Below are 144,179 nucleotides of genomic sequence, written 5' to 3'. Positions count from 1 at the left end.
CACGCTGAAAAATGATGGCCCTTCAACGACCCCTAATGGATCTACATTGACCCATTATTACCATAGGCTGGCACTAGGGGCCCCACATCAGCCGCAGGGCAGTCCGTCCCATGACAGCATGTCTTTTCGGCCGATATTACATCGGTAATATTGATTAAAAATCATGATTTTATGGTGCCATTTTACATATAGCTAACAGTCATAAGAAATATATTTCAACTCGAAAACAGCTCGAAGCAGCATATAATCTTAAAGAAACCCCTTCGAAATCCAAAAGCCCATTCGGATCCATAGAGAATAACTGCGGTCCCCCGCAATTTCGTCACGAGCACCGGGCCAATCAGCGTCGAGTACTGCCGAGCGCCGATTGGTAGATTTTCCGCTAGCGTGTAAGTACTGCTCGCGGAACAAGAGTTCGTCGACAATCCTCCACAAACGTCTGTCACCACTTTTCGTAATGCTAAACAGCCGGAGCGTACCCCCCTGGTCGGGACTAGCAAAAAGTTAGTTCAAACTAGAATATGGTAGCGCTTATGGTTGGCAGTCGTGACGCGCACGTGACATTCATTTCTTAAATTTCTTAAATAACAGGTTTTAGGGGCCAATTAGTGGGCAGATACATTCAATTAGCTAGTAATAATTGATTATGATAACATTTAAGAATCTACATCATTCAATTATAGCCAAAATTACGCGGCGCTCCCAGGATTCGAACTCACGACCCTCGAATTCGTAGCCCGATACGCTACCGACTGCGCTACCGAATACCGCGCGCCGACGATCGGAGAGGCGGATCGCGGGTGCTGGCGTGCAGAGAAATCTTTACCCTGTACGCCGTAGAAGAACGGCTGGGTTTCGTGAAAAATGGTAGAGGAATTGCCGAAAGAAAATTCATCGATCTATCATTTGAGACTAAGAACCATTGATTCCTTCAAAGGTTGACCGAGATATCGCTCGCCGAAAACAGGCCATTTAACATGTAAACCCTATGGCCTATGGGCTGGTAGGAAATGTACGCCGTGGAGCAGCAGTGCTACCAACTAACTTCGGCGGGGGCCGCAGAGGAGAGCCTTGCCAGACTGATTGCAGGCAGTACAGGACGGTTGGAACCGGCCGAAGCCACGGGGACGCCCCGGAAGCGAGTTACCTAAGTGTGGAACTACCCAGCGCCGAGCCGGCCGGATGACGTCACACCACGGCCAGTGCCGGCGCAGCGGCAGACTGGCCGAGATTGGCATGGTCTTAACTTGGCGAAGAGGCATCGGACGCCAAACTTCTGCTGCAGCTATTAATCACATTTCATGCGTTTCTTCCATGTGTATGAGCTATCAAGTCCTTCGAATACCTAATGTGTAGGTGAGCGTACCTGCATTTAGCAGTGTGTGCTATGCTATGTGGATGGGCACATCCGACAGTCGACACACTGCGCAATGGATTCCGATATTGCTTGGCTGATTCTGGCTTTGTGTCTTCGAACGAACCATTGAAAGGGAGGACGTCATTTTTAAAGGTTGTTAGGTGCACTCAAACGTTTCAAGATAAGCAACTGCTGATTGAATTTCTGGCGAGGGTTGGTGGAACGCTCTGTTTACAAATGAGTATCTACCTACCTAGTACCTACCTGCAGTGGCAAATAACTGGGTTGCGGTCAGTTAGGCATGATTCACGAAGTCCCTTATCTTTTATTAGACTTATTAAGCCCAATGTGCAACATTTGCGTCTTTTCGCGTTGTATCGGGTAGCAAGTGAGAAAATCTGCTTCTTCTCCACAGCCCTCAATTCAAGAAACCGTCCTTTTCCTTATCGCATCATTCCAGGACATAATTTTCAAACATGGGTATCTTCCCCACAAAAAAAAACTGAAGCAGTTTCCTTCGGCTCCAATGCGCCGCTCGCCCAGGGAGACGGAAGTGTTATATTCTCGGCGGTCCAGTCTGCATTCTGCAGCACACTCAAACTTGGCGGACCCCCAGCGCACGACTGAACGATTCGTATTGTTGTGAGTGACTGTAAGAAAGAGGCACTGGGCTGCGCCGCCTGTTAATTATTCCGAAACCACCAGTGAATTGTCACAGTCACATGAATTACAGTGGCGAATGCACTATTGCAGAGGAGAAATGGATTGAACAGATGCCCAACCTTGCTTTATTATCAACTAAACATTAGGTACGCTTTACATTTTAATCAGGCAATCATGTAAACAAACAACTTGCGAGTTGCGACCCTTCCGCCTTACATAACTCGGCAGAATGCCCCTGAGTCGGCTAAACTACACTGCATCTCTTCAAACCTTAAGTATTTTACAATTTACCACTCAGCTATGCAACAGGCTTATAATTCACTGCTCAAGTCTCAACCCCTTTTTCCCTATCATCTTTTTGGCACCGTCAATCGCCATCTGCGCTGCCCACTGTCCAGCAAATAATCCGGCCGTCTCCAGTTCTCTGGCAGGGGCTTCCAAACTCAAGCGAACTCGCCGAAGTTTCGCCATTCAATGCGCAGGATCTGTACAATTGAGTTTGAGAGCCTCTGGGTTGGCTCGGCGCGCCTGCGCCGCGCCGTTGGTCCGGCCAAGTACGCGAGTGACGTCATGCTATAAGCGTCATCCCCCGACCAAAGTCACCAATCAGAGCCCTAGAATCGACTTGAAGTTCCACACTTAGGTAACTCGCGCCCCGGAACGGTACGGGTGCTTCAATCAAAGCCGTCCTACAGCGCAGCTGCAGTCTCTGGAGCGACACTAAGGAGCTCTATTCGATCTTGACATGCTGTAAAATCAGCTGAAAGCAGTGTGGGGCTCTGCCGACATGCACCTGGCGCCACAGCAACTCCTGCAACACCTGAAAAAGCAGGGGCTGGCTGACGCGTTTCCGGAGACCCATCATTCGTGTCTTCTCATTCTCACCATAAAGCCTACCACAGTATCTGAGGAGAGAAGCTTCTCCGTGTTGAAGCGTGTCAAGACATACCTTCGCTCGCCATGTCCCAGGACCGTCTCAGCTACCTCAGCAAACTGCAGATCGAGGCCCCTCTTCTCAGCAGAATGCAGAAGGATGGCGTTCTTTACGAGAGCGTCATCGAATTTCGAAAGGTTCAGATATCAAAAGGATCAGAACATCAAGCTCTTCTTCCGCTAGACTCATCATCAACGGTACGTGCTGGCAGTCTGTGATATCGTGGGGTCGTTATATTGGCATGTTTGATGTTCCTGACCCTGAACGTACCAACGATCTTGAGACGCGTAGCCGGTAGCAGGTTGCCATGTATGTGATGCTTATTAGTGTAATAACATTTATTGAAGGTGAGCTATGGCTAGTTTGAGCATAATTATGAATATTATGATGGCAGGAAATGACCTTATGCTCATGATACAATGAAATGAGCATAAGGTCATTTCCTGCCATCATAATAACATTTATTCCTTTATGCACGTACGAGCGGGAGGAATGCTGATACTTTTCATTCAATATTATATGTGATTTTGAAGTCCGATCTACCGAAAGCGGGGATGTATTTTTTTCTTTTCTTTTTTGCAGAACAATGCCCCTGTGGCTCAATGGGCAATTCGCCCTATCTCCTGAGTTACTTGCGCCGTTGGTCGAGCTCGGGTCGAACTGCTTCCTTACTCGGTATTGGTTTTGACCGAGAGGTGGCCTGCAGTTGCAGTCATTGGCATGGATCGCCGTACACGGCTCACGACATAAAGAGTCGGTGAACAGGGTAAATCGTGTACAGTGGCATTGGTTGTAAATAATTTTAATATAATTTCCTCTTTTTGTAACGAACATATCTTTTTTATTCACACACAACTCGCAGCCTCTGACGAAAAATAAGTGACCCAAATCCGATGAGAGAAACACATTTGAGGGTACCTTTACCTTCCGCCGCCCGTGTGCCTACCTACTTTGAGAAGCTCAGCGCCGCCCCTGGTTTGAAGAACTTTGGAACCGTTGCTATTTTTGATACAATTGCCGCAGTCCTTTTGGTAGGGTTTCGCATCTCCACCTGACCATATCCGACGGCGCTCATCGAACTGCCAGTATACTCGCAGTCACCCCGTTTTCAGTTTAACTTTGCCACGACTCATTTTCTTTAAAAATTGACATTTTAGGCAAGATGTAAATACGATAAAAGCAAAACCCAAAGAGCTAATCTTCATCCGTGTTTTGAACATAGAGTCATCCCAATAACAATAAGTTAACAAGTTTAAATAATACCTACAAGCGTCTAATGTTGAAAAATGGCAAAGTCACCCCCGTTTACGGTATATACTTAATTTACCCGTTTTATTTTGAGTCTTGCACAGAAATACCTAAGCTAGTTATGGTTTTTGCATCAGTCGCGAACCCCTGAGACCCGAGTCCACTTAACAGTTCTTGGCCCAGCCCATCCACAGCCCGTTGTTCATATTTGAAGGCCCAGCCCTGCCCAGCTCATGGCAAACACTGATGTCGAGTGAATTCAGTATGCGCAAAGTAACTTGGCAGGTCACTATTTCTACAAAATTGAAGAACACCCTATTGGCCTATTACTAGCTGGCGCACCTGCAGGGTTCGAACTTCTACAACTTAGAACCTGCGAAGGATGTATAACCTGCCTTCCCCTCTTTTCATGATCTTGAAACCCAAGCAAGCTTGCGAAAATTGGTAAACGGTATAGGATACAGACGAAAAAGGTCTACAGTTCTTACTTATTTTCAGTTTAGGTCAAATATGACGTCACAAGGGCCAAAATAGTCAAAATGGCGAATTCAGGGACCAAGGGAGGTGCGGCAAATAACTTTTGAGCCAATCAAGCAAGAGCAAAACTAATAGTACCATCGAGATCCACTTATCAATCTGCATCGAAACATGTTGCCTTCGAAATGTGTAGGTCAAAAGTTGGCCTCAGGTTACGTAACCTTGGTCAACATGCATATCATCCAGTGCATTTTGACGAGCTGAACACAATGAGACCATTCGCGCGGCCGGCGGATGTACCTTATTTTTGTAAAGAGTCAGCAAAAGACGTTTTGGTGACCTTTCATGACGTCACATGGCCTTACAGTCAGTCAGTACATAGCAAACAGTGCATCTAGGTAGTCAAACCTGGTCGTGAATGAACTTATTACGGAGCGAGCGAAGCGAGCGGAGTCTTTCCTTAGATTAACGGAAATTTCTGAGTATGAGCGGCCGGCCGGCCGGCCGGCCGGCCGTGGTCACGCTTTTGCGAGGCTTATATCTCAGCAACCACTTGACCGATTTACATGCGGTAATTTTTGTAGGGTAGCTTCATTCCTTCTACCAAGTATTGGACTATTCCCGATGCATGTGGGTGACCCCTTATGCACGTGCCACGTGCAAAACGAAGAGGTGTCACTTTTGTAATTGTTGCAATATCTCGGTAACTACTTGGCCGATTGCGCTGAAAGTTGGCATGTATGTAGGCACCCACTAGGCAATGCATATCCAATTGCCAGAGTTGGGGTACTGCTGCACGTGCGCACGTGCAGGGGTCGATTCCAGATCTCGAGAACGGCTGGACCGATGGCGCTCAAATTTGGTACATGGTTAGGGACCGGTTAGTAGGGTACCGTGCAAAAGTCAGTTGGGACCCATTTTGCACGTGCGCACGTGCAGGGTGCCGCCTCCAGATCTCGAGAACGGCTGGGCCGATTGTGCTCAAATTTGGCACATCGCTAGAGACCGGTTAGTAGGGTGCCGTGCACAACTCAGTTGGAGGTACCCCCTCGCAATTTCGCACGTGCAAGGCTCACCCTCTCGCTCGCTCCGTTAGTCGCCCCAAAAGGCGTTATACTGGTTCATGTTAGAATTGGCTATTACAACGCATATTTATATGTAAAAAAAAACTGAAAATAATGCCCCTCATTGACTTCTAATCGGGAGGTCCAGAACCTGACCCTTGCCATAACCCGCTGATAGATAAAAAACATGATGAGCAAGCTGCAGGTAACTATTGACTTATTACATCCTGCGACTTTCAAAGGGCTCGGTCATACACTGTAGCTCCGTCACGGTGGCAAAGTTGCAAAAAAGTGTTTTGAGGTCGGTTCATTCGGAGCGACCTGGCAAAGTACTTTCACACGATGCGTGGTATTGATAACAGAATATCAGTGTCGAATTTCGCTGTGCCTAAAGGCCGCCCCACACTGGAACTCGCACGCGGGTTGCGAGTTTTTGGGTTTTTGCGTTTATTCAAGTTCAAATCATACAATCTAAGCTGAGTGACCCACACTACCATCTAACAGGCGAGTCTGCATGTTTTTAGCTTGCGAGCGACCTTGCATCGCATTCCAATAGTTGCGATGCTTTCTTCTTTCGATTTTCCTCGCTGCGAGGTCTGCGAGTTCTGCGAGGTTTGCGGGTTTTTCGTTGGAGCCGAATTTTGGTTCGTTGGGCTGGTATTGCGACTATGTGTAATTTTCTGAAGGTGTACCGGCTTCACTACATTCATAAAGTTACCATAAAGGAACGGTCTAATCACTCTATGAATTAGTATTATGCCCGCAAACTTAAAACCCGCAAACTCGCAACCCGCATGCGAGGTCCAGTGTGGGGTGGCCTTAACACCGCGTTTTTCCGCTTTTTACAATTCACCTCAGGGGTACGGGCGGATCCCCCCCCCCCCCACCCCACCCCCACTAGCGTATGTGCGCGGGTTTGTGGGTTTTATTCAAAGAATCTTATTTGGTGATTAGGGCGGGAATTTGGTATCATTTCTGTATCGAACTTTTGTCGCTCGTTGTGTGTTTGAACTACTTGCCCTTGAAACACTTGTCCTAACTCCCCATTTTTACGTTATTCTGGGGAACTTTGAGCCATCTCCACTTGTGTTAACTTGCATGCAACGACAACATTCAACTCAAGCGGCCCTTACGTAACAGGCCCCAAGCTTGGTTATTTCCCAACTCATGTGCGTGTTAGACCGCATGTTTTGTTTGGAACTATGGGCGCTGTACTTAAACCACGGCAACGGTCAAGCAAAGCTAACAGCGGCATTGACGCCAATCATGCTCACACCCAGACGTTACACCGCCGTCAGCCGCGATGGACGCGCTCCGTCCGTCGGCCGTGCTGCTCCTCAGCTGCGCGCTGCTGGCCGGCGCCTCGTACGTCCGCCGGCTGGATGTGTTCTCCGCAGGACCACTGTCCGAGTCCGCGGCGCCGTCTCGTCTCAGCTGCGCCGCCTGGTGCAACAGGACGTCCGGCTGTGTCGGCTTCACGTTCACCGACGGCGGACAATGCCAGGTGTTTGACGGTATCCTGAGGTCGGGTGCCGACACCAGTTCCGCGGTGATGGTGCGCTATTCCCGTCCCACGGTGCCACCCTGTCTCTCCGGCTGGTACCCATTTAAGGACAGGTGCTTCTTCCGCGGGCGCGCTGAAACGGGACAGGTTTGGGACACACACCGCGCAACATGTCAGAGTCTCGGGGAGCAGTCTGACCTGGCAGTGCCGGATGACATACAGGAGAGCAGCTGGCTGTTGTACCACCCGTCTCGACCCACAAGTAGCGAGTTCATCGGAGCGAGGCTGGAGAACGGCGCTCTATTCAGTCCGGACGGGGCAGCCCTCTCGGTGCAACTACCGATGTACTCTCCAATAGATCCTGGTTACGTCAATTTACGAGTGAGTCGCGCAACTGATTACAATGCAAAGAGCTCCACTAAAACGATAAACGGTTACGTATGTGAAGCTCCTTACCAGTGTTCGTTTGTCGAGCCCTGTCCGGCCGGCTGGCTCTTCGTGGACGACTACTGCTACCACTACGTCTCCACGGCCATGGCCTGGCAGGCCGCTGATGACCACTGTGCAGGACTGCAGCCGGGAGCCCGCCTCTCGCCCGTCATCAACATGGAGACGTTCAAGGTAGTCTACTACAGTCTCGGCCTGGTCTCATCTACCTGGGCTGGAATATCGGATACCGAAGTGGAGGGAACGTGGAAGTCGGTGGACGGCTCCACCTCATCTTTTGCATGGCGATCAACATCTGAGCCGAATGGCGGGACGGCTGAAAACTGTCTGGAAATGGATACTGTCGGAGCGAACGACCTCACCTGTACCAACAGCAAGACGTTCGTCTGTCGCCTCCCCGCCGAGGGGTGTCGTTGATGACGCTCGTCAGTGAAACGGCAAAGAAAGTTGACCTGGTATCCAAAACGCAGATCTCACTCTGGGCATGCTATGCATGTCTGGGGGTTTATGGGATGTCAATGGATCACAGTCGATTGAACTCACCCAAACGATGCTCCGCCATATTGAAACATTTTAGCCTGGTGGTAGTCTGTGACTCGTGAGTCGTGAGTCGCAAAGCGGTAGCAGAGGGAGGTCGCGGCGCGAGGTGAGATGGACCTGACGTGAGCGCACGTCTCGGGAGTGATGTGGGCGGGCACGCCAGGCGGGGAAGGGGTGTGTTTGAAGGAAAGGAAGGGATGGTGTGCGTGGTCCGGGGGGGGTGTGCAATACGATATCAATATTGGACGATTCGGCAAGAGGAAACGCGGGATGGCAACGGTAGTGTTGCGTCGTTGACTGTATGTCGCCCTAGCTCGCCGATAACTTGGATCAAACAAATGTTATGTGACTCGAGCGAAACGAATTTAAGCCGATTAATTTAAATTTAAACGAATTTATGTATAAAATGTTTATCTCGGACTTTTGATATCGGTAACCTAAGGTCAGGTCAATTGTGCGACCACTCCACTATACGTATAAGTCAATGGGATAAAATTGAAATGCGCCTCTTTTGGACGAATGTCGTTCAGAACCCTCTCAAATATCGGTTCACAGGTAAACATAACACACTGAATCAGAAAATGCACCTGTGACCCTTCTGTGTGCCCCTGAGGTCATCTCAGGTCATGAACGGTCACCAGCAGTTTTTTGACTATACCTTTTGATAGACGTGCTAGAGCGGTGAAAACGCGTCAGATGTGTTCGGCTCGACGATACGGATCGATTGATATGCAGCATGACCCTTCCCGCTCAGGTCATGACCTTGACCTGAGGTCAAATTGTCAAAATGACCCTTCAGGGTCAACTTATAGTTCATTCCACGCATCTCGACGAAGAGGAACACGATGCTGGCAAAATAAATGTCACTGTCTCGAGTCAAACGTTATTGCAGAAAAACGTGTTTCATAAAGACTGCTATGTTTTAGTTTTTGCCCTCTGGAGGCTAAACCGTTGACTTTAGGTCAAATCTGAGAGCAATTTCAAAAGGTCTGTAAAAGGGTTATCGAATGCGATTTTCCACGGCGCTGTAGCTCTATAGATTCCAGAGTTAGTCGTTGACAGTTTCCAAAATTGTTGAAATGGACTAAATTTGACCTTTGATGACCTCTGGTGACATGATCGTTGACCTGACATTAAAATTGAGCGAAGTGTTTCCGCATTTATTTTTGACGCTCTTTCGATTGCCGCTTACTACGTGTAGCTACGTGGCCTAGGAGCCGAGTTAGAGGGGCGTGAAAACGCCCCCTCCCCCAGCACGACACGGAAAACACAGGCCACTCGCACGGCGCGGGTTCACTAATAGGTAATGGAGAGGTTGCAAAATTGACCTGGGCCTCAATGCAGATATTTGGTCTGGGGATTACGCAAGGCGAATGTTCGCTGAGATCGGCAGGTTTCTATGGCGCTTATTCAAAGTCGATCATGCACAGTGCACACTCACACCATCAAAGGTCGTCTTCTATACCTACTACGTCGGCCGAAGACATCCTTTGCCTTCGTGCCACTACATGGGACAGTCTCACGAGTCACGCCTCACCCATATCTGGCACTCATGCAGTCACGCATGTCCAGAAGTAGGGTTTGCGCGCAATAGACATCGAATTTAAAGGTGATTTGTTGAGAACAAAATCCAGAACGTATGTCAGCGTTCGGTCGCCTCTGACTGTAGTCGCTGCTGGTATGACACTGAGTTGGGATCTCATGGTGGATCTCATGGTCTTTAAAGTTCAAATCTTTCCTGAATTCCAATTTAGGCAATTAGTCGCAGCGTGAATCCTACATACGTGCGATCTGAGATTCTAAGCACAGCCACCGCGGTCGACCACAGGTTCCAGCCCACAGGTCACTTTGGATCATTGAGTGAATCTGTATATTTTTTTTTTTTGCAAAGAATAAAAATTGTGCCTATCGACCAACGTATATTTTACCGTTTCGAATTCGTATGGATGCGTATTTTGAGAATAAAATATCCGAGCCTGAGATCGTTTCCTATATCGTGCTAAATATTCATCAAGATAAAGGTGCTTTGATTATAAAAAAAACTGGGCTGCAAATTGCATTTACTGGATTTTATGAAAAATCAGCGAAACCTGGTTCATATATTTCGTATTTTGCAACACCTACTAGTAAATAATGCATGAACATGACGAGTTACATTTTAGACTGACGCCCCTGTCACTAGCTGACGATAGCATCCCTCTCAAGGGAAAAAGTCGCCCCCTCGAGCACCATATCCCCCCTTTCGCTGATTTCTGGCTACGCCACTGCCTTCAGAAACCCTGTGGGGTCGTCTTTAGAGACCGGCACGGACTCAAACGCCAATGGGGCCCTCAGAGCAGGGTTGTGCTCGACTCAAAAAAAAATTGCCGACTCGACTCATCATTTAACTTCAGAAAGCCCTGACTCAACTCTGACTCAAACAAGGAGCTGATTTTTTCCCCTGACTCGACTCATGACTCAAGCGGCTCAATGAAAATATGAGTCGACTCAAACTTTACTCAATTTTTTTGTTTAGTCAAGTGAGTTGACTCAAAATTGACTCAGATAAAAAGTTGTTGAGCGGGGGGGATGAAAAAATCCGACAGCAGGGCCAGGGCTAAGTTGTTAAAGGCTGCCCCACACTGGACCTCGCATGCGGGTTGCGAGTTTGCGGGTTTTGAGTTTGCTTGCATAATACTAATTCATAGAGTGATTAGACCGTTCCCTTATGGTAACTTCATGAACGCAGTGAAGCCGGTACACCTTCAGAAAATTACATATGGTCGCAATACCAGCGCAACGAACCATAATTCGACTCCAACGAAAAACCCGCAAACCTCGCAGAACTCGCAGACCTCGCAGCGAGGAAAATCGAAAGTTGACTCAAAATCAACTTTTGGAATGTGATGAAAGGTGGCTCGCAAGATATACACATGCAGAATCGCTTGTTAGATGGTCCAGAATTGGAGGATCAAAAGCATGCGATAGCATGCTTTTGCATCCGGAAATTCCCATTGGTGGGTCGCTGAAGAAAAGTTCGGCCATGCCTGTTTGTCAGTATGTGAGTGAGTATGTGAGTGAGTATGTGAGTTTGTCCAAGCTTTTTTGGACCTGGAGTCAAAATGGGTGGACCGATCGGGACGAAAGTGGGACCGTTCGACTCGTCTCCGGCGAGGTAAACTTTTGGTACTGGCCTCGGTTCGCTCAGTGCTTCGTGGCACATGCTATTCCGCTTCCAAGTTTCGGTGACACGAATTTTTTTGTCAAGGCTACAGGTCAACCCGAGGTCACGGGCAAAGCCATACTGGCGGGACACATCGGTAACACCTTGAACCAGTTTCCAGGGGGGTCACCGTCTGCGAGGGGTGCAGGCTGCACGTGCTGGGGTCGGAAAACCGTTTTGACGTGAGGTCCTCTGGCTCAAAGAAATTTTAAGCTATCAACCTCAAAATCGGTTCAATGGTAGTCCCAGGCAAGGCCTCCAAAATAATGCACATTTGGTTGAGCTAAACTCTGTGGTGCATGAGCTATGCACGTGCAAGCCGATTGCAACCCTTCGTACGTTGCCACGCCTGCAGGGTAAACGGCAGCTCTAACTGGTTCAAAACTTGCAGGTCATAAGAAGAATACATTTGATCACGACATTCCGGCGAGATAATATCCGAGGGGTGCAAGCTGCGCGTGCGGGGGGCGGATAACGGTTTTGACGAGGGATCCTCTGATCCCGGGAAACGTCGATCTAGCGACACAAAAGTCGGTACACTGATAGAACTAGACACACGCTACATGATGTTATGAAAATGACTGCACTGGGGTGCCTGGGACATGAACTATGCAAGTGCAGTTAATTCATATCTTACTGTAGGTAGATCTCCACACCAATCTCGCGTGCTTTCAAGCATTTTTGGGATGTTTCGGTTGGTTTCAGGTTCAGTCCAAGCTCAGTCTGGGTTTCGGTGGTTTTGCCCGGTGTGTGCCCTCAGTACCGTTCCTCCAATTCTGGCCCAAGGCAACGCAAGAGCGCTGCCGGCATCTAGTAATATGGGTCACTCAGCATAGATTGCATTATTACATTTTGAAGAGACCCGAAAATTCAAAAACCCGCAACCCGCATGCGAGGTCCAGTGTGGGGCGGCCTTAAACGGGGGGGGGGGGTTGGAAAGCATATATATATATATATATATATATATATATATGCAAACTAACTGAAATCGCATACTCCCTGTAACATATATATGGTATTTTGGGATGACTCAGAGGTGGCCTTGTGGTCGCTTTACGTTAATGGTTATAGACTATAGGCAACTATATATTATGTGTATTATGTATATTGTATATGCATATTATGTATGTATCTATGTATTATGTATATTGTATATTGTATGAGCATATGTATGTATCCATCTATTATGTAAAGTATGTATATTGTATGCGCATATGTATGTATCCACCTATTATGTAAAGTATGTATATTGTATGCGTACATGTATTTTTGGCATGATGTGCATCATGTATATTTTAAAGCATTATCATGTATAATTTGCAAATGTTGACACGCACCTGGATGATTGTATTTACGTACTGATCGACCTTATCGAACGAGAACCATACCAAAAGATGCACGTTTTGTATTCCGTTTGAATCAGCTTTGTTTCGCTGCTTAATTGCTATTCTTATTCTGATGACGGTGCAATATCGAAATATATCAATTTCGTTTTAATTATATCAATTTGCAACATATAACATGAGCATAAGGTTATTCACTCTATTTACATTATTAATCATGCTCAGAAATACCATAGCTTACCTACAAGAGGCCGTCAACAATCTTGTCCAATGAAAATCTTGTTCAATCTAGTTCATTTAAAAAGAAAAGGAGAATAAAATTTGAACATTCAGCTCAGGAGTATTTCACGACGGCAATGAAGTACACATTTTGTGCAGATTTGTTCAAATTAGATGGGCATTCGCCAGGAAGCCCTTCGTAAAAACGGCTATTATCCGCTCGTTTCCAGCCTTTTTGCAATTGTAAACGTTCAAACATGTGAAATGATGGTGGTTCCATGCATTATGGTGGGTGTCAAGGTCACGTGAAGGTCAGGTCAGGGTCATTGACCTTTGATGACCTTAGTTCACTTCTTCTGGGTGCATATATTCTTAAGCTAGTTTTTGGAGCTGATTTCGAATTTAGCACCCATTTGAACATTTACGAAGTAATTTTGGCGCCTTCGTATGTCACGAGGCTGTCAGTGATGGTTGACACCTACTATGGACAGCTAGCAAGACGCCTACTGGTTGACCTGACCTGACCTGACCCGACCTGGCCTAAAAACATCAAGACATCATCGGTGATCAAAGCTAACATGAAATTCGTAATCAGCGCCCTGAAAAACCTCGTAACAACCTAACTCTCCAAAGTTTAAACAGGTCCCGATTTTCCCGACTTTCGAGTCACTGACCTGACCTGGAAGGTCAACCAATAACCTAGCCTCGCCATGTGCGTTTGCGGCTAGCAAATCACAAATAAGGGCGAGAGTTAACCCCGCAGGACCTGTTGGTTTTCTACATACTCCGGGGGCCAGGGGGAGGGTTGGTACGACCCCCTCGTCGTTTTTCGCCCCTGATGGAATTAGAGCGTCGCGGAAAAAAAAACGAGCGTGTGTGTTGTTAGGAGACACAGCAACTAGTACCCGTTTTTAAGGTCTCAGGTCAACCAGTGACCTCTGAGGTCAGGTCAAGTGACGCAAGACACGGGTTCGGTTTTTGATTATTAACTTCTTAAAAAACAGTCGCAGAGCGCGATTTTAGCATCAACGTGCTCGCCTTTCTCAGGCGCGTCGAATGGTATACTTTTTGTTCGGGTGAGGTCATCTTAAGGCGTTAACCCCGGGTCAAGGTAAGGTCAGAGACCCCTAGGTCGCGACATTGGTCAAAGGTGGTCATGTTGCATATTATTCGATTCGGCACGTCTTCCTCAGTCCATTGGTGGCTTGACCGACTCGCTAGCTCAGTTTGATCGGGAGTTATTGACGAAAAGCTCGTATGACCCTAGTGATGTCATAAATGACGTCACGCAACGTCAACAATGCAAAAATTAGCATCTTACCTTACAAGGAGTGCATGAAATCACGATTCGTGTACTTGAGATAGTTTGAGATCGTTCCCGGCACCAGAATAGCAGTTTTCATTTTTCTCATGTGATCTTTAGGAAAAAATCCTAGAGGTACAAGTTGTGAGACTTCTAGAAGATGCACGTACTGTAAGTTTCATCCCCCTGTAAAAGCTCCTCTGGGACTGAGGGCGTTGCGAAGTTGCGGCATCTGAGGACCGTCCACTTATGACGTCATAGGTCAATAACCTGACCTGACCTGAAAATCTGGTTGGTGTCACAAGATCCGGCTTGAATCAAAGGTCAGGTATCCTAGTTTCAGCTCTCTGTTGCTGGCGTGTTCGGAGCTATCGCGAAAAAAAAACTAGGGGGGGGGGGCGAGGATTATGCTAGGCTGGGTTGGGTAAGTTTGGATCAAGTAGTAGGGGTCCCACCCGCACCACCTGTTTATAGCAGGTGTACCTAAACCACCAGCGAGAGCTTCGTAGCAAGCTGCATTGGCACCACAACTAATGTCTCTCAAATACTTCTCAAATGTCTCAGCGAATGCTGGATTCGAAATAAGCTAAAAAAAATCCCTTAAAATCGTAAAATTTGAAACAGACACCCGAAGTCACCAAACGTCAATGACCCTGACCTGGCCGACAACTGACAAGTCAACTTGAAACCCATCATGATGCATGGGACAACCATCAGTTCACATGTTGGCACGTTTATATGTAATCACAATAGAAGTCTGGAAACGCAATTCTATGTGCGCTATTATTAGCGGCAAATCATTTCGGTCTGCCATGGTCTCAGAAATCAGATCAAAGGTCAAAGATCATTGGTTTCAGAATCATGAACTGTATAGAGAATGTGTAACCAGTAACGTAGATAAGTTCGAGGACACTCAAAGTTGCGTCACGATCGGCCGCTTTTAGCGCGAGAAAATCGCGAAAAAACGAGGGGTTTTATCGGACCCGCACTCCTAAAAGTGTGAAAATGAGATAACCCGCACACGGATAGCGACGGATATCCATCACACCTACCCCAGTACCTAACTATATTTTCTACATGTAAGCATATGCTGGCGATATAATGCTGCCAAAATTTTCAGTTACGTGCTTTGTCCCGGGCACCACATATACCCCTGAGCTGAATGTTTTGTTCTCCTTTTCTTTTAAACTGAACTAGATTGAACAAGATTTTCATTGGACAAGATTGTTGACGGCCCTCCTGTGAAAAGAGACTCGATGAATTCTTAAACTCCCTAGTTATTTTGTAACAACCCTAGGTTCGTTGCATTCTAACTAGGGAGGTTGCAACGACCCTAGTTTGGTTACAACGTCCCGGAACGAGCAGTTATTTTGTAACGTCCCTAGGGTCGTTGCAAACAAACTGATCGTTCAGGGAGGTTACAACCACCCTAGGGTCGTTGCAAACTAACTGAAATCGCATACTCCCTGTAACATACATAATACACATAATATATAGTTGTCTATAGTCTATAGACAACTATATATTATGTGTATTATGTATATTGTATATGCATATTATGTATGTATCTATGTATTATGTATATTGTATATTGTATGAGCATATGTATGTATCCATCTATTATGTAAAGTATGTATATTGTATGCGCATATGTATGCATCCACCTATTATGTAAAGTATGTATATTGTATGCGTACATGTATTTTTGGCATGATGTGCATCATGTATATTTTAAAGCATTATCATGTATAATTTGCAAATGTTGACACGCACCTGGATGATTGTATTTACGTACTGATCGACCTTATCGAACGAGAACCATACCAAAAGATGCACGTTTTGTATTCCGTTTGAATCAGCTTTGTTTCGCTGCTTAATTGCTATTCTTATTCTGATGACGGTGCAATATCGAAATACCGGGTGGCCCAGAAAAAACGTTCCGAACTTTGGAGGTCTATATATCAAATTCGAGTGAAAATAACGAGCCAAAATTTTCATCAAGTTTGTGTCATTTCTTTGCGCATTGGTATGCCAAATTACAACACTATACCATCATGTACAAGCTGGCAATCTTGAGTTGAATTAAACAAGACGTTTTTGCTTTTTTTGCCGATGTCAAACGATAGTGATGATTGGGTTAGACGTCCCATGTTATAAAAAAGAATAAAAATAGAGCACGTGAATGACACCAACACGCATGTTCTTATTATAAGTATTTTTGTCTCACACATGTGCCAAATATTCAAATACTGAGCCAAAATGGTGCTCATGGATGCCATTCGTTTCAACACAAATCATGTTTCGAGCAGGAGTGGCACGGTGCATGGATTACTGCTGATTACCCTCCTTTCAGTAGATCAAACAGTAAATCGACCGGATAAGGAAAACAAACTAAAGCAGACTGGTTCCTGTGCCAGAAGACCACAGAATAGCTTATGAAAAACAACATTGCCAGCAGATGACAAAAAAACCTGGTTGAAAAGTTACCTACCTTTTCCCAGAAATGTCAGCCAGGAAAGCATTTGAGCCACAAGATGGTTAGAAAACTGGAAACTTCTTCCGATGCCGCTGGCACAGAGCCATCGTGGTTGCCTGAGGGAATGTGTCATCCTGAGACCCGAACCATCAATGAGACTAGCTGCCAGTAGCAGTCGTGGCTCTAGGCCGCGGTACCGTGGGGTGAAAGTGACCCGTTCACTCACATTTTAGAGTAAACATCTGAGCAAAAAAGTAATTTTTACATGGCATGCTTGAAAACTGAACTGTTTAAACAGTAATTTACCGAACGCCATGAAAATCACACCATTTACTGAAAATGTGTGTTGCATTGACTATTCGAAGTTTCAATGTTGTATCTTTATCACTTTCTGAGAAATAATGATTTAAAGTTGGGAACGTTTTTTCTGGGCCACCCGGTATATCAATTTAGTTTTAATTATATCAATTTGCAACATATAACATGAGCATAAGGTTATTCACTCTATTTACATTGTTGACGGCCCTCCTGTGAAACGAGACTCGATGAATTCTTAAACTCCCTAGTTATTTTGTAACAACCCTAGGTTCGTTGCATACTAACTAGGGAGGTTGCAACGACCCTAGTTTGGTTACAACGTCCCGGAACGAGCAGTTATTTTGTAACGTCCCTAGGGTCGTTGCAAACAAACTGATCGTTCAGGGAGGTTACAACCACCCTAGGGTCGTTGCAAACTAACTGAAATCGCATACTCCCTGTAACATGTATATTGTATATGCATATTATGTATGTATCTATGTATTATGTATATTGTATATTGTATGAGCATATGTATGTATCCATCTATTATGTAAAGTATGTATATTGTATGCGCATATGTATGTATCCACCTATTATGTAAAGTATGTATATTGTATGCGTACATGTATTTTTGGCATGATGTGCATCATGTATATTTTAAAGCATTATCATGTATAATTTGCAAATGTTGACACGCACCTGGATGATTGTATTTACGTACTGATCGACCTTATCGAACGAGAACCATACCAAAAGATGCACGTTTTGTATTCCGTTTGAATCAGCTTTGTTTCGCTGCTTAATTGCTATTCTTATTCTGATGACGGTGCAATATCGAAATATATCAATTTCGTTTTAATTATATCAATTTGCAACATATAACATGAGCATAAGGTTATTCACTCTATTTACATTATTAATCATGCTCAGAAATACCATAGCTTACCTACAAGAGGCCGTCAACAATCTTGTCCAATGAAAATCTTGTTCAATCTAGTTCATTTAAAAAGAAAAGGAGAATAAAATTTGAACATTCAGCTCAGGAGTATTTCACGACGGCAATGAAGTACACATTTTGTGCAGATTTGTTCAAATTAGATGGGCATTCGCCAGGAAGCCCTTCGTAAAAACGGCTATTATCCGCTCGTTTCCAGCCTTTTTGCAATTGTAAACGTTCAAACATGTGAAATGATGGTGGTTCCATGCATTATGGTGGGTGTCAAGGTCACGTGAAGGTCAGGTCAGGGTCATTGACCTTTGATGACCTTAGTTCACTTCTTCTGGGTGCATATATTCTTAAGCTAGTTTTTGGAGCTGATTTCGAATTTAGCACCCATTTGAACATTTACGAAGTAATTTTGGCGCCTTCGTATGTCACGAGGCTGTCAGTGATGGTTGACACCTACTATGGACAGCTAGCAAGACGCCTACTGGTTGACCTGACCTGACCTGACCCGACCTGGCCTAAAAACATCAAGACATCATCGGTGATCAAAGCTAACATGAAATTCGTAATCAGCGCCCTGAAAAACCTCGTAACAACCTAACTCTCCAAAGTTTAAACAGGTCCCGATTTTCCCGACTTTCGAGTCACTGACCTGACCTGGAAGGTCAACCAATAACCTAGCCTCGCCATGTGCGTTTGCGGCTAGCAAATCACAAATAAGGGCGAGAGTTAACCCCGCAGGACCTGTTGGTTTTCTACATACTCCGGGGGCCAGGGGGAGGGTTGGTACGACCCCCTCGTCGTTTTTCGCCCCTGATGGAATTAGAGCGTCGCGGAAAAAAAAAAACGAGCGTGTGTGTTGTTAGGAGACACAGCAACTAGTACCCGTTTTTAAGGTCTCAGGTCAACCAGTGACCTCTGAGGTCAGGTCAAGTGACGCAAGACACGGGTTCGGTTTTTGATTATTAACTTCTTAAAAAACAGTCGCAGAGCGCGATTTTAGCATCAACGTGCTCGCCTTTCTCAGGCGCGTCGAATGGTATACTTTTTGTTCGGGTGAGGTCATCTTAAGGCGTTAACCCCGGGTCAAGGTAAGGTCAGAGACCCCTAGGTCGCGACATTGGTCAAAGGTGGTCATGTTGCATATTATTCGATTCGGCACGTCTTCCTCAGTCCATTGGTGGCTTGACCGACTCGCTAGCTCAGTTTGATCGGGAGTTATTGACGAAAAGCTCGTATGACCCTAGTGATGTCATAAATGACGTCACGCAACGTCAACAATGCAAAAATTAGCATCTTACCTTACAAGGAGTGCATGAAATCACGATTCGTGTACTTGAGATAGTTTGAGATCGTTCCCGGCACCAGAATAGCAGTTTTCATTTTTCTCATGTGATCTTTAGGAAAAAATCCTAGAGGTACAAGTTGTGAGACTTCTAGAAGATGCACGTACTGTAAGTTTCATCCCCCTGTAAAAGCTCCTCTGGGACTGAGGGCGTTGCGAAGTTGCGGCATCTGAGGACCGTCCACTTATGACGTCATAGGTCAATAACCTGACCTGACCTGAAAATCTGGTTGGTGTCACAAGATCCGGCTTGAATCAAAGGTCAGGTATCCTAGTTTCAGCTCTCTGTTGCTGGCGTGTTCGGAGCTATCGCGAAAAAAAACTAGGGGGGGGGGGGCGAGGATTATGCTAGGCTGGGTTGGGTAAGTTTGGATCAAGTAGTAGGGGTCCCACCCGCACCACCTGTTTATAGCAGGTGTACCTAAACCACCAGCGAGAGCTTCGTAGCAAGCTGCATTGGCACCACAACTAATGTCTCTCAAATACTTCTCAAATGTCTCAGCGAATGCTGGATTCGAAATAAGCTAAAAAAAATCCCTTAAAATCGTAAAATTTGAAACAGACACCCGAAGTCACCAAACGTCAATGACCCTGACCTGGCCGACAACTGACAAGTCAACTTGAAACCCATCATGATGCATGGGACAACCATCAGTTCACATGTTGGCACGTTTATATGTAATCACAATAGAAGTCTGGAAACGCAATTCTATGTGCGCTATTATAAGCGGCAAATCATTTCGGTCTGCCATGGTCTCAGAAATCAGATCAAAGGTCAAAGATCATTGGTTTCAGAATCATGAACTGTATAGAGAATGTGTAACCAGTAACGTAGATAAGTTCGAGGACACTCAAAGTTGCGTCACGATCGGCCGCTTTTAGCGCGAGAAAATCGCGAAAAAACGAGGGGTTTTATCGGACCCGCACTCCTAAAAGTGTGAAAATGAGATAACCCGCACACGGATAGCGACGGATATCCATCACACCTACCCCAGTACCTAACTATATTTTCTACATGTAAGCATATGCTGGCGATATAATGCTGCCAAAATTTTCAGTTACGTGCTTTGTCCCGGGCACCACATATACCCCTGAGCTGAATGTTTTGTTCTCCTTTTCTTTTAAACTGAACTAGATTGAACAAGATTTTCATTGGACAAGATTGTTGACGGCCCTCGTGTGAAACGAGACTCGATGAATTCTTAAACTCCCTAGTTATTTTGTAACAACCCTAGGTTCGTTGCATTCTAACAGGGAGGTTGCAACGACCCTAGTTTGGTTACAACGTCCCGGAACGAGCAGTTATTTTGTAACGTCCCTAGGGTCGTTGCAAACAAACTGATCGTTCAGGGAGGTTACAACCACCCTAGGGTCGTTGCAAACTAACTGAAATCGCATACTCCCTGTAACATATATATATATATATATATATATATATATATATATATATATATATATATATATATATATATATATATATATATATATATATATATATATATATATATATATATATATTGTTTCTAGAAAGTTGAGTCAGCCGACTCATGTTCCTAAATGTTTGACTCAACTCAATGTCAAAAGTTATTTTACTGACTCAACTCTGACTCAACTCAACAGCTCAACATTTTATCCGACTCGACTCAAATCCGACTCATTTGAGTCAGAGTTGAGTCAAATTTCTGACTCGACTCATGAGTCAAGCACAACCCTGCCTCAGAGTCGCCGGTGTGGGGCCTTCAAATGTCACCGTTGGGTGGCCGTCACATGCGCACTTGTAGGGCCTTCAGAGGCGACGGCGTTGGGCCCTCAGAGCCGCCGATATAGGGTCCTAAGAGGACCTAGTGTGGGGCTCGCCCTCGGAGGCGCCGGTAAAGGGGCTTCACCGTCGCCGGTGATAGCCCTCACAGGCGCCGTTGTGGGAGCTCTCAGAGACACCGGTTTAGGGCCATCACAGTCGCGCGTGGGGCCCTTAGAACTGCTGTTACGGAACGGACCCTTCATAGGCCGACAAGAAGGTATCAAGAGGTCACCGGCCTCTTAGAAACAGCGCAATCATTGTAACAAGCGCATGTTTACCAACGAAACCACGCCCGGTGCTCGGCACCCGACGGCCGCTGGGGCTCAGTGACCTGAACTCGGCGGTGCTACCGGAGAACGCAGTGTCCTCCCACTTGGTGCGCATCGACAGCGATTAACTTTTGTAAGCGGCAGTTAAAAATGATGCTTACCGTCGCTGGTGTGGGTTTGATGTCAGATAATTTCAGGCAGTTTGCAGAATGCCTGGTGGGTCAGGCAGTTTGCAAACTGTTTATGCATTTTGCAAAATCCTGGCCGGTCAGGCATTTTGCAGATTGCCCGAGTTTTTACTTTGCCTGTAACAAGTATATAATTATGCATGGGTCTGCCGGAAAGATGAAAAATTATCAGCACGAGTGTGGTAATCTTTTCACGAGAGACCGAAGGTCCCGAGCCGAGTGAAAAGATGGCACGAGTGCTGATAATTTTTCATCTTCCCGGCAGACCCATGCATAATTTCATTTCTTATACACTATAATCGTAAGTTGCTATAAATTCTTTATTTCTTTAGTTCTTTAAACTCAAAAACGGGTGATCTTGTCCCGGGCCGGGAAAAGATCAACTGTTCTTGCCACGAATGGTTCATTACGATTTATCCCCGTGTTTTTGGCCAATGAATCTTTCGACTCGGTGTGTAAAAAATCCTTTTCCCTCGTATTTTAATCGAAAGTACCTCGGGCCTACCGGCCCTCGGTACTTTCAATTAAAAACCTCGGTGATACAATTAAATTTTCCCAGCCCCGGGCAGGAATGTATTATAATACATTCCTGGAGGATATATCCTCCACTCGGAGTCATGATGAATCCTCTATATCTTGCCTGGAACGTTCCCTTGTGCGTTCCAAGGTTTTGCGTTGCAAATATGCATTAAATATATTACCTATATAACATGAATAATTAAAAAGCAGGCTCTGGGCCATTCACCGTCTTCTACTTCATTCGCTAAAAACGTTCGTCCAAAACAGCAAAATGGCCCTTTTTCGACAGAATCTAATTTCGATTGCAGTATCGTCAATCAAACAGATGCAGTGCATGGCATTGAGCCATGCAGCGTTAACTCCGACTCCGGGCAAAGCTGCCGACTCCGACCGACTCAACTCCGATTTCGACTCCGACTCCGAAGCCCTGTCAGGGACAGCTAAAGCTTCTCAGCGCTGGCAGTGGGGCCGTCCTATTGGTAAGGACCAGTTCCGTCGATGGCTTTAAAGCATCGGCCTACCCGCAAGCACCAGCCGGCACACGGCATACGAAAGGCCGCGCGACTGAGCATACATAATCGTTTCCTCCGCCTAAAACCATTTCCACACAGTTTTCAGCTGTTCCACCATTCGGCTCCGATGTTGATCGCCATGCAAAAGATGAGGTGGAGCCGTCCACCGACTTCCACGTTCCCTCCACTTCGGTATCCGATATTCCAGCCCAGGTAGATGAGGCCAGGCCGAGACTGTAGTAGACTACCTTGAACGTCTCCATGTTGATGACGGGCGAGAGGCGGGCTCCCGGCTGCAGTCCTGCACAGTGGTCATCAGCGGCCTGCCAGGCCATGGCCGTGGAGACGTAGTGGTAGCAGTAGTCGTCCACGAAGAGCCAGCCGGCCGGACAGGGGCTCATCAGTTGGCATTTGTAGGGTGTTTCGCAGATATAGCGTGATGATGTCGCAGAGCCCCATGCGTTGTAGTCGATTGCATGACCAACCCTTACGTTGACGTACCCGGGATCCTCAGGGGTTGGATACATCGGCAGTTGAAACGAGACGGCTTCCCCATTCGGGCCGGTGAAAGCGCCGGCCTCAAGCTTTACACCAGTGAACTCGGTGCCGGCGGAGCGAGAGGGGTGGTACAACAGCCAGCTGCTCTCCTGCACGTCATTCGGCACTGCCAGGTCAGACTGCTCCCCGAGACTCTGACATGCTGCTCGGTGTGCGTCCCAGAGCTGTGCCGTATCGAGCACCCCTCGAAAGAAGCACCGGTCCCGGAACGCAAACCAGCCGGTTGGACAGGGGGACATCGATGGGCGGGAGTAGTCGACCGACATCATGGCACTGGTATCAGCAGCAGTGTTGTAGACCTGGTTGAACACCTGACATTGTCCGCCGTCGGTGAACGTGAAGCCGACACAGCCGGACGTCCTGTTGCACCAGGCGGCGCAGCTGAGACGAGACGGCGCCGTAGACTCGGCCAGTGGTCCTGCGGAGAACACATCCAGCCTGCGGACGTACGAGGCGCCGGCCAGCAGCGCGCAGCTGAGGAGCAGCACGGCCGACGGACGGAGCGCGTCCATCGCGGCCGGCGGCTGCCAGGTACCTGAGTGGGACCGGTATGCCTCACTCGCATATTGGCTGGTTTGTGTATCCGTATGCGCATGTTGCCTAGGATTTGGTCGCGCCATTGCAGGGTTGCCAAGCAATTTGTCACATGGTTGCGTGTCCGTTGTCAGCTTCACAGATGGCTAGGGTCTGGTTTAAAGTTCATATTGCGTTTTTAAACCAGCAGCATTGCATGATTACCTTTTAGCTCCCAGGCTCCACTACGCGTTTTTTTCGTGCGAGTTTGCGATATTGCGATATCGCATCGCAAGAAGTTCAGAATTCTGAACTTGTTTGCGATATTGCGTGAAGGATTTTGCATTAACGATATTGCGTGATGTTTCTTGCGCAATATCGATCACGCTATACCGCAAAAAAGTTCGTTATTCGGAACTTTTTGCGATGCGGTATCGCAATGTCGCCAAATCGCACGGAAAATCGCGTAGTGGAGCCTGGGCTTAAACGACGTACAATGTACATACTACCACCATTGAACTCTGTAATGTGAAGGGACCATGGGCCGCAAGATGGTGTCCAATGGGTCCCGCCATGTTACATATACATTTCTGTAGACCAGAAAACATTGTTTACGAATGAGTCCCATAGCGTTGGCGCGAGGGTCGTTGGTAAGCTGTTTGCATAGGGACTATCCCACCTTCAAAAAAGTACCGTTTAGGATTCGGAAACGTTACTCATGATATTTTGACGAATTCTGCAAGTTTTTACGCGTTTTCATCGTATACTTTTTGAGATATTGCGACTTTCATATTTCATCGTGACGTCATTTATATCGAATCTGTGACGTAATGAAGGATTTACTTCATGTCAATGTGAGGGGAAATTTGGCAGCAAATATATTTGCTCTCAAATATGACGCGGCTCATACAATAACAAGAGTGTCTCTTATTGGCTTATTCGTAAATCAAGTGATACTTCACTTGAATGTGTGACAGGCGTTCAAAAGGCAAATGAGTAATGTAATGACGTCATCAAATGGCCGTTAATAGTTAAGAGATAGGGCCTTAGCTAAGGCCCACTTTTCAAATGAAGGGAACGAATTTCTTTAACACCACGAAACTGAGGATATTGCGACCAGGATATATAGTGGTTTCTGAACCTGGCCGCCAACTTGCTATCTCAACTCAGAACTAATGCAAAGGTGGGACAGTCCAGAGTATATAGAACACCGGGTACAGTCAGAGTTTGGGATATGGTAGCAGTGAAATGTCGACAGAAATGGCGAACAAGTTACAAATGGAGGTTGGTTTATTCCACTGTTATACTTCCTCTTGAAAACTGTTGACACACGTGACGTCATAGAGTAAAAAGTCCCCATCTAGGGTCGTTATGACAAATTTTTGACATTATTAAATAACAAAATTATATTGTGTTACCTGTTTATTTCTTATTTTGTTCCAAAAATCATTTTCTAATATCTCTATCGGCCAATTATTTGTTAATTACGTCATCTGGGGCCGCGAGTCGGCGAATGCAATCGGTCGGAAAAAAAAACACGTGTTTTCGGCGGCCGAGGTAAACAAAATACAGTATAGGTAGCTTTGGGTGATATGTTATTTATGTTATTGAAATCGCGGCTCCTGACGTCAGTACTTTTTCGTCGCAGTGATTTTCACTTTTAGAATTTTCTTCAATGATTGTGGTATTCAGTTCTGCCTCTGATTTGCAATGGCAATTATAATTTGAAGTAATTATAATTTGTTATGGCCCTGCACACCTCGCTGAAAAGTGAAACTGAAACGGCTGGAAAAACAGTATTGCAACTGGTTTCAAATTATTCTTCAAATTTCCTCGAAGTCAGGCTTAGACCTATGAATAACACCAGATTTGCCAGCATGTTCAAGCTGCTCCGTTAATCTCCAGAACATCAGGTTCTCTTCTGATGCTTACAATGCCTGCGGCTGCAATGTCCGTCAAGACAGCCAATATTCAGCCCAGATTCAGCCCGGATTCAGCCCAGATTCGGGACACCTCCGATCAAGCTGAAACTCGCACACAATGTAGGCCATGACATGCCCAATCCACAGTCCAAGTCATTCGGTGGCACTCCCAGCCGTTTGACCTACAGAGGTCAGCAAAGGTCACGTGCCCCAAATTTGCACAGCAGATTGTGGCCCACCCAGTAGAGCTAGAGCGCTATAAATGGCACCAATCGACTCGCCAGCATCTAATCTTACTTTCCCAACACTCATTTGACCTCTCAAGGTCATGCGATGACCTTAGGTCATTTGTGGGCTATGTCGAAAATACACTTGCACAGCAGTTTTCGAGTAGAGGGATTGACCGAATTCCAAATCAAAGCACATCATCGGGTAGCCCATAGGCCGTAGTAACTTTCCCCGCGCCCTGCTGGGGGGGGGGGGTGTTTGAACACCCCCCCCTTGTGGTTTTTCGCGAATATCTCAAAAACGGCGGCGCGGAGCGCCGCCGTTTTTGGTACACCTTATCATACATCAATTCTACACATGTTGTAAAAATTTCAGACCAAGGTCATTCAAGGTCAGGTCACCAGGTCACTTGAAGTGACCTCACCTCATAAAAAGTTTCAATGTCTGTCATAGCTACACCGAGTGACCGATCGCTTTGAAACTTTCAGCGATTGCTAAGAGCAATAGCATGTACAAAATGTATATCTCAGAATTTTGATATCGATGACCTAAGGTCAGGTCAATTTTGCGACCTCCCCATTATAAGTCAATGGGAGAAAATTGAAATGCGCCTCTTTTGGACGAAAGACATTATAAACACTCCCAAACACTGAATTACAAGTGGTTTAGACACACTGAACATGAAAATGGTGTCCGTGACCCCTGTTTATGCCCTGAGGTCATCTTAGGTCACGAATGGTATCTAACAGTTTTTCGCAAATAACTTTTGATAGAGGCATGCTAGAGCGATGAAAACGCCATATGTGTGTTCAGCTCGACGATACGGATCGACTGATATGCAACATGACCCTTTCCGGTCAGGTCATGCTTGACCTGAGGTCAAATTTTCAAGTTTACCTTTCAAGGTCAAGTAATAGTTCATTCGATGCGTCTTGACGAGAGGAACACGATGCCGGTGAAAGTAAGCTCGTACAAGGCTTGGGTCAAAAGTTATTGCAGAAAAACTTTCCGAAAAAATCGGCTATTTTTGCAGTTTTTGCCCCCTGCAGGCAAAACCGTTGACGTTAGGTCAAATCTGAGAAAATTACTCAGAAAGGGCGTTAATAGGGCTATCGAATGCGCTTTTCCGCGGCGCTGTAGCTCTATTGGTTCCCGAGTTATGCGTTGGCTTCTTGGAAATTTTCGACATTCGACCTGGAAATCGGCGAAATTTTGCCTTCAATGACCTCTGGTGACCTGACCTTTGACCTGACCAAAAAATTGACCGAAGTGATTTCCTCATTATTTTTGACGCCCTTTCGAACGCCGCCTTCCGCGTATCGCTACGTGGCCCAGGAGCCGAGTTAGAAGGGGGGGGGGGGTGTTCAAACACCCCCCCCCCCAGCAGGGCGTGGAAATCCAGGACCCCCAGCAGGGCGCGGGTTAAAGGGACTATCCCACCTTCTAAAATGTTGTTAAAACCAGTTAAATTGTGCCCGACTTTATAGATTGGATGACCAGGAACACGGTTCTGGCATTTATTTTTCATTAAACATCTTAGGCTTCCCATATTCCAAACACAAACTTTCAAATATGTGACGTCACAGCCCAAAATTACCTCCCTCCCCAGGCCACATTACTGTCATAAAGCTGATTCTTTTTACTCTATAGGCACCACAACAAAGTTCAGACCAAGTTTTAAGCGATTTTTCAACGAACAAACCCATTTAAATCAGAATGACTAAGCGAGGTGACGTCACACTAACGGTCGCTCCATGTTGAAGATAGGGCCTTGTACAAGGCCCATTTTCAAATGAAGGGAACGAATTTCTTCAACACCAAGAGGCCGCGCGGGTTGCAACCTAGATAGATAGTGGTTTCTGAACCTCGCCGCAAACTTGGCTATCTCAACTCAAACCGCATGTTAAAGGTGGGATAGACCCTTTAAAAACCGCTTCTCGATATGTGACCCCCTTTGACCTCGGCAGGTCAAAATGTGCAAATAAACGACACTCCATACGTCGCAGCCCGGATTCAGCCAAGATTTGGGACGTCTCCGATCAAGCTGAAAATCGCACACAATGTAGGACCTGATATGCCCAATCCACAGTCCGAGTCATTCAGTGGCACTCCCAGCCGCTTGACCTACAGAGGTCAGCAAAGGTCACGTAGCCCAAATTTGCACAACAGATTGTGGCCCACCCAGTAGAGCTAGAGCGCTAGAAATGGCACCAATCGACTCGCCAGCATCTAATCTTACTTTCCCAGCACTCATTTGACCTTTCAAGGTCATGCGATGACCTAAGGTCATTTGTGGGCTATGTCGAAAATACACTTGCACAGCAGTTTTCGAGTAGAGGAATTGACCGAATTCCAAATCAAAGCACATCATTGGGTGGGAGTACCGCCGAATGACTTAGACTGTGGATTTGGCATGTCCGCACCTACATTGTCTGCGATTTTCAGCTTGATCGGAGATGTCCCGAATCTGGGCTGAATCTGGGCTGCGACGTATGGAGTGTCGTTTATTTGCACAATTTGACCTGCCGAGGTCAAACGGGGTCACATATCGAGAAGCGGTTTTTAAGAAAAGTTATTACGGACTATGGGCTACCCGATGATGTGCTTTGATTTGGAATTCGGTCAATCCCTCTACTAGAAAACTGCTGTGCAAGTGTATTTTCGACATAGCCCACAAATGACCTTAGGTCATCGCATGACCTTGAGAGGTCAAATGAGTGTTGGGAAAGTAAGATGAGATGCTGGCGAGTCGATTGGTGCCATTTTTAGCGCTCTAGCTCCACTGGGTGGGCCACAATCTGCTGTGCAAATTTGGGCCACGTGACATTTGCTGACCTCTGTAGGTCAAACGGCTGGGAATGCCATCGAATGACTCGGACTGTGGATTGGGCACGTCAGCAATTTCATTGTGTGCGATTTTCAGCTTGATCGGAGATATCCCGAATCTGGGCTGAATCCGGGCTGCGACGTATGGAGTGTCGTTTTTTGTGCATTTTGACCTGCCGAGGTCAAACGGGGTCACATATCGAAAAGCAGTTTTCAAGGAAAGCTACTACGGCCTATGGGCTACCCGATGATGTGCTTTGATTTGGAATTCGGTCAATCCCTCTACTCGAAAACTGCTGTGCAAGTGTATTTTCGACATAGCCCACAAATGACCTTAGGTCATCGCATGACCTTGAGAGGTGAAATGAGTGTTGGGTAAGTAAGATTAGATGCTCGCGAGTCGATTGGTGCCATTTTTAGCGATCTAGCTCTACTGGGTGGGCCACAATCAGCTGTGCAAATTTTGGCCACGTGACTTTTGCTGACCTTTGTAGGTCAAACGGCTGGGAGTGCCGCCGAATGACTTGGACTGTGGATTAGGCACGTCATGGCCTACATTGTGTGCGAGTTTCAGCTTGATCGGAGATGTCCCGAATCTGGGCTGAATCCGGGCTGCGACGTATGGAGTGTCGTTTATTTGCACATTTTGACCTGCCGAGGTCAAACGGGGTCACATATCGAGAAGCGGTGTTTAAGGAAAGTTACTGCGGCCTATGGGCTACTCGATGATGTGCTTTGGTTTGGAATTCGGTCAATTCCTCTACTCGAAAACTGTTGTGCAAGTGTATTTTCGACATAGCCCACAAATGACCTTAGGTCATCGCATGACCTTGAGAGGTCAAATGAGTGCTGGGAAAGTAAGATTAGATGCTGGCGAGTCGATTGGTGTCATTTTTAGCGCTCCAACTCTACTGGGTGGGCCACAATCTGCTGTGCAAATTTGGGCTACGTGACCTTTGCTGACCTCTGTAGGTCAAACGGCTGGGAGTGCCACCGAATGACTCGGACTGTGGATTGGGCATGTCCGCACCTACATTGTGTGCGATTTTCAGCTTGATCGGAGATGTCCCTAATCTGGGCTGAATCCGGGCTGCGACGTATGGAGTGTCTTTTATTTAAACATTTTGACCTGCCGAAGTCAAACGGGGTCACATATCGAGAAGCGGTTTTTAACCCGCGCGGGGCTGGGGGGGGTAAATTTTACTCCCCCCCCCCCCTCGCGAATTTTTGCGATATCTCAAAAACGGCGGCGCGCAGCGCCGCCAAACTTTCTGTACCTTTTCTTACATCAATTTGACACTTTCCCTGAAAATTTGAGCGAAATCCGTCCGAAAATTTTTGAGAAATTGACGTTTTAGTGACGTCATGTTCGCCATTTTCGCCTCAAAAACGGCAAAAGTTCAAACGCCGCTAACATCTTCATTTTTAAAGGAATCAAGACGTAACAAAAAAGGTTATACGTAATTTTACTTTGTCTATCAAATGGCTATCTCGGTTTTTTGAAAATTTTGGATTTTGGCCTAAATTTTTTCAAAAAACTGACTTTTTTGGGAAAATCATTATAAAATCCAAAATTTTGAGTCTATCGAAAAAACCGGAATATATGTCATAGAAGTGGTCTATGTGCACCTACATATCAAATTTTAGAAGAATCGGTTCAAAAATGTGGGAGTTATTCAAAATTTTATGACGTCACGACACACAAATTTTTTTTAAAAAAATGACTTTTTTGGAAGTTCTAGACCTCGTACGAAAACAAAAATAGCACCATTCGATTCGCCGTGAAAAACTGCATCAGATAGACACCATTTTAGGCCTTAACAACCAACTTCAAAATTTGACCTCACTTGACCTGACCTTGACCTGACCTCGACCTGAAATTCATCCAGAGGTGGTCCATATCACTTATTGAGTGTGCCTATTGAATTCTATGAGTAAAATGACCCATAAAACATGTGTCGCACATGCCCTTTTCTATATTTTGTTTTTTGGTGACCTGACCTGACCTGACCTGACCTTGACCTTGACCTCTGAATGATATTGTATGCAACGAATATTGTCTTGGTAGCCTAAGAACACGTTTTGGGCGATCAGTCTCAGTGCATGACTCCATTCTTCGGCAACTACGGTGCAAGGCCGATACTGTAGAAACTTGCAATTTGTACCCTTGACCTGACCTTGACCTTGACCTCAAACTTTAAATTAAGTACATGTTTTTAGTAGTTCGTGATGAGAGCTTTTGATTAACGTTTGAATTTTCCAAATCGGACCATTAGTTCGGGAGATAACAGGGGGGGGGGGGTAAAATTTACCCCCCCCCCCCAGCCCCGCGCGTTCGGCTGGAGACCCCAGCCCCGCGCGGGTTAAGGAAAGTTACTACGGCTATCCGATGATGTGCTTTGATTTGGAATTCGGTGAATTCCTCTACTCGAAAACTGCTGTGCAAGTGTATTTTCGACATAGCCCACAAATGTGACCTTAGGTCATCGCATGACCTTGAGAGGTCAACTGAGTGTTGGGAAAGTAAGATTAGATGCTGGCGAGTCGATTGGTGCCATTTTTAGCGTTCTAGCTCTACTGGGTGGGCCACAATCTGCTGTGCAAATTTGGGTCACCTGACCTTTGCTGACCTCTGTAGGTCAAACGGCTGGAAGTGCCGCCGAATGACTTGTACTGTGGATTGGGCACGTCATGTACTACATTGTGTGCGAGTTTCAGCTTGATCGGAGATGTCCCTAATCTGGGCTGAATCTGGGCTGCGACGTATGGAGTGTCGTTTATTTACACATTTTGACCTGCCGAGGTCAAACGGGGTCACATATCGAGAAGCGGTTTTTAAGGAAAGTTACTACGACCTGTGGGCTACCCGATGATGTGCTTTGATTTGGAATTCGGTCAATCCCTTTATTCGAAAACTGCTGTGCAAGTGTATTTTCGACATAGCCCACAAATGACCTTAGGTCATCGTATGACCTTAGGTCATCGTATGACCTTGAGAGGTCAAATGAGTGTTGGGAAAGTAAGATTAGATGCTGGCGAGTCGATTGGTGCCATTTTTACCGCTCTAGCTCTACTGGGTGGGCCACAATCTGCTGTGCAAATTTGGGCCACGTGACCTTTGCTGACCTCTGTAGGTCAAACGGCTGGGAGTGCCCCCGAATGACTTGGACTGTGGATTGGGCACGTCATGGCCTACATTGTGTGCGAGTTTCAGCTTGATCGGAGGTGTCCCGAATCTGGGCTGAATCCGGGCTGAATCTGGGCTGAATATGGGCTGTCTTGATCAACATGCGGCTGCAACATTATATTGCTAAGAATGGCAGGTCAGCAAGATGTATGTGCAGAGGCACTTAGCCAATGCACAATGCAGTGCAGATTAATTGTGGTGTGAATTTTGTGTGGATCAGTCAGTGCACAATGCGTGCCTTGATGTAGTAAATGCCATGCCGAACGGCTGTGCTGTGATATGAGCTGGCACTGTTGATGCAGTGCTATCTAAGAAATTTTCAGAAGGCAAATGAGACATCATTGAATATTGCTGTAGTTTCCATATAAGTGCAGAGTTCCCAAGCTTGCAGTCTTTTTTCGTGTGATTGTGCACATTTCCAGCCAATGTGTTGCTAATGCGGAATACTTAGTTGCTAGATTGGCTGGCACAGCTTGTCAAGTGTCAACTCTGTGGTAAATGTGAAGATGAAGTCCATTGAAGATTTTGAACATCTAACCTGACCTAACCTTACCTTCTAACTCAAAGCTTTCAACCTACCAATATACTACTTACGAACCCACCAGCCTAAAACCTACAACCTAACTCCTACAACCTACCGTACCGGGACGGCTGGGACCACTTCTGCGCCTGCCATCTATCGGGCAGTGTTTGGAACTACAGCGGGCGCCGGCCGGCCGCGCCGCGCGGCGCCGTTACCGGGCTATGGAGGCGAATGAAGTGGTATAAAACCAGACGAATTTTACGCTTGTAAAGCAAAAAACGAAAAATGTACATTCACCACAGTGTTCAGCAAAGTACTGGGAACAATATGGATATAATTTAAAGCTAGTACGATGCGAACTGTTGGTTCCCTAGAGCAGTATTTACATACTTGTAGGAGATAGGACTTTAACATTACGGGAGCTTCTAAACTGCGCTCGCAAAGTACTTGATTGTAAATATTTTCATTTAGAGGCAAAAATCTAAAAATGTACAGTCAGAGCGTTGTTCCCAATGCTTCTAGGTACACAATGAGCATAAATTTAGCTCGAAATGTCATCACACATTGGTTCCCAGTCCAGTTTAAAACGACACTTTGTGCCGCAGAGCCTATCTCTTCCAATGGATGGCGGCTGGGTGGCGGTTTTAGTGGTGGACAAGACAATTCTTGAGTGAAATGAAATCATTTGCTTTCAAAGAATAAATTTGAAGAACTTGTAATAATTGACAATAGATCGTTAATTACAGTGTATAATTTCAAGTTCATGGCAAATGAAAATATTTTAAACAATGCTAGTGAACCCCAGTACCGCCGCGCGAGAAAGCAAGTACTCGACGCACGGTCTGCCCGCCACTTCTGAAAATGGTCCGCGGCCGGCCGGCCGCGACCCGACACGCCAAACTAAAGTCTACAATCTGGACTTCATCTACACATATATCAACTCTATTGCCTGATAATCTTTTCTTGTTTCACACAATCTTATGGCCTGATATGTTTTTCTGAAGCAATAGTTAAAGAATGTGATAAGTTGAGTAATTTTGCACAAATGGAGATAAATCAATTTATATGAGTGTTTTTGAGCTAAGTTGTGTTTCAGTGGTGTTAAATGGAATGTTGTCATCATCACATTGCATTCCCACCATGATCAAATGCTGATGGAGACAGAAGTATTGACTATTGAGATGAGCCATCCATTTGTGTTTTTACCAATGCATTACCTTAGGCCTTTAGGGAAAAGTGATCAAAAGTTGTTGAGGGAAGGGGAATATGGAGAAGAGCATTTATTGTTTGTTTTTGGGAAGAAGAAAATCAATAAAACTTATGAACAAGAAATGATCATGCATTGTATTATGAACCCAAATCAAACAGGATTCTCTCATGACCATACTAAGTGCACAGCCCTTAGCTGTTTGTGCACAGTGGAACCCGCTTAAAGGAAGACTGCCACCTTCAAAAAGTTTTCTCAGATCGGCCTATGATTTATTCCCTGGACAAAACAAAATTTTAGAATTCACCTGACAAAGTATTATCACGTGAATCGCGAAAAAAATTGTCGATTATCATACAATTATCAATCGGTTAATGTCTAGCGACAATGTTTACACATCACTAGACTTCAAGGTCATAAGATTATTACATTTTATTTGAAAAAGTAAGGTATTTTATGATTTACTAATATATGATTTCATAAGAAATTGGCCATGTTTAATTTATTTTGCATTTAAGTTCGTAAAACATTTAAAAATCATGGCTCATTTGGAATGGGTCTGGCGCATGTTAAACCCCATTTCCCACACTTTTTTGGAAAAAATGAACTACTGAATATATAAGTTTAACTTTTATTTTGACTCTCCAAAATTCTTCTCTGATCTCGAAACAATCAAAGTTTTGACATATATTTACCAAAAGATAAGAAAATTCATGTTTCAAAGTTATCGATAAACAGTAGATATGTCGGTTTTCTTGGACTAAAAAAATGGCATCAAACTGAACTTTGGTCTCCGATTTCTCGCAAACGGGTTCGAATTTCGGAAAACCGACTTCAGTCTGGGACATAGGTGGCTCAGCTCTAGTGAAAAACGTTTTGTGGAAAAAAGGTGGCAGTCTACCTTTAACCCTCGCCGGACTTATTGGTTTTCTACATACGCGCCGGCCGGGGGCCGGGGTGGGGGGGGGGGGGCGGGGGTAGGCACGACCCCATCTCGCCGTTTCGCCCCTAATGGAGCTAGAACGTTGCGGAAAAGACGAGCGTGTGTGTCGTTACGAGATGCAGCGTTTTGTACCAAATTTTAAGGTCTCGGGTAAACCGGTGACCTCTGAGGTCAGGTCAAGTGGCCCAAGGTACGGGTTCGGTTTTGGCGAAGAACTTCGCAAAAAATGATTGCAGGGCCGCGATTTTGACAGCATCGTATTCGCCCTGCTCATGGTACTCTTTTTTATTTGGGTGAGGCCAACTTTGGGTGTTGACCTCGGGTCACGGTGAGGTCAGAGATCCCAAGGGCACGAACTTGGTCGAAGGAGGTCATGTCACATATCATTCAATTGGGCAAGTCTTCTCGAGTCTATTGGTGGCTTTCCCGACTCGCTAGCTCAATTTGATCAGAAGTTTTTGTCGAAAAACTCTTATGACACTAGTGACGTCATCAATGACGTCACGCAAGCTCTTGGTGCAAAAATGAAGCATCAAACCTTGTAAAGAGTGCATGAAATAATCACGGTTGCGTGTGCTACAGCTAGTCTGAGATCGTTCTGGGCTCCAAAATAGCTGTTTATAAGTTTCTCCCATTGGCTTATAATAGTGAGGTCATATATGACCGGCCTGACCTCATGTGAGCTTGAATAAAAAAGCGAGATATACACGTTGTGAGACATCTGGAGGATACTAGGTCCTGCAAGTTTCATCTCCTTGTGAAATCTGCTCTGACACTGAGGGCGTTGCGAAGTTGCGGTATCCTTCGCCCTGGTGGGGGGGGGCCATTTTGGCCCCCCCCTGTGGTTTTTCAGCGATAACTCAGAAACCACTTGAGTTAGCGCCCTGAAACTTTGTATAGCTGTTTATTCAACATTTTTACATCATGTCCTGTTTTGGGGGGTTCGGGTCAGGTCAGGTCAGGTCACAAGGTCACCAAAACTGACACCACCTCTAAAAAAGTTCAAAGCTCTCTCAAAGGCACAGCTTTTATCCGATCGATGTAAAATTTACAGTACTTGAAGATGTCACCCAGCTCTACAAAATGGCTATCTCGGATTTTTTATAAATGTGACCTAAGGTCAGGTCAGGTCATCGCTGCTCCCCATTATAAGTCAATGGGAGAATCGAAAAGTAGTTGTTTTTCAGCTAAATCGGGCGTGATTGATCCTATATTTCGTTATTGAAGTGTCTTGGGTCAGCAAATCACAGCCCATGTGAAACCATTTGCTTGTGACCTCGCTGAGGTCACGCTAGGTCATCTCCCTGGTCACCAGAGGTCACCAGCGGTTTTTCTGCACTTACTTGTTATTGAATAGAGATAGAGACTCCGTTCGACGTTTATCGTGTTTGTCTCGTCAATGCGGATCGAATGATATGCAGCATGACCTATTTCGGTAAGGTCATGACCTTGACCTGAGGTCAAATTTTCAAAATGACCTTTCGAGGTCAAGCTATATATCATTCGACGCGTCTCGACGAGCCAAGCACGATGGTGCATGAATCGTTTCTCTATTTTCTCGTGAATGCATGCTATAGTTAAAAACATTTTCAACAAAATTTGCCAAGTTGACCTTGCATGACCTCTGTAGGCCAAACCGTTGAGCTGAGGTCAAATCTGACGAACCTTGGCGAAAGAGCTTGAAAAGAGCTATCGATTGCTTTTTTCCGCGGCTCTCTAGCTCTTCTAGTTTCCGAGCTACAGCGGAATATGTCCGGCAACACCGAAAACACTGAAATTTGACCTATGATGACCTCTAGCGACCTCAATATTGACCTTAGCGAAAAAATGACCGAAATACTTTCGAACGTACTTGTTATGGGCTTTCGTTTGCTTTTTTCCGCGTCTTCCTAGCCCTCTTCGTTTTCGAGTTAGACGGGGGGGGTCATTTTGGCCCCCCCCCCACCAGGGCGAAGGTGGCTCAGACCCACACCAGGGCGCGGGGTATCTGAGGACGATGCAGAGGTTCACTTATGACGTCAAAGGTCAGTGACCTGACCTGACCTGAAAAAGTTGCTGGTATTGCAAGATCCGGCTTGAATCAGAGGTCAGGTTCATCACTACTCGGTACGTTCCGAGCATTCGAGAAAGCAACAATCAAGATGTAATTGAATGATACCGTTTAGGATGACATCTTCCCGCTTATCGCCATATTTCAGCGTTTTATGTATGTACAGTGGATCTAATTAGGATCTCCAGACGTAACTAGATGGCGTTGAGCCTTAGTCGAGTCCATGTCAAATTCAAGGAGAGGTCACTACCGAGCTGGGCCCGATGGGGAGGTGGGCGGGGAAAGGCGGGGCGGATGGCGAGTCAAACACGGTGCGGGTGACCTGTCACGGTGCGGGTGCCTGTCAAACAGCCCCGGCGCGGTCGGGGACTGCCGCACGCTGGGCCGGCGGACCGGAAAAGCGCTAGAAATACCCCCAAGAGTGACTTTCCACACTATGAACAAAATACGTATCATTCGATCCCAAATTGATCAAAGCATACGATTCTGATGCCATTTTTGCCCTAAGGTCGAAATTGAGGTGGTCAGTTGTCACCAAACACAAGACTATTTAGACCCGCTAGTGGCCACCACATTCGCCGATTTTAATGCCAATCTTTAGTTGATATTTATTAGTTGACCAGTTGTCGTTTTGAACGCAATTTTCTGTCAGACTAGTTCAGGGCACTGTTGTTCACTGAACCAACAACATTCTTACATATTGCATCGCTTTTCTGCAAGATAAGCTAGCTTTTTGCAAGCAGCTGCAAGACCTAAATAAAAACAATATCTAAATTTTTAAATAGACTTTTATAAAAAACGTTATTTCGAGCGGCTAAAAATGAACATCTTATACTAGCCTCTGATTACTCATCTTTCGTTCCATATAGGTGCTTTGCTGCTTTTCCCTGCTACTTTTCGAGATATGCGCCAGTCAACCACATGATGTAGGGGCAATTGTCACCTCGCCGCTCTACTGACGGCCCGGCGCTCTTTAAAGTGCCGAAATTTATGAAAAACGAATGTTTATAATCTGAATAAAATATATGTCCCTGAGCTCAAAATTGATCAACGCACACAATGCTGTCAAAATTTTTGGGCCAATGTCAATAATTAAGTCATTATGAACCCCCAACCACAAGTCAGTGATAATCAACAACAACTTGCTCTTTAGGTAGACTTTTTTGAGAAATGTTATTTCGAGCCGCTAAAGATGAGCATGTCATGCAAACAACTAGTCAATTGTCTGCCATGCCCTATTGACGATTATTGCCTATTACTGCTACTTTTCGGGATATCGTCTGCTAAGTCACCTGATATAGCTGCTATGCCACCCTACCGCGGTAGGGTGGCATAGCAGCTATATCAGGTGACTAAGCAGACGATATCTCGAAAAGTAGCAGTAATAGGCAATAATCGTCAATAGGGCATGGCAGACAATTGACTAGTTGTTTGCATGACATGCTCATCTTTAGCGGCTCGAAATAACATTTCTCAAAAAGTCTAACTAAAGAGCAGGTTGTTGTTGATTATCACTGACTTGTGTTTGGGGGTTCATAATGACTTAATTATTGACTTTGGCCCAAAAAATTTGACAGCATTGTGTGCGTTGATCAATTTTGAGCTCAGGGACATATATTTTATTCAGATTATAAACATTCGTTTTTCATAAATTTCAGCGCTTTAAAGAGCGCCGGGCCGTCAGTAGAGCGGCGAGGTGACAATTGCCCCTACATCATGTGGTTGACTGGCGCATATCTCGAAAAGTAGCAGGGAAAAGCAGCAAAGCACCTATATGGAACGAAAGATGAGTAATCAGAGGCTAGTATAAGATGTTTATTTTTAGCTGCTCGAAATCACGTTTTTATAAAAGTCTATTTAAAAATTTAGATATGATTTTTATTATGGTCTTGCAGCTGCTTGCAAAAAGCTAGCTTATCTTGCAGAAAAGCGATGCAATATGTAAGAATGTTGTTGGTACAGTGAACAACAGTGCCCTGAACTAGTCTGACAGAAAATTGCGTTCAAAACGACAACTGGTCAACTAATAAATATCAGCTAAAGATTAGCATTAAAATCGGCAAATGTGGTGGCCACTAGCGGGTCTAAATAGTCTTGTGTTTGGTGACAACTGACCACCTCAATTTCGACCTTAGAGCAAAAATGGCATCAGAATCGTATGCTTTGATCAATTTGGGATCGATTGATACATATTTTGTTCATATTGTGGAAAGTCACTCTTGGGGGTATTTCTAGCGCTTTTCCGGTCCGCCGGCCCAGCGTGTGCCGCGGGCAAATGGCGCACTCCAGCGTTGTTCCATATCGCGGTGGAGGGCCGGGCGACCGGTTAGCTTGGCTGCTTGGAAGGAAAGGATAATGAGGCATGGGTTTGCTGTGGCCGGTTCACCTACTGTTACTTATGATGCACCCAACTTAATGCAAATGTGGCGATGATAATGCAGCTGGCAATGGAATGCAAGCCAATGCTCCGAGCGCCCATCTATAAGGATTAAGATAATTTATGTCTCCTGAAATTTTCATTGAGCATAATTCAAGCACTAGAAAGATCGTATTCGTTCGCCAGTTTTTTGACCGGCTGGCGTTTCTTGCGTAGAGAGCGCCCTTGGGCAAATACTCAGATATAACGCAGGTGATTTTTTTTTTGCTGGTAAGACGGGTCTTTAGGGTCAAATCAAGCAGGGGCGGCGGAACACCTTTAATGAAGTGGGGGCACTGCCGACTTTTGGTCCCATTCTTTCCACGCAACGCCCATAGGGCTAATGTTAAAATGCCAAAATCAAACGGGGGCACGGTGCCCCGATGCCCCCCCCCGTTCCGCCGCCATATGAAATCAAGTCGCTAAGAGACGATGAGGAAAAGTGGACGAATGCGACATTTTTGTGCATGAAGTCTCGAGTTAAAAAAGCTAAAAGTTATTATACGTGTAATCTAAAAAACAATAAGATCAGTTAATAAAAATATTTGACCCGAAATTAGCTTCTGTTTTGTCTGACCATGATTGCGTGTATGACCCCGGTCCAGCCTGGTTCAACTCGGCCCAACCTGGTTCGGCTCCCCTTTTTTAATTAATAATTTAATTAATAATAAATTTGGCCCGAACCTTTTGAATGGAAGGAATCACAAGGACAGAGTCCCCGATAAGCTGAGCTTGTTAAGCGTTGACCCTGCCCTAACTATACCCTCCGATCAAGCAATTCCTGGTCTATTGCAGAATGGTTTTGAGGTTTAAGGCCGCCCCACACTGGAACTCGCATGCGGGTTGCGAGTTTTTGTATTTTCGGGTTTCTTCAAAATCAAATAATACAATCTAGGCTGAGTGACCCACACTACCATCTAACAAGCGAGTCTGCATGTTTTTAGCTTGCGAGCGACCTTGCATTGCATTCCAAAAGTTGATTTTGAGTCAACTTTCGATTTTCCTCGCTGCGAGGTCTGCGAGTTCTGCGAGGTTTGCGGGTTTTTCGTTGGATTTTGGTTCGTTGTGCTGGTATTGCGGCAAAATGTAATTTTCTGAAGGTGTACCGGCTTCACTGCATTCATGACGTTACCATAAGGGAACGGTCCAATCACTCTATGAATTAGTATTATGCCGGCAAACTCAAAACCCGCAAACCCGCAACCCGCATGCGAGTTCCAGTGTGGGGCGGCCTTTAGTCTATGGCAAAATGGTCTATGGTTTAGAGTCCAAATTTTAACGTGCGCACATAGCCGCGCACGGCCGATCCGCTCACTGACTTCGCCTGGCAGCGGCCTGCCACACACCACAACCATACCCGTCAGGAGGCTAAAAACGTCAAGCACACGTCGTGTTTCGAACCCGGACTTTTGCAGCCGGGACGTGCGCCCTCACCACATGGCACATGGAGTCCAACGCTCTACCGAGCGAGCTACCGGGACGGACATTTACCTTGGGGTTTCGCCTCGTGACATTGACAGACGTCAGACACTTTGGCCGAACTTTAGCCGAAACACTGAGCAGGCTGCGCAGGGCGATAGGTGCTCGTAGCGTTGAGGTTGGGTAACCTGTGAGCTGAATGCGATGTCGTGAGTTCGAGCCCCACTCCCGGGTCTGGTTTTATCTAGACACAACCAAAACCTTTCCTTCTACTGCAACACAGATAAGCACGATGACATCTTTCCCCAATATATTTCTCTAATATCCTCCCCAAAAGTCAAAATTATCGCTTATAAACGTTTAGCTAAGTTTCATTTTTTAAGAAAATACCTATTTTTGGTCATTTGTCTGGAGCCATTTCAACTCTTTTTTCCTTTTCTGATTCTTTTCGACCCGATAAAACCCACCAAAACTGAACGTGCCAAATGAAAAATATCTAACTCAAATAACAGTTGAGAAAAGCCTCATCATGCGTCATGAAAAGCATCATGCAACTATCGACTGAAAAGTTGCATGCTATGAATACGTCCTAGATTTCAATTATCATTGTTCAACATTTTGGCTGGAACTGACGCTGCCTCTGCCTTGCCCGTTTGTTTGAGATAATGATTCCCTTCAGTCGCATTCTTGCCGGTTCCACATGAACAGGATACCACCATACCGGAGTGAACGCACCCGCAACCATCATCCCCTCTCCTCAGCCTCGGCGCAGTGGCGGGCGGCCCTGTGCGGCCCACTCCCGGCGCTACGCACGCCCCATGCGCCGTGATACCGCGTCACTCCCCCTCCCTCCTTCCCCCACAATGACCGGTGACCTCACTTCCCTCGGGATTTGGACTCGCCCTACCCCGACCGTAGCGCCACGTGGTGGCTCTGGAGATCTTAAATAGACCCACTGTACCATCGCCAAAGTGGATTCGGGTATCGATAGAAGAAAGATCAGGCGGTCGTGTGGTACACTAGGTTTTTACGTATCTCGACTAATAAGTCCATAAATCGACTTTAAGTTTTGCCCTCGAAATCGGTTTCTCCCATAGGTTTAGCACTAGTGGAGGGAAAATAAAAAACCTTCACGCTCTGCTTACGTCACCAGAGCTGAAGCTGCCAATGCCATTGACCGGGGGCCGGGACAGTCCCTTTAAATGCCATTTTTACACGGAAGCCTTTAGCCTCCTTCAAGCATGGCTGGTCCTAGACAAAAAAAAAAAAAACGGGATAGAAGGCCTGCGGCCCTCTATTCCAAGCTAGGCTCGCCTGCCCGTCCAGTTACTTCGTAATACCGAGCTCTATTCACCCTCTGAACGACCGGTCAGGGGTGAACGGAGGTGTTTTCCGGGGCAGTGCCCGGCACGCGTGTACACAGGTGTCCAGGACGGCAAAGCCGCAGAGCAAATCAACCCGCGCAGCAGGGCAGTAGGCATGGTTGCCGGCAGCATGACCCACGGCCAGGTCGCAGAGGCACCGGGCATGAGCCGCCGCACGATTTGGCGCTGGTTGCCACGCGACAGAGGCGAATAGAGGCCTGAGAGCAAGGGGGCGGTCGCGACAAGAGTTTCGTCAAGCCGGGATACCCGGCTGACGAAACTCTTGTCGCGACCGCCAATCTCTATATTTGCGCTATAGCGCAAATCGTCATCGCAAAGTGCAGTGCTAAAGGGCCAATCCACAAGGAAACTGGCAGGAAGGCTGACTGGCAACGGTCATTCAGCATAGAAGTCAGCAATCCATCCATACCTGGGTTGTCACTAAACCAGAAGCCCACCAAGCCACGTCTCCAGCTGAAAACTTCTGCTGAACATGTCCCGAGCAATCTTTTAACAGGATCATCGAGTTTAAGCGACGCAAGATCGATGTCGATCGTACTTCCCGGCATTTTGGGAGGACAAATTGCCGGGGAATAGCCCCGGCCCCTCGCCGGTAGAAAATCTCTGGGCAATCGATGGCACGGGAACATCCGACGGCACGCTGACCAGCAACGCTCGATCTGCTTGGTCATAGATCAGTCAACAGAAGCTGGAGAAGTTAATGTCTGGCGTGCCGGACCGTATTCTTGTTTTTATCAGTGAGAAGTGTGGATACCTACATACTTATGTAAGAAAAGCGCAATCCTCATGTTGTTATTTTCATGCAATGGACGCTACAAGGATGTCACATTATTTTTGGGACACCCTGTAGTTTTGATGCCTTCGTAGCGTGTTTCGAAGCTGTCAGAGGCGGTTGACATCTTCAACGGATACCCGGCAGACCCTTACTGGTTGACCTGACATGACCTTGCTTAAATGCATGAGACATCATCTGTGATCAAAGCTAACATGCTATTCATGATCTGCACCCCGAAAACTCCACAACAGCCACACTAACGACATTCTTACAGGCAGGGCTGCGGAGTCGACAGATTTTCGGCGACTCCGACTCCGACTCCGACTCCGGCTTTCAAAAACCAGCTCCGACTCCGACTCCGGGCAGAATTGTCGACTCCGACCGACTCCAACTCCCGACTCCGACTCCGCAGACCTAGCAGGGCTGCGGAGTCGACAGATTTTCGGTGACTCCGACTCCGACTCCGGGTCGGGTTTCTAAAATCGACTCCGACTCCGACTCCGACTCCGGTCACAACTGTCGACTCCGACCGACTCCGACTCCGACTCCGACTCCGACTCCGCAGCCCTGCTTACAGGTTCCGATTTTCCCGACTTTTGGGTCATTGACCTGACCTGGAAGGTCAACCAATGACCTAGGACCTTAATATTGGGTATCTTCGGCTTCCTCTTGTCAAGGGCAACGCGCTCGTTCTAGCTTGAGCAGGGGTCAAACGGCAAGGGGTCCGACTCCCCCCCCCCCTCGTAGTTGTATGTATACAACCCTGCGTACCCCCACTCCCTCGGCCTATGTGGCAAACCAAAAGGTCAGACTATAAGGGTTAAAGGTAGTGTGCCAGCTTTCCTGGACCGTATGGAGTTAATGGCCCAAATAAGGAGAACCGGATTTTTAGAACTTATCCATACCTTCAAAACTCATGGAAACGTCTTAAATTCTTCAAATTTTGAGTACCCCAGTGCGAAATTCGCCCCGACGGGTTGTCGGTCGTACCCCAACCACATTTCACACCACTATGAACAATAAACGCACACACTGAAATCGCTATTACCGATATGCTCATCCAATCAAGTTTCGATAAACCCGTTCATCATCATCTCCTGCGGTTTCGAACACGCCTGTTAGGTGGTGCGGTAGACCGCGCCCAAAGCCAGGGCCCCGGTAACGTGAGGTAGCCGAGTCGGGGCAGCGTGCGCTGACCCAAGCCGGGGCCGCGCGTCCTCCCGGTGTCATGTGATAGCCCGGGGCTGCCCGCGGGGATGCGGTAGACCGCGCCCAAAGCTGCGGCCCCGGCTTGGGTCAGCGCACGCTGCCCCGACTCGGCTACCTCACGTTACCAGGGCCCTGGCTTTGGGCGCGGCTTCTGCTCATACTTAGTGGTGCGGTGGTGGTGCGTCGGGCCGCGCGCTCTGACTTCGGCCAAGAAATATGCGTCAGCTGATCATTGTCATTTCTGCCACTTGCGTGTGGTGAAATTGGGTCATAACTTAAGAGACGGCTTTTTCATATCAATTATTTTACATAAAATCATATTTCAAACCATAAATAATGTTCGACAGCCAAATAAAAGAAACAATACCTACCAATACAGGCTTACAGTTTAAGGCTCGACATTGTGTTGTCTACGCTTAGACAGCTGATAACTCATTCCCGTACGTCGTAGCTCTATAATGACCTTTGCTTATTGTCACATGTGCGCCGCATTCGCGATTGTTGCCGACGCCTGTTTGCAGGTCAGCCCACTACAGTTGTTATACATATCGAAAAACCGATAAACTTTTAGGCGAAAAAGGCACTATTCTAGGCCCATTTTTGATTTTTTTTTTGCGATATTAGGTAAAAACAGAAGCTTCTTATCCTAGGAAAAATAAAATGGGAAATCTTTCAAAGGTGGCACACTACTTTTAAGGATGCCCAAATAAAAGTGATGCAACGCTCTTCTGGTTCATTCGATTGAAGTAAGCATATTGAAAGGATAGTGGTCTGATAATAAGTAAATAAAACAGTATTCTATGTATTTTAGCACTACATAGCTTTCATTATCACAGGCAGCAGAAAGCATATTTAAGTTAAAATGTACCCTGTTTCAATATGCCGTGGTTCTATGAAAAAGTTACATAGTACAGCACATTCTAATGAAGAGTTTTCGCACGAAACACTCACACTCGTTGTTAACGCTGATTCAATCATCGTCTGACACATTCCTTAAATCCACAACACATTAACAGCCGGTAGTTGGAAGCATAGCCGCACATCTACAGCAAAAACTGCATCGCATGCATCTGCGTGTATTGTGAATGCAACATTATTCGTAGATACTTGACATGTCCGCGATGCCTGGCAAGTAACTTCAACAGCTCAAATCGCTCAAAGTAAAATGAAAATTTAACCTAAAGTAGTGTCTACCGTTGCGAGTTCTTTTAAACACCATTGCAAAAACATACAGTTGCAAAATCGACAAAGTGCGCCAATAAAATGCAATTTCATTAACCCGCGCCCTGCTGGGGGGGGGGGGGTGGTGTTTGAACACCCCCCCTTGTGGTTTTTCGCGAATATCTCAAAAACGGCGGCGCTCCCGCCGCCATTTTTGGTAAACCTTATCATACATTAATTCTACACATGTTGTAAAAATTTCAGACCAAGGTCATTCAAGGCCAGGTCACCAGGTCACTTGAAGTGACCTCACCTCATAAAAAGTTTCAATGTCTGTCATAGCTACACCGAGTGACTGATCGCTTTGAAACTTTCAGCGATTGCTAAGAGCAATAGCATGTACAAAATGTATATCTCAGAATTTTGATATCGATGACCTAAGGTCAGGTCAGTTTTGCGACCTCCCCATGGAATCCCCATGGAGTCAATGGAAGAAAATTGAAATGCGCCTCTTTTGGACGAAAGACATTATAAACACTCCCAAACACCGAATTACAAGTGGTTTACACACACTGAACATGAAAATGGTGTCCGTGACCCTTGTTTGTGCCCTGAGGTCATCTTAGGTCACGAATGGTATCTAACAGTTTTTCGCAAATAACTTTTGATAGAGGCATGCTAGAGCGATGAAAACGCCATATGTGTGTTCAGCTCGACGATACGGATCGACTGATATGCAACATGACCCTTTCCGGTCAGGTCATGACCTTGACCTGAGGTCAAATTTTCAAGTTGACCTTTCAAGGTCAAGTAATAGTTCATTCGATGCGTCTTGACGAGAGGAACACGATGCCGGTGAAAGTAAGCTCGTACAAGGCTTGGGTCAAAAGTTATTGCAGAAAAACTTTCCGAAAAAATCGGCTATTTTTGCAGTTTTTGCCCCCTGCAGGCAAAACTGTTGACGTTAGGTCAAATCTGAGTGCAATACTCAGAAAGGGCGTTAATAGGGCTATCGAATGCACTTTTCCGCGGCGCTGTAGCTCTATTGGTTCCCGAGTTATGCGTTGGCTTCTTGGAAATTTTCGACATTCGACCTGGAAATCGGCGAAATTTTGCCTTCAATGACCTCTGGTGACCTGACCTTTGACCTGACTAAAAAATTGACCGAAGTGATTTCCTCATTATTTTTGACGCTCTTTCGAACACCGCCTTCCGCGTATCGCTACGTGGCCCAGGAGCCGAGTTACAAGGCAGGGTGTTCAAACACCCCCCCCCCCCCAGCAGGGCGTGGAAATCCAGGACCCCCAGCCGGGCGCGGGTTAAATATTGATTCGAACACGAGCTTTGTTTATTTTTTACGGAGAAATTCAGGCGTCTTCTGCGAAAATCTGTCTTGATCCTGCATCTGTCATTAGTTTTTAATATGTGTATTTCGTGGGCGGCTGACGAAGGAAGACGGATGTCGTCTGAAAGTGTCCACAAAATAAATAAAGCTTGTGCCTTTTTTTATAAATTTAGTCCGAACCTTTTGATGGGAAGGATTCACAAGGACAGAGCCACCGCTAAGCGAAGCTTGTTGCGATGACCCTGCCCTCTACCCTCCGATCGCGCAATTCCGATTCTATGGCAGAATTTAGAGTCCAAAGTTTAACGTGCGCACAAAGCCGCGCACGGCCGGTCCCCTCGCTGACTTCGCCTGGCTACGGCCTGCCACCAACCGCAACCATACCTGTCAGGAGGCCCATAAATGTCGAGCGCCCGTCGCGCTTCGAACCCGGACTGTCATAACCGGGAACGCGCGCTCTCACCACGCGGAGTCCAACGCTCTAACCAACTGAGCTACGGGACCGGCTTAGTAACTTTAACGAAACAATACCGCTGTCCCACACGAATGCACCTATTTTATCATAAACCTGAATCTAGATCATACTGCCTGAAATAAAGGGACGTGCCTTCGTCCTTTACCTTCGAGCAAATCACATGTCTGATATTGACTAGGTGTACTCAACCGGCTTTGCATTATTCCTCGTTGTTTCCCAGCATATTTTGTAAGCTAAACTTATCAAGAAACATGGTTGGTTTAAGGGACAAGTCCACATTTGTGTTTAGCACTTCCCATTCCTTTTTCTTCAGAATCTTGTACTTCCAGATTCGCATGGCATTTGCGCACTTGGTCTGAATGTTGTTCACTTCGGTCCAGCTGAGGGAGCGAGCCCAGTTGAAGGGCGCCGTTGTAGAATTCCGGAAGGTACTGCGAAACAGAATACAATGAGCTAGCAATGCACGCTGAGCTAATAAGCACGCATTTGATCTGGATAATATACTGGCTAGCCGCTTCAGAGGCGGATCCAGCTCAGAGTTTTGGAGGGGGGGGGGGGGAAACCATAACAATTTATCGATTATTTCCATGCCTCGTCCATAGGCGTAATGTTAAAATTATGCCGTTTGGGAGGGGCAAATGCCCATTTTGCCCCCCCCCCTGGATCCGCCACTGACTGCCGCTTAGCCAGATGTCATAATGCCAGATGTCTTTTTAACCCGCGCCGGGCCCATGGGGGGGGGGGGTATTTGAAGTTTGAACACCCCCTGTGGTTTTTCGCAGATATCAAAAAAAAAAAAACGGCGACGCTACACCTGTTCAGTGTTAATGCGTCTTTTCCGCACATGTTGTGAAAATTTCAGACAGGGCTTTCAAGGTCAGGTCACCATGTCACGTCAAGTAACCTCACCTTAGGAAAAAGTTTGAATCCTCGTCATAGCTACACCGACTGGCCGATCGCCTTGAAACTTTCAGCGATTGATAAGAGTAACAGTACGTACAAAATGTTAACCCGCGACCGCGTGGGAGGGGGTCGGATCCGACCCCCCTCCGTTTTTCTTGAATAACTCATGAACCGCTTACGCTATCAACTTGAAACTTGGCATACCTTCTCTTCCATCAATTTGACATCTTCTGTGTAATTTTTAAGAACATTTTTTCCAAAAAAAAAATAGATATATCGATTTTAGTAATGTAACTACATGGCGTTTTCAGTCAAAAAGTGGTAAATGTTTAAGAAATCGCCAAAAATCAAGGCTTAAAGCAAATTGCAAATTAAGGACATGAATAGGCGCAGCTCAACGATTTCTTTTAACATGGTTATCTCGGATTTTCCATTAAATGCGTTTTTCACCCATAAAAATTCAAAAAACTATATTTTTTGGAAACAGCTCATAAAATCCAAAATTTTGAGAATTTCCAAAAAACCGGAATATGTGTTATAGAGCTCTATTAGAACATTAGATGTCCCAAATTTCAACTTTCTATCTTGATTTTTGACCCCCAAATTGTAAAAAAATAGCTCCAACATCCATTGGGCATGGTGACGCCATAAGCATTTTCGTGAATTAGAGACACTTCTGAGCATCGCATGTGAAAACAAATGACACCACTAGATTCCTGGGACAAAGGTCGTCTAGAAAAAAGCATTTCCGAAAATCAAAACTGATATTCGCAGCCTGTGACACATGTTTTATGGGTAATTTGGGGCGTAGAACACGATGGTGACATTCATTTTGTCATATGTGTACGTGTTTGGCTCAAAAAGTTCAATTTAAGAAATGCATGTATCATGGTCGTGAAGTAGTCACGAGAATTTGCCAAGTTTCAGTTCAAGATTTTGGAATATGCGGAACGATAATCAATAATCGAAGATTGCCATTTGATTGTTCAAGGTATTGGCAGTCTAATGGCGTTTACGGCATGTCTGTATGTCTATTTTGTGCTTTTATATGATTTTTTGAACATATGCCGTTTTTGGTCGAAAACTCAGAAATCATGACGTCACTAAAACCTCAATATCTCAAAAAAATTCCAAACCATTTTTTTAAACTTTGTCACAATAAACTTCAATCGATTCCCTACAGGTACCCAAAATTTGGCGCGCCGTTTTTATGCTATGGCCCGGCAAAAAAAGTGGGGGCGTTTAACGCCCCCCCCCCCCAAGCAACTCGCGGGTTAAAGGCCCCCCCCCCCCGCCCGGAATAGGGTTAAGTTAAACGATTCAAAATAACACTTCAAAGTATTTGTTGAATAAAACAGACTTGACAAGAAACCGTACTCAGAAAATCCACTATAGAAGATGCATATTTACTGCATATGGATACAGAATTACCATCTCAAGTTCAGGTAGGGATGCTCAGCAAACTCTTATGCAAATCATTTTTCTATGCTGCGTTATATTCGACTTGACAAGCTTTGTTTACAAATTATACCGGAGAGACTACTGTGTATGTAAAACTCGTGAGTACACGGCTCGAGATTCCGATGACCCAGTCCCCAACCAGCTACCCGCTGTAAAGACAAATGCGGGTGATTGCTGCAGAGTGGCACAAAGTGGTATCATCGCTATGTGTCGACGTACCACTGATATAGACCGTGTCTTTAGTTGCTTGAGTTGAATTACAGCTGCTACAGTTCCAGACGGATACTAGGGGTAGGAAATGATGGACATTGGACAATGTATTTATAGCAGTGATCGACATCAGCAATGCGTCAAGAGATACCTGGACACGCCGCCTTTGGAGAAGGTCGTGTGCGTTTTGACGAAGTCGCGAACCCTCGGATGGTACTGAAGGCCGACAAACTCCATCAGGGCCGGAACAGAGGCGGCCACGTTCACGGAGAAGTCCTCGTAGCGAACCACCCTGCGAATCAATCAGACACCTTTGAGGACAGACGCCGGCGGGATCTCGATTCAATCGACACGCAAACAAGCATTTCCACATGTCATGTGATGAACATGCATGTCTTCCAAGCGCTAGTCGAATGCCGCTAAGCCGAGTGCTGGAGTCCGAACAATTTGTAATATGTAGTCGCGTCGCACTAACCTTCTAACTAGAACAGTGGTCGGCAGGCCCTCCGGGGTCGTGCCCCCTTTTCGGGCGCCAGGCAGGGCCATTACCCCCACCCTACCAGACACCATTGCATTACACAACCGAGCTCACTGAAATGTCATACCTTTCCGTGACTCTTTGGGTATTTCGGGTTTTATTATGTAAAAACGTCGGATCACGACACAATTTTACCCTCGAGCCGATCATTTTTTTTTTATCTGCCATAAAACATGTCATATACATTGACAGAAATAACTGTTGACTTGTTAGGCAGTTGTTTCTTGAGATCATGGAAGGTCATAAAATTTAATTCTAGAAGGTAGAGCGGGTTCTGAACTTCTGATCTACTCACCCAATGGCCAAGGAAGTTAACCGTCACCCGTATTGGTGTTTTGCCAGCCGCTAATTTATGGGGGGGGGGGGGAGAAATTCGTTGGACCCCTCTTTGTCGTTCGGCCCCTGATCAAGCATAAGCTTCGCGGAAAAAACGAGCGTGTTGCCCGTGACGAGAGGAAGCTGATGATACGCGATTTTAAGGTCCTAGGTCATTGATTGACCTTCCAGGTCGGCTCAATGACCCAAAAAGTCGGAAAATCGAGACCTGTCAGAACTTCGTAAAGTGAGGATGTTGTGGAGTTTGTCGGGGTACTGATCACGAATTTTATCTAAGTTTTGATCACAGATGTCTTCGTGCATTTAGGCCAGGTCGGGTCAGGTCAGGTCAACCAATAGGCGTCCTGTCGGGTATTTATAGTAGGCCACTGACAGTTTCGTAACATGTTACGAAGGCACCAAAATTACTTGGTATATGTTCAAATGGTTGCGAAATTCTAGCTACAATGTATAAAATTGATAAACCTGTACTGAAAATGTCATCCCGATCGGCCGCTTTTTGCGCGAGTTATTCGCGAAAACCCGAGGAAAAGGGAGGGTCCCCTATAAGTGCGAAGGTTAAAATTGGGTAGCAGCGTCTTCCTATCGTCACGGGTAGCACGTTCATTTTTCTACCGCAAAGCTCCAGTTCAGATTTCAGAGGCCGAGAGGCTGGGGTCCGACCGGCCCCTCCCCGTTTACGTTAGCTGTTATGAAAACGCCAATAGAGGGGCGACGGTCAGCGTTCGATCTTTGAACCCTGAGACCAAATAGGCGTGATGTCTGTCCCATCAAGGGAGACATTAATTCTAAGATAAGGCTTTCTCAGAGGCCCCCATTACCCCCCGCCGAGGGGCTCCATTACCCCCAAAGGGGGCATGCCCCACCATTTGCCGACCCCTGAACTAGAACATGTCACAGTAAATAAAACACATTTTAAACACAAGTGATAAGTCTGAACACAACAGACGGCCGACGCAACGCTATCGCCTCGGAACTGACAATCGTTAGCATGTACATAGCACTGTTCGTATAGTAGCTCTTCTCGTATAAATGTTTGCATAGCACTCCAAACGATTTCGTACCAATAGCGTCTCAACTCTGCTCAATGAAAATAACTATTCGTGCGGTGTTTCACTAAAAACAGTAAAACGCCTTTTGGGGCGACCAACGGAGCTTGAGGGGGGGGGGGGAGCTTGAGATCGGTCTAGTGGTTTTGCGAGAGGGTGGGCCTTGCACGTGCGAAGTTGCGAGGGGGTACCTCCAACTAAGTTGAGCACTGCACCCTACTAACCGGTCCCTAGCGATGTGCCAAATTTGAGCGCAATCGGCCCAGCCGTTCTCGAGATCTGGAATCGGCCCCTGCACGTGCGCACGTGCAGCAGTATCCCAACTGTGGCACATGTATATCCATTGCCTAGTGGGCCAACTTTCAGCGCAATCGGCCCAGTAGTTACCGAGATATTGCAATTTTTACAAAACTGACACCTCTTCGTTTTGCACGTGGCACTGCATAAGGTGTCACCCACATGCATCACGAATAGTCCAATACTTGGTAGAGGGAATGAAGCTACCCTACAAAAATTACCGCATGTAAATCGGTCTAGTGGTTGCTGAGATATAAGCCTCGCAAAAGCGTCCGCACGGCCGACCGGCCGCTCATACTCAGAAATTTCCGTGTATCTACGAAGACTACGCTCGCTTCGCTCGCTCCGTAATATACAGGGTGGGCCAGAATAAGTGTAACACTTTCTGACGTCGGTTTCTCAAGACTGGTAAGAGATATGAAAATAAAATGTTGACAGCTTGTAGAAAAACGTTTGCCAAATCATATCGTAATATTTGTCTCGAAAAAAAAAAAATCCTAGCAAGATAAGATTATCGTCATAACCAAAACAACAACATTTGCGTGTTTTCTTTTATTTGCGCATGTGCTCGAAGTGGGCACCTTTGCGCTGCAAACACATCTGCACGCGTTCGAGGAAACTGGCTCCCACCCTCTCCGCGGTGTCCGCTGACACTTCTCGGACGTATACTGCTGAACACTGAGACGCAGCTCCTCCAGACTACTGGGCTTGTTGCGGCAGACGTTCTCTTTGCACGCTCCCCAAAACCAAAAATCCAGCGGGTTTAGGTCGGGGCTGTGACTTGTGAGATGCCCACTCTGTTTCGTTTCCCTTCGAGATCACTCGGTGACCGAACAGTTCTTGGAGCAGCTGAAGAGTCTCCCGAGCCGTGTGGGGTGGTGCTCCATCCTGCATGAACCATGCCAGTCTCATCTGAGTCTCCGTCATTGTTCTTATGTCTTCATGAAGCCTCCAGGACGTCGCGGTAACGCTCCTGGTTGACTGTGACCGTGTTTCCGTCCTCGTCCCGTCCTGAAACCAGTATGGACCGAGAAGTCCGTGTCTGGTGTTGAAGGCGACCAAGCAGGTTATCTTTGCCCCCATTCGGCCAGTCTCAGTGACTTCCTCCGGCTTCCTTCCGCTCCAGTACACGTTATTGTGGGCGTTAACATGCCCGTTAGGGTGGCACTTAAAAATCATTTTTTAACCCGCGCCGTGCTGGTGGCCTGAACTTTCCGCCGAGTGCTGGGGGGGGGCGTTTTCACGCCCCCCCGTCTAACTCGGCTCCTGGGCCACGTAGCGACACGCGGTAAGCGGCAATCGAAAGAGCGTCAAAAATAAGGACGAAAACACTTCGGTCATTTTTTGGGTCAGGTCAAAGGTCAGGTCACCAGAGGTCACCAAAGGTAAAATGTTGACTATTTCAACATTTTGGAAACTGCCAACGGCTATCTCGGGAACCGATAGAGCTACAGCGCCGCGGAAAAGCGCATTCGATAGCCCTTTTACAGACCTTTCTGAGTAATGTTCTCAGATTTGACCTCAGGTCAACGGTTTAGCCTCCAGAGGGCAAAAACTCCAAAAATAGCCGTTTTTACGAAAAACGTTTTTTCGTCAATAACTTTTGACTCATAAGCGCCATGACATTACTTTTGCCAGCATCGTGTTCCTCTCGTCGAGACGCGTCGAATGAACTATTTGTTGACCTTGAAAGGTCATTTTGAAAATTTGACCTCAGGTCAAGGTCATGACCTGACCGAAAAGGGTCATGTTGCATATCAGTCGATCCGTATCGTCGAGCTGAACACATCTGACGTGTTTTCACCGCTCTAGCACGTCTCTATCAAAAGTTATAGCCAAAAAACTGCTGGCGACCGTTCATGACCTAAGATGACCTCAGGGGCACACAGAGGGGTCACAGGTGCATTTTTCCTATTCAGTGTGTCATGTTTACCTATGAACCGATGTTTGAGAGCGTTTTGAACGATATTCGTCCAAAAGAGGCGCATTTCAATTTTCTCCCATTGACTTATAATGGAGAGGTCGCAAAATTGACCTGACCTTAGGTCACAGATATCAAAAATCCGAGATATACATTTTATACATACTGTTACTCATATCAATCGCTGAAAGTTTCAAAGTGATCGTTCAGTCGGTGTAGCTATAGCGAGCCTTTGAACTTTTTCTGAGGTAAGGTCACTTGACGTGACCTGGTGACCTGACCTTGAACGGCCTAGGTCTGAAATTTTCACAACATGTGCGGAAATGATGTAGGAACACGTGTATCAAAAACGGCGGCGCTGCGCGCCGCCGTTTTTGAGATATTCGCGAAAAACCTGAGGGGGGCGTAAAAACGCCCCCCCCCCAGCACGGCGCGGGTTAATTTTTAATGCGTGCGGGTGGTTTTCCGGTTCCATTCCCGTAAAAAATAAGGGAGGCAAATTTGTATGGAAAAATATTGATGTTTAGAGGTCGCGAATCAAGGTCAAAATTGAGATTTTGGTAGCAGATTTCAATATCATTAAAATCGTTTCTGACTTTCCTATTACGCTGTAATCGGATGATAATAAGGCATTTCTTAGTAATTTTCATATTGTTTATTGACATTTCATGCAGCTTCGGTCACACCGAAACGCTGGTCTATGTACTCCACTACTCCAGTTCCTTCTCTTTAGTAGATAGATTATTGGCGCCTCATTGGAGGGAGGGGCATCATGGGCAACGGGCACCCAGATCACTTTGTGTGTAGCCTGGTTAGCAATTTGCAGTCGATCTTCGGGTGTCAGGATAGCCTTTTCTGTGATCTTTTCAACGACATGGAGGAAGAACTGGCGCTGAACCAGTACCCACGTGCCACCATTGATACATTTGTGAATGAACGTATAGTTACGTAAGACGCAACTCATGATTACTATAGTGGTGTTGAGATGGCGTGAGTGTGTGGTTGCAGCCAGGGGTCACTGCGGAGGTATTGAAAATTGGATAAAATTCCGAATACGTTTTATTTTCTTTTGCAATGAAATAGTATATACAACTTTATTCAACAGTTTTGTCAAATGTAAACACTATGGGCATGATCTTGACTCCCCCACCGGGGTATCACCTCTTTCTTTCTTCTTTTAGTTGTATACTCATCCAGCTTTATCCAAAGCCACTGTGCTGGATTTGTTGCTGGATGAGCTATACTAGCCACTGTAAGTTCAATCCTCTCAGTAGAGAGCTTGCTGAAAATGGAGTTGACTTTGAGAGGTATGTTTCACTTGAGCAATGTTCATACCATACCTTGCAATCTGTAAATCAAGCTAAAAAGTCTGAGTCATACCATTCGAAAGCTTTTCTTGACCTTCTACATGTTAACGCGCGTAGCCTAACCAGGAACATTGATGCTATTTTAAGCCTCTTAAATGGTCTTGAAAATAAAATGACTTGTATTCTTGTATCAGAAACATGGTTGAATGACAGCAAAGCTGCTCCTGCTATAGCAGAATATACATTTGTGGGAACAAATAGAGAAGGCAGAACTGGGGGAGGAACTGGATTATATGTGCTAACAGAAATCCCGTACAGACTCAGGAATGATCTCTGTATGAGTGGTAAACTGGAAGCAACTTTCATTGAAATAATATCACTAGAAAAGAATATTCTAGTAGGGTCAGCCTATAGAGCACCAAATGTAAGCTCTCAAGAATTTGTTGATGCCCTGGAGCAATTGTTAGAAAAAATTACAGCAGAAAACAAGACAATTTTTCTAGGTGGGGACTTCAATGAAAATCTATTAAACTTTAATAAAGCTAGCCAGGTCAATCAATTTATAGATAAACTTATCTCAAACAAGTTGATCCCAACTATCAGTAAGCCTACTAGAATCACTACTGAGACAGAGTCACTCCTGGATAACATCTACACCAGCTCAGACTGTGATGTTTTCTCAGGAGTCCTAACTAATAATGATATTAGTGATCATTTTCCAATCATTAACTTAACAACCATTAATATTACTCAAAGTAATTCCAAACCCAAAGGTACAAAAATGCCATGGATCACAACTGCCAGGGCTGTCAGATTTGTGTCATTCCTAGAACGCAAATTAGAAGGGTTTGAGGAGCAACAGGATGTGGATGAAGCTTGTGCTGAGCTCATAACCAATGTTCAAAATAACATAAAAGAGTACTTTCCTCCAAAGCCCTACAACAGGAAAACGACTAAGAAACAACCATGGATGACATCAGCATTGCTAACATCTGTAAATAGAAAGGACATGCTGTACAAATGTTACCTGAAAAATAGGAGCAAAGAAAACTTTGCAAAATACAAGGAATGTAAAAATTTGCTTACTAAGATCATTAGGAAGGCAAAAAGGTCTTATTATCAAAATGAGCTAGACAAATATAAAAGAGATGGGAAAAAGACATGGGACATCATCAAGGAAATACTAGGTACAAAGTCTGTGTCCTCTCATCCAACCAACCTGGTTGGTGAAAGGGGTATTGTGAGCGACCAAAAGGAAATATGTGACCTGCTCAACAATTTCTTTGTAAATGTAGGCCCCAAGATAAATTCTAGTGTCAATGCCACAAATTGTGACCCATTATCATTCATTAAGAATCAGAATACTGAAACTATGTTTATGATACCAACTGACATTGAAGAAATCAACTCAATTGTGAGAGAGCTGAAAGATGGCTCTCCAGGTGATGATGGCATCAGTGTCAAAATCATCAAAGCATTGCAACCTGCCCTTATAAGACCATTGGTACATATAACAAATCTGAGCATGAGTCAAGGCAAATTTCCAGACCTTCTCAAAACAGCTCTTGTCATCCCAGTTTTCAAGAGTGGAGACAGGTCATTAGCCCAGAATTACAGACCAATCTCACTAATCTCAAATGTCTCCAAAATCATTGAGAAGGTTATTCATAAAAGATTATACGACTTCCTTGAAACTCACAGTATTATATCTGCCACCCAATTTGGATTCAGGCAGAAACATTCTACTGAACATGCATTAATTTACTTCTTAGACTTTATCACTGAAGCCCTAGAAAGTGGAAAACATGCCATTGGAGTATATCTAGATGTCAAGAAAGCATTTGATAGTGTCAATCATGAAGTACTCATTAAAAAGCTTAATAAATATGGTATAAGAGGAAAGCCCTTGGATCTAATTGCAAATTACCTGAAAAATAGAACTCAAAGAGTAAAAATAGGAGAGCAGTTATCTTCACCAAGAAGCATAACTTGTGGCATACCCCAAGGTTCTGTTTTAGGCCCTTTGTTATTCATTATTTACTTGAATGACCTAAGCACCATATCAAACCAATTGAATATCATAACCTTTGCAGATGACACTAATATCTTCCTCAGTGACACCATGTATGACAAACTAGAAGGCAAGATGAATAGGGAGCTACAACTTATCAACACTTGGTTTGAATGCAACAAGCTTAAACTGAATCTTGAAAAAACGTGCTATCAAGTGTATACCAAAAGAAAAGAACAAAATCAACTTAATATAAATATTGAAGGCAATAACATCAGGCACGCTCCATGTGTTAAGTTCTTAGGTGTTTATGTAGACTCACAGCTATCTTTTAAAGAGCATATAAAAAAGCTTTCTACTAAGCTAAGTCAAATTGCAGGTATAATCAGTCGGGCTAGATGGTGCCTAAGTGAGCACCACAGCCTATTACTGTACAACGCCCTTATCTTGCCTCATATAAGCTATTGCTGCTTGGTATGGGGCATAAACTATGAAACAAACTTAAAAGGCATCTTGACAGTGCAAAAACGCATAGCCAGAACAATTATGGGTTTACCATACAGAGAATCCGTGACACGCCGATTGAAAGAAATTGGTATGCTCACTATTCGAGACATTGTATCGTACAAAGCTACTATTTTTGCATATAAATACTTAAATGGTCTTCAACCAGCAATACTAAGAAAATCGTTCAAATTTAAACCCCCAAGTGTGACCAGAAACAAAGACACATTCCAGGTACCCTCCACCAGAAACAATTATCGAAAACACACTGTAAAATTTTACGTCCCAGAAGTATGGAACAAACTGAGCATACTCTGTGACTTATCAAAATATGACAGAATAGGGATAATCAAATCTAAAGTGAAGAACCATCTACTAAGATGAAAAGCACCAACACCGGTATAAAATGAACATGCAATGCTGTTACTCTCATCGAGTACAAGTCCTGACTACCGGCGCACGGTTAACTAGCTATAAGAACACATATCATAGATTTTAAAGAAAACGAAAAAAGAAAAGAAAAGAAAACTCATTTTATTCTTCATCAAATCCATACCGTTTTTAACTAAAATACTACGTTAAGAGATTGGTACATTGACTGATACGTTGCCCCCACCCCACCCACCGGGCTAACCCGAGACCGGCCCAGTTTAACTGCGGGGCCGGTCGGCTGGCCGGCCGGGCGGGGGGCCGGCCCATACGATGGGCTGACCTCCCACTCGGCTGGCCGGCCGCGGGGCGCCGTCCACGCGTGATGAACGCGGTACGCGGGACGGCGCGGGTGGGGGCGGGCCGCCCGCCTGGAACGCCGGGGAGGTACCCCACAGATCTCCCCGGCTGGGGAGGCAACGTTGAGTTCCCCCCGGGGCCGGGGCGGACCATTCCTCACGCATTGGTGAATGATACCGCCCTGGCCTGGCCAGGCGGGCCGCAGGAGTGTGAGACTGGGAGAGTGTTGGCATGGAAATGTTTGCTCGCATATAATCACCATATCAGGCCCCATCTCTCCCGATGACTCTCTTGCAACAAGCTCGGCTTAGCTGGAGGGCATCGGGAGGGATGGCAAGACAACATGCATGAATTAGACCAGACCTGATTTACCCCACTAATGTCCCCTTCCAAGTGAGTGTGTGCGTGTTCCTCACTAACAATGTACGATTGAACCCTTAGCGGACAGTTGATGCTAGATTTGGCATTAACTACTATGGCTCTCTGTATCTACTAACCAAGTTAAATAATATCATACGTAGTCAATTCCGCTTCTTTTATGTTTTTTCCTCTTCTTAGCAGGGAGTGCCGCGACTTTTCAACTTTGATTTTTATTTTGGTGTTAACGTAAGGGTTCTTTGCGTCGCTGGGACTGAGGGTGGGGGCACTCCTGGTTGCCTGATCATGGGTAACGGACTATTAGTAGATAATCTTTGTCTTTCATGAGTGCCAGTCCTACATCAGCGCCATACTGCGCCTGGTGAAGTCATTCACCATACGCAACTCCCGGACTAGTTACACGAGCTGCGGTTTGGTAGCTGCTGTCCTCCCAGTGGCCTTGGTCATTGATTATGAAGCCCCGCGTCCAGGTCGTGGATCCTTGAGAGCTTTTTGAATGATGGTGTGAGGAAGCTCGCCAACGTCTCGGTCGCGAGAGCGGCGTTCATAGTGTCCACTAAGGACTTATGGGGCGGGTCCTCGTCCCCCCTCTCCTACAAGTCTATTGCCCGCACCATGTCTTGATTAAGCCCGAGGGTCGGGGTCTAAAAGCTCCAGTCACCAGCCGATCGCTCAAGTACTACAGGTGACGGCTGAAGACCGGGACTGTCGCCTTCGACAGCTCCTTTTCGGGGTAGGTGCAGAACGAGTTCACGAAGGTCAGGTCCAGAGCCGGCGCAGTGGCAGTAGAGTCCCAAACCAGGCGGCGGCGGCGGCGGCAAACTTGCAGGCAACGGACAGCGCACAGCGTCTGATGACCTGGGCTTCGGCCGCCGTCAGCCGGGGCCGCTCCCTGAAGAGGAAGGCATCCACAGTGCGGATGGTCTTTGCCATCCACCTAACTCAGTGGAGTACTCTGAGGCGGAGAAACGGATGCCGTGCTTGGAACAACTCCACCGAGAGCAATCACGCAGAGCTCCAGAAGTTTTCGGTAGTATTCCCGGAGCTAGGCATAGTCCGGCGATGGAAGCGATGGAAGCTGACCAGCAGCTCGTCCCACTCCGGAACGTCGTCGACGGCGAACGCCATCGGTGTGATCCTGTCAATGAATTATGAACTCCCACCCGCCTTTGAACCTCTTAAACAGCCGGATGTAGTTAGAGGCCGCTCGAGATTCTAGGGCAGGTGGAGAAGGCCTTCTCTAGGACCAGCTCTTACACGTGGTGCCGGCAGGCCAGCTGGAGGACGGGCCGATTCAGCTTCTGCTCGATAAGGGCTTTATACGTACCGCTCACCAGCATGCTGTTCGCCGTCGTGGCGTCGAAGTAAAAGGCCGCAGTTCCGCTTCTCCAGTTCTTAGTCCCCCAGCGCTGTGAGCATGGCCTCCTGTGCTTGGATGGAGGGGAGGTTGGGAGCGGCGAGGAGCTTGGCCACCCCAATCCCTCCCCCCTCCCCATCACCAGGACGTGGAATCGGTCGACGCTCCTTCTCTCGCGATTCAGGATTCGCGGTTCAGCCGGAGTCGCATCCTAAGTTCCATGCCGCAGTTGATAACAGGCTCACGTGTTCTTCACACATTACGGTTGGGCAGTTTGGCCCGGTCGAGGCCAGTTCACTGTTGGGGACGTCCGCTCGCCCGCATGCGCTTGGGAGTGTGAGTCGGCGTTTCTCTCTCATGGTCGCCATCGTCAAAGACGTTCCCTCCGTGTGCGCGCCGCAGCGGCCAGGTAAGTCTGTTGCTGGCAATGGCACTAGATTCGGAAGAAGCGCCCACGGAAGAACATCCCGAAAGCACAATAAACCAGTGCAGCTCAATGCACACTCTCGCCTCTGCTTTTGCCCGCAGGCTATAGACTGATTCCAACTTCTTAACATTCTCTTTGACAGAAAAGGAACATGTCTCCAGAACCGATAGAACCGTGGGGCTCGTCCTCCCTTTGGAACAGGAGAGACCGGTCACTCCTCACACTAATCAGAGGATATGACCTCCACTGTGAGAAGGCACCGGTCGCAGGTCAAAACAGGCCTGACATGGGTAAAACAGCCCAGATCAGACCTATCTTGGCCTGACCTGGACTGGCTACGATCGGCCGGAAGTGATGGGATAAACAATTGTTACACAAATAAAGGTCAAAATACGTCGGAAATGACGTTTAATGACCACATATGTCATTCCAAATAGGTTTAAAGTAGTTTCCAAAAAGTCTATTTTTCCCCCAAAAATGTCAACTTTGACCTCAATTCGCGACCCCTAAATATCAATATTTTTCAAAAGCATTTTGCACACATTATTTTTTACGGGAATGGAACCAGAAAACTACCCGCACGCCTAAAAATCGGATGACATAAATTTCACCCTATTGCTAAGTGCCACCCTAATGCCCGTTGAGATAGAAATGCGCCTCGTCTGTAAACCAGATGTGGCGGCGCCAATTTCTGTGCCCGTCTTCTTTCTCCATCAACCGCTTGCACATTCCGACCACCTTCCGCGCGGTGCACAACCACACTGAAAACTTTTTTACCATTTCCTGAAGGGTAAACCCGCCATAGCATGGTAGCTTGACACACAGACGTTTTTTACCACCTTCCAGATGGTAAATTTTACTCTTTCATGAAGAGTAAACTCGCCAGGGAGGGGTAACATGACACACAGACGTTTTTTACCATCTTCTGAATGGTAAACTCTTTTGATTTACTCTTGTCTAGAGTGTAACATTTTTTGGGTTACACTCTTTGAAAGGGTAAATCTTTAACGGAACCCTTTTTTAGGGAGTAACGCATCATCTACTCTGTGCTTTACCCTCCTACAGAGAGTATATTCTTATGGCCTACCCTTTGTCACATGGTAATGTTTACTCTTTCCTTTAGTGTAAACCCCCCAGAGGATGGTAACAGACCCACAGACGCTTCCTTCAGAAGCTTCTCGAAGCTTCTGTTAACCGGAGCTCACCAACTAAAAAAAAAATGCTTCAAGAGCAACAATGTAGGTATATTTGGCTTCCGTATAAACAATACGAGGGGCACACAAACCATGAACATTGTGAGACTCTTCACTTATTCATACAAATTTATACAAAGCGTTCAGCAATGCACAAGCGGTAAATAAACACCACGATACAACTTGAATGCAATTTGAATATGAATACAAGACATTCAGCGCCCTCATATTGGATTAGGCAGAGCGCACAATATTTGAAGTGAGCGACGGCGTTCCTGGGTGGTCGCCCGTCTGCGTGAGATAATGAGACTGGATCACTACAGTGCAAGGCTTTTTCAAAGTCACCAACAAAATGCATAAACTTGTAGCATCACAACAAAATTAATGTACGTACTCACAACACTAGGCCACGTGGCCGTGCACGGGGTCCTGTTGACCAGGTCAAATTAGCACCACTCAACGGCACGCAATGCTCTAGCACATCGGTACTTACAATAAAATGTCCACAGAGGCTCTATAGGCGATGAACAACACACAAGCACAATCACCAACGGCCACGCCGCGCGGCACCGACACTGCTCACATCCGCTCTCGGAGACCAACGGCCGAAAACTGACAGATGCGCGCGGCCTTCAAACCGCAAACGGCCGATCTCGTTTCTGATTGGCTGATTGTTTCCATTTCAAATATCATCTTCACGAGGGTAAACAAGATCCACGCATGAAACGACTATCTGTACCCGAGTCACGATACCCAGGAGGAAAGAGTTTTCGTGATGTTCTGGATCGCGAGAGTAATATTGATATTTACATGGTAATAATACTCTTCGCTGGCGAATAAGTTCATTACGAGCGAGCGAGCGCAGCGAGCGAAGTGAGTCTTTTCAATATAACGGAAAAATCTCAGTATGAGCGGCCCGGCCCGGCCCGGCCCGGCCCGGCCTGTAACGCTTTTGAGAGGCTTATATCTCAGCAACCGCTGGACCGATTGGCCTGCGGTCTTTTTTGTTGGGTAGCCCCATCCCTTCTACCCCGTAATTGACTACTTTTGATACATCTCAGTGACCGTCTTGGCACGTGCCACGTGAAAAGTCAAGGGTGTTCAAGCTGTTTTGCAAAAGTAGTGATTTTGAGAGGCTCATATCTCAGCAGCCGCTTGGGCGATTGACTTGCGGTAATTTTTATAGGGTAGCAGCATCCCTTCTACCCAAAATAGGATACTCTCGATGCATGTGGGTCACCCCCAGTGCACGTGCAAAATACAACAATAAGAGGTGCCAAATTTGTTCCCATTTCAGTAACTCGGTAATTACTGGGGCGATTTCGCTGAAACTTGGCATACAGGTAGGCACCCACCAGGCAATGCATTCCCATGTGTTGCGGTTAGGGTGCTACTGCACGTGCGCACGTGCAAGGGGCGTTTCCAGATCTCGAGAACGGCTGGGCCGATTGCGCTCAAATTTGGTACACGGTTGGGGACCAGTTAGTAGGGTGCCGTGCAAAAGTCATTTTGGACCCCGTTTGCACGTGCGCACGTGCAGAATGCCGCTTCCAGATCTCAGGAACGGCTGGGCCGATTGCGTTCAAATTTGGCACACCGCTAGCGACCAGTTAGAAGGGTGCTTTGCGCAGGCCCGTTGGAAGCACCCTCTCACCCTTCCGCACGTGCAGGGCTCACTATCTCGCTCGCTCGTTCTTCGCCCAAAAGGCGTTTTACTGGTATTAACCACGTACCGTTACTATGCACATAATGGTAGCAGCGAGTTACCCTTTCAATATACTATTATCTTGCGGGTTTGATGAAAATGAACTCTCCAGGAGGTAGTAAAAAAGTTTTGAGTGATTGCACAACCGAGTTCCCTTCGCTCTTTATCTTGCTGGCTGAGGTTCTGTGTCTCAGCTATCCGGTTTGCGGAGGACTCTTCGAAGACTGGTGAGTGGCGAGTGCCATCCCCAGCTCCTGGCAGCGATGCCGGGTGGAGGTCCTCGGTGACTCACTGACGGATTGACGGACGGACCTGCTCAATCCTATCTCCATCTCCTGTCACCTCAGGTGTACGGCCGGATCTACCCTTCGCCTGCTTTAGAACACTCCCCCTCCTTCTCAAAATGACTTACAAATCGATGGATCTCCGTGTTCGAAGGTACCTGGGATGAATGACAGCCGAACTCCTGCCGGAAACGACGCTTAACAGTTACGCACGATTTCGTTTCATACCATAAATGGATGATTTTTACTTTTTCTTCTGGTAAGAAAACCATTGCTGATAAAGCGGTAATTCTTTCCCCTACTCATTTGGCAGACTGTTGGCTTTCGTATTTTTACAAAATATGTCCAGACCAGGCCCAGGGTATATTGGGGTAGAACCAAGCGATTTTTTCTGCTTTATTTCTACCAGACAACAGCATTTGGTTGCCATCGTCGCATTCGTGCCGCGTCGATGGGTTTCAGGTTCCGGACGTCCTGGAGTTTTGCTTTGAGTGGCGAGATAGTCTTTTGTTGGTCTTTTAGTCCGAACATGTACAGAGGTGTACAGAGGTCTATGGTCCGAAATATCATGGTTAAACCCGCGCACCGACGGGGACCCGCATTCCGCGCCAACTTCGCACCGACGCGACGGGGGCGAATACTGAATAAGAATACTACTACCTAGTCACTTCAGAGAACCGGACCCATGTGCCTAGGACCCTAGACCTGAGAGTCTCAGAACCGGGTCCCGTCCACCCGGGGCCCCGAGCCCCATCCATCCGGGAGCCCGGGCCCGTCCACGCGGGGGCCCGGGCCCCATCCACCCGGGGCCCCGGCCCCGTCCACACGGGACCCCGGGCCCTATCCATCCGGGGGCCCGGGCCCCGTCCACCTGGGGCACCCGTGCCCGTCCACCCAGAGCACCGGCCCCCCCCCCTCTCTCTCTCTCTCTCTCTCTCTCTCTCTCTCTCTCTCTCTCTCTCTCTCTCTCTCTCTCTCTCTCCCTCTCTCTCTCTCCCTCTCTCTCCCTCCCTCTCCCTCTCCCTCTCCCTCTCCCTCTCCCTCTCCCTCCCTCTCCCTCTCCCTCTCCCTCTCTCTCTCTCTCTCTCTCTCTCTCTCTCTCCCTCTCCCTCTCTCTCTCTCTCTCCCTCTCCCTCTCCCTCTCCCTCTCCCTCTCCCTCTCCCTCTCCCTCCCCCAATAGCAACATATGTACTAGGCAATTTACGCCCTACCGCTGATTTTCGACAAAATGCTGTCATCGACATCTAACTAAGTCGACTAAGTTTACTAAGTTTACTAAGTTTTTTTTTTTAAGACTAAGTTTGTCGACTAAGACATCGACAAACTCGATGTCTTAGCGCATTCTCTAGAAGACCCGTGAACCGTGAAACATTTTATCCTACCATACATCCTACCTCAGTGATCGCATGCAGCGTGTCGTATTGAATGGCAAGCATTCAGCGTGGACTGCTGTCCAGTCCGGCGTGCCCGAAAGCAGCATTTTGGGCTCTTTGTTGTTCGCGTGCTTCGTCGCTGATATTCCGAAGCGTATGAAGACTGGCTGCCTGTTATATGCAGATGATGTGAAACTGTTCCACCGAGTGGGGTCCGATGATGATGTCGCTCTACTTCAGGCTGACTTAGACAATCTTCATAACTGGTGTAAAACATGGAAGCTAAAACTCAACCGGTTAAATGTCAGACGATCACTTTCACCCTCAAGACATCTCCCATTCAGTCGACCTACAGTGTGAATGGTCACGAGCTCACTCGTTGTCAAGAGGTGCGCGATTTAGGGATCCTTTTGGACACGAAGCTTACATTTGCGCAGCATGTTGACGCCACCATACGGAAATGTAATAAGATGTTAGGCCTAATAATGCGCAGTGTGCAGTTGCCTCGATGTCCCCGGCGGGTCACATTCAAGCGAACTGCGCTGCTTGCCGCCTACAAGGCTCACGTTCGCTCGATTGCTGAGTACGGCAGCGTTATTTGGAGCGGCGCAGCAAAAACCCACCTTATGCGACTTGAGCGAATGCAGCATCGTTTTTTGATGTGGCTGGCATCGAATTCGGATGGAGATGGCTCCAGTCTCGATTACGTGCGCCTCTTGAACCGCTTTGGTCTGTGCTCGATTAAGTCCCGCTTTGTACAGGCGGACCTTTCTTTCCTGCTCAACGTGTATCGCAGTAGGATCGACTGTCCCTACCTGATGGCAGTCTTTGGCCTAGCAGTCCCCAACAGACGCTCTCGACAGACAGGGCTGCCGCTGTTCCATGTACCGTTCGGTCGTGTGAATACTGTGATGTCAGGGTTCACTGTCCGTATCCCTGCACTTTGTAATCGCTTCTTGCAGCATACACCCACTGCTGACATGTTGGCATCATCGGGTTCCGTTTTATCGGACATCCGTGAGTTTGCTCGCTCTCAGGGGACGTACATGTAATGTGCAGTATTCATTGTAATGTGCAATGTGCATGTGCTGTGTCACCTATTTCAATCGTGACTGCCACTGTAAATGGGCTGCAAGGCCTGTAGTCGGCTATTACAAATACAAGAATACAAGAATACAAGAATATCTTTGACCTGACCTGTGACGTCATCGGTGCCCCGAGGTCAATGAAATTTGGTTTCCCCCGACAAATTTGACAGGGCTATCGAACGCCGTTTGAATTTTGCGGATCCGTCCAGTCGGAGAAACGAGGGGGGGGGGGCAAAAAAATACCTCCCTCCACCGCGCGGAAGGTGGCCGGGAGGCCCACTGCCTGCCGGGTTAAGTTTCATCAAAAGCGTCTCGTCGCGGTCTTTCGGTTGCTGCATCGCCCGTTTCGCTGCGCTCATTGGTTCTCGAGTTATTGGCTGGGGCCTTTAACGCCCCCTTCCCTTCTCCTCCCAGCGTGTGGCGAAATACCCCAGCAACCAATAGACCCGGGAATAGGGGGCAGCGGGGGCGCTTGCCTCCCCCCCCCCCCCCAACTTGAGAGCCGAGGAGGCGGCGTCCCCTCAACATTGAAGGAGCGAGAAAGGATCTTTCCTCCCTTTTCCGGACTTCTTTCCTCTGTTTCCTTTAAATATCTAAGCATAAACACACGGCATTTTACTTGCCATCTGAATGGTTTCTACTGAAATAGTATCGATTTGACAACATCTGCTATTGTCATCCCGCTTTGGTTTGGGCCTGACCTTGGCCGTAAGTGTGGCAGGCCAGATTCTATACTGGACCATTTTGAGTCAACTTTGAGAAATACATAACGTACAACGGTGGTAAAATCGTTGCTATAGGTATAACACAGTTTACCCGTTCCGGGTGTGAGGGAGAGGTGTGGGGCAATGAGTGCACTGACGTGGCGCCCTCGGAAGGCCGGTATGGGATTAAAGCTCAGCGTTACTAAGGGCTTGTGCGGTGCCTTCGGTTATCGGTAGCACCCTCAGAATCACCGGCGTAGGGCCCTCAGAGCCGCTGTTAAGGGGCCTTTAGAGGCACTGGTGTGGGGCCGTCATGCAGGTGCCGGTGTGGGCGCTCAGAGGTGGTAGTATGATTCTCTCAAAGGCGCCGGTGAGGGTCCTTACAAGCGTTGCTGTGGGCCCTCATAGACGCTGGTGTAGAGCCGTTACAGACGGGTGTGGGGTCTTTAGAGCTGCTGACGCGAACCCTCTACAAGCCGGCAGGGGGTTCTCAGTGACCGGCAAGGGGCCCTTAGGCGGGAAGAAGAAGTCCTGTGGGGTCCTTATAGAGACCGGCATGGTACTGTCAGACGTCGGTGGGGCCCTCACAGTCACCGGTGTGGGGCCCTCAAAACTCAAGTCATCGTTGGGTGGCCGTTAGATGAGCTTATCTAGCTGTTCAGGCAACATCTCAACATGAATAGCCACTTTATTTTCAGGAGGCCCCCTTTTCAGCTTTTTAACTTTTTATTTTATTTTTGAAAAAAATCCGCCAAGGGGGGCCATGGCCCCCATGGCCCCCCCCCCCTTGTATCCGCGCCTGCCAGGTGTTGGGTCCTCAGAGCCGCCGATATAGGGCTTTAATAGGCACTGGTGTAGGCACTCAGAGTAGGGGGTGTAGAACCCTCAGAGACATCGGTGTGGGCCCTCATAGACGCCGATGAGGGCCCCCAGAGTTGCCGTTATGGGGCCCTCAGGAAAATAAGTGTGGGATCATCACAGGCGGGAAATGTCCCTAGAACTGGCCCCTCATAGGCCGGTAAGAACTCTCAAGAGGCCAGTAACGGGCCTTTGGAGACCACCGAGGGGCCCTTAAAAATCGCAAGAGGCCCTCAGGAGCCGGCGTGGGGCCTTTATGGAGATCGTAGTATGGCTATTTAGGCCATGAGGTGCTCTAACGTGCCCCATGGGGCCCTTCTGAGTCGAAATATCGCCATCGTTAGCCCTCAGTGGTCAAATGGCGCCGCAAGGCCCCTCGGACCCGAGGGTCCCCTTGAACCCGATGGGGGGGGGGTACGTGTTACCTTAGACTAGAGTTGCAAAATTTCACTACCGCACTACCGGCATGCCGGTAATTTTTCACTACCGCAGGTTTATTCGTGGTAACTGGCATGTCTTGCCGGTAGCATGCCGGTATTTTTGATTTTGTGCAAAAAAAAAATATCAGCAAATGATTCAAACTTTGGACACTAAGAGGCTCTCAAATTGTAGTAACAGCAATATTAGCCACTGCAAGATACATTTTGTGGTAGAAGTTCCATTGCTAAGTGTAGGGGTAACACATGGACCTCAGCATTTCACACAATTCACAGGCTTGGTTATAATTAGAATTGTCAAGAATCTACTGTGGTCTATAAAAGGAAGAATACTCATTCATGTTGCAAAAGCACGATAAACTAGTAAGTCTAATGGTAGGTAATACGTATAGCACAATAAAATAAATCAATGTTCATGACAACATTCCCTAGGGGAAAAGGCAGAATCAAAACACCAAAAAACACAATGTTTGGAAACTAGCCTTGAGTCCTGAGATCATGAGATGTGGTCTGAGAAACTCTACAAAGAATTTGACACTGAAAATCCAGCTGAAAAGGCAGGTGTTAGGTAGCCCTGAGTCTGACTTTGGTCCCATTATTAAATGAAAATGGATTTAAACTGGCATTTTGTCTTATCTTTGCAAGAAAACACATCATGCAGGCAAAATTGACAAAAAGTGGCGCAAATAATTAGACAACCAAGGATTTACTTTTAAGATTCTCTCTCCCCTAATGAATGGATGTAATCTGATGACGTAATATTTATTCATATACCCTTTTGGTTGAATAACTGAAGAGAGATGAATTTCTTTGCGGTGAATAACACTACAATGTTGATTTCATTATAATTTAATATTGTGTTGGGTAATTTTTATCAATATAATCATTCACGAAGCAGTGGCTTGCAGTCGGTTAACATTTTTTTTGCAGCGTTTTAATCAGCTGGTTAAAAGCCTCTATTATGGCGCATCTGTTTCGAAATCGATAACCTTGTGTTTGTTCCCGCTTGAGGTTGGAGAGGATGGAAGATATCGTTTTTATACATATTATTTGGTGACTATTCTCAGGACCAGTGAGTTATTAACACATTTTTTTACATGATTCGTATCTTATTCACGAACCAGCAAGCCATAGTGGATAGGAAAAAGTAGATGTTGATCTCGCTTCCTCAGTTAGGAAGATGGCCTAATCTGTACTTGTTAATCTATGTTTTGACCATCTATATTTTAACCCGCGCCGTGCTGGGGGGGGGGCGTTTTTACGCCCCCCCTCAGGTTTTTCGCGAATATCTCAAAAACGACACGTGTTCCTACATCATTTCCGCACATGTTGTGAAAATTTCAGACCTAGGCCGTTCAAGGTCAGGTCACCAGGTCACGTCAAGTGACCTTACCTCAGAAAAAGTTCAAAGGCTCGCTATAGCTACACCGACTGAACGATCACTTTGAAACTTTCAGCGATTGATATGAGTAACAGTATGTATAAAATGTATATCTCGGATTTTTGATATCTGTGACCTAAGGTCAGGTCAATTTTGCGACCTCTCCATTATAAGTCAATGGAGAAAATTGAAATGCACCTCTTTTGGACGAATATCGTTCAAAACGCTCTCAAACATCGGTTCATAGGTAAACATGACACACTGAATAGGAAAAATGCACCTGTGACCCCTCTGTGTGCCCCTGAGGTCATCTCAGGTCATGAACGGTCGCCAGCAGTTTTTTGGCTATAACTTTTGATAGAGACGTGCTAGAGCGGTGAAAACACGTCAGATGTGTTCAGCTCGACGATACGGATCGACTGATATGCAACATGACCCTTTTCGGTCAGGTCATGACCTTGACCTGAGGTCAAATTTTCAAAATGACCTTTCAAGGTCAACAAATAGTTCATTCGACGCGTCTCAACGAGAGGAACACGATGCTGGCAAAAGTAATGTCATGGCGCTTATGAGTCAAAAGTTATTGACGAAAAAACGTTTTTCGTAAAAACGGCTATTTTTGGAGTTTTTGCCCTCTGGAGCCTAAACCGTTGACCTGAGGTCAAATCTGAGAACAATACTCAGAAAGGTCTGTAAAAGGGCTATCGAATGCGCTTTTCCGCGGCGCTGTAGCTCTATCGGTTCCCGAGATAGCCGTTGGCAGTTTCCAAAATGTTGAAATAGTCAACATTTTACGTTTGGTGACCTCTGGTGACCTGACCTTTGACCTGACCCAAAAAATGACCGAAGTGTTTTCGTCCTTATTTCTGACGCTCTTTCGATTGCCGCTTACCGCGTGTCGCTACGTGGCCCAGGAGCCGAGTTAGACGGGGGGGCGTGAAAACGCCCCCCCCCCCAGCACTCGGCGGAAAGTTCAGGCCACCAGCACGGCGCGGGTTAAACATTTGGCTGGTGCCTGCAACATTTTAGGAGAATATGGAAAAGTAGAACAACTGTGAAATGTAAATGTGATTACTGCTCACTGTCCAGTCTTCAAAAACACATTTCAGTAATTCAAATCCTTTTTGTCCTCACCTTTTTGATGAATGTAATAGTTTTTTTTTTGTAGGCAATACTTCTTTGATTACAGGTGATATTTTACCAGTTATAGACTGGAATTGAGTTTCAAAATTGTGGGTATTTGTGGGGCCAACTCAGCCAAAATCAGCCTGCTGGTATTTGTGGTTGGACAATGGATGGCTGTTGGGTGGGAGGGGTACTGAAACTGCCAAAATGTGGCATCTCTTGCAGGGGTAAGCTAGAATCAAGAATGCAGGTTTTTTTAGTATGCCGGTAATTTGGCGGTTTTTTTGCTTGGGGCGTGGTAGCATGCCGGTATCCCAGAAAATTTTTGTGGGGCGGGGCGGTGCCGGTAGCAGCCTTTTGGGAAAACTTTGCAACTCTACCTTAGACCCCTAGCTAAGCCACTGTTTCATATGCATCATGTCAGGTATTTTAGGCTCCACCCCCCCCCCCCCAACTTAAAAATCGTTCCCGGGCCCCTGCTAGCAACTGCCGGTTTAAGAGTCAACTGACAGTAATGCCATGTTTGTAGTCGGGCCTCGAGCCATACCTCCTATATAAGCCTTGGTCTTGAGCTATATCTGACACTCATTTTTTGGCAGATATTTGAAGTAGCAGCTTCGTTTTTTAAAATCAAACTTTCCCGTGCGCAGTGCAAAGCTATTAAAATCGATAATGTGATCTGATCATGGGGAGTAGGCTCCATATTTTCTTTTTCAGATAACGAGAATGTAATTGGGTCAAGTTCCTGAAAGTTTCGACCTCTTAGCTCAAGCTAAGAGTTGTCACACAGATGTATTCGTGGGGGAGGGGATGGCGAAAATGCCTTTCAAATTTTTGGTCAACATTTTTGCTCACGATATAACATTGATTTGCTATAAACAACGTCTTGCAGATAACTAACGACGATTAAGATTTGGAAACGACAACGATCCAGTGGCTTCAAGTAGGTAGGTACACGAATGCCAGCAGTTCCACTAGAAAGGGCCAGTCAGAACCATTAGGCCATTCCCCGGGAGGGCAAAAAGAGCAAAGTTGAAGACTGGTGAATTAGAGTTTACCTCGAGAGACTCTCGTCTTGTCTTCAGTCTGGTTTGAGACGAATGTTTATCAAGAGAACATTTTGAACGCCCCTGTACATTTTGGGCGGCTTCAATATGTATGACTACGGATGTCTCTAAACTTACTCGGCTTTTGGCGTTTTCCATTACCTTTATTCGAATCCTGCTGGTTATGGCCCTCAAACAAGCTAAAATCGACTAGTAGGTGCTTTCTACCCACAAAGACCAGCTGGTACCCGGCACACGAAAGCCCGATTAGCCGAACATCTAGAATCGTTTCCCCCGATCAGAATCATTTCAAGACAATTTTCAGCCGTTCCACCATTTGGTTCCCATGTCGCTCGCCACACGAAGGATGAGTTGGAGCCGTCCACCGACTTCCACGTTCCCTCCACTTCGGTATCCGATATTCCAGCCCAAGTGGATGAGGCCAGGCCGAGACTGTAGTAGACCAGCTTGAACGTCTCCATGTTGATGATGGGCGAGAGGCGGGCTCCCGGCTGCAGTCCTGCACAGTGGTCATCAGCGGCCTGCCAGGCCATGGCCGTGGAGACGTAGTGGTAGCAGTAGTCGTCCACGAAGAGCCAGTCGGCGGGACAGGGGCTCATCAGTTGGCATTTGTAAGGCGCTTCGCAAATGTAGCGTAATTCTGCTCTAACCAAGTTCCGTGCGTTATAGTCGGTTAAATGCTTGTACCTCATGTTGACGTAGCCAGGATCATGCGGCGAGGGAGCCATCGGTAGCTGAAACGAGACGGCTGCCCCGTCCGGACCGGTGAAAGCGCCGGCCTCAAGCTTTACACCAGTGAACTCGGAGTCCGCGGAGCGAGAAGGGTGGTACAACAGCCAGCTGCTCTCCTGCATGTCATTCGGCACTGCCAGGTCAGACTGCTCCCCGAGACTCTGACATGCTGCTCGGTGTGCGTCCCAGATCTGCTCCGTGTCGAACGCCCCTCGAAAGAAGCACCGGTCCCGGAACGGAAACCAGCCGGTTGGACAGGGGGACGTCGATGGGCGGGAGTAGCCGACCGACATCATGGCACTGGTATCAGCAGCAGAGTTGTAGACCTGGTTGAAGAACTGACATTGTCCGCCGCCGGTGAACGTGAAGCCGACACAGCCGGACGTCCTGTTGCACCAGGCGGCGCAGCTGAGACGAGACGGCGCCGCAGACTCGGCCAGTGGTCCTGCGGAGAACACATCCAGCCTGCGGACGTACGAGGCGCCGGCCAGCAGCGCGCAGCTGAGGAGCAGCACGGCCGACGGACGTAGCGCGTCCATCGCGGCCGGCGACTGACAAGTGCTTGAGCCCGTTCTGTCTCACATGAACATCGGCTGCTTTGTGTATGTGCAGTGTGCAATGTTGCCCGGGTGGCAGACGCGTCGTTGATTAGCGGCTGCACTTACTCGGTACTTCGTTCAACGAAGTGCATGTCCACACACATCGCACTAAAAGTTGGTGACATTAGACCCATGATATGACTTCAAAATGAGCTTGCATAGTTGACGCAAGTTAGGTATGGGTCCTGCAATTTTTATATGCTAACTGCTGGTGACAGCGAACTGAATATGCTAACTGCTGGTGACATTGAACTGAAGGCCTTCATAATAGGCGCGGTCTTTGTTTGTTCGTTTATTTGTTTGTTTGTCTCTTTGATTTTTATGGGAGGTTTTGGAGTCGTTTAGAACATTTTGAATGTTTGCGAAGCAAAATTTGGCAATTAGGCCGTGCTCCACGACACCCGAGTTCCCGTGTCCTGTCGTCCGGCACGATACAGAGCGGTGAACCATCGTTCCAACTCTGCCTCGATAATGGTTTTACCGGTAGCCGGCAATCGAGCAGCCTCTATTGGCACTTGAACGCTGCTTGCACTAAACTGTACCACTTCCGACACGGTTACTGCGGCCGACTGCCGACACCGGTACGGTATAGACCATCAGGAACCGAGGAACGGCATATACCGTCTATTTGGCGCGGATAGTCCGTACCCGTCCGTAATATCCTGAATGGTGATATCATTTAAGTACGGTCATCCAGAAAGAAGGATGGTTGGTCAGCCATGTGTTTTGGGGATAATAACATTGAATGACACACTCACAGACTGAATAGAAATGATATGTTTCGTGCGGACACTTCGGTGGTGGTTAGTGACTATCCCACCACGAAAAGTTAATGAATTGGCATTAAAGTGTCGTGCTTACCAAATTTCATGAAAAACATCACCATTTTGGAGATAGGATATTTAATAATTATGGACCAGGAGCCGAGTTAGACGGGGGAAGGGGACGTAAAATCGCCTCCACCGTCAGCACGACGTGGAAAACTCAGACCACCAGCACGGCGCCGGTTAAACAGCTCATTGACGTTTTCATCAATATCGCTCGACTGTTGTGAATTGTGATGCTAGCCACTGACCACTTGGTCCTTTGAGGGTCGTGATTACGGTCGTCAAGTTAGATGTAAGTGAATCCTAATCTATAATCTAAGATTCGGAATCAGGTGAGCCCCTACGATTTGGACCAAACTTGGTCAGTGGATAGTACGTGACGTCCTGATTACGATGCACCCAAAATCTAAGCTCGGCCCGCCATATTTCCGAAGTTACGGATGTTTGAATTTCAAGGTCATTCGGGAGAGCCCCTACGATTTCCGTCAAAATTTGTGTACGGACACTCTAGATGCTCCTCATTACGAATATCACAAAATTTAAGCTCGGCCCGCCATATTTACGAAGTTACGGAGGTTTGAATTTCAAGGTCATTTGGGTGAGCCCCTGCGATTTCCGTCAAAATTGGTATACGGACATATTACATCCTCCTCATTACAAATGTCATAAAAGTTACGCTCGGCCCGCCATATTTTTCAAGTTACGGAGTCACAAAGTTACGGAATTTCAAGGTCATTCGGAGAGCCCCTCCGAATTTCGTCAAAATTTGTATGCGGACACATAACATGCTCCTCATTACGAATATCGTAAAAGCTAAGCTCGGCCCGCACTATTTCAAAAGTTACTGACGTTTGAAACTCACTGAAATTAAAACATCTCTAACTTTTGAAATAGTGCGGGCCGAGCTTAGCTTTTACGATATTCGTAATGAGGAGCATGTAATGTGTCCGCATACAAATTTTGACGAAAATCGGAGGGGCTCTCCGAATGACCTTGAAATTCCGTAACTTTGTCACTCCGTAACTTGAAAAATACGGCGGGCCGAGCTTAACTTTTATGATATTTGTAATGAGGAAGATGTAGTATGTCTGTATACCAATTTTAGCGGAAATCGTAGGGGCTCTCCCAAATGACCTTGAAATTCAAACCTCCGTAACTTCGTGAATACGGCGGGCCGAGCTTAAATTTTGTGATATTCGTAATGGAGAGTATCTAGAGTGTCCGTACACAAATTTTGACGGAAATCGTAGGGGCTCTCCCGAATGACCTTGAAATTCAAACATCCGTAACTTCGTAAATATGGCGGGCCGAGCTTAGATTTTGGGTGCATCGTAATCAGGACGTTACGTACTATCCACTGACCAAGTTTGGTCCAAATCGTAGGGGCTCACCTGATTCCGAATCTTAGATTATAGATTAGGATTCACTTACATCTAACTTGACGACCGTGTCGTGATTATCTTTCTTTTCATCATGGGTCCCTTGTCATCAAAACTTCCACAGAAGGGCAGATATTTCATCAAGTCTCCAAGCTTTGGGGCCCGTTCTTGAGCTAACCTGATTAATAACACTGCATACGCGGGAGATTCGTCTTGGACACGACTCCGGAGGCTTACACTGCTGATGGTTGGTATTTGACCTTAGTACTTACCTATCAATAAAAAGTATTTACCTACAGTGGATAAGCTATTAAGCAATACATTTTCGATAAGAAAATAGATATACCATTTTTGTATTAAAATAGGAAGCTGCAGGATCTAGAAGTTTGTAGCACTCCACACCTTTTTCGACCCCTGTGCACGTGCCAGTTCCTCTGGGCCCATCCCTGCCTTACGCCACTAACCGCAGTCTGTGGGTGCCGTAGGTCTGGCCGAGCCTGCTGGCCGTTTCGAAGTCGCGCTCGAGGTCGGCGCAGAGCCGCGCCGGGTCGTCGCAGTCGGCGTTTCCCGGACACCAGGTGCGGTGTCGGCGCGACTGCATGGTGCCGCGCGGGTCGCGCACCAGCAGCAGCACGCGCAGGTCGGGCAGGCGCGTCAGCAGCGCGCCGGCGCCGGCCAGCGGCAGCCGCACCGTCTTGGCCGTCTGGAAGGGGAACAGCCGGCAGAAGGCGGCGAGGAACTGGGCGCGCCAGCAGGCCGGCCACTGGCCGCCGCGGCAGTACCGCCACAGCCGACTGTTGTGCAGAAACACGTACGTGTGCCCGCGGCTGTACGAGATGTATTCGCCTGGGGGGGGGAACAGCACAGGTCGCGGATCAATGTGACAATGTCCTTATCAATGTGACATCAATGGACACAGGGTCACTTGGTTGGTTAAATTCAATATTTGGTGGATACAATACAGTGGATACAGCGGTTAGATAACTGAAGATGATTATTAAAACCGCTAAGCCATTATTCTTAAAACAGTCGCTCAAAATGATGCATGAGGCAACTGTGGGACTCGATGATTCTACCAATCATGGTAGTATAGAGAACGTCGTGTTTTGTATTCCGTATGACAAATAAAATGGAACTTAACCCGATGATAACGAAGTTGTTACATGTGATACATGTGAGCGAAGTTGATAACAATTTCGCTCACATGTATATGTATGTTGTAAAATGATAGAGCGTATTTTAGTTTCCTATATTGTGATGCACCTAGATGATTTTGACCATATTCTCTGGTAGTCAGCATGGATTCAGAAGACATCTTTCTTGTGAGTCACAACTGTTACTGCTTTATCAGGATATTATGTCATCCATTGACAAGAAAAAGTGTTGATTTGGCATTCATTGACTTCAGTAAGGCGTTTGATAGGGTTCCACATAAACATCTCTTAACTAAACTAAAAATGTATAATTTAGATAATAACGTTCTTGGCTGGATTGAAGCCTTCTTATGTAATAGAACGCAGAGAGTTCTGGTTAATAATTGTTATTCTGATGTGATTAAGAGTTACGTCCGGTGTCCCACAAGGGAGTGTATTGGGTCCAATATTATTTCTTTTATATATTAACGATCTTCCGGATATAATTAATTGTCAGATAAAATTATATGCAGATGATGTTGTTCTTTACACGGACATCTTAAGCAATGAAGAATGTAGTTTTTCGTTACAGGCAAATATAAATAGATTATCTCAATGGTGTTCCAAATGGAAAATGTCTATTAACCCGCGCCCCACTGGGGTCTGCGTATAACACGCCCTACTGGGGGGGGCTATTCATAGCCCCCCTCCTAACTCCGAAACTACTGGGCCGATCGTCAAAATTCAAACGGCGTCTGATAGCCCCGGAAAAAGTGTCAAGCGAAACCTAATTTCATTGACCTCGAGGTCACCGATGACGTCACAGGTCAGGTCAAAGTAAAAATTATTAGCATTTTGGCTTCTTCACGTTTTGGGCTCTGGCCGCCGTCTTACAAGTCAAATCAGGCTCATTTTTGGTTCACACACTCGTGAACAGATGCTCTAGATACTCTGAGGGTACTAAACTTGTACTTTGATTTTCAGGTCAAGGTCAGGTCATCACAGGTCACGAAAATATTATATCATCCGTCGGTCACGTGACACATGTTTTATGGTCCATTTAGGCCAAACATTCGAATTTGATGTTGTCTATGTCATTCGAGGTCATTTTGAGTCAAATTTAGCTTAGGTCAGGTCACTTTCAGGTAAAAAAAGGTCAAATTTTGAAGTTAATTTCAACAAAAAAGTGTCTATTGAATGCAGTTTGAGCTCAGGAACACGATGGTGCTATTTATATTGGCGCACGATGTCAAATTCGTGCTGAAAAATTGATTTGAAAAATTAATAATTGTTAATTTTTGCAATAATGCGTATAACTTAGCAATTTTTGAAGATATTTAGCTAAAACTTGCTAGAGTTAGTCATAATAATGCGTTCTATCACATATGTTCCGGGTTTTTCGAAAAGTCAAAAAAAATGGGAAAAAATGTAAAAATATAAATTTTGCATTTTATTATATAAAATTTTCGATATTTTCAAAATTTCGAAAATCCGAGACAGCAGTTTGATATCGCAGTCTATTCTGAGTCCTCTCATGCAAAGAAATTGGATCTAGCTTAAAAACTGAGCTCTTGGGAGCGATTGCCGTGGTTCAATGTTTTGCGTCGAAATCGGCCGAACATGACGTCACTCTGACGTCATTTCCGGCCGACCTATGGTAGGTACGAAGGTCAAATTTTGACACAAGGTGTCAAATTAATGCAGCCGAAGGTACTGAAAGTTTGGCGTCGATACGTCAAGCGGTTTGCAAGTTATTGCAGAAAAACGGGAGGGAGGGCTATAAATAGCCCCCCCCCCCGAGTGGGGCACGGGTTAATGTTGGAAAGTGTGCCATCATGAGAATGACGAAGCAAAAACTTGCTGCAATGCCTAGATACTATTTGAATGGAATAGAAGCAGGGTTGTGCTTGACTCATGAGTCGAGTCAGAAATTTGACTCAACCCTGACTCAAATGAGTCAGATTTGAGTCGAGTCGGATAAAATGTTGAGCTGTTGAGTTGAGTCAGAGTTGAGTCGGACAAAAATATTAAGGCGTTGAGTTGAGTCAGAGTTGAGTCAGCAAAATACCTTTTGACATTGAGTTGAGTCAAACATTTAGGAACATGAGTCAGCTGACTCATCTTTCTAGAAACAAGCTTTTCATCCCCCCCCCCGCTCAACAACTTCGCCCTGGCCCTGCTGCCGGATTTTTGTTTCAACCCCGCCCCGCTCAACAACTTTTTTATCTGAGTCAATTTTGAGACGACTCATATTTTCATTGAGCCGTTTGAGTCATGAGTCGAGTCAAGGGAAAAATCAGCTCCTTGTTTGAGTCAGAGTTGAGTCAGGGCTTTCTGAAGTTGAATGATGAGTCGAGTCGGCAAATTTTTTTGAGTCGAGCACAACCCTGAATAGAAGTTCAGGTTGTCAATGAGTTCAAGTATTTAGGCGTGCATATTTCGAATAAATGTACCTGGCAAAATCATGTACAACATGTCACTGGTAAAGCGAATCAGATGCTACGATTTATTAACCCGCGCACCGACGGGGGTCTGCGCCAACTTAGTACCGACGGGGGGGGGGGCGGATGACCGCCCCCCCCTGAGATCTCGAGAACGAAGCAAGATAGCGACAAGCGGTAAACGGCATCGGATACGCACGGTCAAGATCTACAATTTTTACTAAGGTCATTTTTAGGTCAGGTCAAAGATGACGTCACAGGGGTCGAAAAAGTCAAAATGGCGGCGCTAGATATGGAGAGAGTTTTTCTCGAATAACTTTCGAATTAGTCAAGATAGGAACAAACTAAGGGCATCATCGTGATCCTCTCGTCAATCCGCATCGAATGATATATATGTTGACCTCGAAAGGTCAAGGTCAAAGGTTGACCTCAGGTCACGTGACCTCGAGGTCATCATGTATAGCATTCGATGCGTCTTGACGAGCTGAACACAATGAGACCATCCACGCGTCTGTATCTTGTTCCTGTACGGAGTTATTGGCCAAAAACCTTTGGTGACCTTTGATGACGTCACATGACCTCACAGCTGCCCAACAGCAAAACAGACCTCAAGGTAGTGAAGGTTGATCGTATATGAAGTCATGTATGGTATATGGGGCCATTCCGACCCGTTTTAGTGGTAAAAACAGGGAGTTGATTTTTCCCCCATTGACTTATAATGGGGAGGTCGCGAAATTGACCTGACCTTAGGTCACCGATATCAAAATTCCGAGATACACAAATTGTAGCTACTAATGACCTAATAACATCCTGCGACTTTCAAAGGCCTCCGACATCTACTGTAGCTCTGGCACGGTGACAAAGTTGCAAAAAAGTGACTTGAGGTTGGGTCATTCAAAGTGACCTGGTGACCTGACCTTGAAAGGTAGGAGGTTCAAACTTGCACACCATGTGTAAAATTGATAAGGGAATAGTCATACCAAATTTCTTTTCCCGCTATTCGCGAAAAACCTCAGGGGGGCGGATATCCGCCCCCCCCCCCCGTCGGTGCGCGGGTTAAGCGAAATTTCAAGGATTGCCCACAAGCTGTAAAGGAAATCATGTAATTGTCCCTTGTATGCCAGCTCTGTTTGGGACCCATGGGGAGAGGGTATGAAGCATGAGCTGGAAATGGTTCAAAGGTGCGCTGCTAGATTTATACTTAATGACTACGACCGACATAGCAGTGTTACTGACATGCTGGCCACAATAGGATGGGTATCCCTAGAAAGCCGACGTAGAGAGGCGAGATTATGCTTACTGTACAAATTACACCATGGCAACATGAAAGTAGATGTTAGTAGAATTATATGTGAACCTAGCTATATATCACGGAGTGATCACCCTAAAAAGATAGAGACTTCCGTCGAGACTACTTCAGTACCATAACTCGTTTTTTCCCAAAAACCATAAGAGAGTGGAACCAACTTTTGCCCAGCATGATGGAAGCTGAATCTGTGGAAGAGTTTCGGAAAAACGTTCAAACACATGTAAATTCGGCGTAAACGTGATTGTTATTGAAATTGCTTATGAGTAATGCAGAATGAATCGATCTAAAATGAGTAGTAATGTGAGTAGGTATGTACTTGTGTGTATGTGCGATACTGATGTGTGCATGATGTGTGAACCAGATTTAACATCACCAGGGCCAACCGGCATTCGTGATTGTTGTTAATACATGATGATACAGTTGTTTCACATTTAAATACAGTTGTTGACAGTAAATACAGTTAAATACAGTTGTAGTTGACATACTATTCAATAACCTTATGCTATTGCTGAAGCATATCTACAAACAAAATATGCGCTATGAGCAATTGCACTGCTAACTTTGTCATACCAAACATGCGCCGGAGGCTGGACACGCAACCTACCCATCGTGTCGTATTTGCAGTTCATCAGGTTGTGTAGGTTGTTGACTGCCTTGTCCAATAGTTCACCGTCGCGTGCCCGTCGTATACCGAAGTCCATGAGGGGCTCGTAATGGTAGAACATTGCCGGGTGACTGTTGAGAACATCACCTGGAACACAAGGCAGTCTGTCCAACACAAATCAACACATCAAGCACTCTGAACTCTGCCGTCCGTGCTTTCCAGAATCGAATCTTGAGAGCGGGCTTATGAAGTTCACTTGTTCAAGAACAAACTAATGAATCTTCGCCTCTATTCGTATTAGAAATCCTGTCGCTTACATTATCACAACCGAAAGAACATTCCAGCCAAAAAGCAGTGGACCTTCATCAGAGAACAGTTATAGGCAAAAATGGTTTCGAGGCAAATGTCCCGACAATCCGAAAAAAAAGAACTTCTCGTTAACATTGCGGAAACATTGTCAGGTGTGCAAGGGTGCGCGTCACGGCGACTTACCGAGGAATGTGGAGCCCGAGCGCCAGGTGGTGACCACCAGACTGCGGCGGGGCGCGCCTCCGGAGGCCGCCAGCAGCTCCTCCAGCCTGCCGAACGGCGCACAGCGGATCATCGACGGGTCTCCGGGGAAGGCGCAGCGCGACCGCCGGTCGGCAGTCAGGGGGTGCACAACATGGAGCCAATTTTCAATTTTCAATTCGCATGGGCTGCTGGCGGGGCCGTCGTGACCTGTGGTCAGGTGGTTTTATTTTGCACTTAATTTTCGTGTTAATATTTCCTTTTTTGTGCGTTTATTTGTGTTTATGTTTTGTGGGAAAGGCGCTTTGATTTAAGCATTTTGCTTTTGCGCCGATCCGTGATTATTTTCTCCGATGTTTTTTGTTCTTGGTTAACAAAATATACTGAACTGAACTGAACTGAACTGCTCGAAATGTTTTCCATGCGTGCTAACCGCCAATCCCGAAAGGCTGCATGTTTCAGCATCCATCCACCATGCTATCCGGCGAGAGCGCCTGACCAGAAGCAGTCCTATCCGGTGTTTACGCCATCCGGGCCAGACGTGGGCGACGCTTGCACGCCCATCGGTGCTGTTACGTCAGCGCGCCCCTGAACGGTCCAGCAGAGCACCTCGCGTCGCTATCAGCAGTAGCTGGAGCCGGTCCATGACCAAATATGCGCTCTGGGACGGGATTAAAGAGCGCCGTGCTGGTGGTTTAAGTTTTCCGTGGTGTGTGTGTGTGGGGGGGGGGCGTTTTCATGCCCCCACCCCACCCCGTCTAACTTGGCTCCTGGGCCACGTAGCGACACGCAGTAAGCGACAACCGTAAGAGCGTCAAAAATAATGAAGGAAATACATCGGTCATTTTTTAGGTTAGGCCAAAGGTCAGGTCACCAGAGGTCATCAACGGTCAAATTTTGTCCATTTCAACAATTTTCGAAACACCCAATGCATATCTCGGGACCTAAAGAGCTACAGCGCCGCGGAAAAGAGCATTCGACAACTTCTTACTTGCCTTTCTGACAATTGTTTTCAGATTTAACCTCAGATCAACGGTTTGGCCTCCAGAGGACAAAAACTCCAAAAATAGGCGACTCGTTTTAATGAAAAGTTATTTTTCTGTTAAAAAAAACTTTGGCTGAAGAGCGCCACAACATTACTTTTGCCGGCATCGTGTTCCTCTCGTCGAGACGCGTCGAAGGAGCGATAATTTGACCTTGAAAGATCTTTTTTAATGTTTACCTCAGGTCAAGGTCATGGCCTGACCGGAAAGGGTCTTGTTGCATATCAGTGGAATGTGGATCCGTGTCGTCCAGCTGAGCACATATGAGGTGTTTTCACCGCTCTAGCACGCCTTTATCAAAAGTCATAGTAAAAAGCTGTTGGGGACGTTTCATGACTTGAGATGACCTCAGGGGCACGGGTCGTGGGTGCGATTTGCCGATTCGGTGTGTTATGTTAACATCATGTGTTGTGTCAACATCGGCTATAAACTGATGTTTGAGAGTATTTAAACGACACTCATTTACATTTAGAAAGACACTCATCCAAAAGAGGCGCATTTCAGTTTTCTACCGTTGACTTAAAATTGGGATTTCGCAAAATTGATGCATCGAAAAAAAAAACGACACAACATGGTTGATTGATATTTTTGATAGTGGCGTCTCCTGTTGACAAATAGATGCCGGTCGATGCGCCTCCACCCCCCTCAACCCCCACCCCACCCCACCCCTTTCAGTCCCTGCTGAGGCCACCAATGAATTGGAAAGAGACGTCAACAGCTTTGCCGCAGATCACTTCATCTGAAAATAAGATCATGCATGACCCACGCAATGAAATTTACTTACCCATTAAACAAAGCGTAAATATCAAGAATTGGATACGGATGTTTCCTAAGGCGGCCAAAACCATTAGTCTTGAACATCTTTACATGTAGATATGTTCAAGGATGTTCAGAGTGGACGGGCAGAAGACGCCTCATGATTGCAATCATGAGGCGTCTTCTGCCCGTTGACTCTGAATCAATATACATAGTTTCTGGTTTAACCCTCGCGCTTATTGAAGGAGGCTCGAACTGAGCCCCTCCTTGGTTTTTCGCGAATAACTCGCGCAAAAAGTAGGCGATCCCGACGAAACTTCCAGTATCTTCGACTTGATCAATTTTATACCTAAGCTGATAATTGCATCACCCTGACCCAATGACTTTTTACCTGTAACCCGTTCAACCTGTTTTTTTTTTCGAGACCATGTTTGGCCGGGATAGCGATTCGGCGTGTCAGGCGTCAGCCGTCAGCTCACATTATCCGCGCGTTTCCAGTGTTTTCGTGGTTGTAAAAGCTCACACATCATGTGAAATGATGTTTGTCCTATACATCATGGTGGGTGCCAAGGCACGTGACGGCCAGGTCAAGGCCATTAACCTTAAATAACCTCTGGTCACTCTTTCGAGCTTTACGTTTCTACAGTAGGTAGTTTTTCAGCTGATTTCGAATCTTGCATCCATTTGAACATATCACGAGGCTATCAAAGAAAGTAGACACATACTATGGATAGCGGACAGCACGCTCATTTTTTCGCGAAGCTCTAACTCAACCATGGGCCGAACGGCAGGGGATCCGTACCTTTACCTTAGAGTTTAGACGCTTTAAAAAAGGCCAATACGGGAGCTGGGTAAGCTGGTAGTCACATTGCCCTCGGGAATATAGACATAAACATAACGGTTATGAAATAATGTATGACTTAAGAGTCATGTTACCTTTTCCTCAAGTTATAATGAATATGAAATAATATTTTCGGAGTTTCTTGAGTGATATATATTGAAAAATTGATAGCAAATATTTCGATACTCGTAGTGATACCTTTTTCAATGCGAGTGATGCACAGTGCGAGCTTTGTTAAGCACAACAAAATAACACAATTCCCATGCAATCGGTGGAGCTGGGTCCTCCAGTGCAGATAAAATAACCTATACGATACCGCCTTCCTAAGAACTTATACAATATCACTGTCTATCACGGAATTTTAATTAAATATTTAGACAATCAGCGCTAATTTAATAAAAAGAGCGTCACTTCAGTTACAGGTAAGTCACACTTACACAAGGTGACCCCCCCCCCCCCCCCTCGCGTGTTCGTTCAGCGTGCCAACCACTATTTTTTTAGCACAATGTCCCATATTGGGCTCAGCTGGACGCCACCGCTGTCGAGATTCATTGACGGGCGCAGCTGTCGGATCTCGATGGCCTCCCTGATTTTACGTTTTTTCCAGTGGCGTTCGATGGCTAGGGTTCTCGCCTCGAACGGGATCAAGTCACCGCCACAGGTACAAAAGTGTCTGGCCGTCGCTGACGTATCGCAGCGTCCGTGCTTGATATCGGCGGTGTGCTCCTTCAATCTGTCCTGTTTTGGTCGCCCTGACTCTCCGATATAGCTGGAGCCGCACGAGCACTTTATCTCATATACGGCCCCTTTCTTCTTGCTCTGCTCCACGGGATCTTTGACGTTAACCAGGTGACCCCTCAATCGCTTGGATTTGTGAGCTACCTTGATTCTGTGTGGCCTGAGAACCTTGGCTATCCTTTCGCTGAGACCTGGGACGTAGGGCACTGCCGCATAGGCTTCTTGGTCTCTGGCGGCGGCTTCCCCCTGTACGGTCTGGCTGGCGTCACGGCGTCTCATAGCCCTCTTGATAAACGGCTCCGGATAGCCATTGGCTACGAACACATCCCGTATCTTGCTCTTCTCCTCCTTCACACGTGACATGTCGCTGCAGACCCGTCTTGCTCTGGCTTCCATGCATCTTATTAGACCAGCTTTCATGGCCGCGGGGTGGCCACTGGAGCGGGAGGTGGACCAGAAACTGCCGTTTTTGGACGTTCTTGTCCAGAGGTCAGAAGGTCGGCTGGGCACCTCAGTCTACCGGAAGGCGACCGCATCAAACGTGTACCTGAAGTACAACTCGAGCCACCCCGCGGCCATGAAAGCTGGTCTAATAAGATGCATGGAAGCCAGAGCAAGACGGGTCTGCAGCGACATGTCACGTGTGAAGGAGGAGAAGAGCAAGATACGGGATGTGTTCGTAGCCAATGGCTATCCGGAGCCGTTTATCAAGAGGGCTATGAGACGCCGTGACGCCAGCCAGACCGTACAGGGGGAAGCCGCCGCCAGAGACCAAGAAGCCTATGCGGCAGTGCCCTACGTCCCAGGTCTCAGCGAAAGGATAGCCAAGGTTCTCAGGCCACACAGAATCAAGGTAGCTCACAAATCCAAGCGATTGAGGGGTCACCTGGTTAACGTCAAAGATCCCGTGGAGCAGAGCAAGAAGAAAGGGGCCGTATATGAGATAAAGTGCTCGTGCGGCTCCAGCTATATCGGAGAGTCAGGGCGACCAAAACAGGACAGATTGAAGGAGCACACCGCCGATATCAAGCACGGACGCTGCGATACGTCAGCGACGGCCAGACACTTTTGTACCTGTGGCGGTGACTTGAACCCGTTCGAGGCGAGAACCCTAGCCATCGAACGCCACTGGAAAAAACGTAAAATCAGGGAGGCCATCGAGATCCGACAGCTGCGCCCGTCAATGAATCTCGACAGCGGTGGCGTCCAGCTGAGCCCAATATGGGACATTGTGCTAAAAAAATAGTGGTTGGCACGCTGAACGAACACGCGAGGGGGGGGGGTCACCTTGTGTAAGTGTGACTTACCTGTAACTGAAGTGACGCTCTTTTTATTAAATTAGCGCTGATTGTCTAAATATTTAATTAAAATTCCGTGATAGACAGTGATATTGTATAAGTTCTTAGGAAGGCGGTATCGTATAGGTTATTTTATCTGCACTGGAGGACCCAGCTCCACCGATTGCATGGGAATTGTGTTATTTTGTTGTGCTTAACAAAGCTCGCACTGTGCATCACTCGCATTGAAAAAGGTACCACTACGAGTATCGAAATATTTGCTATCAATTTTTCAATATACAGGGATGTTCACGAAAAACTGACACATTTTATTTCCGAATTACGAGAAAACACTTGCCCTCAGAACGGTGATCATGCTATGGGCAAATAGAGTGGACTTCTAAGTTTGTATTGACATATTTTGGGATCATGTCATTTTCGTTTCTAAGAAGTTACAGCGTATTTTGCAGATGACGAGTTTTTGGAGCAGTGCACGACTCAGCCCGAAACAGGAAATTATTCCCCGTTTTTGGGCACGTGCCTGGAGAATTGCAACACCTCTCACTGCACTCGTCGGGAGGTTTGATGTCCTTTGGGCCGCTGCTACAGATCATGTCACTCACGTGACCCCACAGGAATAGTCCACGGAGTTGAGGTAGAGCGAAATGGCCGGCTATGGGTGAGAGGTGATGCGCGAGACAAGTGCCCCCTCCCCCCTGTTCTCGTGTGAGACCGATGATCGCCGTTACTGTACGTAGGGTGGCCCTGACGTGCCAGAACCACCAAATGGTGTAGACGTCGACCCATTTCCGCTACAGTAGCTAACAGAAGCTGTTAAAAGATGGCACGGTACCACTCTACAGTGACTGCCAGCATGCGGCCATGGTTTCTGACATCAGCACTAACAAGCCTGCCAATTTTGGCATTCCTTAGGAATTTGCCCACAATATGCCAATAGTATAAAACATAATCCATCGAAACATTAATATGTCAAATTTTAGACGAATTCGTAGACTGGTTCAGTCGTGGTGGCAGATGGCAGCCGCGAGAGCTTCATTGTTTTTCCGTTAAGTTTTGTCGCCAAGTCAAATTTCCCCATTTTAACGCTTTCTTATTTATTTGGAAGCTCATGTGATGCTAACTAAAGGAGCTATGCAGATACAAAACTTTTTTAACAGGCTTTCGAATGGCATGCAAGTTAAGTCTCCGTGAGCTCTCACATGCTCACAAAGTCGTTTTAAATGTGTCAGTTTTTCGTGAACATCCCTGTATCACTCAAGAAACTCCGAAAATATTATTTCATATGGTTATGAAATATTGATGGTAGTTTTAGCGGCACACGAGTACCTAACTCACGTGGTGTCCTTGTACTGATAGTCGGCCAGCTCCTGAGCTATGATGTCCCTCTGTCCATCGATGACATGTTGCCAAGACGGTGTTGGGCTGGGCGGCTGCAGCAAAGACGACCTGGTGGTGGCTGCAGGGCTCTCCCGTTCTCGAGCGGCGACTATCTGGGACGAGGCAGTGTGCTGCGTTTAGAGAAATGTGGTCAGATCAGGCGTCAGACCAGCGCAGGTGGTTCTCAACATTGTGTCAAATCACTGGCTTACGTTGCATCGCAGCTGATAAGATAAACACCGTCTGAAACGTCATTGCATACCTTGGGACATTTTTGTTTTCGCACCAACTTAAATTTGAAAAAGGCATTAAAAACATGCTGGGTGCATAAAATTACACTAGGCACGTATGCAACAGCCCGTAGCCGTACTAGGCATATTAGTCGTTCTGTTAGAATGTGCCATCACGACTTAACGGATTTACAGTGCAATGACTTACCTGTACGGAATGTCCAGTATAAGACGGTATCCCTTGCATGAAAACAAGGGCTCCTCCAATCACGATAATGAAGAGAAGTATACGCGTCAGCTGAACTCTTCGGGCCATAGCTGAAACGAGATAAATATATCAGAACACGTGTGCGAGCTAGTGGAAGCTTGTGCTTCAGCTTCAGCTTGTGTTGATATGCGAGGACCAAGGTTACGTCTAATGCGGCGATGAACATACAATGTGATGCATTGCGAAGAAAAAATGAAGTTACTTCTGGATTCTAAAATACGCAAATCAAAACCGGTAAGACGCCTTTTTGGGCGCGACATAAGAGCCAGTGCGAGAACGAGCCCCACACTTGCGCTGTTCAGAAGTGCGAGCGAGACTTCAAAATAATTTATGCACCATATGAAACCACTTTTTGTGCACGGCACCACACTAACCGGTCCCTAGAGGTGCCAAAATTTGAGCGCAATTGGCCCAGCACTGTGGAAGCTGTGGAAGTGTGTGCATTCACAATAAACCCTGGTGTTAGGGCAAACCATCACAATATACCTACATGGACGGCTCAAAGGCTTTAGTTCAGTTCAGTTCAGTTCATTGTATTTTTTCCATATGTAAACAAGAACAACGAACAAAACAATAGAGGATTGGCGCAAAAGCAAAAAGCTTAAATCAAAGGCGCCTCTCCAATTAAGTTAAACAAAGAACACATGACCAAACCAAAGTATCAGAAAGCGTCGACCCCGCCCGAAACCCGCCGAGCCAAAAAAGCAGACAGTACCCGGCCCCAGGCGACGGACGACTCCAATCGGGCCAGCTTGCGTCATAGTGTCATGTTTTGTGTTTTGTAATGTAGTGTAGTGTTATGTAAGCAGTGTGTTGCATTAATATCAATGGTACTTAAATGCACTAACTAAACAGTTATGTTGTATTGGTAAACCGATTTGTCTCTACAATAAATGTCTGAAGGTGATGGGTGATTTGTGTGCCTTGATGCTTGTTTAAGTCTTTTGCAAAGAGAAGGGTATCAAGTTTTAATTTTGCTGAGAAATTGTCAAAATTTGGAGTGATGATTCGAACTGCATTTATAAGTTTTACTCTTTGTGTATGGTAAAGTGGGCACCAGAGTATGAAGTGAGTTGTGTTCTCATCGTGATAACCGCAAGCACATACTGGGCTGGGTGTGTTGGGGTGTTGTATATTGAACAGGTGTGCCTTGAGAGTCGTCATGCCCACTCTCAATCGTGTGTGTAGTGTGTTACGCGTTTTGTTGCCGAAAGAAAAGAAAGTGGGTGGCTCTGGTGCCCCAAATCGCTGCCAGACTTGACGAGCAAAAGCGGAGCGGGATGAGGTGTTACGCAATGTGTCTGGGAGAGTATTCCAGAGTCTTATTGTCGAAGGAAAAAAGGCTCTATAGAAAGAAGTGAGATTGGTAGGGGGGAAAGTAAGAGATTGAGCATTGCGAAGTCTAAGTCCCGTGGCGTCTTGTCTGGTTTCTGTCAATATGTCTTTAATGTATGAAGGGAGAGGAGGATGATTGAAGTAAATTCTGTGAAAGAATAGAAGCTTATGAATTAATCGTCTTGTCTCAAGTCGTTCCCATCCTAGTTCGGTAAGTAATGCGGTAGTTGGTGTTCGATAAAGCGTCCCTGTTACAAGTCTGGCACAGCGGTTCTGAAGCGTCTGGAGTCGGATGGCGTCAGTTGATGTCAAATGTCCGTCGTAAACAATATCACAATAGTCGAAATGAGGTGTTATATAGGTAGAGTAAATGTTGTTCAAGACTGGTCTAGGAAGAAGCTTAGCCACGGGATATATCGGTCCTAGGAGAATGTTAATTGTCCGAATGACGTTATTGATGTGTGCGCGAAAGTGAAGGTCCGTCGAGAGTGTCAGTCCGAGATGTTTATGACTTGTCACGGTCGGTATGTCCTGCCCGTCAAATGTGAGTGCTGGAGGACAGCTGTCTCGTCGGTTTGTAAATGTCTGTTGTAGTGTCTTTTTAGCGTTGAAGGTGATGGCCCAGTCAGTCCCATATCGTTTAATCTCGTCCAGGTCGTTCTGCAAGGAGCGTCTATGATCCTGACTGTCGTGGGGATGGGAAGAGTAAAGTGAAGTGTCGTCAGCGTAAAAGAGAGCGTCATTTTTGGTCTTGTTTGATAGATCGTTGAGGTAAATTAAGGCCAGAAGAGGTCCAAGCACCGAGCCCTGGGGGCAACCGGATAGTATTTTTTGGGATGATGATAGACTGTTTCCAACACGAACAACCTGTTCGCGATCTGTAAGGTAAGAGTTAAGCCAGGCTAGCAGAGAACCGGAAATATTGCACTCGATTTTGCATTTTAAAAGGAGTCCATCATGCCAAATTTTATCAAAATATTTCGAGATGTCAAGATAGATAGCTGTAAAGTTTTGACTTTTGTTTAGAGCAGAGTATAGCTGGTGAGTTAGATACAAGAGCTGAATTTGTGTGCTATGGCCCGGACGATATCCACTTTGTTTTTCTGAAAGTAAGTTGTTTCCATTCAAATGAGAATATATCTTGGAAAAAACGATTTTTTCGAGAATTTTAGAGAGATTGGGAAGAAGACTAATAGGACGATAGTTTGTTGGATCTGAGCTAGATCCCTTTTGCTTGAAGATTGGAGTGACACAGGCTTTTTTCCAAAGTGAGGGGAACCTTCCTAGTTGAAGTGATTTGTTAAAGAGTTTGGACAGAGGTTCAGCAAGTAAAAGTGCACACATTTTTAATAATTTGTTAGGAATTTTGTCCGGGCCTGTTGCCTTGTTGATGTCTAAGGAATTTAGAATTTTGAGAACTTCGGGCTCGGTGACTTGGACATCCGTTAGCGGAGGAATAGGGGGAACAGGAAAGTGCAGGTGCAGGTGTGCAGTAGTGCAGGCCCGCTGTCTGTTGTCCTAAATAACATTTGCGTGCCGACCAACTAGCAAACGAAATGGCGCCAAAACAAACAGTAACAGGCCTTCCACTATATACCCCAGTCCCTCCGCGCCTCTGGACCCCAGCAAAACCACCCCTGTCCACCTCATCTGTGCCCCCCCCCCCCTCCCGCCCCCAGTTCCTCACTGTTGAGATTAGAGCAGGTAGGAGCAAAAGACCTGCTCCGCCATGGATCTCATTCTGTTCGGGGCTCATGTAGCCACACGCTCTGGGCGCCTTACGAAGGCCGTCAAAAAAAAAGTAAGCATGCATCACCCATTTGATAGTCATTAGTGATCATCAGAAGTCATCAAAGATAAAATTTTCAGTCTTAGACATTTTCAGACAAGTAATAAACCAAATTATTACAAATGCATTCAAATATATTCAAAAAACACACAAAGCTTTCGGTTCATGGAGCCTTGATCACTGTGCAAATGAGTATAACAATCGCTGTAACCGTCTAAAAATCCTTTGAAATTAATCAGCCGCGTGTTTTCTTCTTCTGCTGGTCTAACACCGATTTTGCTGCCATTGACGACCATGTGATAAATCCGCTCCTACTGTTAAACGGATCACGTGTGATGATGAAGGCTGCTTCCAGGACCTTCCTTGTACATACCTTTCTTTATGTTGTTTTCTAATATCTTCGTACCGTCCCAGTCAGGTAAGTGGTTATACTTTTCTATATGCAGTACTATTGCATTTGATGTTCGGTGAAATTTTACATCGCTTCTGTGTTCCTTCAAACGATTCAAACGAACTTCCACCCCTCTTCCCGTCTCTACAACGTACGTTCTTTGGCACCCTTTGCATGGTATTTCGTAAACTACACTTTTTGCATCACTGTTATCTTTTTTGGTTTCATGGTGCTTGACTAAATCTTGAATTTTCTTTCCTGTTACTGTAGCTACTTTGATATCTGACTTTTCAAGTGTTCTTACTATGATATCGATATTTTTCGAATTTGGGACCGAAATCCATCTCTTTCTTTTGTAGGCTTTTCTTCTCGTGTCATCTTCGTGTGCTTTGTTCGCACGTTGTTCGTCTCTTCTGTTAGCATCGTCGCCGTTTGCTTGGTTCGCGCGTCGTTCGTGTCTTCTGTCGGTCTCATCTCCGTGTGCTTGGTTCGTACGTTGCTCGAGTCTTCTGTTGGTGTCATCGTTTTGCGCTTGGTTCGTTTCTTGTTCGTATCTTCTGTTTTGTTCGTTTTTTTTCGACATGAAAACCAAAAAAGATACCAGTGATGCAAAAAGTGTAGTTTACGAAATACCATGCAAAGGGTGCCAAAGATGAAAGAACGTACGTTGTATAGACGGGAAGAGGGGTGGAAGTTCGTTTGAATCGTTTGAAGGAACACAGAAGCGATGTAAAATTTCACCGAACATCAAATGCAATAGTACTGCATATAGAAAAGTATAACCACTTACCTGACTGGGACGGTACGAAGATATTAGAAAACAACATAAAAAAGGTACAAGGAAGGTCCTGGAAGCAGCCCACATCATCACACGTGATACGTTTAACAGTAGGAGCGGATTTATCACATGGTCGTCAATGGCAGCAAAATCGGTGGTATAACCAGCAGAAGAAGAAAACACGCGGCTGATTAATTTCAAAGGATTTTTAGACGGTTACAGCGATTGTTATACCTACTCATTTACACAGTGATCAAGGTTCCATGAACCGAAAGCTTTATGTGTTTTTTTAATATATTTGAATGCATTTGTAATAATTTAGTTTATCATTTACATCATTATCCAACCTGTCATGGATACTCAACATTTTCAGACAAATTATCGCAAAACACATGAACAACAGCGAAATGAACTACGAGCTTGCAAGAGAAATGCAGGAAATGCCATAATCTGACCTTTCGAAGTAAATCACCGATTAAGCTCGGGACGAACATCCCTCCGATCAATATGTGCACCATCCAGGCCGATCTAAACGCTGGGGATAAATCCAAATCTACATTTATCATGGTGACCAGCGGATGCCGAGACAGAGGGGCTGATAAGTCCGGTAAGCCACCCGTCGCCTCTCCTCATGGCGCCCTGGAGAAACCTTCCCGTGGCGAGGGCGGACCCGAGTAGGTCGGATAACACCCAGACCCGCCCACCCTCAGGGCCGGTAAACGAGCCCAGGTGAACTCAAAGTTCATTATGAATGGCGCGGAAAATACAGGTGGGACTGCTTTTCGGTAGATAGTTCATATCTTTAACCCGCGCCCTGCTGGGGGGGGGGGGGTGTTTGAACACCCCCCCTTGTGGTTTTTCGCGAATATCTCAAAAACGGCGGCGCGGAGCGCCGCCGTTTTTGGTACACCTTATCATACATCAATTCTACACATGTTGTGAAAATATCAGACCAAGGTCATTCAAGGTCAGGTCACCAGGTCACTTGAAGTGACCTCACCTCATAAAAAGTTTCAATGTCTGTCATAGCTACACCGAGTGACCGATCGCTTTGAAACTTTCAGCGATTGCTAAGAGCAATAGCATGTACAAAATGTTTATCTCAGAATTTTGATATCGATGACCTAAGGTCAGGTCAATTTTGCGACCTCCCCATTATAAGTCAATGGGAGAAAATTGAAATGCGCCTCTTTTGGATGAAAGACATTATAAACACTCCCAAACACCGAATTACAAGTGGTTTAGACACACTGAACATGAAAATGGTGTCCGTGACCCTTGTTTATGCCCTGAGGTCATCTTAGGTCACGAATGGTATCTAACAGTTTTTCGCAAATAACTTTTGATAGAGGCATGCTAGAGCGATGAAAACGCCTTAGATGTGTTCAGCTCGACGATACGGATCGACTGATATGCAACATGACCCTTTCCGGTCAGGTCATGACCTTGACCTGAGGTCAAATTTTCAAGTTGACCTTTCAAGGTCAAGTTATAGTTCATTCGATGCGTCTTGACGAGAGGAACACGATGCCGGTAAAAGTAAGCTCGTACAGGGCTTGGGTCAAAAGTTATTGCAGAAAACCTGTTTCCGAAAAAATCGGCTATTTTTGCAGTTTTTGCCCCCTGCAGGCAAAACCGTTGACGTTAGGTCAAATCTGAGAGAATTACTCAGAAAGGGCGTTAATAGGGCTATCGAATGCGCTTTTCCGCGGCGCTGTAGCTCTATTGGTTCCCGAGTTATGCGTTGGCTTCTTGGAAATTTTCGCCATTCGACCTGGAAATCGGCGAAATTTTGCCTTCAATGACCTCTGGTGACCTGACCTTTGACCTGACCAAAAAATTGACCAAGTGATTTCGTCATTATTTTTGACGCTCTTTCGAACGCCGCCTTCCGCGTATCGCTACGTGGCCCAGGAGCCGAGTTACAAGGGGGGGTGTTCAAACACCCCCCCCCCCCCCCAGCAGGGCGTGGAAATCCAGGACCCCCAGCCGGGCGCGGGTTAAACAAAACATTAAAATTACGACTCTTCTCACGAAATGCCAAATGTAAAGTATATCATTTCAATTTCATCCCTTGTAGACATTTGCCCGGGGCGCTGTTTCACAGGTACTCTAATAGCGCTATTGCGCTTTCGGTTTCCATGGAAACATCAACTAGCTCGGACGCTCAAGGTAAAATTTGTTTCTATGAAAACCGAAAGCGTGATAGCGTTATGCGCTGGTTTAAGCGGCCAGCAGCACGCTATGAAACAAGGCCAGGGCCTACTTACACCACCACCAACTAACCTCACCTGCAGCACCATCCCACTCGAGCAGCGCGCGTCAAAATCCAAACGTCCGAGCCGCTCACCACCCGGACAATCAGTGACCTCGGGCGCACGACCCCGCCGTCCCCGACTGGCATCCGAGGCTGCTGATTGGCCGGGTCAGGTCGCCCCAGACGTGACCGGCCCGCCAGCCGGGCGGTGTTTCACTGGACGCTGCCTCCACGCTGCTATCGCATTTCGCGAGCTGGCGTCACAGATTGTGGTAATATTGGAGACACGAGTTTGATGATGTCTCCATGGAAACCCAATTTGACACGTGTGATAGCAGCGCGCTATCGGCCGTGAAACACGGGAGCCCCGGTCAGCCGGGTCGACTGCATTGCTTTAGAGCTCGGGCCGGCGCCGCAGCTTGGACTTAGTGAGCGGAAAAATTGGTTAATGGGATTATCAGGGTTATTAAAATGGACGCCATTTAATTGCGTCCCAGAAAAGCTATTTCTGGCACCTAAAAGCTGACTCGCCCCAAAATTGGTCCTCAGCACCTATTTGGTGGATACCAGCACCAATCATGGAAAATGACCTTAATTAGCTGTTTCTGGCACCTATTCATCGGTACGCCTTACTCTTTTTTCTGAATCTGGCACCTAAATGCTGAGCGTAGCACCAATCTAGTAGAAAAATGAACTACTGGCTGGTAGAATCATGTTGTTCTGGTATAATGACCCCTGGAGTCTAGCCTAAAGGTTGCCAGTGCAGCTACACTCTAAGACAGCCCCGTAGTGATCTCAGCATTGTATATGACGTTTAACCCGCGCCCTGCTGGGGGTCCTGGATTTCCACGCCCTGCTGGGGGGGGGTGTTTGAACACCCCCCCTTCTAACTCGGCTCCTGGGCCACGTAGCGATACGCGGAAGGCGGCGTTCGAAAGAGCGTCAAAAATAATGAGGAAATCACTTCGGTCAATTTTTTGGTCAGGTCAAAGGTCAGGTCACCAGAGGTCATTGAAGGCAAAATTTCGCCGATTTCCAGGTCGAATGTCGACAATTTCCAAGAAGCCAACGCATAACTCGGGAACCAATAGAGATACAGCGCCGCGGAAAAGCGTATTCGATAGCCCTATTAACGCCCTTTCTGAGTAATTCTCTCAGATTTGACCTAACGTCAACGGTTTTGCCTGTAGGGGGCAAAAACTGCAAAAATAGCCGATTTTTTCGGAAACAGTTTTTCTGCAATAACTTTTGACCCAAGCCTTGTACGAGCTTACTTTTACCGGCATCGTGTTCCTCTCGTCAAGACGCATCGAATGAACTGTAACTTGACCTTGAAAGGTCAACTTGAAAATTTGACCTCAGGTCAAGGTCATGACCTGACCGGAAAGGGTCATGTTGCATATCAGTCGATCCGTATCGTCGAGCTGAACACATCTAAGGCGTTTTCATCGCTCTAGCATGCCTCTATCAAAAGTTATTTGCGAAAAACTGTTAGATACCATTCGTGACCTAAGATGACCTCAGGGCATAAACAGGGGTCACGGACACCATTTTCATGTTCAGTGTGTCTAAACCACTTGTAATTCAGTGTTTGGGAGTGTTTATAATGTCTTTCGTCCAAAGGAGGCGCATTTCAATTTTCTCCCATTGACTTATAATGGGGAGGTCGCAAAATTGACCTGACCTTAGGTCACCGATATCAAAATTCTGAGATATACATTTTGTACATGCTATTGCTCTTAGCAATGGCTGAAAGTTTCAAAGCGATCGGCCACTCGGTGTAGCTATGACAGACATTGAAACTTTTTATGAGGTGAGGTCACTTCAAGTGACCTGGTGACCTGACCTTGAATGACCTTGGTCTGAAATTTTCACAACATGTGTAGAATTGATGTATGATAAGGTGTACCAAAAACGGCGGCGCTCCGCGCCGCCGTTTTTGAGATATTCGCGAAAAACCACAAGGGGGGGTGTTCAAACACCCCCCCCCCAGCAGGGCGCGGGTTAAGTAAGCAAATAATATTAATTTGTTTGAAAAAAACAATGTCATTTAAATATTTAAATGTATTTATTTGTAATGCTTAAAGGGAAACATTTTTGTGAGTAATTGTCTCGATTTTGACCATTAAAACGGGTATTGTATTTTTTGACGTCATCAAATAGCTCCAAAAAAGAAATGTAATGTTTTCATTCCGTTCAAGGCCGCTGAAGAAACGCGGGATCTTGCGTGGGACATTGTCCGTTGTTTGCCGCGCAGAGTTGTGCCGTGCTTGTGCCTTTTTCATCCGTTTCTTACGTATGGCATATGTGTGCATGAAGCTTTGATTTTGTTTTTGGTTATTGTGTGGCCGGTGAGTCAAACGCCCCTGTAGAAACCGGATGCTGCCTTTGATCGAGATGGAGTCAGACGATGATTGCAGAAAGCTAATAATATTGAAAAGAGGGCCGGTTGCGTGGCATGTCTGTTCAGAGTTGACATTTTGCTTTACTCCAGTTTATGACCTGAGAGCCTGGCTGGAAGTGACGGATCCAAACTTTTCACGTTAAAATGGCTGAGGGTGCAATAATCTCTTAGTCTCTACATAGCGGGCTGGTATAGGAGCGTCTTGCTACGCTGCACCATAGCTGGCTAGTGATTCTCTTTTGGCTAGAAATGGCATTAATCATTATCTCCACTGGCGAAAATGGCACTTGACATCACCGAATGCAACGTTCATGTTGTTAGGATACATAAAATCAGGAAGATTACGCGAATTAGGTAGGCAAACGTGGAATAAAATAGGTGCTGGATGTTTTGGTTTTGGTGCTGAATCAGCAAACAGCAAATACGGAGTTCAACTAGACGATCTGGCAACTTTAGGCTGTGTGGAAGCAATTAGGTGCCAGATTCAGATATTAGGGTCGAATAAGCATTTTGGGGCTGATCAGCAATTAGGTGCCAGAAACAGCTTTTTAGGGACCAGAAACAAATATTCCCCTATTAAAATTGATACGAATCCGCTTGGTTTTGCTACCGCTGGATTGTTCAGGCTCTACTAATTCTAATGATATCCCATAAACGCTCCATCAGTGCCTGATTGTTCCAGTCCAGTGCTAAGCATTTCATGCGTCCTATCCTTGTACATTTCTGAAGGTTTCGCAGAGCGCAGCGTAGCTACTCGTACTCGTAGCATTTACGCTCATCTTTATGTGGGATCGCCAATACCTTACGAGTGTCCTGGTTGCCTGAGCTTAAACGGTCCACACCAGAAAATTCCACAAAATTAGCGAGTAACGGTGTTCCCCAGAAATTAGAAAAGCAATATTGTGGAACGTGCAAAGGCACGTAGTCTCTTCACAGGGTGTGGGTTGACCCATACCATAAGTCCTTTGCCGCTTCGAGCGATATCATAAATGCCATTGTGGTGCCGTCGATTGATTTAGCTGGAATGTAGTAACTGATTAATAAGGAGGTCTGGAAATGTCCCGTATCCGAAAGCATAGCGTCCACACGCACTGTGTGACACGCACGTGTATACATGCCTTTGGTTTGTGATGTGGCCGATAATTTGCTTTCAGTGCACTTGCCCACGGAATGGGATGCGACCCTCAGCTGATTTAGTGTTGGTAAGGTTAAACAGTTGAGCTATTGGACGGAATGGTGCACGTGTCCCCAGTTCAGCTCCCCAAGAGCTGGCTGGGTCAGGCCGCCTGGTCTGTTGAGTGTTGGGTACATGCCTACTACCTACATACATGTAGACGTGTACGGAGTGTTAGTGTCGCTGCTCTGACGAGCGCCTGTTTTATAACGCAATGCCAATAATAACGAAAAGAACCGTGGCGTAACTCCGGCCGGCCGGGCCGACTCGATCCTTGCGCAGCGGCGTTTTCACATGGTAAGGGTATATAGGGTCTTGATCGTAAGTACCACCACAGTGACAGCCTGGGCGGTGTGGATCGCAGCAGTTGGCCGTATGACAGCTCGCGACATCCCATCTGGCCGGTATCGGGGCCGCCTTTTTAGGCTGATCCACTGTTGTTCAGCCGTCTCTGTCGGTGTCTCACGCGGCCAGCTGTGCCGCTCCGTTCCACTGTGTGGCGCCGGTGCCGCTCGGTCTCTTCCACCGCGGCTCCGGCCTCCCTTCCTGGCACGGGGTCGGCGCTCTGTCAGCTGAGCCGGCGCTACACCGCAGTGAGTCGGCGGGCGACGACCCTCCGGTGTCAGCCGTCGCGTCGTGCCGGGCCCCAGCGTATCAGCATGGGCCGTCAGCGGCCGCTGATCCGTCTCACTGGACTTGCTGACATATGACACGACTACGGGGTCAATGACTCACCATAATCCAGTGTTCAGTGTTTCCCGTCGTGGTCATATGCCGCCTTTCGGTAGTATGCAAGGTGGTCAACATCATGCAATACGCCGATGACACACAGACCCTGGTCACCGGATGTAAATGTGACATTGGGCAACTCGTTCAGCGCATGATGGAATCGGCTCTGGGCACTTTGTTTCTGTGGTTCGCTCAAAATCAGATGAAAGTAAACTCTAGTAAGACTCAACCGAGGCCTGTTTGACTCGGCACTCGTCAAATGCTACTCGGTCTACCAAAAATGTGTATATATGTAAACGTTGTGATTGTAGAAGAGATTCCGCGAGTCAAAAATTTAGGCGTAGTAATGGACAGGCACTTGACTTACGAACCATATGTCAACCAGTTGGTAGCGAAGTGTACTGGCTTATTGGTCGGCCTCAGTCATGCGAGACATCATATCCCCCATGAGGTATACTAGCAGCGCTTGTGGACGGACAAGTGATTTCCCTGATTCGCTATTGCATCTCTAAATGCGGAAACTAGCGCTCTCATTGTCGCGTGTGCAGAAACTACTCAACTTTTGTGCAAGAGTGATCTCAAGGCGGCGTAGACGTGAGCACGTTAGGGATGTACTGGCTGAGTTGAAATGGTTACCTTCCCAGGACCTCGTAATGCACCGCACATATGTTTAATCAAAGCCGTCCTGACCAATGGACAGCCGAGCGGCTCCGGTGACCTCTTTCGTACCGCGCTGAGTGTGAGATCGAGGTCGGGCCAGACAGGATGACCTTCTCATGCTTTGCCACGTGTCAGAACCGAGTCTGGCAAGCGAAGGTTTGCCTATCGAGCCGCCAGCGCGTTTAATGCCATGCCGCGCGACATTCGGGAGACCCGCATATCGTCGTTCAGACACGGTTCGTCGGAAGGCCATTACATGCACAAAAGAAACGAAATATACCATTCGAAAGCTGACGGTGAGCTGATTCCCAAAAAAAATAGTTATTATCAAAATCGCTCGATGACCTCTTTTTTTAAAAATCCGTTTTTGTAAAACGTTGTCATTTTTCATTCGACGGGCTGTCTCGGGTGTTCTTGAAATCATGGACAAGTTTTTTTCTTGTACCAGTGAAAGCTGAACGCCAAAAGAACAATATGTCGCCAAAAATTATTCTCAAATATAATATCCGTCTCCCACAACCGACAAAAAGGCGCACTCTCACAACTCAGTCTCACGATGGACCAAAATCAGCCACAGAGAAGCGTGTAATGACCCTTATCGACTCACAGACCCGGCACTCCCGGCTCGCCCGACCGACCACGGAAGGAACGTTCGGCTCTCGCTCTACTAAACAAATGTCATATTTGTTAGTTTTACGGTCCACATCACTATTAACCCGCGCACCGACGGGGGGGGGCGGATATCCGCCCCCCCCCCTGAGGTTTTTCGCGAATAGCGGGAAAACCGCGGCGCGTAGCGCCGCGAAATTTGGTGTGACTATTCCCTTATCAATTTTACACATGGTGTGCAAGTTTGAACCTCCTACCTTTCAAGGTCAGGTCACCAGGTCACTTTGAATGACCCAACCTCAAGTCACTTTTTTGCAACTTTGTCACCGTGCCAGAGCTACAGTAGATGTCGGAGGCCTTTGAAAGTCGCAGGATGTTATTAGGTCATTACAGTCCCACGCACAAGGGGGAAAAGCTCAAAAAATTGAGCGCTCAAAAAATTGAGCGGGCCCCATTATGAAGGAATAGGCGAAACGATGGTATTTTACAATGCCTTTAGCGTCACACTACGGCAAATATCGTATCCAAATAAGGTATCAATGGCAAGAGAGAGCAACAAGGTTTCTTCTCGAACACTCGCCGTGATAATTTATATCGGTGTTTTTGGAAAGAAAATGCCCTAAAGACGCTCAACTTTTTGAGCGCCACTTGTCGTTCGGGACCGCGATACTCAATAAATTGAGCGCCACGACAGACGACAGTCAGCTGGCGCTCAAAAAATTGAGTGCCGGCCAGCATCTACACTCAATTTTTTGAGCGTTCTCCGTGACAGGTGAAGCCGGTACTGGCTGCCATTTTTGATGTTATGTTCGTTGAAATACGTTAAACTGAGTTGAAACAGAAATGCAGGAAGTTGAATGCTACGTGGTACCTAAACTTTTCACAAACCCATGGCATCATGTCACATTTTCCGCTAGTAGTTTTATCGGTCTTTCGGATTCGGCACACCTCAAATAATTATACAAGGCTTGAATAATCCGTATGAATACTGTAATTGATATTCTCTGACTGTACTGGGAGAAGGGAATACGTGAATACAGAGATATCCACCCACCCTTGAATATTGGAGAATTATAGCAGGAAAAACTGTATTGCCACGGTTACAACTTACAAGGCCATCGGCCGCAAACAAACAAAAATACTATACAATGTGGGTTAGATTCACAAACATCATCAAGTGTGGAACACAGAGACGAGCAAAACAACATCACATTATCGCATGCCAGCCCGACCACATTGGAACCGGGTCCGGGTGACCTGCGACCGGAACCTGCGTCTTGCCAGCATACATCACAAAAGCAGGAGGCAGTGTCGTACTGCTTTGATCCAAAATATGCCATATAACAAATGATATAAACGACCTAAGCTCGGACTAAGCTTATCATTATCAAATCCTTAACATGTAAAAGACGAATGGAAACATCGAGTCTCAGACCAGCAGTAGCAACGATCACAGTAGCAACATCACAAAGAACACGCGGCATTATCAGACAGCCGTTTTGTTATCGGGCTACAGGCGGCGACGGCGTGGTTGCAGACCAGCTGCGAGGTAGCGGCGTGCGGGCAAAAGGCGCGGGCACACCTCCATGTGGCCGTGCGGACAGTGCGCGGTCGGCGTCGCATAGTGGGCGGCATCGGGCTGTCCCGGGCCGTCGAAGCCGCACAGGTTGTCGGCGCATGTGGGCGCGCGCGGTCACCACGGCCAGCTGCTCACCGCCAGCACAGACTGCGCAGCGTCGCCGCTCCGCCGGCCAGAACACGCAGACAACCCTTCTTGCAGTCGCACAACACGTCGCCAAACTCATTCACCTGCTCCACCATGTTGTTGATGTCACCGAGTCGTTCGAGTTGTGGCTCGTGCCGTCGAGCATGACCTGCCCGATCGGACACGGGTCAGCGGCTTCTGCTCCAGCGAAGTCTTCATCTTAGTGACGTCTTGCTGATCTCCACAAAGGCTGAGCAGATGACCTTACCCACAGAGACGGCCGACGTCCTCGCCAGCGACCGCTTGGTTGTGCAGACCTGCCAGAAAAAGAAAAGCTGTTTGGTGATCTCAAACGATTTTTTTCTTTATGCAGTGGAACAAAACGGAAAATATGTCATACAACAGGAACTAAAAAAAAGATGCAGACTAGGTCGTCTAAGAAATGGGTGCAACATTGATAAAATTCTTCATTGAATGAATTCTGCAAATGCTTTTGATAAAATGTGTGGTGATTATAAGGAGACCACTTTACTATAAAATTGCTCAGGATTCCCTATCTGGACCTGTCAAAAAATCCTGACTGCACACCAACAATGAGCATTAAATCCAAAACCTCTACCAGGTACCTAGGGATAATTAAATTCTGATTCAGGAAAATATTTCACATCATACAAATAAAAACCTTTACTATATTGAAACTGAAAATGTGATGCTGATCCAGTGACCTAAGGGTCTCAAAGTATAATAATAAATTAATAATTATCGATTATAAATTTGGTGGTGACTGCCGACTGGCGTCTGGCGGCCTAGACCTTGAGGCTTGAAAGTGGTCTTCCTTTTCCGTTGACTCCGATCCTCCAGATGGAAATGATATAAAGGATCATTTTTATCTTATTTCATATGAGCGAGCCAGTCAGCAAAGTGGCTATCCTGTTTCAGCATTCACCCACACAATAGTTGACTGTCAGTCTGTCATGCTGTCAGTGTTGTGAAGCAATGAAGGAGTTGAGTTTTGTTGATTATTAATTGTGATGTTATGTAAAGGACTGGAAAATGAATGTGAAAACTATGGAAACATATTGGCAGAGTATTGTCACTTACTAACAGGACATATGGATAGAGAATACATTCAAATTAATAAGAAATGCCAAATATCAAGGTACTCAATCACTGATAGCAGTGGACTATCATATGTTTTAATGTCAATTATATGAAAGTTAAGACTGAAACTACCTTTTACCTCATCATAACTAATGAAAAATTGTGTGAAGAAAACATTCACAGCCTCTTTGAAGCACTTAGACCACTAAAAAACAAAAATTTTCACGTAAATATGTAGTGTCTCCTTCCTTCAAAACATCATATCGGATGGCACCACTTTCGTCGACAGTTACTTATCTGCACGCAAATCGAGGAAAACGTGAATTGATTGACGTTTACGTGTTTCCAAATTTAAAATCACAGCATATTCAAACTTTTCAGTGTACCTTTTAACATCTAAGTACAACTAAAACGATAAAAACTTACCCTCAACACAAGGACGACGACAACCACGCGACCGGAGACGTCGCGACGAAATAAACAAACGGCGCCGCCAAATGAAAAATATTCTCCGATATGGGTAATGTGAAATTGAATCGCAATCATTTTGGGTAGTATGAAAAATGCTCTTTCCAACAGAACCCTAGTAAAAAACGTGAATGGACAAAAAATAACTTTTATTTCGACATAAATATTGGCCTGTTTTTAAGTCATCCTGGTATGCCGTAAGATTTCGACCTATAAATTGGTGTTCCCCCAATCATTGAAGCTTGAGCAGTGAAAAATATGAAAGCCTAATCTGTTTTGCATCATTAGTGATTCTCCTAGGGTGTTGCCATTTCTCCCTAGGTGTTGCGAGTTGCTTTTGCAAAACGTGTTCCTGAAACGGCTCAATTTTTTGAGCCCTCAGCATTACGCGTATGGGAGCCTCTGACGTCACACGCTCAATATTTTGAGCGCTCAATAATTTGAGCTTTTCCCCCTTGTGCGTGGGACTGATTAGTGGCTACAATTTGTATATCTCGGAATTTTGATATCGGTGACCTAAGGTCAGGTCAATTTCGCGACCTCCCCATTATAAGTCAATGGGGGAAAAATCAACTCCGTTTTTACCACTAAAACGGGTCGGAATGGCCCCATATACCATACATGACTTCATATACGATCAACCTTCACTACCTTGAGGTCTGTTTTGCTGTTGGGCAGCTGTGAGGTCATGTGACGTCATCAAAGGTCACCAAAGGTTTTTGGCCAATAACTCCGTACAGGAACAAGATACAGACGCGTGGATGGTCTCATTGTGTTCAGCTCGTCAAGACGCATCGAATGATATACATGATGACCTCGAGGTCACGTGACCTGAGGTCAACCTTTGACCTTGACCTTTCGAGGTCAACATATATATCATTCGATGCGGATTGACGAGAGGATCACGATGATGCCCTTAGTTTGTTCCTATCTTGACTAATTCGAAAGTTATTCGAGAAAAACTCTCGCCATATTCAGCGCCGCCATTTTGACTTTTTCGACCCCTGTGACGTCATCTTTGACCTGACCTGAAAATGACCTTAGTAAAAATTGTAGATCTTGACCGTGCGTATCCGATGCCGTTTACCGCTTGTCGCTATCTTGCTTCGTTCTCGAGATCTCAGGGGGGGGGGCGGTAATCCGCCCCCCCCCCCCGTCGGTACTAAGTTGGCGCAGACCCCCGTCGGTGCGCGGGTTAAAGCTATTCAAGATACCTGAGAAGAAAATTCAGTGTTCTGTTAGATTTACAACATGCTTTAACTTACGTGTTGTTGTAAATCCAGCTGCGCTTAATGCCCTCGCAGGGAAAGTTAGCGGGGTTTCACTGTCAAAGACTGTACTAGCGACAGCTGTTCGGCCGCGCGACCGGTCAAAGGTTACCCTGCCACCCTGCCCACCGGGCGCTACCCCCACTCCAGCCCCGCTGAGGCCGGTACAGCCGCTGACAGTTGCTTTAACAAAAAACGCAATTTTTTAAAAAGGCCATCGAACGATTTTGACAAAAACTACATTTTTGGAATGAGCTCACCGTCAGCTTTCAAATGGTATAATTCGTTACTTTTGTGCATGAAATGACCTTCCGACGAACCGTGCAGAGGGACCGTCAAGTAATACTTGAGCACAGCGCGGCAGTGAACGCACATATATGTACGGGTCGCATGCGGAGCTTTTTTAAAGTGTCTTTTACCCATATCGTGTCTCTTACCGGTTTATTGTCTTCTGCCCATATTGTTGAAGCGAGGACATAAAAAACCAGCGATTGTCTGGATAAGCTGTAAAATTTAGATTTATTCTGATTCTGATTCTGGTGCCAGCTGTGCAGTGTGCACGCCAGATTTACCGGCGGTTGTCTGTACCGCCTCTGATAGACTCATATAGAAGCAAAACGTCGGTGTTTTGACCTCCTTTAACTGATCGCAAATGAGCGTCGAAGGAATTCGACCAGAAGCCTGGAATGTAACTCCGCCCAAATATATTTTTTTCTTAATTGACCTCCGAATCCAGTACCATACGAATTACGTAACTTCCCGATTATTTGCTATATAAACATAACATCTACCCAGTCGTCAAGTTTGTATGTGCGGGCGACGCCAGAGTCGCATCTGGCAGAGCCGTGCAGCTGTGACATCGCTACATATGTATGCTATAAGAGAAATACATAAATTCTAACTGGCTGCGTCCGTAACTGGAGGCGTATGTTTTTATTTTGCCCAGATACATTAGTGTAGAAGAACAAAAGCATGCCCACTATTTTTAAAAAGTAAACTTAGCCAAAGGTCATGATAAGTCAAATTTAGTCCATTTCAACATTTTTGGAAACTGCCCACGGCTAACTCGGGAACCAATAGAGCTACAGCGCCGCGGGAAAGCGCATTCGATAGCATTTTTACAGGCCTTTCTAAATATTGTCCTCCGATTTGACCTCAAGTCCATGGTTTAGCCTTCTGAGGGCAAAAACTATAAAGATAACAGTTTTCACGAAAAAAAGTTTTTTTTCGGTAATAACTTTTGACTCAAGAGGATCACAACAAAACTTTTGCCAGCATCGTATTTCTCTCGTCGAGACACGTCGAATAAATTAAATGTTGACATTGAAAGGTCATTTTGAAAATTTGACCTCAGACCAAGGTCATGATGTGACTAAAAACAGCGCCGCCGTTTTTGAGATATTCGCGAAAACCTGAGGGGGGGGGGGCATGAAAACGCCTCCCCCAGCACGGCGCGGGTTATTACAGCCACATCTGCCTACAGATGTGGCTGTAATCATGGCTATCATGGCGCCTACTGGATGCAAAACCACAGACAAAACATGTGTCAATATTTGGCCCAGTCCTAGGTGTGGCACATTGGCGGTTTTTGGCATTATGATTTCCGGGTGACAGATAACATAGCCTTCCAGCTATCGATTGTGTCAAATTAACTACACAGTAAGCAGTAAATCACATGCATGCAAAGCAAGCGGCAAGGCGAGGGCGGAGATCACTAAGAAAGCTACGAAATGAAGATGTGAGGTGAGGTGATGATAAGAATAAAAATAACACTGTCACGTATTTTGTACATGTGTATGCATGACATATATTGTATATGTGCTTATGATTATATATATGATTATACCGGCCGGGCCCGAAGATATCCCAACCACCGCAGGCCGCAGCCCCCGGGGACGTTTTTCGCCACCCTTGTCTAGCACAGTAAATAAGGGAGCTATGGGAACAAAAGCGATACCAAACAAAAGGTCTACACATGACGATTGAAAAGCATCTAGAACTGTCGACCTAGGTCAAGTTTCAAGGTCAGAGGTCAAGCCTTAAAGTAAAAACCAGCCCATGTGTAATTACCTGAAGCTATGTGTTCTACATAGATTATAGCAGGGTCGTAAAACGGGCAAAACTGGTTGAAAACGAATGAAGACATTCTGAGGAATCCCATGGCCATGAGGTGCTCAAATATAAAGGTCAAGGTCATGCTCATATTGAGGTAAGTGAACTTTTCCTTGTATTATATATACCGTAATCCATTAAAAAAAAACATTTTTAAGCTTATATTCCTGCCCATGTAGCAATCTATGACTGCCCAAGATCAAGGTCATGCAAGAGTATCCTTGCTCTAGAGGCTATTTCGCAGCTTCTCTCTATGGTGTTCCTTTTGCCAGAGTTAGCATCGTCCTCCGTGGTCTCCTCTGCCGTATCCCAACGCACACCTACTCCTTCCTTAGATCCGATCCGTCAGCAAATTTTTTTCACCTTATCCCGCTACTCCTTCCTTACCAGTGTCCGAGACATTCATTCAAATATAGATTTATTATGCGTCAAGGTCATCCAAAGAACACCCGAGGTCACATGAGCAGCCTTGAGCTTGACCAAGCTTGATCGTTTCCAAACAAAATGTATGACATTCGACGCGTCTTGACGCGAGAAACGCGTTGGTACTTACTACTGTCTTAGCTCAATGACTATTTTCTTTTCTTTTTTTGTAGCGAAAAACTAAAACCCCGGCTGGTGGTCTTCGACCGGACCTCAGAGCACCAGAATTATTATTCACTTGTATTGGTCATATGCTACACAACGTTCTCATAATGTCATTATCCATATGTTCTCATAATGTTCTCATAATGTCATATGTTTGGAAGTTGTTTGAAATTGTGATAAGCTTTTAGAAATGAATTACCGGCAGCCGGAGATTTGTCTGCAGGTAAAACTGGCCTCAGCACAGCAATCAATGCGGGGGCCTTACCTGCGGTGCGGGTTGAAGCCGTTTGTACCAGTAAGCCGTTTCGCTGCGCCGAAGTGAGGTGCCCCTCTGTTTTCTGTGGACCACGCGGTTCATTCACCACAAAGCCGCGAGTCCGAGCTGCTGGAGGCGCGCTTCACAAGCGATCCGCCACCCAGTTTGGGCCCGTTCCTCCTCCGTCGCGACTGTTTCACTTACACTACGCGAACTCCACGCGTGATCACAGCGATTAAATTTACCCCGCGTTCGATGTCTCCCGGACGACGAAGATTTCGTTACGGTCCAAGGCGGACAAGAGGACAGGTGGCGCCGCCGCCGCCCGCATAGCGGCCGGAATGTGAACTAACCTGCTTACCATAGGGGACTGTGTTAACCCGAGCCCCGCTGGGGGGGGGCAGAATCTGCCCCCCCCCCCTCCCGTTTTTCGCCAATAACTCCTAAACGCGTTACGCCAGCGACGTCAAACTTTGAGTATCTTATCATACATCAATTTGACACGTTCCCTGAAAATTTGAGTGAAATCCGTCTGAAAATTTTTGAGTTTTAGTGACGTCATGTTCGCAATTTTCGCCTAAAAAACGGCAAAATTTCAAACGCCGCTAACATCTTCATTTTTAAAGGAATCAAGACGTAACAAAAAAGGTTATACGTGATTCTACTTTGTCTATCAAATAGCTATCCGGTTTTTTGAATATTTAGGATTTTGGCCCAATTTTTTTTAAACTGACTTTTTTGGGAAAATAATTATAAAATCCAAAATTTTGAGTGTATCGAAAAAACCTGAATATATGTCAGAGAAGTGGTCTATGTGCACCTACACACCAATTTTTAGAAGAATCGGTTCAAAAATGTGGGAGTTATTCAAAATTTTATGACGTCACGACACACAATTTTTTAAATGATTTTTTGTAAGTTCTAGACCTCGTACGGAAACAAAAATTGCACCATTCGATTCGCCGTGAAAAACTGCATCAGATAGACACATTTTTAGGCCTTAACAGCCAACTTCAAAATTTGACCTCACTTGACCTGACCTTGACCTGACCTCGACCTGAAATTCATCCAGAGGTGGTCCATATCACTTATTGAGTGTGCCTATTGAATTCTATGAGTAAAATGACCCATAAAACATGTGTCGCACATGCCCTTTTCTATATTTTGTTTTTGGTGACCTGACCTGACCTGACCTGACCTGACCTGAACTTGACCTTGACCTTTGAATGACATTGTATTCAACGAATATTGTCTTGGTAGTCTAAGAACACGTTTTGGGCAATCAGTCTCAGTCCATTCTTCGGCAACTATGGTGCAAGGCCGATACTGTAGAAACTTGCATTTTGTACCCTTGACCTGACCTTGAGCTGACCTCTGACCTTCTTCAGCAAAAAAAAATTGGGCTCTTAAGATCCGCCTTGTTGAGAGCTTTCGATTGCCGTTTTCCCCGTCTTTCTACGACCATCGGTTCGGAAGTTAGACAGGAGGGGCAGAATCTGCCCCCCCCCCCCCCCCCCCAGCAGGGCGCGTATGGCTGAATAGCCCAGCGGGGCGCGGGTTAAAGGGACCCTCCCACCTTCAAAAAAGTTTATGAATTGGCATGAAAGTGATGTTGCTCGGTTCAGAAAGAGCGAAAACGAATATCTACCAAATTTCACCGAAAAATATTCACCGGTTTTCAAGATATTAGACTTTTACTTTTGTTTACTTTTTGGGATCCCCGCTGTTCCTAGCGACTTTATTTGGAAGCAATAGTTTGGCAGCTGAAAGTGCAGCACTTGTTGCGCGCAAAGCAGCATATGCCACCGCGTGCTACAAAACGTTTTAGTCAAACATTTAAAAATCGTTAGATATCTGCGCTGACGTCACACATTCAGAGGGGTATTCCTATGCATTAGCCCCTCTGAATCAAAATGCTGCAATTTTGAAATTCCATATTTCCGATTTAAGGCATTTCTCGATGTTGTGAGTGCCGAAACCGGTAATTGTGAGCCAGGGACCCCATTTTGGCTATCTCAACTCAAATCTAATGTTAAGGTGCAGGAGGGTCCCTTTAACGGCCGCCGTCGGCACCATTTCGGGCTTCGTTTTGACTTTGCAGCGCATTAAAAGGCTTATTTATAATTGAAAATGGACTAGCGAGAGTCGTTATGGAATCAGAATTTGATGCTCTACAAAACTAGGCTATTTTCATTGTGATGGCATCACAGACTACACCGCAAGCCCCAATAAAGCAGAACTATGTCACGCCATCGGAGATGACACAGCATTTGTTTCTTTGGTATAGACATTGAAAAGTATAACTTTTTTTACTGCATCTACGGTGCGATGGTAGAGAAAATTGTATGGCCTACCTAATGGTACCCATTACTTAGCAATTTGGTGTAATTCGTCGCCAAACTCTCGTAGATTCGTATGTCCGCCTCACTATGGAGTTCGGACCATAACGCTATGTCGTCCGGCCAATCGCGTCCAAGGTCAGCGGGGGCTCGGCTGCGGTTATGGAACGTGATTGGCCGGACGGGGTAGAAGCTTCGCCGTCCGAGAGACATCGAACGCGGGGTTAGTCGTGAAGCTACGAGGCGTAACAATGTGGCGAAGCTCAGCTCAATAACAAAATGCTCCAGCTGATCCACTACCGCCGACGACCGAACCGTTCGGTGCTGTCCGCTCGGTCACACAGAGTCCGCTGGTTATCAGCTCGGTCACACGGAGTCCGCTGATTTTCACTGGCTCACGTCACGTTTCTGACGGACGGCAGCACAATTGGTCATGGTATTCACGCTGTGCTCTAGGGGAGAGTGGGGTAATTTGGCCGTTTTTTTTTTTTTAGAAAACGATGTAACTAAAAATCGACAACACATTTCTGCATTTTCTCAACGCTGACAGGTGTGGCATACATTTTACTTTCCTGGACAGTTAACTTGAAATGATTGGGTTACTACTTATATTGAAATTGTGACGCATTACAAATGTCTGCAAAGCGGCCAAATTGCCCCACTAGCAGGGTTCTTTGGCCGGGGGTGTGGGGCAATTTGGCCGGTGTTTGTTTGAGGCCATGATTTTTGTTATCGGCGAGTCAGCCTCACATTCAGCAATGACGCGTGTCCTACGACGCATTTGAAGCATTTTGGAGGTTGACTCAGCCGTCACAGTGGTCGATCAAAATAGTCAAAATAGCGGCTATAGATGCGATGACACTTTTTTATGAATAGCTTTTGAAGTAATCAAGCTAGGCCAAAACTAAAAGTACCATCGTAATTTTCTCGTCATTCCGCATCGAAACATGTATGTTTTGACCTCGAGAGGTCAAGGTCAAAGGTTGGCTTCGGGTCACGTTACCTCAGGTCGCTTGACCTCAGGGTTACGTGAGTTCAACGTCATCATGTATATCATTCGATGCGCCTTGACGAGCTTAACACAATGAGACCATTTGCGCAGTTGTATCTTTTTTCTGTAAGTATTTATTAGCAAAAAAGCGTTAGTTAACCGTTGATGACGTCACATGCCCTTACAGCTGTCCAATAGGAAATATGGCATCAAGGTAGTCAAAGTTGGTCATGAATTATGTCCTTTATGTATGGTATAATTGACCATGACAACTCGGCCGTCCCAGCATAGTGACTCTGAGCGCACCGGCCAAGCTGCCCCGCTAGTCCCGGCCAAATAACCCCACATTGCCATTCTGAAAATTTTTTGTCTATAAAGTCGTCATGGCTGTACAGAACTAGATGAAATTGCTCTTGGAACCGCTGAACACCCTCCAGAATGGCGCTATAATGTTGGAATTCGTTTACAGCCCAAATACTACATGTTATTTAAGTTTTTAAACGGAAGTAAAAGTTACCATTTTCTAACGAAATTCACGTTTTATTAATTTTGAATAAAACTAAGAGGGGGAAAGTTTTGACATTTGTTCTCGAGTTAGTTCTGCCGATGACAAATGAATAGAGACTAAAGTTATTTCATTCACTTTTATCAGCTTTCGTACAGGTGGGGGCGGCCAATTTACACCACCGGCCAAATTACCCCACTCTCCCCTACCTGATCCACCATTGTCTCAGCCAGCTGCCAGCCCGTCCGCGGCACCGCACCAGATGCTTCGGAGACGCAATGGGAGATTCACCAGGGACACCGTGATATTCACAGAGACACCGTGGAATTCACCGGAGACACTGGGTTATTCAGCGGAGCAGGTCGCCGCGGCCCCCGGCCGGCCGCGCGGCGTTCCTCTCTGCAGGTAACCGAGGCCGCCGCGCTGCGCTCCGCCGGGCTGCCCTGCTGAGACAAGCGACTTTCACCGACCTGCCGTAATGAACCGGAGCGGCCGGCCGGCCTGGATCGGTCCGATGACCACGCCGCCAGGGGGCGCTCACATCGCGGAGCGGGTTGACAACTGAGTCCCGCAGCCTTGACGGAGGATGTCGGGCATCGAACGATGGCGGAAGGCTGAATTTAAGGCACTGATGCAATATCATATATCATTTCATATACCATTTGTAACTACCATATGGGTAGGTACCTAATACATAAATATGGACATAGACCTACCTCTGTATACAGAGGTCTATGATATAGTCCATATCATACCATATCAATCCATATCATATGGATTTACAAGGTCGGCGTTATTTTGATATGTATTAAGCCTATCATGGTTCTCTGATAATCGTGACGTTGCCTTCTTCCTTATGGGGGGGGGGGGGGGAGGGGGGTCAGCTGGGTCTCCACAGTTTTCCGCAAATAACTCGCGTCAAAAACGGCGAATCGTGACAAAACTTTCAACAAGCCCTGGAATGTACAATTCTTACGCCCACCCTGAACATTCCATTACCCTGACCCAAGGCCGTATAAGAGAGGTAGAATCATCCCGCGATTTCCAATGGACCGGTCGCTAAGCATTAGCGTGACGTCACTGGTGGAGACCGCGCGGCGCCCGGCTCCAAGCCGTACGTCTGGTACATTTGGCACTTTATCGTTGTTATTACTGAGCGTAACGACAACTAATGACTCTTAATAACTTTTTTACCCACCTTAAGCTGATTTCCTTGCCCATACATTACCGACCCGAGCCCCAGAGTTGACAATCTTGGGATATGGGTCGGATAGGCGACCTCGCGACGGGAGAAGGAACGATTGCAATTGTTGTGTCTCGCACCGCCGATTGCATTCTCTATCTGCACCCGGAGGGGGGGGGGGCTAGGGGCACGTGCCCCCATCGGATCAGGGGGCGTCTCGGGCGTCCACGCTGGCATTTTCGACTCAGAAGGGCCCCACAGGGTTCGAAAGAACACCGTATGTGCTCCGAATAGCCACACTTCTCTCCATAAAAACCACACACCGGCTTTTTGTTGTTCCTTGCTGGCCTGTCAGGGCCCATTGGCCATTGGTGACCTCTGAGAGCTACTTGCCGGCCTCTGAGGGCCCTTACCGGCCTATCAAGGACCAGCAGTTCTAAGGGTTTCACACACGCCTGTGGTGACCCCCTAACCCAGGTTGAAGGCCCCCACAACGGCGCCTGCGAGGGCCCTCACCGGCGGCTGTGAAAGCCCCAAACCGGTGCCCAGCTGAGGGCCCCACACTGCCACCTCTGAGTTCAACCGGCACCCCTGAATGAGGTCCCGAAACCAGTGCTTCTTAAGGCCATATATCGGCGGCTTTGGGGGCTCAACGCCGGACTACCTCTGACGGCCTCAGACGGGACCTGCGCATCGGACGGCCACGCACCGGTGACTTTTGAGGGCCCCACACCGACGACTCTGAGGGCCCCACTGGCGTCTGAGTGTACCTTGCTGGTCTGTAAGGACTCCACAGGGCTCCCGAAGGCTCCGCAGACCTCTTGAGAGCCCCTTGTCGGTCTTTGAGAGCTCCTGTCGGCCTGTAAAGGGTTCGAGCCAGCAGCTCTAAGGGTCCCACACCCGACTGTGACAACCCCACACTGCAGTGTCTCTGAGGGCCCACAACGGCAACTGTGATGACCCTCACCGGCGCCTCTGAGGGCCCACAGCGGCACCTCTGGGGGCCCCGCACCAATGCCTCTGAGAGCCTCACACCGGTACCTGTGAGGGCCCACACCAGTGCCTCCAAAGGCTTCATAACCGGCGGCCCTGAGGGCCCTATACACGGGTGATTTTGAGGGGCCTACCGAAGGCACCACACAATCCCTTAGTCTCGCTGAGCTTCTATCCCAATCCCATACCGGCTTCTATCCCAATTCCGGCTCAACTAATTAGCAGCCCCCCCCCTCCATGGGTCAGCAGCGCCGCGCCGGTGCCGGGGGCCAGCGCCATGGGGGCGGCAGTCGGCCACGCGCACTCAATGGTTAGCGCTTAGCACCGGCGGCTAGCGCACGCCCGGTGTGTTATCGGCCGTAAGCCGCTCCAAAACGGCTGCAGTAACTAGCCGATATAGGTAGTAAGCAGATGCAGAGATGCAGGTGGATTGATGACCGGCAAGCTTTTGTGTTTTACGAGGGTGAAGGGTCGAAGTCGGCTGCTAAGTGGTGAGCGGATTTTATCAGATGCCGGTTCACCATGACCTTTGTCCGGGTTCTCGTACCCTGACGCACTCTTGGAGAGCCGAATCACAGCAAAAATCCATCCACCACTGTATCTATACGGCTTACGCTTTTCCGAAAACGTCTGCGTTTAGCCTTCTACGGGCCCGGCCGGCCGGCCGGCCGGCCCAGATGGGCGGTCCTCCAGTGACGTCACCGGTAGTGTTAAGCTGATTGGCGAATAATACACGGGCGGTCCCGGGATGACAGCACCCTGCCCTGACCGAAAAAACTCTGACCCGGGACCTGTCACTCGTGACCAGCCAAACTCGAATTCGGTGTGTCAGTGCACAATGCACATCATCCGCACGATTCAAAACTTGTTTTATGACAAAAGTGAGAACATGTGAAATTATATTTATTCCATGGATTATGATGGAAGGGTCATGTTAAGGTTAGGACAAGGTCATGAAGCTTATATGGACTTGGTCGAGTTTGTGAACTTCGACGTTAGCTTTGGAGCTGATTTTAAATTAACCCTGGCCAGACCTAGCTATTGGTTTTCTACATACGCGCCGGTCGAGGGGGAGGGGCGGGTACGACTCCCCTCACCATTTCACCCCTAATGCAGCCGCGAACTCCGCGAAAAAAACGAGTGTGTGCGCCGTTACGAGATGCAGCGATTGGTACCTGATTTTAAGGTCTCAGGTCAACCGGTGACCTCTGAGGTCAGGTCAAGTGGCCCAAGGTACGGGTTCGTTTTTTGGCGAATAATTTCGCAGAAAATGATCGTAGAACCGCGATTTTGACAGCATCGCGTTTGCCTTGCTCAGGCGCGTCGAACGGTATAGTATTTATTTGGGTGATGTCAACTTTAGGTGTTGACCTCGGGTCCCGATCAGGTCAGAGTCCCCCAGATCACGAACTTGGTCGAAGGAGGTCATGTCGCATATCATTCGGTTCGGCAGGTCTTCCCGAGTCCATTGGTGGCTTTCCCGACTCGCGAGCTCAAATTGCTCAAGAGTTATTGATGAAAAACTCCTATGACCATAGTGAAGTCATGAATGACGTCACGCAAGGTCAACAATGCAAAAGTGAAGCATTGAACCTTGCAAGGATTGCACGAAATCACGATTCCGTGTGGTTGTGGTAGTTTGAGATCGTTTCCGGCGCCAAAATCATAGTTTTCATTTTTCCCCCATTGACTTATAGGGGTGAGGTCACGAAAACGACCTGACCTCATATGACCGTTAGGAAAAATCCGAGATATGCAAGTTGTGACTCCTAATGGATACTAGGTCCTGTAAGCTTCATCTCCCTGTGAAAGTTGCTCTGGCAGTAAGGGCGTTGCGATGTTGAGAAATCTGAAGACCGTGCAGAGGTTCACTTATGATATCATAGGTCAGTGACCTGAACTGACCCGAAAATGCGGTTGGTGTTAGAAGATTCGGCTTGAAGCAAGGATCCGGTGCCAAGTTTCAGCTCTCCATCTCCAGCGCGTTCGGAGCTGTTGCAAAAAATAACCTGGGGGGGGGGGCGGGGCGGCACCCCTGTCCCGACCTATCGACCACACACGATAATTTGACCATAATTAATTAAAACCATAATTTGACCTAATCTGCACCTAATCTCTTTTACTTGGTCGGGACTCTTTTACATACCTTTATTTTATGAATTTATTTTAGTGTTTTAATCGATGATACCATCTGATAATATGACAAAGCAGGCATGTAAGCAATTAGTGCAACCCTAGCTAACAGCTACTAAGAGACACACTGAACCTAATTTAACCAAATGTGCACCTAATTTGACCAAATGTGCACCTAATCTGTACCAAATGTGCACCAAATGTGTACCAGATGGCCGTCGTGAAAACGGCTATAGCAATTCATAGGCGTAGGAAGGAACAGGGGGCGGGGGCCATGCCCCCCCCACTTTTCAGCCATTTTAAAGTAAACTCGATACAAAACTAAGAGCAGGAAATGGTTCAGCAAGGTGAGATACATAAGCACAAAACTGCAAAACAAAATTCTTCATATGGGTATTGGGGCTTCCACAAAGTGATATTGAAGTTTTGCTGCCCCCCCCCCCCCCTCCCCCCACCACACACACTTTTCGTGGGGGTTCTGCGCCCATGTAGCGATATATAAGGCATTGATAAATTCATGACTGTAATAGCCAGGCATATATATTAGCGACTCTGGCGGTCAGCCGAGGAAGTTTCTGAAGGCCACTAAGAGTCGTTTGTGAGAGGTGTGCACTGTGCAGTGTGTACTGTGTGTTTGTAAATTGTATGTATGCTTTATTGTAATGTTTCTAAACGCCTTTTTTCTGCCCATTAGTAAAGTGTACACTGAGCATAGCGTGTGTGGTCGATAGGCAGTTGAAGCATAGCTACACCAGGCTTCAATGTTAATTAAAGGCAATGATAGTTTCTGATAGTTTCATTGAGGTTATACTTCCAGTTACTCTTTTATTCGAACATTCATCGTTCTCTCATTTTCCATTCCCAGGACAGACAAATGCTTTTCCATCATTCCATGCCAATCCTAGTGATGTCAATTACAGAAAATCGGAATACCGATACCAAACCAAATACCAACCAAAACCGTGGGGAAATACCGCCAACCGAACCAACTTTGAAAGATGAGGGAAATACCAACTTTTTACCAATTTCTTAGCCTCTTATACAAAGGGTTCATAATACCAACAAAATACCAAACACATTAGGATTGAAATGGAATATATGTTCATAGGCGTAGGAACCGGGGGGGGGGGGGGCAGGTGGGCAAGTGCCCACCCACTTTTTGAGGTGGGGGCCAACCATGTGTTTTGCCCCCCCCCCACTTTTTACTCGAGGCCCTCCCGTCTCGAGTTGAGAGGACGTAGTTACCTTCCAGAATAAACAAACTCGGTAAAATACGTTCCACGAATCCCCACGCACGGACTCCAAGGGACCCTAGTGGGTCCAAGGAGGCCCTCTATCCATACTTGTCAGCGGAGGCCTCTGAGATTTATGGCCTGAGGGGCCCTAGTGGATCTGAGGAGGCCCCAATATCCACACTGGTCTGGGGAGGCCCATGACACTGGCGGTCTGGGAGGCCCCTCTATCCATAATAGTCAGAATAGGCCCCTCACACTGGCGGTCTGGGAGGCCCCCTAGTCCCTACCCTCACTAGTCAGAGGAGGCCCCTCCATCCTCAATAGTCAGAAGAGGCCCCTGAGACTGATGGTCTGGGAGGCCCCTCCATCTACGCTGTAGTCAGAGGAGGCCCCTGAGACTGATGGTCTGAGAGGCCCTTATAATCACACCATGGGCAGAGGGAGCCCATGAGACTGATAAACTGAGAGGCCTTTATATTCATACTGACCACAGAAGGCCCCTGAGGCTTGTGGTCTGGGAGGTCCCTCTATCCACACTAGTCAGAAGAGTCACCTGAGACTGATGGCCTGTGAAGCCCTTATGGCTTATATTCACACTAGGCAGAGGAGGCCCCTGAGACTGATGGTCTGAGAGGCCCTCATATTCACACCAGGCAGAAGAGGCCCCTGAGACTGATGGGCTGTGAGGCCCTTCTGTTCATACTGGCCACAGGAGGCCCCTGAGAGCATCATGCGGTCTCTAAGAACCACACAGGGCTTCTGAAGACGCCTGGCAAGCTCTATCGCTTTAGCTCTGATAAGTCTCATGCCGCCCTCTGCATATAAGAGTCCAACGCCGGCGCTTTGGTGATAAGGGCGCCTACATGCGAAAGAGAGATGATAATTGATATGAATTCATAGGAAAAGGGGCGCCCGCCTGTGTGCAAGAGAAGGGCGCCTGCCAGGGTCGTCGCCATTGATTTTCGACTGGGGGGACATATCGGCGACTTAAAACCCAAAAGTAGGTATTGTCGCCGCACTCTTAAGCCCATTACACTATCTGTGTTAAAGGTCGTACAAGCCGGTTTTTTACAGTACACATCTGAAGTCCGATTCAATTTGACACAATTAGGGGCAAAGCCGCTGCTCTTCTTTGAGGGTGTACCAGTTGTTGACGCATGACACCAATCTGAATCTGATACATAATGCATTCATGCCCGTGTAGGAGGAGGGGAGATATTACAGCCACAATCTCTCTTTTTGACTGCTGTGGGAATCGGCGGCGCGAAGCGTCGCGAAAAATGGCAAAAACATTTGTCAAAATACAGCCCCAAAACACAGACTTTGCAAGCCTTGTAGCATGTAAGAGGTCAGAACACCTAAGGTCGGGTCACCGAGTCAAGCAGCCTCTAAGTTTTGTGGTCCTCGCATCAACCGTGCAGCTTGTTTCATTGAAGTTGGAAATTTAGTGCAAGTCTGCACAACTGGGGGTTGAAGCCGGAGACGGTCCGAGTTGACTATTCTGCAAATAGTCATTTTTTAAGCATCCTCGGGTGTTTATTTTGGGGGATTTGCCCCTCGGATTCCTCAACCGGGGGGACGCGTCTCCCTGTCCCTCCGTTTTCGACGCCCATGGCGCCTGCGATGCCCATACGGCCGCCTGTGATTGCGATTGATAGGGGTGTCTGATTGCGAAAGACGGTACATATGATGCCTACTGGGGTGTCGACATGCAATTGAGGGGCGACTAGCAATGCCATAGCGGCTCCTCCGTACGAAAGACGGGCGTCTGCATGCCAAAGAGGAGCGGCTCTGAGGCAGTAAGGGCACCTACATGCAATAGAGGGGCGCCTCCGAGGCCTACGTATACGGGCGTCCACATGCAATAGAGGGGCGCCTATCAATGCCATAGGGGTGCATTCATACGAAACAGGTGTAGTAGATTGCCCCACCCCTGGCTGCGCCAGTGGCTCATGTGCCGCTGTACCTGGCGCCGCCCCTGACTCGGCCCGCGGCGCACGGCCTGAGCCGAGGCCACGGTTCAATAAACCAGTACAGAACGGACCGCCGTGGTGTAACATTGGCGACAAGGACGCGCGGTTCGCGTGGAACTAGCCAAGGATGGCTGGTGTGGGGAGAATGGTGGAGTTCGACCCACAGGCCGAAAGTTTTGGGACCTATTCACGGCGCATGGAACAATTTTTCATCGCTAATGGTGTAAAGGAAGAGGAAGAAGTGCGTCGACGAGCAATCTTCTTGAGTGTGGTGGGCAGTGACGTGTTTAGCCTACTCGAGGACCTGATCGCGCCGGCCACGGTGAGCTCGCTTAGCTACAAGGAGATCATCAAACTCCTGCTGGGACATTTTGAGCCGGCATCCTCAGCAATCGTGGCACGGTTCAGCTTTAATCGCGCCGTGAGAGAAGACCTCCGTCAGACCGCCTGTCAGATATGAGGGTCAGGCTTTTGTGGCTCGTTTGCGTCGGTTGGCCAAGCCCTGTCATTTTCTGAGTGAAACACTGGAGGAAATGCTGAGGGACAGGTTCGTGTGCGGCCTTCAAAATGCACATATTCAAGCCAAGCTGCTGAAGGAGCAACACCTCTCTCTGGCGTCGGCTATTGACATCGCCCAACTCAGCGAGGCGGCGGACGCAGACGCTTCGCTGTTGAGCGGAGCGGTCGCGGCGGATGACGTCATCCACGCGGTCAGCTGGCACGGTGCCAGGAGGGGCGGCGCTGGAGGTCGAGGCGGCGGTCGCGGTGGCTGGATCAGCAGCGGCCAGCAGCGGGATCTGCAGCAGCCCAGTCCCAGGACGGGTGGCGAGGCTGCAATCTTCACTGGATCTTCACCAGGACGGGTACGAGGCGGTGGCGACAGCGGACGGCGTCGGGGTGTCGCGCTCCGCCAGCCGCAGTGCCCGCACTGTCTGCGACAGCAGCACGCGGAGACGGAGGACTGTCCGGCGCGGCGGCTGCGCTGCTATCGGTGCCACGCTGTGGGGCACGTGCGAGCCGCCTGTCGTGCCGGCTGGTCTCCGCGGGTGTATCATCTCGACGACGATGGTCTGGAGGCATTCCGAGACGGCGGCGGGCCCGGACCGTGGACTGAGAACCACGGCTCCGGGGTGATGGACACGCGCCAGTCGTCGGGAGCGGCCGCTGCCGGGGAGTGCCGCGCAGCTGCAGAGGAATCGGGTCCTGCTTACTTGGAAGGTACAGTCTCAGGTGACGTGTCTGGTGGTGAGCCTGGGGAAGTAAGGCAGGGGCCGGACGATGATGTGTATTTTCTGTTCAAATCTCGTGAGATTGGTGGGACCGAGCGGAAACCACCAGTGTTGATGTGTTTGTGGATGGGAAACCGGTACGAATGGAGGTAGACACTGGGGCAGCGCTATCGGTTTGTTCAGAGCAGGGGTACCGAAAGATTTGGCCTAAAGGGGGACCGGTGATTCAGCCATGTACCAAAGTGCTGAAAACGTACAGTGGCGAGATATTGCCGAGCGTGGGACAGGTGCAGGTACAGGTCAGATATGAGGGTCAGGCTGCTGATTTGTCTCTGATTATCCTGGAAGGTTCAGGTCCGTTTTTGTTGGGAAGGGACTGGCTGGCCAAGCTCTGACTAGACTGGCCAGCTATTTGTCGGCTGTCTACCGAAGCGTCGATTGAGGGTCTCGTGGCTGAGTTTGATGATGTTTTCAGCCCACAACTAGGACGCTACGCGGGCGATCCGGTGAGCATCGAGGTGGATGCCGGAGTTCAGCCGCGCTTTTTCAAGGCTCGCCCGGTGCCCCTGGCGTACCGGGAGCAGGTGGAGCACCAGTTGCAGGCCGAGATCGATCGGGGCATGTGGGAGCCCGTGAAATCGAGTAAGTGGGCGGCACCGCTAGTGCTAGTGCCGAAATCTGACGGGTCAGTGAGGATTTGTGGGGACTACCGCCTGACCATTAATAAAGCGGCTCCGGTGGAGCAGTATCCTTTACCGCGTTTTGAAGAGCTCTCAGCAAAGCTCCAGGGGAGTACGGTGTACTCAAAGGTTGATCTCAAATCGGCCTATAATCAGCTCCCTCTAGACGAAAAATCGCGAGAATATCTTACCGTCAACACTCTAAAAGGCTTACTGAAGCCCACGAGACTCGGGTTTGGTTATTCATCCGCACCAGCACTTTTCCAAAGAACGATGGAGGTGCTCTTAGCGGGCATCCCAGGGACATGTGTCTTTCTGGATGATGTCGTAGTCTCGGGTAAGACGCTGCAGGAGCATAATGTCGCACTGCGAGCGGTGTTGACGCGTATCCGTGAGGCCGGACTGCGGCTTAACAAGGACAAGTGCGTTTTCGGAGCTCACAGGGTGGTGTACCTGGGTCATCAGATCAGTGGTGAGGGTGTCGAACCGACAGATGACAAAGTGGAGGCGATCACAGCGGCCCCGGAGCCGGAAAATGTGTCCCAGCTGCGCTGCTGGCTGGGACTGGTTAACTTCTATGGGAAGTTTCTGCGTGGTCTGGCCACTACGCTGTCACCACTGTACGCTCTTTTGCGAAAGGATGCTGTTTGGAAATGGGCGGACGCGGAAAAGGAGGCATTTCAGGATGCCAAGCGCCTGTTACGGAACCCTCCCGTTCTGGCACACTTTGATCCTCAGTTACCGATCACGCTGGCATGTGACGCCAGTCCGGTGGGGATCGGTTGTGTCCTCAGTCAAAAGACGCCGTCCGGCGAGCGCCCAGTAGCGTATTATTCGCGCACGCTCAATGAGACGGAGCGGCGTTACTCGCAAACTGACAGAGAGGGCTTAGCGGTGGTGGCAGGGGTCAAACATTTTCACTTTTATTTAGCTGGCAAGACGTTCGTTATCCAAACGGATCATAAGCCCCTGCTGGGTTTAATTGGCGAGATGAAACCCCTCCCGCTTATGGCTTCGCCGAGAGTGATCCGTTGGGCGATTATGTTAGGGTCATATGACTTGTAGCGGCCCCACGTCCTCTTGACTAACGCGATGAACGTACTACATGTATTTCAACGGTTTCTGTAGGACAAACAAAATCATGACAATACAAAAGACGACAAACAAATAAAACTTAAATTCAGACGCAATTTCGAGCAAACACAAGCTTACACATACACATAAGCCATCAGGTCACTTAATGTAACAGAAATAACAACATAAAATAACGCAAACAACTACTCACCAAGAATATCATACAGACGCGGGTCGCTTTGTCTCAAATCGCTTCTTCGTATCGTTTTCGTTGTTCGTTTCGGTCACAGGTGTTTGTTTTGACGTCGTAGCACGTTTTACAGAGACAAATAACGTAAATAAACTTAACCAAAACGTAGCATACAATTTTCCAAATAAATAACTAAAGTCCTTACCGATCCATTCTAAGGGTCTACAAATTTAATCCACCACAAAGCAAATAAAATTAGTGAAGAGCAAAATCGCGAGCTCGGCAGCATGTGCCGGTTATCGACAAAGATCCTCGCCGATAACACCCTCCCCTTTGTATCGTCGCAGCGATACAACATGCCCATGTGTACAACCGTATATCTAAATTGTCAATCCGCATCTGACAATTTCTGACAATGTAACTAGACATCATGGGCAATGTGTCTGCGGATCAGTCCTACGATGTTTCGTCTTCTGATAGTAGTTTCACCAACTTTTGGATAGGTCTCGTCAACTGTGTCCCGCGACAGAGAATCGTAACCGATCTTACCAGACCGTCTAGACTCGTTTTTACCGTCTGCACTCTTCCTATGGGCCACTGCCCTCTTGGTACTGCTGTGTCAACTAGGAGTACAACGTCTCCCTCTTTCAGATTCCCTCTACTTCGAGTCCATGCTCTCGGACGGCTCTGCAACAGTGGCAGGTATTCGGTTCGCCACCTCTTCCAGAAAAGTTCTGTCATATATCTGGCCTGTTTCCATCTTCTTATGCTGATATTATCAGTTTCTTGCCAAATTCCAGCTTGCAGATCTCCCCCTGGTGCAAGCAACAGTAAATGGTTGGGAGTGAGCGGTTCAGCATCCGTGGGGTCCATCGTTAAAGGAGTCAATGGACGGCTGTTGATAATACTTTCCGCTTCGCATAGGAAAGTTCTTAGCGTCTCGTCCGTAAGCAACTGCGATGAGAGCAAGGATTCGAGGACTCTTCTCGTGGACCTTATCATTCTCTCCCACACCCCTCCGTGATGTGAGGCACCTGGAGTGTTGAAAATCCACTCGATTCCTCGTTTTGCTAGTGTGTTATAGATTGCGTCTGAAGAGTGCAGTTTTCTCCATTCCCTTTTCAATTCGTTATTTGTTCCGACAAAATTTGTGCCGTTGTCGGACCGAATCACCTGCACATTGCCTCTACGGGAAATGAATCTTTTTAAGGCACAAATAAATGAATCTGTCGAGAGATTGTCAGCCATCTCAAGATGGACGGCGCGAATTGCTAAACAAGTAAAAATGATGCCATATCTTTTTTCTTGTCCTCTTCCACGTTTGACGAAGAATGGTCCAAAACAATCGACACCAGTACTTGTAAATGGAGGTTGCAACGCCTGAACCCTATCGATAGGCAAATCGGCCATTTTCTGATTCTCTGGCTGACTAAATCTTCTTCGACAGTGAAGACAGTTACTCAAAACCTTTCTCACAGCTTTATTTCCATGTATAATCCAAAACTTTTGTCTCACTGTGGTAAGAACGTGGGACAGTCCTTGATGCCCCAATTGCTCATGTACATCCTGAATGACCATGGTGGCATATCGAGAACTTGCGGGGAGGATGATAGGATGTTTCGCCGTTTCTGGTAGCAAGGCACGTTCGAGTCGCCCACCAACCACGACGAAGCCATCTTGTAATATTGGATTAAGTTTCTGCAAGGAACTAGATAGTTGAACAGGTCTGCCAGCTGCCAAATGTTTCCTTTCCGATGCATAGCTTGCCATTTGTTCATGAATCACTATCTCTCGCTCCCCAGCTTCCATCTCCTCGATGCTCAAATTTCTTCTCGTAGCTCTAGGCGCTTCCTTACATAATAGTCTGTGACGAACTCTCAATAGTCAAGCTATTGCTCTAACCACTTTCCATCTGCTGCTGTAATAACTAAGAAGTGTTTGTACGGGATGTACGTCCAGCACGGTAATGACGTTTGTGCAGTTCGCTCTCAGATCAGCATTCGGAAGCTGTTCCTTTTTGCGCTCTCTTTTCACTTCAATGTCTTCTGTTATGTCCCCCAAATTATTGGGCGTCAAAGGCCATTCGTGGCTTTCTTTCCACAGAAATTCGGGGCCGGAGAACCACTCCTGGTTCTTACTAGAGATGTCAATCGGATACCAACTTTTCGGTATACCGATACCAAACCGATACCAACTTGGTATTTGGTATTTCAATCCTAATGTGTTTGGTATTTTGTTGGTATTGTTACCCCTCACTAATGTATAAGAGGCTGAAAATTTGGTAAAAAGTTGGTATTTCCCATATGTTTCCAAGTTGGTTCGGTTTTGGTATTTTTTTACGGTTTTGGTTGGTAGTTGGTTTGGTATCGGTATTCCAATTTTGTGTATTTGACATCACTAGTTCTTACTGATGTCTTTCCCACTTGCTCCACGTGAAGCAATGTCTGCAGGATTCAGGGAACTTTGAACATACTTCCACTGGTTCGGCGAAGAGCCTTCCCTTATGACTGCTAGTCGGTTTGCAACAAACGTGTGAAAACGTGTCTTCTCGTTCCGAATATAACGCAAAACTGTGGTACTATCGGTCCAAAACCATGACTCAATTTTGGTTTGGAACGCGCTTTGAATCATAGCGTTCACTTTCACAGCCAAAGTTGCTGCGGCTAGCTCTATCCTTGGGATAGTCGTCCCTTTCAACGGTGCCAATCGTGACCGCCCGAATACAAAACCACAGTGAATATCACCTGCTTCGTTGACAACTCTGAAATAAGAGACAGTTCCGTAGGCGCGTTCACTACCGTCAGAAAAATGATGGAGCTGGCAAAATGCGTTCCTGAAAGACCGTGGCCTCAGACACCTAGGAACGGAAATGTTGTTCAAGACCAGAAGATCGTTTAGCCATTGTTCCCACTGCTTCTGATATGGCTTTGGAATTCTGATATGGCTTTGGAATGCATTCATCCCAGCCACGGTCATAGAATACTAAGGTAACACGGAGCCGAAGCTTCAAGCCAGGGGACACGGGAGGCATGCCGTCAGCTGTCCATTTATAAATAATCGGTTTCTTTGACTTAATTTCTAATGTTTTTCTGATGTTTTGCATCAATGAGGTACATCAAAAATTAAGTTTTATTTTTTTTTTGAGGTCGAAAATATTTTGTTGTCCAAACTATCCCCGTTTAAAGAAAATAGACAAGGGGAGAGTTTACCCAGGACCCTATGGAGAGAGTCAACCCAGGGCCCTATGGGAGAGAGTTAACACGTGCTTCTATGGGGCGAATTCGATGCAACAATGGCGCAGTAGCGACATTACTCTTGTTCGATGTTTTTCGGACGACAAAGATTCTACGCCATTCGGCCAATCACATTCCATAATTGCAGCCGAGCCCCCGTTGATCTAGAACGGGATTGGCCGGACGACGTACAATCTTCGTCGTCTGAGAGACATCGAACGAGGGGTACATCGACTGAACATACATTGCGATTCAATATTCAGTATTTTATGACCGTGATTGCAATCCAAATTTGCATTTGAGCTCAGCAGTCGAGTGTGGTGCCAAAAATACCAGAAGCGGTGTCCTATATACGGCCTTGACCAGAAGTGTTGCATGCCCTGGATGCAGAAAAACAAGATTGAGATGAGTGGATCAAGATGTATCTTTCGTGCAGATGTATCAAGATCCTTTCACTTAAGATCCATGCAGGTGAGGTTCCAGTGAAATTTGAATTCGATAGGTAGCTATTTTTTATTTTGCTTTGATACTTGTGGTAAGGAAACATGATTATGGTTGCATGAACCGCCCACTGCTCATTGCTGTCTCGTCTCACGTTCGATATCCGATCACCATTCTTAAATAGCTCACCCCATATGGAAATCAGGTTTCAGGAGGCCACTAGGCTTGTGGGGCCTGGTCTCAATGAGCTCCCAGTGCTAAGGACAGTCAGGCTCATATGCTGGGTAAGGTCAGGTTCAGGTAGGCCAGTACCTATGCACTCTGCAAAGCATGGCAATTTCGACAAGATCTCGTCTGTGCTGGCTTGTCCGGCTGGTGAGGCTTTGGTGTGGCGTGGATTTAGCTTGGTGCAGTGCGGATTTTGTGTAGCGCGGTGCAGATTTGGTCTGGTGTGGTCAGGTGGTGGGGGATGTAGTGTAGTGCATTTTAAATGTGGCTGATAGGTGTGCGGTGGTCAGAACGGACTGTACCAGTGCTGGTGCCTGGTGGTCCCACCAATCACGGGGGTCATCTCCTGTTGTGACCCAGGGCCCAGGGGGTCTAGTCAAAACCTTACCTATTTCTGCTAACCTAAACCTATTTCTTACAAATTAGGCATAAATGTGATTATGGTATAATGATAATTAAACCTGGCCCTTTTTCAGGCGCAAGCTTTGGATGAACTTCTGCTTCTGCGGTCGGCATTCTTACAGGAGAACCCAAGATTCATTGTACCTACCTGTATGCATTTCAAAACTGAATAATTGATAGCAACAAGTAAATATTTGAAGTTGCAGCCAAATGCTGTGCCTTCTCTGCTGCAAGAGCTACATGTCACCATTGAAGCAAGGTAAGTGTTAAAAGAAATTTTTCACCTTCTGTGAGTAACTTGATAAATAAAATTTAAAAAGGTGTGTTAAAAATGTGATGAATAAAATTTAAATGTATTCTTACTTGGAATTACACACTTCTTCTAAAGGGATTTCATTATTTTAATGATTAGAGTTATGAACACTTACAGCTGAACAACCTATCAGCTGCAAGGGATTCTGCTCCTGTAAGTGCTCTCAACGCTGATTGGCCACTGTGTGTGTTGAAGAGGTTTCTGCTTGCTGTAAATGAGCACTAGAACATTAATTTAAGCACCAATATTCACTGATAAAAGGTGAATATCTCAAACGGTTCAAATATAAGGCATACACAAATCTGCTCTATCAGACTGCTATCTCAGTTTAAAATCCCATGTTAAAGGTGAACTATTTCCTCGACAGGACCAGCTCGACTCCTGCAGTAGGAGTCCAGCCTCGTCCAGTCGTCGCCGCTCGCCAAGACCAGCCGGACTCCTGCAATAGGGGTCCAGGCTGACCCGTTCGTCCAGTAACCGCCGCTCGTCAGCACCAGCTGGGCTCCTGTAGTAGGGGTCCAGCCTCGTCCAGTCGCCGCCGCTCGCCAAGACCAGCTGGGCTCCTGTAGTATGGGGCTAGGATGGCCCGTTCATCAACCGGTCCTGAAGTCACATCGCCGTCAGCCAGCCGAACTCAGTACATAAGTCACCAACCCTGAATGTTGCCAGCCAAAGTCGGCAGTTTCCTTCGGACAGTCATCTCACCAGTGTTGTACAGTGTACGAGGTTAGTGACGCAGTTAAATGCGTCAATTAAATGCGAGGACGTGCGCTTGTATGCAGCGTTTTGTCATGTTGAGCTGCATGGGTGTCGATTTTCACCGAATTGAGGGTGCCCACTGCCCGGGCGCAGCAAATCCGCCGCTGCCTTAGCGGTGACCTTGACCCGCACCGTCTGTTGGGGCTCCAAAGCCAAGCCAGCCGAGCCGGCGGGGAATCTAAAGAGCTTGAGCACCCCCAACCCGGCGGAAATTGACACCTATGTTGAGCTGTATGGATGCGTTTTAGCCTTCCGCCGTGGTGGTAAATAGCAGCCTACATGCAGAATTAGGCAGGCTTATTAGCGGACTCATTATTGGATTCATTGTGTCACGTTTGTCGGCACGTGTAAGATGTGCTTAACTGCCATTAGCTCTCGGCCTGGCGACTTCTGGGGACCACGTAATGGGGATGACAATTGGGATCCTGTGCCTTAAGCCGGCCATTTACGTCCATGGCTATATACCCCCGTACTAGGGCTAGTTATGACGTATATAGGGATCCACGAGATCTTTTTTGATGAATGTGTTGTGCAGTGTTGAGATCCGCGTGTAACGTCACTGTTTGGCCAGTCTGCCCTCAAACGCGTCATCTTTACTCGTATTTTATTTACTGAACGCTTTGCATGGTCCAGTGGTTTATATAGACATCTTCCTTGCACTAGCTAGTTTTATGTGGCCAGGTTGATTGCCTGTCAGCGCGGTCACGCTGTCGTCTTTCGATTGGTGCGCTTAAATGCGGCGAGATGAATATAGGATTTCCTTTGATGCTATTTAGTACCTGCGCCCAGCTCAACTGGGGAAGGGGGGGGGGGGCACTGCCGACTTTTGGTCCCATTCTTTCCATGTAACGCCCATAGAGCCCATTGTTAAAATGCCAAAATCAAAGGAGGGCACGGTGCCCCGGTGCCCTCCCCGTTCCGCCGCCTATGCGCGAAAGTACCAACTACCAACAGTTTCCAGTTGTTTGTGTCCCAAAGTTTTTTTATGAGTTGGACGATTGGGCTTTTCCCATCGCTCGTTATGCAATTATTTTGTTAAACGCTCTAAAATTGTTTCTCTACAAGTCATTAGAACTTAGAAGCAAATAGATATTGATGGATACGATCTCAAGGGGGCCGATAAGAAGGAAGAGCGCGCGGCGCAATGATTGTGGAGCACAGCACACGATTAATGTGAGGCGCATTTAAGCGAGAAATAACTTCATTGAACAGAAATGAGCAGAGTACCAGCATTGAAACTGCACCAGTACCAGCATTGAAACTAAATATAAGATATCTCAGAAGGTTGCGCTTTTGGGGCCGAGTTGTGGTGCTTTACGCCGTACATCATGCTTAATGAATGTGACCGTCGTGTTTGTGGGATCCCCGTCGGTACTAGTCAGCCCCACGAATCGTGGTAGATCACAAAGATAATCTTCGCCTCCGGTTATGATTTTGATATATCTACGAAACGGGTGCTGGGTGGTACACGAAAGCAGCTTTTTCAGGTGAGTTGAAAGGGGAAGAGGTTCTTTGAATTACAATTTCGGACCATGGTTCTAAAAAGCGCTAGTTTAAAACTATTGTTATAATTCCTATCGTAAACCATCGGACGCTCGACGCTGCATTGGCATTGGTACGATGTGCCGGTAATCGCTTCGCTAGCCGAGAATGATAGCGTGGCAGGTTTACTGATATGTAGGATTATCAAATAAATGTAATAGAAACGATATTAAATCCACTACCTCTTTAGAAGCTCTTGAAATAAACCTGGCTATCTGGTTGTCGAAGCCAGGCAAATTATATGCTTGGAATGGCTAAATGTCCATTGTCCATGACATCATTAAATTGAATTATTTTCCTTCTTAGCACTTAAAATACATTTCAGCGACACAAAACTCCCAAAAGTCTGATATCTTGCCCGTGGTATCGTGGTACGATCGGCGAGTACCTAAACCTTCCTACGCAATGTCCATGGCTATGCGAAGTCTAAGGTTGGCCTACATAAGCCTTGGGTTGGCCTGTTTATCCTGTTTCATATCGTATCTATGATAATAAAGTGTTCACGATCGCATAGCCAAACTGAGAACAAAATATTTATTTGCAAAACTCCAGCAATACCCCTCGCTTGATACTATAAAAAAAATATTGCACACGATCATGCGAAGCCGTGAATCCTACCGCCTTTATTTAGCGCCGGCGTTCCCGCGTTAATAATTTCTCCTGAATCGGAGGACCAATAATCAGCTGACGCACCGTTGTTTTGATGTCGGCGGACCGTGCCAGCCTGATCCCAGCCGACTTTGATTCTGCACAGGTCTCGCAATAGATGTCTTGCGATTAAAACGTAAGGGGAAATCAAACCAAACGGATCATACACTGAGCCTGCGATTGCGAGAATACCGCGTTTGGACATGGGCCTTTCTTTTATGGCCGCCGAAAAACTAAAACTGTCAGTGTCTAGAGACCATTTTACTCCAAGAGCCTTCCGTGCAAGACCCCTTTCCTGATCAAATTCAATGCAACAATTGCTCTTGTCATTGTCCAAATGAGGAGAGAGCGCGCTGCAATTACTGACAAACTTTGTTAAGTTGAAGCCTCCTCGTGAGCATAATTCTATCAGCTCTTGACCGATCCTGATTCCATCGTCACCTGTTTCAACCGACTTAAGGCAGTCGTCAACGTAAAAGTTGTATAGAATGGTCTCCACAGTATCTGCGCAAGTGTGATCCGTGGTCAGTGGCGGCCCTTCGCAAGGCGTAATTGGCGCACGCCGGTGATGATGTGGCTCCGAAAGGATGTACAGTAAATCTGTATTCAGCTGGCTGATCAGTCAAGTCGCCACCAGTCCACCAGAGAAACCGTAAAAAGTCTCTGTCGCGATCGGGTACTCGTACTTGATGGAACATGGCTTCTATGTCCGCCGTAAAGCATACAGGAGCCCATCGAAACCGTAATAGTACGTCGATAAGGGAATTGGTTAAGTCGGGTCCCTGTAGCAATGCGTCGTTCAAGGACGTGCCTTTGTAGCTAGCTGCCGCGTCGAAAACGATACGAACTTTATGTGGTTTTTGCGGATGATACACCCCATGGTGTGGGAGATACCATTTCTTCCCACCTTTAGTCATTGAATCGAGCTCGGGTGCCCTTTCTATGTAACCCTTGGAGAGCATATCTGTCATAGTCAGGGCGTATTTTAACATGTTAACTGGGTCGGCAATTGCCGACCCAGTCACGGAGAATGCCGACCCAGTGACAGCCGTTTGCCGACCCAGTTGCCGCCCCCTCTAGGATGCAGCACGCACATGCAGGCTAGGTGCCGTCATTCATAGTGAGGCTGCTGCCCTCCGAAATGATAATGCCGCCTCTTAAAGTGAAGCAGCCGTCTATAGAAAGTGATGATCCCACAACTCAATGTGACAGTGCCGCCCCTAAATCTGTTAGTAGTCCCACTTAATGTAATGGTGCCGCCCTTCTAAGCATCTGTGGAGCCCCTCAATGTGATGATACCGCCCCTCAAGAAGATGATGCCGCCCCTTTCAGTATCGGTGGCGCCCCTCAATGTGATGGTGCCGCCCTCAAAGTGCCGGTGGCGCCCCTGAATGTGATGGTGCTGCCCGCCAACGAGTCGATGGCGCCCCTCAAAATGATGCTGCCGCCCCTTAAAGTGTTGGCGCCGCCCCTTATAGTGTCAGTGACACCCTTCGAAGTGTCGGAGGAACCCACCAATATAATGGTGCCGCCCCTCTAGATATCCACATAGCCCCTCATTGTGATGGAGCCGCCCCTCAAGCAGATGATGCCGCCCCTGAATGTGATGGTGCTGCCCGCCAACGAGTTGGTGGCGCCCCTCAAAATGATGCTGCCGCCCCTTAAAGTGTTAGTGCCGCCCCTTATAGTGTCAGTGACGCTCTTCGAAGTGTCAGAGGAACCCACCAATATAATGGTGCCGCCCCTCTAGGTATCCACATAGCCCCTCATTGTGATGGAGCTGCCCCTCAAGCAGATAATGTCGCCCCTCAAGAAGATGATGCCGCCCCTTTCAGTATCGGTGGCGCCCCTCAATGTGATGGTGCCTCCCTCAAAGTGCCAGTGGCGCCCCTAAATGTGATGGTGTCTCCTGTCAACGAGTCGGTGGCACCCCTCAAAATGATGCTGCCGCTTCTAAAAGTGCTGGTGCCGCCCCTTACAGTGTCAGTGGCGCCCTTCAAAGTTTTGGAGGAACTCATCAATACAATGTTGCCGCCCTCTAACTTTCTGTAGCGCCCCTCCATATACATAATGGTGCCGCTTCTCAAACCATCCGTGGCACCCCTCAAAGTGATGGTGCCGCCCCTTACAGTGTCGGTGGTGTCTCCTCAAAAGTCAAGGTGCCGCCTCTCAAAGAAATGCTGGTGTCCCTCGAAGTGTCGGAGGCGCTCCTCAATGTCATGTTGCCGCCCCTCAAACCTTCCGTAACGCCCCTCCACGTCATGGTGCCGCCCCCCAATGTGCTCACGGCGCCCATATGTGATAGTAACGCCGGTCAAAGTGCTCCTGGCAGTGTCGGTGGCGTCCCGAACAGTATCGGTGGTGGCCCTCAAAGTGATGATGTCACCCTCAAACAAACGGTGGCGCCCTTCGAAGTATCGGAGTCCGTAAATATTATACCTATTGCCGCCCATTAACGATCTGTAGCGCCCCTCCATATGATGGAGCCGCCCCTTAAAGCATCCGTGGCGGTCCTTAAAGTTACAGTGCCGCCCCTTACAATGTGGATGGCGTCCTCAAAATAAAAGTGATGTTGCCCCCCCCCCCCCCGAGTAATGTTGGCGTCTCTTCTTTAAGTATCGGAGGCGCTCCTCATTGTCATTTTGCCCCACATCACTGCTCACTAGGGTGTGTCACTAATCGCAATGCAAGGTGCTCCATCAATTTTATTGTGCCCCACTCATGTGGAAATGGCGTGGCATTGTTAATTTCCCGCAAATTTTAACCCCCAGGCGGCGCCGAGCGAGAGAAGTTTACCCTATCTCACAACATAGGCGACCCTAGCGCCCCTGGCGGCTGTTTGCGAAACTAACAGGCCGCTGACTGTATGGGCTTATCCCTGCTCTCTGTAAGCGCGTCTAGGGACAAATAATAGTATGGGCAGATTGCAGAGAGTGCAAGCTAATGACGAATACCTATAATGAATACAATATATTGTCACAGGGGCCCAGGAACATTCCTCAAGTTGGGGTGCAAGCCCAAAATACCTGACATGACGCATATGAAATAGTAGCGTAGTCAGGGGGTCCCAGGAGGCACGTGCCCTCTAGTCCCCCCCCCCCCTATCGCATTCAGAGGACCCCTCGGGTCGGAGGGGCTCTGTGGCACCAGTTTACCGCTCAGGGTCTATGCTGGCCATATTTCGATTCAGAAAGAATAGGGCTCGTAACAGCACCTCGTGAGTCCAAAGAAGCCTCACTAAATTGTCCATGAGGGTTACACGCCGGCTTCTGAAGGCTACTGGCGGCCTCTGAGGGCCCTTTACCGGCCTCTTATGGCCGCTAGCGTGCCTCTGAGAGTGCTTGCCGGCCCCCAAGAGGGGCCATATCTAGGGCCTTACGCCAACCTGTAATCAGTAATGGCCTCACACCAATGTCTCTGACGGCCCCATTACGACGACTGTGAGACTGAGGGCCCTCACTGGTGCTTCTGAGAGCCCACCCGGCCATAAAGGGCCCTGCGGCACCAACTGACCTCTGAGGGTCCACGCTGACTATATTTCAACTGAGAAAGACCTCACAGGTCTCGTAAGAGCACCTCATGAATCCCTAAGTAGCCACACTAAGATCTCCGTCAGAGTCTACGCCGGCTTCTGAGGATCCCATAACGGAGACTGTGAGGGCCCTCAGCAGGGCCTCTGAGGGTTCACAACCAGCACCTCTGAGAGCCCCACACCAGTGGTTCTAAGGGCCCATAAGGACACCACTGAGGGTCCCCCAAGCCAGTGCCACACCATTTATGCAACCCTATATTGGTGGCTCTGAGGTACCTACACCTGCGCCTGTGAGGGTTCGGCAAAAGCATATCTGACGGCCACCTACCTGCAACTCTGAGGGCCCTACACTGGAGACTGAGGGCCGCACTGGCGTCTCAGAGTACCTTGTCGGTATCTAAGGACCCCACAGGGCTTCTGAAAATGCCGCCGGCCTCTGTGGGCCCCTTGCCGGTCTGAGGTCCCCCTCCCCGGTCGTTGAGGGCCCCCCTGCCGACTTTTAAAGGGTTCGCACCAGCAGCTCTAAGGGCCACACACCCACATGTAACGGACCCACACCAGTGTCTCTGAGGGTCCACAACGGCGTCTGTATTCTGTGAGGACCCTCACCGGCGCTTATGAGGGATTGACACTAGCACCTCTGAGGGGCCACACGGGCGTCTGTGAGGACCCCACACCAGTGCCTCTAAAGGCCCTTAATTGGAGGCTCTGAAGGCCCTGCATCGGTGATACTGAGGGTCCTACCAAAGGCACAACACAAGCCATTAGTCTCCTTCTGAGTCCCACACGCCGCCCTCCCACCATAGGCGGCGGAACGGGGAGGGCACCGGGGCACCGTTCCCCCTCTGATTTGGGCATTTTAACATTAGCCCTATGGGCGTTGCATGGAAAGAATGGGACCAAAAGTCGGCAGTGTCCCCCCCCCCCTCCACTTAATTGAAGGTGTTCCGCCGCTACTGCCTCCCACCGGAGCGAGTAAACCTGTATCAATCAATGACTTTACCACCGTTGTACGTCATAATGTTCTCATCACGCCAAATCAAATACCATCCGGAACCAAAATGGTCCAGTATAAAATCTGACGTACCAAAGTTATGATCAAGTTCATATAAAATCAAAGTGGGATGACAATAGCAGGTGTTCTTAAATCGATGCCGAATCAGCAGAAACCATTCACATGCAAGAGAAATACCTTGTGCTGATGTTTATATAAAAAACAGACATGTAGGTCCATAAAAGGGAGCAGAGATCCTTCATCGTTGCATCAATGTTGAGGGGGCGGCGCCCACTCGGCTCTCAAGTTGGAGGGGGCCCCCAAGCGCCCCCACTGCCCCCCCCCCTGTTCCCCGGGGTCTATGCAGTGAACGACGCTACCAAAAAAAAAAAAAACATGTGACACCTAATAGCAGGCACTATAAACATGCGCTCGTACGTATCCCGTCAGACCAGGACGGGGATCGGGGGTAGTACTATGCAATATACATTAACACAGAACTAGCTCGTGCTTTAAGATGCATAACATCACATTTTCACCAACATTCTGAGTGCCAGACAAGCCAACAGCAAGGCGTCAGTTCGGTAAAATGCATTTACTGATGATCGTAAGCTCACAAAGCATAGCGAGCGTGTTAGTTCAAAACATTGCCGCTAGGGGCGCTGAGGTCGCTAATGCTGAGAGATAGGCCAAAGTGTCGGCGGTCGGCGCCGCATGGGTGTTAATATTTGGGGGAAATAAAAAATGTCACACGGTTTCTACGTGTCTGGGGCACGATAAAATCAGTGGAGCACCATGTTTTGCGAAAAAAGTGCCCAAAATGACACACCCTACTGCTCACATGGCGCCCTTCAATATAATGGTGCCACCCCTCAACGCTCAAAGACATAATTGCGCTCCTCACAGTGTCGGTGGTGCCCCTCAAAGTGGTTTAAGTGCCCTAAAAAAATTGGTGGCGCGCCTCAAAAATCAAAATCATGCTGTCGTCCCTTAGCATATCTGCAGCGCCCCCAAAATGATAGTGCCTTCCCTTAACCGGCGCCGGGCTGAGTTTGTTTAAACCCCCCTCCCAACCCCTATAACTTGGCTACTTAGGCCACGTAGCGACACGCGGTAAGCGGTATTAGAAAGAGTGTCAAAAACTACTTGGGTTAGTTGGTTAACCGTGCTTTGGTTAGGTCAAGTCAAATGTCAAATATCAGGTGACCAGAGGTCATCAAAGGTGAAATGTTGGTGAAATGTTGTCTGTTTCAACATTTAGGTATTGACAAACTGGCGCATAACTCGGGGAAGAATAGAACTACAGCACCGCGAAAAAGCGCATTCGATAGCTCTTCAACGTTCCTATGAAGTCAGACTTGACCTAACATCAACGGCTTAACCTCCAGAGCACAACTTGTTTAACCCGTGCCGGGCCGGGGAGGGTTGGAGGGGACAGTGGACCCCCTCCGCCCCTCTACTGAGCTGTTTTAATGAAGAACCTTTTTACTGTAATAATTATTGACTCACAAAAGTTATGACATTGTTTTTTTTTCAGTTCTGTGCTCCTCTCGTCGAGATGCGTCGAATGAACTATAATTTGACATTCAAACGTCATTTGGGAAATTTGAGCTCAGGTCCAGGTCATGACCTGGCTGGTAAAGGTCTGTTGCATATCAGTCGATTTGTATCGTCAAACTGAAATCATCTATGGAAGGTGTTTTCATCGCTCAGGCATGTCGCATGTCTCTATCAGAAGTTATTGGAAAAAACTGCTGGAGGCCTACCATGAGTCCCAGGGCTGGTAAAGTGTTATGTCCTATTGACGTCGTCGGGGACACAGTACCAGTAAAAGTTCAAGTACCCGGGGTCAAAATTACCACATTTAGTAAACTTTTACAGTAATAAATAACTTTCAAATAAAGCAGAAACTAAACGCAAGTAAAAGATATCATTGAATCCACAACGTATATCCCCTTTAACAAGGACATAAAAAGCCCCTATACCTAATACATACCTACAACGTGGTTATGAACAATTTAAATTAGTAGCCACAACTCACTTCCTTAACAGCAAAACTACCGTCGATAGTTGCTAACGAAAACTAGATCAAACTAGATGATCAAACACATACTAACAGACGCTTAGACACCGACCCCGCTGTCGGCTGTGCTATTTCAAGCGGGGTTGATTGACGACCAGTTGTAGCCAGCTATACGACTAGACAAACGACTAGATTCGGAACCGGGGTATAACATGCGGGGTCGATAGTTTCTAGCCGTCGTCGTTGTGAGCTACCGATACAATAGCGACACCTACTGCATCTATTCCACGATCGTAGCGCCCCCTACCCTTTCCGGGTTGTTCGTCTGTTCGCTACCCGGTGACCGAGTGATGCCGTGACATTTAATTAACAAACTGGAGATTTCGAAGCGCGAGTCTGATAAGCAATTTAGTACATATGACTGCTCGTAAAAAAAATAATATAGAAATGAAACCTAATGAAACGCGCATCGTAGTTGCATGCAGCCTGCATACATGAATCGTAAAAAGGTCGGGGTCATTTTTCGCTCTCATTTTTTGGTCGGGGACGCAATTTGCTTTTTTACCAGCCCTGACCATGACCTGACATGACCTCAATGACATAACGAGGGGTCGTGGGTGGCAATTTTCCGATTAAGTGTGACATTTTTAATTGTTTTCTGATGTTTAAATTCGTTAAGTTTGACATTTGTCTACCTATAAAAAGAGGCACATGCCCTGATTTTTTCCCATTTCCTTATACTAGGTCGTTCAATAAGTAAGGTAAAATCGCATTTATTTCAGTCCACCTTTGGTGTAACGACATGAAACTTGCAACATATGTTAATTGAAATCTTGTCTTCAAAATGGCTATAAGCATTTGGTGGCAGGTCCCATCGGTCAACCACCCCAGCCTTCAGAACTCGCACCTACTCCCAATCAACGTTCAGGCGCACGTGCTTATCTCAGCACTCCACTGAGCATTGAAAATCCGCTCGGAAAACTCCTAATTAATATTTTTTACCATGTCTTTTTATTTTCCTGATTGCCTCATCCGTAAAAAAGTTATTCCCAGAAACAGAACGTCTTCCCGCGATCCAAACACATTGAAGCTGGACGGCGCCAGATCAGGGCTGTACTCCAGCATTCCTGTACTGACAGAGCAAAGCCGCCTAGTCGGGTATCCTTCTGTTGTTGAGTGAACTCTATTGGTATCCATCTCAGGCAGACCTTGAAAATATCTAGCTTATCTGATGACGCCTGTAGCTGATTTGACATAACACTTCACTCCGTAAATGAAGTAAGTCACGCGGATGCTTTGGGTCTTCATCATCAGCTCGCTGACTTCGCGGATTATGCCAGATCCAGAGGGTCCTGCAAGCATAGGTCTGCCTGCCGTAGAATTTTGTCTCTTACACTGCCGTATCACTACCCACTGCCCACCACTAAGCATTGTTAATGGCCATATGGCGTCATTAGAGTGCAATTTGCTGCCGACGCCGGTTTTGAGATGAACTCGAGGCTCACCTGACAAAACGGCACTTCCCAAACGGAACCGTGCTGCATTAATGCTTTCATACCGACCGTGTTCGGACAATTTTTCAAACTCCTAAAAACGGTTGGATACATTGTATAGCAAATTTGTCGTAGATTTAGATCCAATATTTTATTTTGTTTGACTTGTTAAGGTTAATGAGCTATAGCAAATTTTACCTTACTTATTGAACGACCTAGTACCTAATGGAAGGGTCGCAAAATTGTCCTTACCTTTGGTCAGAGACATCGCAATTTCGAGACTTACATTTTAACCCTCGCCGGCACAGGGGGGGGGGGTTGATGCAACCCCCCTGAGGTTTTTCGCGAATAACTCGCGTAAAAAGCGGCCGATCGCAACGAAACTTTCAGTACCCTCGAATTGATCAATTTTACACCTACCCTGCAAATTTTATGACCCTGACTTCAATGACCTTTGACCTGTGACCTCTTTTCCGTGACCATGTTTGGCCGAAATCAAGATTCGGCGTATGTCGGCTCGCATTAACCGCGCGTTTGCAAGCTTTTCGTGGTTTCAAACGTTCAAACATGTGATTTGATGTTGCTCCCATGCATTAGGGTGGGTGTGAAGGTCACCTGAAGGTCAGGTCAGGTCATTGACCTTTGGTGACCTCGGTTCACTTTTTCGAGTTTTACATGTTTCTAGGCTAGTTTTTGGAGCTGAATTCGAATTTAGCAACGAAATAGTTTTGGTGCCTTCGTAACATGTTACGAAGCTGTCAGAGGCGGATGACAGGTACTACGAATACCCGGTACGACCCCTACCGGTTGACCTGACCTGACCTGACCTGACCTGACCCGACCTGGTCTAAACGCTTAACGACATCATTTGTGATCAAAACTAACACGATATTTGTGATCAGCACCCCAGAAAACCCCTTAGCAGCCACAATTTACGACTTTCAAACAGGTCCCGATATTCCCGATTTTTGGGTCATTGACCTGACCTGGAAGGTCAACGATGACCTAGGACCTTGAAATTGGGTATCATTGGCTTCCTCTCGTGACGGGCAACACGCTCGTTTTTTCTGCGAAGCTCTAGCTCCATCAGGGGCCAAACGCGAGGGGGGTCGTACCAACCCCCCCCCCTTTTGTGCCGTCGAAGGACTCAAAATGGCCTGTGCCGGCGAGGGTTATATATACAGTTACACACTGTTTGTCTTATCAATCGCTGAAGTTATAAAGGGATCGTTCAGTCGGTATATCTATGGTGAGCATTTGCCTGTTCCGTGGCTCAGTTGGTAGAGCACCGGACTCCCCGCACTTGTCTTCGCTTGCGTTTTGTCCGCCGGCCGAGCCGGAGAGAAAGTTTCCGAGTGAAGGTCATTCAAATTTCAAAAACTTAATGACCATGTCACTGGGGTCACGAAAATGTTTGAGTAGGTAGGTATAACATTCATTAACCTGGGGGGGGGGGGGGATGAACGTATCGTTGCAATACGCTGTCCATTACGCAAGTAACTAATAAATAAAGAATGTATGGGTTAATCCTTACTCCACCCGCTCTCCCTCTCCATAAAAAAGAGAGTTAATTGTGTTGCATTTTATTTATACCTATGCAGAAAAATAGAGACGTCAAAGGATATGGCCGAATACCAGCGACCCTTGCTGTGTAAGCAATGGGGTATGACAAGTGGGGGTAATGGCCCCGTCCAGCGACCATAAAATGGGCACACTCGTGCGACCTGCCGACCACTGTTCTAGATAGAGCCATAAAACGCTGTGAATATTTTAAGCTTGACGATACGAATCGACTGGTATGTAACATGTTTACCTCAGGTAAAATTTTAAAATTATTTTTTGTTAGGTCAAATTATAGTTCATTTTTCGCATTATGATGAGAGAAATACTATATCCCGGAAAAATAAACGTAATACCGCTGAGCTTAGGTTGAATCTGAAATCATTACTTAGGAAGAGTTATAAAAGAACCGTCGAACGTGTCTTTTTTGGTCATTAAATATCAGTAGGTATGCCGCCCCCTCAGATGCCGAGTGCCGCCCCTATGAGTGCAAAATGCCGCCCCTAATTGTGATTGCCGACCCAGTGAAAATCCCTTAAAATACGCCCTGGTCATAGTCGCCGTGTAGTGCTCTCTTAATCGGTTATCTTTCATAAGTTTCCTTTTGAGTCCCTCAAGTCTTCTTATTGCCAACTCAAGATTATTTGGGAGCTCGGGATTCGCCTGGCAGAATGGCAAGGCTATCTCGTAATGACCATCAGCACTCACTCTACAACTTTCTTGAACCATTGCCATCCATCTTCGATCTTCATGTGACATCCCCTTTGCGACGGAAAAATTTTTCTCTGGAAATTCTTGTTCATACATATTTTGTAAGGTCTCATCGAGCCCGTGATGGAACGCCGCGGCGCGTGTTCCATTCGCGTGTATTACGTTCGCTCTGAGGTCTCTGACAGGTCCGTTGATGACCCACCCCAGCTTGGTTCGTATGGCGTAAGGACCGTTCATTTGACTATGACGCACCTCCCACGGTTCCATAGCCTGCGGGACGTTGTTCCCAATCATTAACTCTATTCCAGCATTGATGCGGGGCATATCAATATCACTGAGGTACGGAAACTTACTGATGTCATGATATGTTGGAATATCGTCCTCCGATACAGGTATGTAACTAAGGGTGAAGATTGACGGAAGTGGAATATGCTCGTTCTCATCCAGGTCACTTAACATAAGTCCGTCGATCCTCTTGCTCAGCAATGTTTTCTTATGTGAATGAACAGTTGTGAGCTTCAATGTGATGGGCTTTGTGTCGGAAACGTGTAGTCTTTTGCAGAGTGATTCAGTACAGAATGAAGCCGAGCTGCCATTGTCTAGGAATGCATAAGTTTCCACACAGTGTCCAGTCCTGGTCCTTACTTTAACCGGTACAATTGCCATTCCACACGATGCTAAAGACGCCTCATTGTTAATATCAACTCTAGCGTTTTTTATGGCTTCATACGTCGTCGTTCTTCGTGTGCTCTGTACCTCGCCTGGGGGCGAATGTAAGGCGGTAGCATGCTTCCCTTTACATTCGCGACATACACTACGATTTGTACAGCTTTTTGCTACGTGACCTTGGACCAGGCATCCGAAGCAAAGCGAATTGTTTCGGATAAACTCCCTTTTCACCTCCATTGGATTTTGGACGAAATGGGCGCATTCATCGAGAGGATGCATCGCTTTACACCACAGGCAAGGCACTGGCTGACCGCCGTGGTTAGCTGGACCAATATGAGCAGCAAGGCTGTAACGGTTCGCTGGTCCACTTCTTTGCCCTTCCGGCTTGCCTCTGGTGGCGGGGAACAGGTGGCGACCGAACAAAGGGTTTGTCGCAATCCTGGCTTCTCTTTCCACAAAATCTACTAAATCTTTAAAGGTGACTATTCTGTTCTTGTGTTCACGAACATCTTCAGCAAGCCGACGCCAACGGTCCTGAATGGTCGGCGGAAATTTTTCCAAAATTTTACGTATTGTTTTAGGGTGATCCAATTCCGAGGTTTCTGTAACCATGCCCGCCATGGAATTGTAGCAGGTGCGAAGAGCTATAGAAAAGTCATCCATGGCGTCTATTTCGTCCACCTTGATTGCTGGCCAGTTCAAGATTCTATCGACTGATCGTGCTGCAATTTTATACTGATTTCCATATCTTGCCTCGAGCAAACGTCTGGCTTCTTTGTATCCCTTGTCTTCAGGCATATGGAGACAGCCTCTAACAACCTCTCGAGGCTGGCCTGTTGTATATTGCTCCAAATAGTATAGTTTCTCGTCATCGCTTTGAACTTTATTACAGATGAGGTGCTCGAAAGCGCGTATAAAAGATCGATAATATGCCACTTCCCCATCAAACTTTTCTATTTCCACTCGCGGAATGGTGCTTCTTTCAGTTAATCCCAACATTTGCGTGAATAGGTCAGGGGGTACAGTGGTTAGGTCATATGCCTGGGCTGTTGCTTCACTGCAAAAACTTGTCTGCTTGTGTGCTGGTGATTCAGTTTTAGTAGCAGTCAGACAATACCTGCCCTCAACATCAGTGTTCTGCCCCCTCGAGACCATGCCCTCGACACCTACACAATCTTCACTCATACTAGCTGCCGTAGCTTTATTCTCTCTGAAAAGTGTAGGACGAATTTCCCTTTGCGCCTCCTGCTTAGTAATTGATGGATTGACAGCTGTACTATTTTCGAGGTGAACCTGAAATTTTTCAAATTCTTTCTCTCGCGCTGCAGAATCCAATATTTGCATCTGCAGGTCGAGTTTCTCTTGTTGTAATTCTAGTTCGAGCTCCCGCTGTCTAGCTAACCTTGTTTCCTCTGTTAATCTCTGCTTCTCAGCAAGAAGCATCATTCTGACTTCTAAACCCGCTCTTTTCGCAGCCTCGTTGGCTTGCTTGATAAACAGTGATTCCGATATGCAAGAGCCAGATTGCGCAGAGTGAACAGAGCTAGATAAAGATTCGGTAGATCGGTCCGCTTTTCTTATAGAGTTCGTGGAATACTGTAGTGAATTTGTCGATCTCGGCTTAGTGGAATCGTCGTCGGTGTCTGCCTCGGCCATAGCTGTCCGTAACCGGTGCAGAAGCGTCTTTTTGGTACCCCTTTGACTCAAACCTCTCTGACGCAACTGCTCACGCAATTCCGAAACTCTCAAATTGTCCATGATGCTTAGTCACAGTTCAGTTACACGAGACAGAGTGGGGTCGCTCCGTGGTGAACGCACCAAGCTTCACCTGCTAAATTTACCTGAATATATAAGCTCAAAACAGACGTTTCGCGATGAAAAACATTAGAACATAGATGTCTTGCTTTGCTCACTTAATCCAAGTACAAGTAACAACATATCACGGGCATAATCACGTTTACTGCTAGTCTCTCAGACGATCTTAGTTCATGTGTCCGGATTTTCTGAGGTCACAATGTCGAAGTTTGAACTGCAGCTGCAGCAGCTCGTCACTTACTGTGGGTAGACGTCTGTCCAAACCGGCCGCGTGACGGTAGAGAGGATTTATCCTGATATGCTGCAGTCGGGGACAGATATTCTTGAAACTGTAGCGGCCCCACGTCCTCTTGACTAACGCGATGAACGTACTACATGTATTTCAACGGTTTCTGTCGGACAAACAAAATCATGACAATACAAAAGACGACAAACAAATAAAACTTAAATTCAGACGCAATTTCGAGCAAACACAAGCTTACACATACACATAAGCCATCAGGTCACTTAATGTAACAGAAATAACAACATAAAATAACGCAAACAACTACTCACCAAGAATATCATACAGACGCGGGTCGCTTTGTCTCAAATCGCTTCTTCGTATCGTTTTCGTTGTTCGTTTCGGTCACAGGTGTTTGTTTTGACGTCGTAGCACGTTTTACAGAGACAAATAACGTAAATAAACTTAACCAAAACGTAGCATACAATTTTCCAAATAAATAACTAAAGTCCTTACCGATCCATTCTAAGGGTGTACAAATTTAATCCACCACAAACCAAATAAAATTAGTGAAGAGCAAAATCGCGAGCTCGGCAGCAAGTGCCGGTTATCGACAAAGATCCTCGCCGATAACATGACTATCATCTGGAGTATATACCGGGCGCGAGACAGGTTCATTGTGACGCTCTGAGCCGTTTGCCGGTGCCGGGGGACGTGACGTCAGTGAGTCCCGTGCCGGCGGAGACCATTCATTTGCTGGAATTTCTGGATGATTCGCCGGCTTCTGTGGCTCAGATCCGCAGTTGGACAGAGCGAGACCCAGTGCTCTCGGCGGTTTTACACTTTGTTCAAGGCCGTATAAGAGAGGTAGAATCATCCCGCGATTTCCAATGGACCGGTCGCTAAGCATTAGCGTGACGTCACTGGTGGAGACCGCGCGGCGCCCGGCTCCAAGCCGTACGTCTGGTACATTTGGCACTTTATCGTTGTTATTACTGAGCGTAACGACAACTAATGACTCTTAATAACTTTTTTACCCACCTTAAGCTGATTTCCTTGCCCATACATTACCGACCCGAGCCCCAGAGTTGACAATCTTGGGATATGGGTCGGATAGGCGACCTCGCGACGGGAGAAGGAACGATTGCAATTGTTGTGTCTCGCACCGCCGATTGCATTCTCTATCTGCACCCGGAGGGGGGGGGGCTAGGGGCACGTGCCCCCATCGGATCAGGGGGCGTCTCGGGCGTCCACGCTGGCATTTTCGACTCAGAAGGGCCCCACAGGGTTCGAAAGAACACCGTATGTGCTCCGAATAGCCACACTTCTCTCCATAAAAGCCACACACCGGCTTTTTGTTGTTCCTTGCTGGCCTGTCAGGGCCCATTGGCCATTGGTGACCTCTGAGAGCTACTTGCCGGCCTCTGAGGGCCCTTACCGGCCTATCAAGGACCAGCAGTTCTAAGGGTTTCACACACGCCTGTGGTGACCCCCTAACCCAGGTTGAAGGCCCCCACAACGGCGCCTGCGAGGGCCCTCACCGGCGGCTGTGAAAGCCCCAAACCGGTGCCCAGCTGAGGGCCCCACACTGCCACCTCTGAGTTCAACCGGCACCCCTGAATGAGGTCCCGAAACCAGTGCTTCTTAAGGCCATATATCGGCGGCTTTGGGGGCTCAACGCCGGACTACCTCTGACGGCCTCAGACGGGACCTGCGCATCGGACGGCCACGCACCGGTGACTTTTGAGGGCCCCACACCGACGACTCTGAGGGCCCCACTGGCGTCTGAGTGTACCTTGCTGGTCTGTAAGGACTCCACAGGGCTCCCGAAGGCTCCGCAGACCTCTTGAGAGCCCCTTGTCGGTCTTTGAGAGCTCCTGTCGGCCTGTAAAGGGTTCGAGCCAGCAGCTCTAAGG

At 47.1% G+C, this 144,179-nt stretch overlaps 2 protein-coding genes and 2 long non-coding RNA genes across 13 annotated transcripts; 1 reads left to right on the top strand and 3 right to left on the bottom strand.

Annotated features, from left to right (window-relative positions):
* Positions 1 to 22,523: 22,523 nt before the first annotated feature.
* LOC122384398 lies at positions 22,524 to 23,727 on the bottom strand. Its single transcript, XM_043371780.1, has one exon. It carries the CDS (start codon positions 23,725 to 23,727, stop codon positions 22,663 to 22,665), a length of 1,065 nt encoding a protein of 354 aa, XP_043227715.1. The 3' UTR covers positions 22,524 to 22,662.
* A 23,102-nt stretch (positions 23,728 to 46,829) lies between these two features.
* Positions 46,830 to 111,469, bottom strand: LOC122384387 (carbohydrate sulfotransferase 5-like). 10 transcript variants are annotated; one of them, XM_043371763.1, is made up of 9 exons: positions 109,807 to 109,913; positions 107,162 to 107,411; positions 87,469 to 87,578; positions 86,989 to 87,143; positions 80,960 to 81,045; positions 80,468 to 80,614; positions 75,445 to 75,826; positions 49,525 to 49,665; positions 46,830 to 47,230 (listed from the first exon to the last, which is right to left on the bottom strand). In XM_043371763.1, the coding sequence occupies exons 3-9, from the start codon at positions 87,574 to 87,576 to the stop codon at positions 46,999 to 47,001; spliced, it is 1,251 nt and encodes a 416-aa protein (XP_043227698.1). In that variant the 5' UTR covers positions 87,577 to 87,578; positions 107,162 to 107,411; positions 109,807 to 109,913; the 3' UTR covers positions 46,830 to 46,998. The 10 variants fall into 10 exon arrangements, with proteins under 10 accessions (XP_043227698.1, XP_043227701.1, XP_043227692.1 ...); XM_043371766.1 differs by lacking the exons at positions 107,162 to 107,411; positions 109,807 to 109,913 and adding exons at positions 92,277 to 92,356; positions 94,113 to 94,265; XM_043371757.1 differs by lacking the exons at positions 107,162 to 107,411; positions 109,807 to 109,913 and adding exons at positions 92,277 to 92,356; positions 94,113 to 94,263 and having other exon boundaries at positions 86,989 to 87,161.
* Positions 111,470 to 125,198: 13,729 nt separating this feature from the next.
* On the top strand, positions 125,199 to 127,465 carry LOC122384389. The gene is made up of 3 exons (XR_006257028.1): positions 125,199 to 125,381; positions 126,056 to 126,240; positions 126,662 to 127,465. It is a non-coding gene; the product is annotated as an uncharacterized LOC122384389 (long non-coding RNA).
* Positions 127,466 to 141,975: 14,510 nt separating this feature from the next.
* Positions 141,976 to 142,821, bottom strand: LOC122384388. The gene is made up of 2 exons (XR_006257027.1): positions 142,596 to 142,821; positions 141,976 to 142,432 (listed from the first exon to the last, which is right to left on the bottom strand). It is a non-coding gene; the product is annotated as an uncharacterized LOC122384388 (long non-coding RNA).
* Between the last annotated feature and the right edge of the window lie 1,358 nt (positions 142,822 to 144,179).

The sequence above is a fragment of the Amphibalanus amphitrite genome, unplaced genomic scaffold, assembly GCF_019059575.1.
Source record: "Amphibalanus amphitrite isolate SeventyFive unplaced genomic scaffold, NRLGWU_Aamphi_draft 000188F_arrow, whole genome shotgun sequence".
Taxonomy (NCBI): domain Eukaryota; kingdom Metazoa; phylum Arthropoda; class Thecostraca; order Balanomorpha; family Balanidae; genus Amphibalanus; species Amphibalanus amphitrite.
This window is presented reverse-complemented; position numbering and strand designations above follow the sequence as displayed.

What these genes read in the sequence shown, in the direction of transcription:
- LOC122384387 (XM_043371759.1), bottom strand. Translation starts at nt 87,576, where the DNA reads ATGGCCCGAAGAGTTCAGCTGACGCGTATACTTCTCTTCATTATCGTG. An exon ending in TATCAGTACAAGGACACCAC is followed by an intron (nt 81,046 to 86,988) that starts GTGAGTTAGGTA and finishes GCCGTTCGGCAG; the next exon opens with GCTGGAGGAGCTGCTGGCGG. An exon ending in CTGCAAATACGACACGATGG is followed by an intron (nt 75,827 to 80,467) that starts GTAGGTTGCGTG and finishes TCCCCCCCCCAG; the next exon opens with GCGAATACATCTCGTACAGC.
- LOC122384398 (XM_043371780.1), bottom strand. Translation starts at nt 23,727, where the DNA reads ATGGACGCGCTCCGTCCGTCGGCCGTGCTGCTCCTCAGCTGCGCGCTG.